The sequence below is a fragment of the Aythya ferina genome (genome assembly GCF_964211825.1).
Source record: "Aythya ferina genome assembly, chromosome: 1".
NCBI classification, from domain to species: Eukaryota; Metazoa; Chordata; class Aves; order Anseriformes; family Anatidae; genus Aythya; species Aythya ferina.
Window position 1 is genome coordinate 173413083 of NC_140296.1, and position 144179 is coordinate 173557261.

Below are 144179 nucleotides of genomic sequence, written 5' to 3' on the forward strand. Positions count from 1 at the left end.
TGCCTATAACATTCTAATTGATAATTAAAAATCTATAATAGGACTTGTTTAATAATGTCTTTATATACAGCTGGAAATTAAAAGAATTTAATAATTATCATGTGGAAGAAATATATCAACTGTTGCTTTTTCTTTTTTTTTTTTTCTTTTTCCCCAAATGCAGAAAAGCAGTATTTGTCAAACATACTTTTCTGCTTCTCAATTGCATAGTAATCAAAGGAAACAAATATTCCCCTTTCTTATCAAGTAAATTTACCACTATGGTCCAGATGAAAATTATATCCCAGTATGTGTTGGCAATGTAAATAACCTATTACTCTGCATCTGAAGGACTAGAAATTATGTAACTCACAAGTGTTTTCAATATTAACGTAACTAAATGAACAACTACTCATAGCAACTCTCAGTCCTGTTTTGTATCCTAATTTTATAGATGAACATAGTAGTAATTTTTCTGGATTTAAAATATGGAATTCAGAAAGACTACAGACAGAATTCCCGATTAGCTGCTAGCAGCAACTGAAGCTTACAGAGAAAGGCATGTCTTCATGTGGCTGATACATTTCTTTCAGTAGCTGGTACAAGAATAAAAATAATGCAAATTCAGAATTGTGAAGGTTAAAAAAAAAAAAAGTATTCTTGTTAGGAGATGGATGATTTCTTCTTCCTTCATGTTCAGACAAGTCCCTGCTAGCTTCAGACTTACTTTAAATTCCTTGGAAATTATGTAATAATAGCTTTAGTTCCCACAACTGCAGTGCAGTTTTAAGTAGAAGATCAGCTCAGCAAAACTACTAAAATGATTGTACAAAATTTGCTAGATTTGCCCCTAAGTGACCTGAGCTTTACAGCTCTGTGTAATTATTATCGTCACATTTTGGCATGAAGTTTCCACAGTGAAAACTGCAGATAGGCTTATATGTGATCTTAAACAGTGTTTTAATGGTGTGCAGTTTTCCTGAAGAAAAAATTAGCATTGGCTGTGCTTCAGCCTTTCTCTATAAGGTAAGTTGTTTAAAAGGTCTTCTCTTTGAAACTGGCATCATGCCCAACTTGGAAGAAAGCATCTGAAGAGGCTTGGAAATTGCCATACACCCACATTGTTGGTGTTTGTGCATAAGCACACACATGAACAGTCACATGCACTGGTGTATTAGCACACCTCAGCTGATCATTTGCTTTGTTGCTGATTGATTTGCTATTGATTTGCAACATGCTTTATTTGTAATTTTATTGTTAGGGTTATACCAGAAACATACTATTTTCCAAAAACAAATTGTATAAGGGTATATATCAGAATAACTGGGTCTTTCTCTATGTACTGGTGGAAAAACAGTATGAGTTATTGCGTTATCCATGATACCCTGAAACAGATGATTAAATTATGGATCATTTGTGGATTCTCTGCGAGAATGGGTAAATTAGAAAAGAATGAGTACTTTCTTCACTGCCTAATAAATGAGAAATAAACTGCCTGTGAAAAACGGTCTGAATTTAGACATTCTGGTCATTACAGATTCTATGATCTTTGAGACCAAAGATGGAATGACTTCATATGATTTTCTATTCCAGAAGATAGGTTCACTTGGCTGCCATGCTAAAATACAAAAATGTCCTAATCTCCATGCCATAAATATATAAATAGCAGCGGATTATGTTTCAGAGTTTAAGTTGCATTCCTGATCACATTTCAATCATCTTCCATTGATAAAAAAGCAATTATCAAACTAAACAGATATTCTTCTAGAATATCTTGGCTACAGTCTGCTCATTGCTCTAAAGCAGAGTAGTTTTATATATCAACATTATACTGTACTATGCCTTATGAAGAACTATAAAACAGCTAAGTCCTGTCAGTTCATAGCTTGTAGATATGCTATAGAAATAGATCCTAGCACTTCGATATCCTGATCACAGCAGAGAAAGGGAAACAGCATTCATGGCAGCATTTCACTGCAAGGTAGCTGTCAGCCTTGGAATCACACACACTCTAATTTCTTCAAAATAGTTTGGTGGCAGGTTGTCTTTTTTCTCCCTCCGTATGTCTCTTTCCAGCTGCTCATAACTCTCCCTTACTGCAGGAACTCCCTGTACTTTTTCTAGTCCTGATTTTTATCCCGCTCCAATCAGGAAGATCTAGGTTAACTGGAGCAGGTTATATGGTGACTTGTGGGCAAGTTGGATCATCCTTGTCTCTAAATTGGAAAGACATGGATTTGACAGATGGATCACTTGGCAAATAAGGAATTGGCTGTGCGGTCACACTCAAAGAATTTAAGACTATGGTTTGATGTCCAGGTGGAGACCAGTAACAAGTGGTATTCCTCAGGGGTCAGTACTGGGACTAGCACTGTTTAACACCTTTGTTGGTAACATGGACAGTAGGGTTGAGGGCACCCTCAGCAAGTTTGCCGATGACACCAGTCAACATGCTGGAGAAAAAGGATGCCATCCAGAGGGACCTGGACAGGCTTGAGATGTGGGCCTGTGCAATCCTCATGAAGTTCAACAAGGCCAAGTGTTCAGTGTCCTGTGTCTGAGCTGGGGCAATCCCAAGCACAAATACAGATTGAAAGCAGCCCTGAGGAGAAGGACCTGGAGGTGTTGGTTAATGAGAAGCTCAACATGAGTAAGAAATGTGCACTTGCATACCAGAAAGCCAACTGTGTCCTGGGCTGCATCAAAAGAAGTGTGGCCAGCAGGTCAAGGGAGGTGATTCCCCCCATCTACTCTCATCTCGTGAGACCCCACCTGAAGCCCTGCATTCAGCTCTGGGGCCCTCAGCACAAGAAGGACATGGATGTATTAGAAGAGGTCCAGAGGAGGGCCACAAGGACTGGAACACCTCTCCTGTGAAGGCAAGCTGAAAGAGCTGGGATAGTTAAGCCTGGAGAAAAGAAAACTCCAGGGAGACCTTGTACCTACCTACCTCCTAGGACCTAAAGAGTGCCTACAAGAAAACAGGAGTGGGGGTCAGGAAAAGCACGCAATGTACAGAAAATTATATGTGATGCTGCCATAACTACTGTAGTCTCTGTTGTGCCCTGGCCCCAGAGTTCCCCAGATATTAATCCATGTTTTTTATAAGCAAGCAAGAACCATCTTTTCAGATTCCCTAACAGTAAATACACTGAGAAGTCAAAAAAGGGTTGAAAGATATATGAGTATTCAGACAAATTCAGGTTACAGCATGGAAATCAGCACCTCACATACAGTCAGAGGGGAGGAAAAAAAAAAAAAAAAAACCTACTACACAAAGAGATTTAAGTAGCCAATAGTTGAGTTACTGAGTCCTACCTAAAAATAAATATGATACCAATGACTACATGGTGTCACATTCCACTATGGAAATAGTGTTCCACCATTGTGTTTACTTTAGTACATAATAGAGTCCTTATCTGAAATCAGAAATGAAATTAGTAAGAAAGGTAAATTGTCTTTTATCTTTTTATCTCCTTAACTCTTACTTTTATTTTTTGTTTATTTGTGGGTTTTTTGTTTGTTTGTTTGTTTTGTCTTGTTTTGTTTTTTTCCAAAACAATCCATTTAGTAGCTGGAACTGCCACTTTTTTTTTTTTCTTCCAAGTAGTATTAGATTTTCACAAGTAATCCAAGCTCAAGAGTCCGAAGTCACGTAGAAAGCTTTCAAAATTTGTTGTTCTTCAGGGATTCTGGGGGGTTTCTTGTTTACTCAAAGGTCTGATAATACTAGAGAAAAAAAGATAAATATTAAGAAACCTTCTTCTGTTAACATGATTAAGCAAAATTCAAAAAAAAAAGTCTCTTCTGACAGTTGCAGATCCAAGGCTAAATATACCCCCCCCCCCTTTTTTTTTTCTTCCAGTCAGAGAAATTCTGGGGAGAATAAAAGCAACCAAACTCCTAGGCAACAACTTACTACTGGGAAAATGTGGTTAGATAGCATTAACAATTCAAGATCTGGCTACTATGCTGGCCTGACCTGAAAAGGAATGAAGCCTAACCCTGAAGTAGTACTTACATTCTGTAGAACAGAGGACTGAGGAGGAATTTAAGTACATTGAAAATTTCAGGACATGAAGTAAACTGAACATTCAATTAAATTGACAAAGACTTCAATGGTGTCTTAATATGTTATAAAAGACGCTTGCTTTTCCTGTACTACCTAGTGTGGGTTTTTTTAAGAAATAGACTGATGTCACAATAATAGGAGATACTTAAAGTCTATGAAGGACTACTGGACTACTGGAAAAAAACAGAGAATGAGCTCAGGCTTAGGTTCCCTGCCTTGAGCTGTTCAACATTTACCCTAGCTGCCAATGGGGAAAACTGATAACTAGATTTTTATAACATGTTTAAAGATATAAAAGGGCAAATACATAAAATATATTCTGGAAATTAGACTAGCAGTTTCTCATATGTTTTGTATTTTCATGCTTCTGTGAAGTTCTGTTCATCTACAGCACTATATAAATGACAGTGTAATAACAATATTGATTATTAATAAACAAAATCAAAATGCCATGCCAGGTATTCATCCTCTTATCTTAAACATCAACAAAATATTATTCTGCTATTTCAGGATTGTATCATCGTTGCCAGTTATATTAATTAAAGTAAAGCATGGTTATTTTCTTCTGCATGGAAGCCTTTGAAATAGAATCAATCTCCTTAACTCTCTCTCTCTCTCTTTTTTTTTTTTTTTTTTTTTTTTTTTTTTTTTTTTTTTTTTTTTTCCCTCAGTGGAAGAGTAGTATTTTTAGTCCTAACATTTTCAGTTATAAAACCAGTGCACTACTTAGAGGTAGACTTACATATGTATTTAGACATTGAAAAGTGTGGGGTGAGCATACATAAAAGGATTTTCAATGCGAAGCCCATTTCCCATCAGCTTGCTCCAGCATGTGCACACTAAAAATGCATATAGGGGCATTTTATAATCAGTGGAAAGGAAGATTTCAGTGGTTTTGCTAACACTCTCTACTGGCCATATGATGAGCTTGGGCACATCACCCAATCTTCTTAGATTCCTATTTTTAAAAAAGGCCTGAACCATCATCTGAGGTAAATACATGGAGATGTACGGACCCAATTTGATTCTGCAAATCTCTCTCAGCCAGCATCTTTAGATGGCTGAATACTACCCACACTTGGCATAGTTGTTTGGAAAGTTCCTAAATGTATTTAGAAATGTATTAAAGAAAAGTGAATTTGGAAATTACTTAATATAATTTATTAGCAGGTCTTTATTTATTTATTTATTTATTTATTTTTCTCAGATCTTTTGACAGCAAACATATTTTTTTTACTGAAATATGTAATTGTGTGTGTTGGTTCACAGCAGGCACTCCAAGGCACCCACACCTTTGTGTGCACTGGCACTCTCACTGCTAACATCTAGACATCAAACTACCCTGTAGCTTCTCTATGTTCCAGCACATTTTCAGGTGTAAGACACTTGATGAGTTACTGACCTGGATGTTTTATCTTTCAGTTCCAGCCTTTGTTGTTCTCTTGATGAATTGCTTGCTTAGTGTCTAGAAAACATAAAGCTATCAATATCAACAATGGTGCCAATGAACTGTGGCAAACTAAAGGATACAGAAGATTAACAATCATTACATGTCAGAGGTTTATGATATGATGATGATTATTATTGGCATACATGTTTACTTCTACAGAAAATAATATTGCAAATAATTAGAATAAATGGCAACTCTAAATTATGTACAGACTGTTTAATCCTTAGCAGAGAATCATAGAATACCCCAATTTGGAAGAATTAAGAATACAGTTATAGGAGGGAAGAATTATTATTAAAAAGCAATTTATTTTAAAATTTATGTTACACATATACAAGGCAATATCTAACAAACCTCGCTGTGATGTTCATAAGGAGCATAAATTATATTAAATCTGATGTATAGCATTATCATGGCTCATGCAAACCTCATGAGGTTCAACAAGGCCAGGTGCAAGGACCTGCACCAGGGTTGAGGCAAAATCCCAAGCACAAAATCAGGCTGGGCGGAGAATGGATTGAGAACAGCCCTGAGGAGAAAGACCACCAGATGCCAGTTGATGAGAAGCTCAACGTGAGCCAGCAGTGTCTGCCTGCAGTGCAGAAACCCAACTGTATCCTGGGCTGCATCAAAAGCAACATGGCCACTAGGCCAAAGGAGGTGATTCTCCTACTATATTCTGCTTTTGTGAGACCCCATCTACAGTACAACCTTCAGCTCTGGGGTCTCCAAGGACATGGACCTGTTAGAATAAGTCCAGGGCCACAAGGATGATCAGAGGGCTGGAGTACCTCTCCTGAAGACAGGCTGAGGGAGTTGGGGTTGTTCAGCCTGAAAAAGAGAAGGCTCCAGGGAGACGTTATAGCAGCCTTCTAGTACCTAAAGGGGTCCTACAGAAAAGCTGGGGAGGGACTTTTTGTCTGGGAGTGTAGTGATAGGATGAGGGGGAATGGATTTAAGCTGAAAAAGGGTAGATCTAGATTTGATGTATGGAAGAAATTCTTTACTGTGAGGGTGGTGCAGCACCGGAACAAGTTGCCCAGAAAAGCTTGGGAAGCCCCATCCCTGGTAGTGTTCAAGGCCAGTTTAGATGGCCAACCTGGGCAACTTTGGGCAACGTGGTCTTACGGAAGGTAGCCCAGCCCATGGCAGGGGGGTTGGAACTAAATGGTCTTAAGGTCCCTTCCAAACCAAACCATTCTATGAGTCTATCATAAGTATTTTGTTCAACCCTGATTAAAGCCAAAATAATCTGAATAATATTTAAACAATATCAGGTTAAAGAACATTTATTGGGTTTATAAGTAAGATCATTTATTTAATTTGGGAGTTAATGGTACCCATATGCTACCAGGTTTTTAGAGGTGGACATGCAGTAGTTTTTTTTTTTTTTTTTTTTTTTAATCTAAAGAAAGTAGCATCATTAATGTGATAAATACAGTTTCATTTCTGCTGCTGATATGAAGAGGGAAATTGTCTTTTTGCCAACTTTCACTCATTCAGTATACAAAAGATATTAAATGCTTTAAAGCTCTTTTCACATGGTTGCATAGTCACTTTCTAGTTAAATGAAAACCAAAGTCTAAAGCATGTGTTAGCTCTCTTCTGCCACAGAGTAATTGGTCTAACCTCCTAAATGAAATTAAATTAAACTGTCTTTTGATGACTCCAGTCTGAAAGGAAATAAGCATACCTATATTTAAAGCCCTATTTACCTTCTCCTTTGTTTTCTTAACAGAGATAATCTTGAGCTTTGTCCTAGCAATATAGATGCTAATTTTACTATCTGGGAAGATCACAGCCTGGGACTCTATCAGACCACATAGAAAACTTCACTCCTACTTTTTCATTGTTGATATCAAAGATAAATTTTTGTGAATATTTTTTTTCTCTCTTTCTCTGCCTCTCTTATAAGATTTATATTAGTAATGTCTTTCCTTCTTAGCACAGAAAGCAAAAAACATATGAAAGCTGAAATGACTTTAGCAATCTGGAAGAACAATTTTATCTCTACAAAATAAGTATATATCAGGTGCCCCCTAGTAAATATGCTAAGAAATGTTTATGTATAATTTTGATGAACTGTTTAACTTAGATGTTACAAAACCAAAAATACATCTTTAGAATTTACTCCAGCATAAGACTTTATTCTGAAATAGTTTAATATTAGCAAGGTTTAGTTTCCTGTCAGCAATGACCATGCTGGCACATGAAACCCCAGATGATTTTCTCTTCTGTCCAAAGTTGATCTTTGTCAAAATTTATAGCTCATTTTAGTCTAAGCTCCACCTCCTCTTTTAATTGCACCCTTCAGATCTGCCAAGATAAAGTGCTAACAATTTATTTCTTACCCAGTTTGGTCAAAACAATCGGAGCCATGTGGTATTTAATCTGTTGAAACTGATGTCTGTCTGACCCAACTGGGTTAGGGAGCAGTTACACAAGAAGTTGTGCTAGAAGATCTAGGGTTAGGGTTCCGTGTCTGGCTGACTGCTGGCTGCTGCAGTCCTGATATAGACCAACCCATCCCTGTCCCTCTATTCTCCCCGTCCCAGGGGCCATGAAAGAACTTGTTGAAACTCCTAAATGTCCAGCAAATTGCTCAGTATGGAATTAGACAAAGACCTGAGCTGGTAAAAGGGAGGTGACGAGAAAAAGCAACCAGGACAGGGGAGAGAGGAGGTGAGGGTTAAGAAGCTGGGACCTCTTCATCCAGGCAGGTGGAAACCAGAATGACAGAAGAGACTACCCTGCATTGCTTAATCTTGTTGTTGCCATATTAAATGCATCTTGGTAATAGTTTTGAGGAAACCAGAACTGGACTCCAAGTCAGCAATAAACAGGGCATACTTTTAGAAAAACAAGATGAGGTAGTGGCTTAGGCCACAGAGGGATTTATGAACATCCAAACCTTTTAAATCCATTTTGATAGAGTTCTCAGCATGGAAATATGGAATAAAAGGAAGAACCTCCTGCCTGAGGTAATTTTAGCTTTGAACTGCTTCCTAAAGTTAGAGCAGGAGCAGATGTTTTCTCTTTTCCTGGCTGGAGAATCCTGCCCCAGCCCACCTGTGACTGAGTCAGTATGTGGGGCAACTCCCTAATTCACCCCAAGGAGATTCAGCCAGGCTCATGCCAACAATCTGCACTATTGAGCTAATCTCCTTTTAATGAGCCTGAAGCAAATTAAGGCATGCATGTGTTAATGCACAACCTGCAGAAGTGTAGGGATGAGCAACTACTGTGAACCAGAGCTGGCACTCCTAAACCCAGGAGAAAGTGTCTGTCCTTGATCACAGGTCTCTGTCCCAACCCGCTACTCTCAAAACACAGCATTCTCTCTCTCTCGCTCTATACTGTAAGGATTAAAGCCTCAGGCTGGAGAGAGTTTTAACATTTTTCCTGCTCAAGGGAATTTGAATCCACATGCTCTGGATGTCCAGTTTTCAGATTACTGAGCATTTCAGAACTGAATACTTTGTTCGTCCAATAGGAGCCTTCTGCAATGAACTCTGAAATAAGATAAAGTATGCTCTCACTACCTAGTGACACTCTTGCCTACAGGTCATGGGATGAGAAAGATCAGGAGCCAAGGCCTTCTCTTGCGAGTATTCTCTGTTTAGCTGAAATGTGTCGTCTTATCCTATTGATCATCCCTCTTCGGTGTTTAAAATGTGCCTCCACATAGCTGCTGTTGGACACAGATTTCCGTCAGAAGATATTCCTGAGATAAGTGTACCATTTGACCAAGCAGAGGAGGAAACTTACTATACTATAATGACATTACCAGAAAAGTAAAAGGGGCATTACACCGTCTGGCTGCACTTTAAATGAAGAGCAGAAATGAAGATCTCCTGTGAGTTTGCTGACTGGATTAGGCCCTGCCAGCCAGCCAGCCAGCCAGCTATCACAATGTCCAATTTATATACCCCAAACATGTTTGAAACACAGATTAAAGATGCTCATATGATGATGTTTTGGCAACTTCAGCATATGAACAGTTGCAAACATTTAGACACAGAATAAATTTTAGTGATAGAAACTTCAGTACTTATAATAACCAGCCTCCCCAGAGTTAAGTGGCAGCCAAGAAGTCATTTTGAGGCTATGTATTTTAGACTTAGCAAACTTGAATGGCACTCAGATACCTGAATCTATTTTGTATATTAAGGATAAAATCCAGAAAGTCTCCCCTGGCCTACGGCATGGTTTCGCTGCCTTAAAGGATGGTGGTTGCACAACAGCTGCCCTCTGTCAGGAGGACCTCCTGCACTGCTCCTGTCTGGCTTGGTCCTCTTCCCCTTCAAGGCCAGTGATTGAAGGTGCAATGACCAGCACTAATCCCACCTTCTGGAGCTAGGGTTGTGTGTGAGTAGCTTGTTTACTAAACCTCTGATCCTGGCTTACTTTCCACTGCCAGGAGTCTGGGGCCTGTTTTCCACCAGCATTCATTAACTTTAAGTTATCATGCAACATGCCAAGTTTCCATCAGCCCAGCAAAAACATTCTCAATTCCAAACCTTGTTTTCCCGATGGCAGCACTCTGTGCTGTAGCCTTTCTGAGCTGTCTTGGCCAGAGGTATCTGTTTATGCAGTTAAATTTTCCTAAGACGCTGATGCGAGCACACACACACTTTAATAAGGCAGAAGATGATAGCAGCTAGTCCTTTCTAAAATCAAAACAATGGGGGGAAAAAAATCCCTACCATAAAAACATAGCCACAGGGAAAAAATTAAAATTAAAAAAAAAAAAAAAAAGCTGTAAATATATATACAATTTTGGTCCAAGATGACCAAAATTTCTGGCCCTATACATCTAGATCCTAACTCTGTGATCCCCAAATTAGCTTGCTTTTCATAAGAATCAGTGAACCAAAACCCTTCAGGCCTTATTCAAAGGTGAAATAGGAATCAGTGGCAATAAACATGGTAAATAAAAATCTTGCCTGGCTGAAAACTGGAAATTTATTTTGGCAAACCTCAATCCTTCTCAACATAGTCTGTAAACATGCAGGTATTCAACTCCCAGTACAATTATGTGAGTCCTTAATTCCTGTCTACTGAAGTAAACAGAAGTGAAGCAGTTGATTCAGATGGGTTCTCAGCTTGCCTCAGTCTACAGATTGCAAGGATGTGACTGCAATGACTAACTGCATTACTAATACCTGTTTGTTTCTGTCATGAAGGGGAAACCATTCAGTGGCTCAGTAGAACAAGGTGTCCTAAGCAAAGCGGAATTTTGCGATCGTTTTTACTACAAAGAGGACATCTAGAAAACTGCATTCTGTTTTGAATTACACAGTTCACTTAAAGACATATCCATGTTTTTGCAAAGCATGCTAGAATCCCGTTATGAAACAAAGGGAGCTGACATTCGAAATGGTCTCAACAACACAGTAATGAGAAATGATCGAAGGGATGAAGACTTTTAAAAGTCTTCCAAGTGGGACTGAAAGAACTGCAGGCTAGGAAATCTTTTGTTCAAATTAGGAAATCTGGTAGAAAGTTGTAACAAAAATATCCCAGAATCAATCAAAATGTGATAAACATTTTCTAATAGGGAAGAGTGGACACTGCATTTGCACAGGGAAGTCATATCTTGCAAATTTACCAGAGTTTTTCAAGGGTGTTCAAGAGTAGGCAGATATGGGTAATCATGGTAGATTTTCAATCCAATTTTCAATAAACATTCCTCTGGGAAAAAAAAAAAAAGCTGCCATTACAGCAGGGAAGATCCCCTCTAAACTTCAGATCTGATCAAATTATAGAAACAAAAGGTAGAAATAATGAGCTGGTTTACAAGTAAGGGAGTTCACTGGGGATCTGTGCTGAGGCTTGTGGTATTCAATATAATAATAATAAATGACCTAGAAAAGGAAGCAGATTGTAAGGCAACGACATTCTCTGATAATTCAAGGTTTTAAAAATGAATATTCATGTTATTTACTGGTGTGCTAGTAAACTAGCAGGGGAAATCTAATGCTCCTAAATGCAGGATCATAAACAATACCAGTCCAAACTAGATCTCTAAAATGGTAGCCTCAAATAATATTGAGTATTAATTCTATGAAAAATATTTTTAAGTTAGTATGGACAAGTCCCCATAAAAATCCATTCAATGCTCAATGCTAGTTAGAAAGGTAAAGAGAGAAAGTGTCAGAAAAGGAGTAAAGAAAAAAAGAGAAATCACTGTTATTATGTCACTATTAGGCTATGACAGGTCCATATTTTTAGTATTATTTGCTATTCTGATGACATGCATGTCAAAAAATATGTCATCATATGAACAGGAGAATTATATGAACAATAGATACTAATACACTCTATTTTTTTAGTTTGGAAGAGAGAAGACTCAAAAAATTATGCTAGAAATCACTGGTGTTAACCATAAGTGGCGGAAGATGAATAGGATATGATGATTCAGATGTTTGTGGTCAAAATTAAAGGACGACAAATGAAGTTATTGGACAATAGTTTGAAAGCAAAAAGAGAGAGGTGTGCAGTCATTTCATCTAATTAAATCATAGAATTCACTATGAAGAATGGTGTAGAGGCCAAAATCTGAAATGGTTAAAAAGCAATATAAGCATTTATAGAAAAATAATGCATTTGGGGCCTTAAGCTACAAAGATACCACTAGGAGTTCAGGAAACCTATAGACTGCAGAATGCTGGAAGAAAAGATAAGAGGAAGAAAAGACAGAGGAAGTATGTCCGTCTCTTCCTGAGGTACCCACTGCTCTCCCCAGTGAGACACAATATACTTTGGTCTGACCTCTGAAGGCAAATATGGATGGGCTTTGATGACAGTAAAAAGAAGAGACAAACAAAGATGAAGGAAGTACTAGCTGTTATGAGGTCTCTGCATATGGATCTCATAAGGGATGTACACTGCAGCTTACTGTTGAACAGATAAACTATACCTGTTTCCAAGAATTAAATTAGGCATTCCAGGGGATTGTCATCCAGGACAGCTTTACACTGTATGCAACAGCTGATGTATCAGACTCTTTAAAACATTTTTCTCAGAATCTTTTCATTTTCATCAAAATTCTTCGATTGAAGGATACAGATGGTACTGCTAAAAGGCTGGGTGTGCTTGAGAAGGCTCTCCTTGGGGCCCTTTTAAAAGTCAGTCACAAAATTCTCATTGATTTCTGTGTGGTTAAATGTTGTTAAGTCATTAAAAAGGGATGGGCTTTTTGACAATTGATTTAAAGACAGGGAACTGGAATATGCAGGTGCTTATACTTCACTGTTAGTTCTGAGCAACCATTATCATAACATTTTACTACATTGCTTTCTTATTACTAAGTGTGGGCAGAACTACATTGTGTCTCAAATGGTATGATGTTTTCCCACAAAAAATTAGCATTGCTCTTTTTCTCATCTGGGAGCTTTGCCACTGGTTATTGAGTTGATTACTCCACTGAGGACATTCTGTACACTGCTCTTATTAACAAAGGAGTAACATTTAAGCCAGGTTGTTTACTAGAGTTATTGATACAGTCATACCGCCAGACTTATCAGATCTGCATAGGTAAGGCGGCCACCCCACGTGGATTCATTCTTACAACATATGTGTATGCAAGGAGACTACGGAGTTTCAGCACTAGCTTTCTCTTAGAAATATCAGACTTCGTGAATTATACTATATAACCTCTATTTAACTTCCGACAAGTACAATATAAGACTTAACAGTAAAGAAAAATCATGCAATTTCCCCTGCCCCCCCAACAACCAATCAAAAAAAAAACAACACAAAAAAAAAAAAAAAACCTTTCCTGTAATTTGAGTGACAACTGTCTACTCTGTAGTGCAGACTAATACCTTTCATGTTGACAACTGTGGAGAAAAATGTTGACCTAGTCTCGTATTCAGACCCTGTGACTGAGTGTCCATTGTGTGCTGTACTTTTCCTAGCATTTTATGAGCCCAGTACCACTGCACAGCACTTCTTTAGGAACCCTGGAATCTCCTGTTCTGACCACTTCACACAGCAACATCTGAATCAGCTGAGATCAGTAAGGGTAGTTGGTGTTTGCTGACCAAGGTATTGCTATAAAGACTTCATGGGTGGTGTTGAAGGAGCTGCCCCTTTAAGTCCATATAAAACTTCTAAGAATTTTGGAATTTGTTATCTTGTAAGTGATCTATATCCCATAAGAAAAGAAAAGAAAAGGAAAAAAAAAAAAAAAAAGACCGGCTCAGAGTAATATAACCTATGACTTCTTATATATTCTTATGATAAATAAGATTTAGTAACAGTATAGTGTACTGATTATCACTTTTAGATATAATAGACTTTACTTAGATCCTTCACATTAGAGAAACAATTATACTATGCAAAATTATAAAGCCATGTGAACTGTACAGGAGTTGCTAATATTACTGTATGGTGAATGTAGCCACTGCCTTATAACCTCACTGTAATTCTTCACAGATATACCAGTACTTTAATTGAATACATCGTAAGGAACAAAATGCATTCCAAACAGGGTAGGAAATACTTTATGACCCCTGAAAAGACACCTAATTCATCAGAAGTCCTGCTTTGTAAAATCTTATTAAACATAAAGCTATTTACAAAGCACTCTGTCATACATACTATACAAAGGCATGGTGATTTAGAAGACACTGAGGAATGCTCAGCTAAGACAATAATTCTCATTTGGCAAAAGTAATGGGAAATTCAGATTAGGATTTCTCACATATTATTCCTGCAGACATGCCAGACTCTGAATACTTTGCATCATATAAGCTAGTGAATATCCAAAAGACATATGAATTGCAGAAGGGCAAACAGGGGAAGAGTGGGCTAGTATTATGGGTCAACAGCTTCTGTCAGTCCTAACTGCAGTCAGTTAAACCATGGCTGTCGGCAGTCATCTCCACTCCTCTGCTGGATGTTAAAATGGCTGTTTCTGCTCGGATCGGGTTCTTACCCCAAACCCCTGCAGCTCTTTGTGTTTATAAACTAGTAGGTCTGACCAAATTCAGCAGGATTACTCCTGTTCTCTCCCATGGTACAGTGTATCGACCACAAGTAGCTTTCATGCTAGTCTCTTTTGGTTTAGGACAAACAGGTACAAAGAAAACAAGCCATAAGACAGTCAGCAATCTGCACACATCTTCAGTTTGCTGTTAGGTGTGCCAGAAGCTATAAACATAAATTCATAAAACTGTTCTAGTCCATGTCTTCATCTGTCTGTCACACTCTAGACTGGGGTCCTGCCTCCAGCCTGTCTCTTTAAAAATAAATAAATAAATAAATATATATATATATATATATATATATGTATATATATATATATATAATAACCTCTGTGTTTATATGCCTTTTCGAACTAGTGCAACTTTCCCAGAGGGTGGTGCTTTCCCAGACTTGTTTACCTGTCTGGGGAATTTGCATTAATCTCTCTTTCCAGTGAACTGGGAATATAATACACAATACAGCATTTTTTTAAGCATTCCCTGTTCTAGCATCTAAGACATCTCAGTATAATTGTTTTTGAAGTTTCCAGGCTTCTGAGACATCCTGCCTGTCATATGTTATTACCATTTATTATAGATTGTATAAAAACCCTGAGAGGCTGAGGAGAGTTCTTGTCTCACTAGTACCTGTTCTTTGGTGAGGAAGCAAGTGATACAGCCAGTGGACTAAACTCACACACGTATGAAGAAGACCTAATGCATAGGAGAAACCTCAGGAAGGAACAAAATTTAAAAAGACCATATTATTATAGGTAATATAAATCTGTAAGTCTTGAGCTAAAAAACAATTAAAAAAATATTTTTAATTTTTCCATTGTTTGTCTTAGATTCAGTTTAAGCAAGTTCTGTCTAAAATGGGAAACAGGTGCCCAAATTTTCCCTCAGTCTCATAGAGCAATACAGTCTGTCCTACTTTCCAGGATTATCTCATGTATGGCTACATAAATTCATTAGGTAACTCCCTTAGCTTGAAATCTTCTGAGATATTTGCCTTTAGTCTCCCACATACACTCAGAAGTGGAAAGATGGGTGCTTATCTCCTTCCTACACCTCTCATTTAATGGGTTACTTCGATGGGTACTTGAACTCAGTTAAAAGCCCCTGGAGAAGACTGAATTGTTAATTGTGGCCAGGAGTACAACTAAGCATGTCTGATGCTATGCACTAGGCATAGTTGTTTAGCTGCTGGAATATTCACCCAGGAAGTGAGGTAACTGAAATTTAGGTCTTAACTGGCACAGGGAAGCAAACATGCATCTCCAGCACACTAGTGCCAAAGTACCAAGTGGCAGGATAAACCTGAGAAGTCAACATCCGCTGGGGAATATAAGTTGCTGGGCAGGAGGGAATGGCAGGGCTAGGAGAAGAGCAGAGCAGAAGCGGCCCTGCTGCAGCCCACAGGCTGAGGCCCTCAGCTTGTAGGGGCAGGGCTAGGCATCCTGCCCCCACTTCCAGCACTGTGTTTGTTCATCGGGCAGTGACAGATTAATAAAATTTATTAATTAATAAAATACCTACACATTTCAGGATACAGCTGCATAACACCTGATCTGGTCTGACTGCTGTTTTAGCACCAGGCTCTATGATTTCTCATCTGTTCTCAGCAACAGGGAGACAAGGAAGCAAGGCCTGTATTACTTCCACTGAATTCAGTGGCAGTGCTCCAACACCAGTAAGATCAGCAATTAAACTTAAATGATGAACTCAAACCCACAACAGAAATTAGTGGCAAAAGAGAGATTAGAATGGAGGAGTTGTTGGCAGGATTTACAAATGGACATGTCAGTCATGTTTCTGAGACGTAACTGCTTAATTAATGCTTAGATAGGTTAAAATGACACAGGACAACTGGAAGAGCTAAAGCCACATTTCTAAAGTTTCTAAAAAAACGTATTTCCTGAGTTTGGTAGAGGCCACAGAGGTAGAGGTAGAGGTTGAAACCTGGGTAGGATGCTTTAAAAAGAACTAAAGATTCATTAATCCTGAAACACCAATGTCATCATAAACAGTTTTTTGTTTGTTTGTTTGTTTGTTTGTTTCACTTCTCATGTCTGCCTGCAACTATCTCCTCTCACTAGTACATTTACCCACTTTAGATCACTCCTCAGACAGGGAGCAGCGTAACTGTTTTCACTGTGTCAGAGGAATCTTTTGCACTATGTAAATGACAAAAAAAAATAAAATAAATAAAATAAAATAAAATAAAATAAAATAAAATAAAATAAAATAAAATAAAATAAAATAGATTTAATATATATATATTGTTATCTGCTTTCAAAATATTTGACACATACATGAACACTCCTACAAACCATTACATAGAGAGTGGTTACAGAGAGTGGTTTTCAGACTAAAAACTGGTTTCCTTTAGGAGCATAAATTGTTTGTCCATGTACTTGATCCAAGCATATGGATGTACAATTTATGCTCTTAAAGAAACTTCAGTGGAGAATAGGCCACATCAATCCAAACCTCCAGATCCCAGAACTCACTGCAGCAGCAGCCTCTATAGAAATCAAGAAAACTACACACTTGACAGGGAGATGTTCATATGATGAGCATCCTTGATCACAGGACAGGGGAAAATAGGATCTGTTATTCTAGATGGAAAAGTTTTGAAACTGGGTATCTTTGAGCATGAGGGTCCTGGGAAGCCTAAGATTAGCTGCAGAGTCACAGCTCCCCCATGGATGCAGGACTCCATGAAACAAGCTCTTATCTGCAGTGAAAATGAAGCTGCAGTATCAGTGCTGGCACTGACCTGTGAACATTTCAGCCATAAGCACTGGGGCTGAAAGTGGGGAGGCAGGGTTGGGTACACAGACACACACTTATATGGACAGCCTAAGTCTTGTTATTTAGTATAAGATAGAGGAGTCAAAATCCAGGGTGCCTCTTTTCCATGTGAGTGATTAACTACTGGACTATAAAGCCAGGTTTGTGTGGCTCACTGACTTGTGAAATTGCATGGTCTGGCTCCAACAGGAGGCTTGGTGAGCACTTTGTGTGCCTTCATCCTCCACCAACATGTGGCTGGGGTCTCACGTTTCTCTCAGAGGTGGCAGATGTGCACCTGAATTTTCAGGCTGAGAGCAAAATTAATTGAGTGCTTCCTTTGCAACTGCTGTAATACCCAGGCTGTTGTGTAAAAAAAAAGGTCCTTGTCCAGTCAACAACTTTCAGAAGAAAAGCATGAACCCTGTTCCATTACATCAGAGGAGGGTTTCAAGTTTCTGCTGCTGGGGGAAGGGGATCAAGAGGCAGACCTTGAAAAGACAGAAGCAAGTTTTAGCAGATGTGCATTAAGCACCTCAAAATATGTGGGCTTAATATGTATTATTAAGACTTCTCTACATACCCTGAGCAGATTTCTGCACAGCCTGGAGGATTTGAGGTTCCATGTAATGTGTCTGTTTGCCCAGGCCTGTAGAGGAAGCACAAGAAATTACCCAAAACTTTTGGATTTCACTCTAAAGTTTTGATACACAACAGTTAATGCTGTAGTGCCTCACTTATAAATAAATACTTACTTTCTTGAACTCTGTCCTCTTCTAGTAGATATCTAGTGTTTGAAACATCGGTATTTCAGAGAATCAGGACAGAGCTAAGAATATAATTCACAGCAATTAATTTGACGAAGTTGGCCACTCTCTCACTTTGTGAGATGCAGGGAGGAAAAAAATAAAGCCAGATGATTTGAACTGTCACTGTCAGTTTCCAAGCAATGTCCTCCAAAACAGAGGCAAGTTCAAGGGAAGTCGTATAAACCACAATGATTCAGTCATCTGTAGGTATAAAGCCATCTTTGGCATTGTTTGTGAACAGCATATTTAAAAAGTGGGTAGCCTTAAATAATGCTGAATAAATGCATTGAAATACATTGTTTCAACAAATCTTTTCATTAAATTCAGGCTGTTGTTTGATGTTACAGAAAATCCAGATTATGGATTTTAGTAGTTTGTCCTAAAAATATCTTGGCCACAGAATAAAAATTAAAATAAATAATATTAAAACAAAACAAAACACAACTCTAATATAGCCTGAGCTCATTCCAATGCAAACTTGTTGAAAAACAATAACCTGGGGTTCTTTTTGCGCAGCTAGGCCTTACGCAGGATCAGGTATTGTCTTTCACCCCACTCTTAACTTTGTGCCAGATCAGGTAGCATGTGCAGCACTTGCAGCTGCTGGAAAGCCAGAACAGAAGCAGAAAGCCAACATAATTGTTCTGTTGTGTGCTGTGGGTAATTCAGCATAAATGTGTTCATCTGCCCATACATAATCTGTATAGTATTTGTACTGTTGAATCACCTGGTATAGCAGAGACTCTGTAAAAGCAATCAAGAATGCAAAATATTATTTGCCTAGCAAGGGAATGGAGAGGAAATACAATGGAGTTTAACCAAAACAGAAATTAATTATATAAAGTTCAGGAGATTAAGGATACTAGACACATCTTTACAGATATGTTCACTCAATGAGATTGCACCTAATATACATCTGGTACATACATAGCTTAACCACCATCTATATGCACAGGGGGCCAAAGCACCAGTCTTACTGTGCCATGACTGCCTGACTCAACTTGTCTGGCAGTGGACCTACCACATGATGACTCTGAGGATCATCTCAGAACAAGAGCAACGGGCTTTGCACTCTGGATTTACCACCTGTACAGAGCACTGTGTAATATGCCTGCAAGATTTGCTCTTCACATGCTCTTTGCATGGGTGGACAGGCGTGTGTTATTTCACTAGTTACAAGCTAGAAGAAAAATACCCCTTCCTCCCTTAAAAAAGAGGGGATAATGAGGAGGGAGAGGGGAATTCATAGTTATAAACCTTTTAGCATTGACCGTACACTGGCAGAATGAACGCTTTTCCTTACTCTATGTAGCTTTTTTTTTTTTTTTTTTTTTTTAATTCTTTAGAGTTTTGGTCCATTTGTTCAGAAAATCATGTTATTTTCTCAGCAGGCTTCTCACAGTGGTAGGACAATACCTCATCTCCTTCCTCTCTTTCATCTTCTCTCTCTACACAAACACATTCTAGGACCTTTCTTATGATTTGGGAATCCAATGCATATTCCAGTACTCTGGTGTAATTTCTAATATGCATAACTTGGAAAGTGCCTTAGGCTGGTGCGCCACTGGATCTGCTCCATCCTAGATGAAGCTAATCAAAGTGAGACAAACCCTACTGCTGTGGGTTCTGATCACTTCCGTATTCACAGAAAAGACTAAATACACCAAAAGTTACTTGTGGGTAAACTGAGCAGAGAATATGTATTGAAGGACATTAGTGAAGCCAGTAAAAGCAACCCACTCAAAGAAAATAGATTTTTTTCCAATGAGCTGTATTCATTTGAGGTTAGTGGTTAAATACAGATTTATATCAGAGTTTCCACCTAATAAAAGAATCTGTGTGGATGATTTCTGTTTAGTTACTGTTAGTAGGGATTTTCAAAATGTAATTTTCAAAAAAAAAAAAAGCAGAATATCTTACTGAGAACATTATCAAAAGTTCATGAAATCAGGGGGTGTTGATTGTGATAAAACATAAACGGCATTCTTGATTTCGTATGTTTTTCTAGGCTGGAAGAGGAATGTATTGCTGGAGAAGCTGATACATTTGCTGTTCCAAGAGCACAAATAGGGTTTGTGACCTGAATATGCTGTGCATGTAGAAAATATGAAGCTATATAATCTGATCACATGGTAGATGTGACAACTTACAGTAAATATGAAACTGAAGAAATTTTTATGGTTATTCTGTAATCATAGAATCACAGAATCACAGAATCACAGAATCACAGAATCACATAATAGTTTGGGTTGGAAGTGACCTTAAAGACCACCCAGTTCCAGCCCCCTGCCATGGGCAGGGACACCTCCCACCAGACCAGGTTGCCCAAGGCCCCATCCAGCCTGGCCTTGAGCACCTCTAGGGATGGGGTATCCACAACTTCCCTGAGCAACTTTTTCCAGTGCCTCACCTCCCCCATAGTAAAGATTTCTTTCCTTATATCTAATCTAAATCTACTGTCTTTCAGTTTAAAACCATTCCCCCTTGTTCTGTCACTATACTCCCAGACAAAAAGTCCCAAAGACATCACCATAGCTTGCTTATAGCACAAATGTGAGAAGAGTGCTGGGGAAAAAAAAAAAAAAAAAAAAAGAAAGAAAAAGAAAAAAAAAAAGAAAAAAGAAAACTAAAGCTTATATACTGACATCATTTTATCTTGGTTGCTGAGGTAATTATACGACTTTTGTCATGATCAGAAGTCATGTACTTTATCACAAAGACTAAGGACCATTCTCCCAAGACTGAGGGAGGTGAACCAAGACAAGGGGACTTGCACTGGGTCTCAGAGTCCCTGGTGGATTAGACTTCCCAAAATGATGGTGGTACTGAAAAAGATAGTGGAGCTCATTGAAGTGTAAACAGGGTGATAACAGTTTGAAGTGGGAAGATTTCTCAGCGGTATGCTGAAGTTGAATGAGAGCTACCTGACTTGATATTAATAATACAGCAAATCAGTTGCCTTTGTTATGTATGAGGTCAGATGAACAGTCCCTTCTTGTCTTAAAATGTATTAATTTATGTATGGGAAAAAAATTACCCTCACTAAAGCTTTATCCATCCTGAGAGGATCAGTGCAGCATACAAGGAATAGTAATCAAGTTTCTGGTTAATATTTTAACAACAAAAAAAAATGCCAACAACTCTCAACAATTCTTCAGATAATTCAAGGTTTTCCAAACTAGACATATCAAAATGTCATCTTTTTAAAACTTTGCATTCCCTTGTTTTCCCTTACCCCCTCCAATCGCCAGTGAATCACTCCATTTGTTCACTCCATTTGAAGTCTTTTTTTTTTCTTTTTTTTTTTTCCTCCTTCTGTGTTATTCTCAGGAATTCCTCAGGCTTGAAAACGTTACGGAGTTATTAAAGGAAAACTGATGGTCTCCCCTCTGGCAGGCACTGGCTGTTTTCTCCCAGCAGCTCCATCTCACTGGCTGCCAAGACCCACATGGGGTAATGGCCGGCGAGTGGCAGCCAGACACCCACAGTCTCACCAACACCTTCTCCCTCCCCTCTGCACCCTCTCTGCTGGTGGCCAGGGGGGAGCTCAGCTTGCAAGCTCCTCCTGCAACCTACCACCACCTGCAGTTTTCCCCAGGGAAGACGGATCTGGAAGTTTTATGGGGTGATTCAAAGTGGCCAGAGACGTTTGGAAAATCAGGACATTTGCATTGCTCTCCTTTTCCCTGTCTTCAATGAAGTGTTACATTGTAAATGTAAATTGTCTCGAGCAAAAAATAAAAAATAGGAACATTGCAGATGTACACTGAATGAAATCCAGACTGCCTGATGAAAGGGCCAGCAATTAATTAAAAGATTATTACAAATCAGGACTTAATCATGTTCTCACGGGTTACAGTGTTGCCTTTAGACAGTTTGCTGATATTCAGTATGGAAAGTTTTTCTTTAGAGTTGTTCCAGGGAAGAGGGTGGAGGGATTGCAAAGTTTACCATTAGAGACATCAAGAAGTAGTTTTATCAACTGCTGGATTGCAAATCTGTGACAGAAAAATTACTCCAATCTTTTCAAATTGCTATGTACTTAATAAAAGACCAATCCTTTAAAGGGAGAAAAGATATCATAGAAGGAGTTTTCTTAAACTAGTGCAATCTGGGGTTGAGGAATTTGGAAGGTGTTTTATATGGATTTTTGTGGTTTTTAGCTGGGTGGCCAAAGTATACTACATTAATTTTAAGTCTGCTCTTGCAGACTGCAGCAGAGTGGAGAGTAAACAATTAGGTTTGTTTGCTCTCTGAATTGTGATACTTTGGGTCTTTCATTGATTTAAAGGTATGTTGATATTACTTTACACTTTGACAGCACCTGCCAATACAAGATCTCAAATGCTCTACAATAATTAATCAGTGAAACCCACAAATGCTCAGCAAGCCAAATACATTAATGATGAAAATGCAAATAGTTGATACATAATAATGAACAACAACAAAAAAAACTTTTAAAAATAAGAATCGTTCTCTTTCATAGGTGTTTTGAATCCTGTTTTGTATACATGGGAATAGAACAGCCAAGAAGCTGATAGTCACGGCCAGCTAGCAGCAATACAGCACAAAAAAAAAAGCTATAACCACTGAAGCAGGCATCATAAATGGGACCAGTATTTTGAGAGGTGCCCAGTATCCCGTTAACTCCTGTGCTTGTCCACAAAAAAACAGCTGGAGTTGTAGTTCATACAAATAACTGTCTTTCAGCTTAATTCTTCAGCTCCCAAACAAGGCTCCTCCTGGTCAGAGATTACAGGATATGAAAGGTTTGTTTCTGCTGTTATGGTAATGGGAAAATGTGGTAAGGATAGGCTGAGAGAGAGCATATACTGCTCCAGGCAATGCTAATGAGGGGGCCACTCATTAGCACAGTAGCCTTCCCTGCCATAAATCTGCCCCTGATTTGTTAATGCTTGCTAATATGTAGTTTACTGCAATAAATTAGAATAAATTGTACTAGCTAAATTGCCTGTGAAGTTGCAGTTTTCCTTTGCAAGACTGGAGCTGCCTATTTGGTTCATTTGCTTGTTCCGCTCTGTCCTGCTCTGCTCTGTGTGGCTTCCTGAGTCTCCAGTCCCCAACTCCAAGTTACAGATTCAAATGTGCCCAGGAGTTCTAAGCAAAACAAAATAGAAACCATTGAGTTTCACTTGGTTTCATGCTGAAATCGTGCAAAACCAGACACATTATTTTTAGAGAAGGTAATGAATCAAATTACACAAATGAGGTTTATAAGAAGTTTCCAGTCAACCTGAGCTGAGATAGAAGTACCTACGTCCAGACCAAGGTGTTAGACCAAGACAGCGCTGATCCCAAGCACCTCATGGACTTTTACCAGTGCATACGGTAAAATGCTGATACTCATTTTCTAGATCCATGTGCTGCCATCAGCACTGTTGACCACACAATCTAGACAGACGCACAGAATAATCACACAGAATACCTCCATAAGAGGCATTCAAGGGATATGCTAAGGTGCTAAATTAGTGCTATTGTCCCTAAAAATAATTTTAAAACTTTTATTTTTAAATCTGTTCTCAACTGCAGAAGTCTCATGTTGTTGGCAGAAAAAGATTAGAAGCTTTTGGTTTTTGAAAACAAGACTCATAAAAATACTTTCTCTGGCAAACAAATTTAATGTAAATGCACTATTATTTGGTTAATGGTAAAATATTACAAGTGTTGGCCTAGACCATAATGATATCTACACCAGTCACTGTTTCTGAGGTCATTTATGAAGCATGATAGAACACAGGATAACTGTTATTGGAGGTTAAGATATTTACTGGATTGCATAGCAATCACCTTGCAATGTACTGTAGAGATTTAGTGGTGCTACACTACAGTATTATTTTTTCATGTAATAAAAAGTCCCTGGTTTGTCTGAAACTCTTGTAACTTTTTGCACATGGAAGAAGTATATGTAGTGGGAGAAAGGAGAAATTATGGATGATCTTCAGAGGGGTTTTGATAGGATACAGATTCAGCTTCCTTTTAATCATCTGGATGTCATCTGGATAATCATCTGCTTCTTCACAAAAGAAAACAAACACTAGACATTTTTGGCACAAGATTTAAGTTGGCTGGTATTAACCAGCAGCTGTAGATCAAGTCCCCCCATAGTAATTCTCCCCCTCAATAGAGATTCTAATTTTAAATATTTAAGTTTCCATGTAGATGAGACTGTGTACTTCTGGAGACACACTCAGGCATTTGTTTATAGAGAAGGGGTTGAGAAGAAATTAGGTGTGTTTTATTATTTAAAGACTTGTTATACTTTGCCTGTCAGGAGAAGTTTAGCACTGTAATTAATGTTTCCATGAATTAAACATGGGGGTCTAGTACGTACAGTATTTTAAGTAAAATATATGGTTTCTCTATCATCTGTTTAACAGACTTTGCCAGTTCATATTTCAGTGTTCATTTTCAATATCAGTGAATCTTTGTTTCTTCTTCCTTTATATATACATACTTTCATATTTATAGTATTGCATTGGAAAGAAATGTAAATCTTCATTACTATAAAAACAATAAAATGTTTTCAATTTTCTGCAAGTGCTCAGTATATTTGACATGCAGTCTAGACTCTGATATGAATCTAGGGCTGAACCTAGTGTAACTAGTGTAACTTTCTGGTCCTGGAAATCATTCCAAACTGAAAACACTGAGCATTGAAATGTTGCTTTACACATTATATTTCCCTTCAAAAGAATGCAAACTATTTAAAATATTTTTGCCAGTTTACAAAGATACATGACACGTTCATATGCCAACAGCCATACGGACGAATATGCTTTACTGGAAGATCTTATTTCAGATTTTCAAAATTGTAAGGCTCTGAGAGGAAGATAAAAGGTTATCAAGATAGGTCTGTGCCTATCCATTGTCATTATCATCAGTAAAGTCTTTGGCATGTGGAAATCTTTAATAATCCAGGTACTTCTATGCACACTGAAATGAGAAGTGCTAGACGTTGTGAAAATCCATCTGATATAGTGAACGATCTTTCAATCCAGTTTCTTATGCCAGTGCGTACCAATCAAAAGGATAAATCCAACTTATTTTATTCTCACTTAATGTTCCATTAACTATCTGTGAATGGGATTGGCAATGTTTAGTTCCTGAAGAACTTGTGACTTAAGTGCTGCTCTGAGATTGGATCTGAAGAAACAAGGAAACTCCACTTACTACTTTTTTTTTTTTTTTTTTTTTTTTTTCCGAGTGAAGAGGGCTGGAATGAGACATTATCTTTCAATATTCTGAAAGAAAACAGTGCAGTCAGGAGCTGAAACCAAAAAGAATGCAAGGGAGCCCACAAGCAGCATCTTGTATGAAATGCGTACAGAGAATGTCTTAGGTTCTACCCTTCAGAAGCTAACCACAGTGCTATTTTCTTGATGGAAGATAAGTAAAGAAGCATAGTAATGGCATGCAGGGAGATAAGGTTATGCTTTGATGGGGAGATGGATTTTAGGAGAGATCAGGGCAGGGGAAATTTGGTAGATTGCAGGCTAGAAATTAAGATGCAAAGACAATACAGAATTAGTTCTGGTTAACAAGTGAGAAGTATTTTATTTTACCTTTTTCATATTTTTTTTCTAGTGGTTTCCAGTTTCTTTTTCTCCAGTTCACAATGCAGAATCCCCAGAGCATTTCAGTGGCAGAGCTGACTCCACCTCATCACAACTTCCTGAGATGGAGAATATGGGAATAACCTCACAGACCATTTTCTTAGGCCTGTTACAAACAAAGAATGTTCAGAGATGAAAATTAAGTCTACCTTAATTCAGGCAGGAGGAACTACTAGGTCTGGGGAGTGTGGGTAGTGGTGGTGGTGGGAATGTTAAAGTTTTCATTTTCAGAAAAAATGACTTGAATGACACAAGAACAATTTAAGGTAAGAGGAACTGTGTATCCAAATCCAGTTACCAGAAGTATTCATGTCTTCACATTAACCATTTTTGCCTTGTATATTTCTCTCCTTTTTCACCATTGAAACCAGCAACTGAATATAAGTACATTAAATTAAAAAACTATATAGGATTAATAAATGATTTATTTTGCAACATGCAAAGCTTATGCAAACTTAAATTGAACATATGTTTTGACCTAGAGAGGAGCTTGCTTGTTTTGTTTACCTGTAACCATACAAAATCCAGGTGGTAAGAGTGCCACATAAATGGACTGAGCAAATGAAGAGGACAGTCTAAATGATGAATGTGGACTTGGATGTTTCTGACTTTCTATCAATGGGAGCAATATATAGGTTCATCAGAGGTATGCAGCCAAGTCAACTCATTCCAGGAAAAAAAGTAGCTTTGAAACCTGGAAAATATTAAATAGGGAAATGTACAAAGATTTCAGAAAAAGATAATAGAAATAACATCTTTTCATAATTTTCTACCTAAAATTCTTCATTCTACATTCTAATTACTTTTCAAGGCTAGTGATTTAACCCTTCCATTCTAATCAAGAGAAATTTCATAGCTCTATGATGAAACAAATGAATTTGGTAGGTATTTACCTCTTTGGCATTCCTACCAATGGATCTTCTATGTCAAAATAATGCATTTCTTGAATTGCTGACTAGTTTTCCTTAAGTAGCCCACAGGGGTATTTGGTATTCGCAGAATATTACTCACACAGTTTGCAATTTAATCTCTAACACGACAGAATTTTCCACAGAACAGTTTATAAACATCAGCCATTTTATTGTTATTCCAAGGGCAAAGAAACAGATTTTGCTCCAAATTGCATTGACAGCTCTTTTCCTCTTGTGAAACGTGCAGTTGTTAAACATTTGCACCAGAAAACCTAAAGATAGGGCTTTTCCCACTGTTGTGTATAAATCAAATTACAGTATGGACATAATCCATGAGTCACACGTTGAAGATGGTATACTTGCAGGTATAAAGCACAGAGCTGCCACTGATATACCCTTACAATCATGTTCCCAGGGACAGCAGCTAACAGGAAACACTTGGGTAACCCATGCCTGGATAGTGCAAGACTTGTAAACATATACGTAGAGAACTATTCACCTCCATCTCCTTCACAGAAAGGCAGAGAAAGTCCAGGTCACCTTTTTTTTTCCAAGAGCCTAAATGTTCAACTCAGTGAAAATTTAGTTTGGGACTAAATCTCTCTTGAGTAAATCTCTCTTCAGTTGCTTGGAAGGATATGGACTTTATGAGCCAGATGGTTCTTCCCAGTCATGTTCGTTGTATGAGAATGGAGTCTAATGTAAGTGATTTGAATAACTCTTTTAAGATGTTACTTCAACTGTAACAGATTTAGACTTTTACTTTCAGTTATTTTGAATCACACCCAAGTTAGATATTTCAAACAGCCAAAAATCAGCTCTTCAGACCCCCCAGGGTTTCTTTTCCAATGAAAGAGATAACAAATCTCAGACTTTTGATGGTGGAAATGTCTCCATGTCATAACCAAAGACTGTTGACACTCTTAATAACTTGTTTTGATTCTGTTACTGTACCAATAGTGTTAGAATTATAATAAATTGATCTCAGTTTTGTTACCATTAAATGTATTTAAACACAAGAGGGTGGCTAAAATCTTTGTAATAAGATTACATTAGCATTCTCTCTGTTGCTATAGCAAGAGCAGCAGAGCAATGGAAAATGGGAAAATACCCCAATACTGAAAGTTTGCCTGTAATTTATTTGCCTGATGCTAGGTAGAATGAATACTGCAGTGAATTTTTACACATTGTTCAAAGTTCACAATACATCAGCAAGTAGCATGGACCAGTGGATGCAAGCTACTTGGTGCTGTACATATTTCAGATGTGTTTATTTTGGACTACTAGTCTGGTCCTGTGGACTGAATGCCCATTAAAGAGTTGGAGACTCCCGAGTGCATTCCTGGAATATATCTGCATTTATGATCTCTGAGACTACTCAACAATGTGAGCTAAAGCAGGGAAAATGGGGCCAAAATGCCCTCCTTATGACTACTAGGGATCTAGTCAGTAAAATTGATGGAATCTAGCTCCATAAGTGCCTGTGTTTCTCTGTTGACTGTAGTGAGAGCTTGACATGATGAGCTTATTATAGCTTTCTACACTGCAGGAAACAAAGGTTGGAGGTTGGACTCGATGACCTTGAGGTCTCTTCCAACCTAGAAAATTCTGTGATTCTGTGATTCTGTGAAATGCCACGTTGTCCATCAGGGAAGAAGAGAATGCTGTGTGAATAGGACATTTCTAACAGCATGACCTTATGCGAGTTCTTCCGTATCTACTAAATGTAAACTAGTCTCTCAACCCATTCTTCACTCCATTCAGCATGTTCCCTCTTCTCCTCTTTTATCTATTTTCTGGTAATTGGTAGCACATAACCTGCTGGTTCTCTGTCTCAGTTAAAACTGGTAGTAGGTTCCAAAATGATGGGGGATGACCTGACAGACATGAATGCTGAAAGACTGCTCACTCCTCTACGCTTAATTTCTTCAGGGATAAAAATAAAATAAAAAAATAAAGAAAAAAAAAAACATTGAAAACATTCCCAAAATCAAAGCAGAAGACTCAAAAATGGACCACTTTATATAAAAAAAGGAGCCAATATTTTATAAGCTTTGCAGTCAAAGTAGGGCTGCCTCACCCAGTGTGTGAGAGCAATGCAACACTGCAGATTTTTTAGCTGGAGCCACTAGCTGTTAAGTAAATATCTTTCTTTCAAACCATTCACTTCCATTTTGGTTTTAAGTTACATTGGGCAAACAGAGCTAAAAGAACAGAGCTGAAGCAAAGAGGCACTGAAATTCTGCAAAGGAACAAACCAGAAAAAGGCATTCCTTCTTTTTCTCATATTCATACAAATGGAAATCTGAAAAGTGAAAAACTAATGGTATGTTGAATGTTCTGAGTATCTTGGGCTGTTTAAACCCTTATAGATTACTGCAGAGAAAAAGATATTTCCACTGAGTTATTCTCTGCCAGTATCAGAAATTCCCCTTTATTAAACAAGTTCAAATAACAGCTCAGTTTTTCCTAACTTAAAGAAAATGTGAAGTGTTATGTTTTCCACAGAGAAAATGAGACAATATTTTCTTTTCTGGAATAAGTCATTTTACATTAAATGAAACAACAAAACCAGAAAATTAAATAAAAAAAATCTTATTGTCGTGAAAGTGCAGCTCCATCTGAGAACAGCAGCTGCCCCCGGAGAAAGCAAAGTCCTGGAAACTGAAACATATTTGGTATGGAAAATAGAATCATTACTGTTGTATGTTACAATTTTGTATACTACTTTTCTCATATACTACTTTTCATACTAAAAGTATGAAAAACAGAACTCTGCTATTACTTAATTGTATATTAAGAATTTAGAAATCAGCAATGCATCCAGCGATGAGGACGTTGATAGACATCATCTGGAATTTTAGATCTAATATTTTTCTGTCAGAAAATATCATATGGTTTCAGGTCTTCCTTGAGATTCAAAATGAAGATCTAATGAATAGCTTTTAATGCAGGGATTTTCAACACAGAGTTTTTGATCAAAATGAGCATAAAAAAGATAGCAGCGCAGCCAGTAGCTGAGAGAGGTGTGTATGGTATAAGACGATGGATGTAGGTTCCTGAATTGCTTATACAAATTTGAGCAGCTGCACCATGAGGGGCTGAGAGGTGTGACTGAGTACTTGGTGATCTTGTGGTTAAGACATCCACTGGGTTGTGCAAAGAACTAGTTGTGCAAAGCATGGATATGAATGATATTCTTCCACATTGCTGCATTAACTGCCAGACTGTTCTGTGGTGGGTCTCTTGCCTTTGGTTTTGACCAGACATTCCACCTGGTCAACACATAACAGTTTCCACATTTCCCAATAAAGCAAGTTTCACTGGAAAATTCCCAACCAGCTTTCATCAAGAATGGGCTCTTTTTTGTCGGGCCCAATGAGACATCCCACCACCTGACAACCTTTCCCACACTTTTTGGCAGGTAGCACTTGGTACGAATGCCAACGGGCATCATCCCGAGGCCGGAATGTGTTCACTGTAAACTGAAGCAGGCACTAAGGGGACTCCCATGAATCAAGATAGACGCTGGGAACATTTTCATTCCTGGATAACAAGAGATCTGGAGAGAGGCAGCCCATGATGACAGCCCATGATCAAGCTGCAGCAGATGCCTACACAGGTGCTAAGACAGGAATATTGAGCTGAAAGCAGACTGGGGGAAAATTAGTGTTCTCTATTTAGAAATCAGATTCCAGTTAGACAGTGAGACACTGAAAGCCATGAATTACAGAATCATGGAATGAATGTACTGCCCAGAAGAAAAAATGAAAGGAGACTCTGCTAATATACCTTTTCAGATGCTGTAATTACCTGTGAGAAACTGAGGCAACTAATTATGCAGTATAAAAACACCTAGGGACACAAGAAGAGAACATAGGAAAAGTATTAGTCCCAATGTGCATGATATGTACCTACAGAACAACTAGAACTGAACTGTCCAGAGCAGCACTAAAACCTAATGAAACTCCCAGGCCATGTTCTCTAGAGAAGTATGAGTGGGGTGTGGTGCCTCACTGCAAGCACTGGTAACCATTTCAAAGAAAACACTGCATGCTGTAAGATTAAGCACAGTTCATGTTACTGAAACACTATTGTATTGCAAGGATAAGGAAGAACTCAGTAACAGCATTCCTAGTGACAGAGGTACACATCAGAGCATGCCTTCTGAAGTTAAGTATTCTGCCAGCTCTATGAAATAGAAAATATATGCAAAATGCAATTCCCTTTTTTCTCTTTTGAGAGTAGTGAGGATGGCAGACAGTAGGAGAGTTCATACTCCAGAGCTAGCCATATGTCAAGGAGAAAATGCCTCAGGAAGTTAGTCTCTATTATAGACAAAGCTACAAGATGGACTTCTGTTTGAAAGGGAGGGATAAAGCAGCAGTTCCAGAGTGTTGTGGTTTAACCTGGTTGACAGCTAAACACCACAGAGCCGTTCGCTCACTCTCCCCCCTCCCTCTCTGGGATGGGGGAGAGAAATAGGAAAGTAAAGCCTGTGAGTTGAGATAAAGACAGTTTATTAAGACAGGAAAATAATAATAATAATAATAACAACGATGATAATACTACTACTAATAATAATGTGTACAAAACAAGTGATGCACAATGCAATTGCTCACCACCTGCTGACCAATGCCCAGCCTAACCCCAAGCAGTCCAGCTCCCTTCCCCTGGCTAGCCACCCCTATATATTGTTTAGCATGACGTCAGATGGTATGGAATACCCCTTTGGCCAGTTTGGGTCAGCTATCCCGTCCCAGCTCTTGCTGCACCCCCAGCTTGCCTGTTGACAGGACAGAGTGAGAAGTTGAAATGTCCTTGGGTTGGTGTAAGCACTGCTCTGCAACAATTAAAACATCAGTGTGTGTTATCAGCACTCTTCTCATCCTAAGCCAAAACATAGCATTCTACCAGCTACTAGGAAGAAAATAACTCTGTCCTAACTGAAACCAGGACACAGAGGATTTGGCAGTTGGCACAAATGCATTCATCGCATGTAGAGGAAAGGATGTTTGAGATGAGCTGGAGGAACAGCTACTTCACAAGCAGAAATGCTAAATTAGTAGCATACGTGGTTCTGTAAAAAATATTCATAGTCCATCAGTCAACAACAACAAAAAATGAGATCTGTAATACATTTTTTCATTATAAAAAATTACAGAAATTACAAGATAGCAACAGATTAGCATTCCATTTACTAGGAAGTGGGCTGAATGGAAGGCAAAACTGAGGTCACAGCCAAAACGTCTGTGACGCCTATAAAGCCTGTCAACAAGTTGCTCTGTTTGTGCTGAGACCGCTAACATCATGCTGACCAAGAGCTTCTTATTGCTTCTTTGCACTACTCTATCATCATTTCTACTTGTGTGCATGGATTCTCAGCTTACACATAAATTCACACAGGGACTCCCTTTTTGATCTTTGGAAGATGTGTGGTAAACCTGACTTGTTGAGACAACAGGCCTCCATGCCGTGCAGTAGAACACAAATCAGTCAGTGTCAATTGGGAAGTTAAGCACAACTAATCATGGAAAAGGTGCTTTGAAAGCAAATGAAGACAGAGCTGCAAGACATCCTAGAGTGTCACAGTAGTTATCAACCATACAAGAAGGGGCCTTAAAAAAGGATGCGTCAGAGAACAATGTTTCCATTTCACACTCTAACAGAAGAATGAATGACAGAACAAAAAAGCAGTAAATGACAGGGCAGAATAATGATCTAAAGATCCAAAGCCAATATACTCAGGTCAGCAGATATGGGTACAGCTCTCAAGGACTGGGCAAGAGCCCTGCAATAGGCAGACAAGCACTGGAGAATTGCAAGTGATCAGTCATTATTTATGTAGTTAAGCTGAGGACAGGGTCTGGACTAAATAAGAATCTGGACCATCAGTGACACCAAACACTTCTGATTTTCCCACAGGACTTGCAAACATCAGATAATAGCAAGCAACGTCAGTAGCAAGCTGGAGGCAAATGCAGTAAAAGCTACATGAACTAGAAAGCAAACAAGAACACAGAAAAAGACTCGCAAATCCATGGTGACATGAAAGGAAAGGGTGGGTTCATCAAACATCTGCACACTACTGTCTGGCCCCAGCAAGTCAAGAAAGGCTTTCACAGAACACACACAAAAGTTATGGCACAGCTGTTCAAGAAGTATACACCCACCATCTAAGTGTTGAGCTCACGCTAACTGGGGATAAGCTATAAACTGTATGAAATGAGGACCGTCTGTATTTTCTCTGAAAAAAGGATCATGATTAAGATGTGTTTTCTCCAAAATCAGCATCTCAAAAAGCACCTCCAATCCAGAGCTCATGCTCTGCACAGTAGAGGATTTTCTCTGGGTCTGCCGTGAAAATCTCTGGACAGTTTTGATGGCTATGTTCAGAGGGAGTTGAAGGCAGTCACTGACTTCTCCATCCAGAAGCTACAACAAACAGTGTGAGAGCACCATTATTAAGAATAATTTTAAAATAATAGTAATTAATATATATATACATGTTAGTATTAGGACTTACCTTACAATGAAGCAGATTTACAGCAACCAAATGAGATCAGTGAAGGGAGTGCTGATTGCTGCAGTGAAATGGTTAAGAAAATCATCACAAGTTTTTTTTTTCAAATGCTGGCTGCAGTTGTTAGTCTACAAATAATCATGTTCTTTAAAAATCTATGAATCCGTGCTTGGTTAGTGAACTGCTTGGAAAATAAGTAACAGCTCTTAGCATGCAGTTCCTGGCAGTATGCAGTGCGCACTGTGCAGTGTGCCCTGGGGAGCTCCAGCAACCAACACAAAGACAGGATTTTGATAATTGCAGTCTTGGAATCAGGAACTTAATTTTAACCTACAGTACCTGACTGCTTCCGTGGGCCAAAGTCACTCACTCAAATGTGCATTGGGAGTCAATGGCAGAGTTGGAAACTGAGTTTTGCCTTACATGCCAGAACTCAGGAACAGCACAGGGAGGAGGACACTCTTACTGACACTTCCAAGAGTGGTTGTAACCCACTCACAAGGAGCTTCAGTCATAGTCTATGCCCAGCAGAAAACTATGTCCTCCGTGTACGCAGTGGACTCTCCAGCCACAAGAAGTGATGCAGATGCCCAGACAGAGCTCCCAAAGGAAGAAGAAGGGGAGATGACTGGTGGAATCATACTCTAGTGTCCTTGGAATTGATGTGTCAGCCAGCCACAACACAAGAAATTAAGTATTCCCTACCCTCTTGCCGCCAGGCAGTAAATGGGGACCTAAGAGACAGGGGGGAACAGAAGCAGGTTTCTGCTCAGGGAAGCTGGCAAATCCCTTTTTTTTTTTTTTTTTTAATTTATTAACAGCAAAAGGAGGACAACATTTATTTATCTATTTATTTATTTACTTATTGACAGCAAAAGGAGGACCGGAGATGACATTGGTCCATTACTCAATGAGGATGATCACCTCACAAACAGGGACATAGATAAAGGAGAGAAGTTTAATGCCTTCATTGCCTCTGCCTTCAACACTGATGAAGACAGTGTTGAAGACAGCTCTGGGATCCCTGGGGCCCTGAGCTGAAGGAATGTTACTGAAGTAATGATAACTCCCAGACAACCCCAAACTCGTCCAGGATTTGCTGCTCCACCTGGATGCATATAGTTTTATGGGACCTGATAGGATTCATCCCAAGATACTCAGAGAGCTGGATGATATTGCAAGACCTCTCTCAATTATTTTTCAACAGCTGTCAGAATCTGTAGAGGTTCCAAGTGGGCTGGAAGCTGGCAAACGTTGTTACAATTTTCAGGAAGAGCAAGAAAGAAAACCCTGGTAATAACAGGCCCGTCAGTCACACTTGGTAAAAATATGGAGAAGATTATTTTGGGAGTTATTGACAAACACCTAAAAGACAATGCAGTCACTGGTCACAACCAACATGGGGGTCACAAGGGGAAAGTCCTGTTTAACAAACTTAATTTCCTTTTATGACAAGGTCACCCGCCTGATTGACCATCGGAAACCAGTTGATGTAATCTTTTGTATTTCGGCAAAGATTTTGATACTGCTTCTCACAGTATGCTTCTGGACAAAATGTCCCGCATACACCTAAACAATGCATAATAGTATGGGTGAACAATTGGCTGATGGATTGGGCTCAAAGGGTTACAGTAAATGGGATTACATCTGTCCATCACTAGCGATGGTTCTGGAGGGCTCCATTTTAGGGCGTGTTCAATTTAATGTTTCCATAAATTATTTGGACGCAGGACTTGAAGGTATATTATGTAAGCTTGAGGATGATTCTAAATTGTTAGGAGCTGCTGACTCTCTTGACTCTCTGGAGGAACATTGTGGAGAAATCTTGACAAATTACAGGGCTGAGCAATCACCAAAAACATGAAGTTTAGCAAGATCAAGTGCTGGATTCTGCATCTGGGGCAGGGTAACCCCAGATATATGTACAGTCTGGGGGACAAAAGGCTGGAGAGCAGCCCCACTGAAAGATCTGGGGCTTCTGGTCTACAGCAAGCTGAGCATAAGCCAGCAATGTGCCTTGGCAGCCAAAAGGGCCAACCATATCCTAGGGTGCATCAAGAACAGTATTGCTAGCTGGTCAAGGGAAGTGATTGTCCCACTCTGCTTTGTGCTGATGAGGCCTCACCTCAAGTACTGTGTGCAGTTTGAGACACCACAGCATAAGAAGGACATAAAACTACCAGAAAGTGTCCAAAGGATCACTACAAAGATGGTGCAGGCTCTAGAGGGGAAGACGTATGAGGAGCAGCTGAGGTCCCTTGGTTTGTTCAGCCCAGAGCAGAGCAGGCTGAGGGGAGGCCTCATGGCGGCCTGCAGCTCCCTCACGAGGGGAGCGGAGGGGCAGGCGCTGAGCTCTGCTCTCTGGGGACAGCGACAGGACCCGAGGGAACAGCATGGAGCTGGGACAGGGGAGGGTCAGGCTGGGGGTTAGGGAAAGGTTCTGCACCTAGAGGGTGGTTGGGCACTGGGACAGGCTGCCCAGGGCAGTGGTCACGGCACCGAGCCTGCTGGCATTCAAGAAACATTTGGACAACACTTTCAGACATACGGTCTGATTTTTGGGTGGTCCTGTGCAGAGCCAGGAGTTGGACTCAACGATACTTGTGGGCCCCTTCCAACTCAGTGTATTCTATGATTTTATGAACTCTGTGCTGAGGCTACTCTTATGTGACTGAATAGAAGCTGAACTTACCAGGTTTATAATCAAGAAAATATATGTGGAGCAGTGTCCTTGCTCATTTAAAATCAAAGCAGAAATAAGCTTTGTCTTTTTTTTTTTTTTTTTTTTTTTTTTTTTCCTGAGATTAAACAAATTTAAGTATGTACTTGAATTTATTTTATTTTGGGTGGAGGGGGGCAGGAGAGATGATGACTTTGGCAGTTTCCTTAAAAAAAAAAACAAACTTGCAAATACAAATTTTAATTTTTTCTCCAGAGAAGTTTGATGAACTTTTAACACTTTTTGCCCAAGGCTAAGACAGTCTTAATTGCTTACATAAGGGAGAGAACGGAGACCTATTGGACCTGTCTAGAGATATCTTGAGTCTCTCCAGCACCTTATGACTCTTCACTCTGTGGAAGCTGCTGGCTTTGGATAACACATTTAAGAGATGGAAAGCAGAAGATGAGGGAGCCCATCTGCTAGCCACAGGAACTTCCCCTGCTATCCCCATGTATTTCCTGTTGGAGATCCAAGCAAGAGTTAGCACCTGCTTCAAAGCTTGAGGCGCAAATAGCTTCCCTCCTGTCCTACCTAGCTGTAGCTGAGAGCTGCTGGGGGCCTTGGTTCGTGGCAGCCAACTTGGGTGGTCACACTGCAGGGACTACACTGGGCACATTAAAGAACGGGCTCTAAACTGGACCCTAGCTTTCCTCATGTCTGTGAATCCAAGAATCACAAAATACCCACCTACATTTAGGGAGGAACAAAGCACAGCCTTCTGTTGTTACTGAAATTTAACAAAATTATTCCAGAAATAACCTTGCACCTCCACAGGCTACGTGATTCCCAGAAAGTGCCATCATTCACTGAACTGAAACACCTGATTTATTATACACAGGTGTGAGCTAATTATTACATATTTATTACTTATTATTTTATTACGTGTTTATTTTGGAGAGGCAATAGACTTTCTGTAATTAGGCCTGCACCCATTATGAAGCCCTATTTTAAGCTGCTTTGTACCTTTGACTTGCCTTAGCTTGAAATTTACCACATTTATACATTTATTCTGTAGGCAATGGGGAAAGGGTCTTGTATAGTTTGAAAAATGAGCATGACCTACTGCTTCAGTTACTGGATTTCAACTCAGAAACAGCAAAGTTACTTTTCTTGCGTATTTCATTAAAAGGTAAAGGGTATGTTTGATGGAGGAATTACATCTATTTTGTTCAACTTTGACAAGTTACCTATGAAATCGCCGGCTCTAAGGCACATGGGCCTTAGTCCTGCCTTTCACTAGTCTGATCAGTCTGAACATTCACAAAAAATGAGTGAGTAAAGCAAACAGGTGTCTACCTAATCACAATTAATCCTCCAGATTCAGGAGTTTATGATCTGTTTTCCATTTTTCACATGCATCATCCTCTGTCAGATCAATAGCATATTTGGTCATGAGACAAGGAAATAAACTACCTTCAGTTTGAACTGGAACATTTTAAGTTCCTTACTGGTATCCATTGTTGCATCTAAACAGCTTTTGTGATTTATTTATTTATTTATTTTTAATAATAGGTTCTATTACCATAAGTGCCCTCTTTTCTCATTATTTAAACACGAATCTGTGTCCCCCTAAACAAGGTCCTCCCCTTTTAGTGGTAAAATGGAGGAAAGTAAACCATTTGATTAATGCAATGGTAAGTTCCCATGACTGCAACCAGGGATAGGGTTGCTTTTTGTAACAATAATCTTTTCCCTCAGTAATTCTTGCTTGAGGTTCCCTTTAAAACCATCAAGGTCAAGCCCTTGCAGTCCTCAAGTACAATCGGTTTAATCATGCTTCCTTCCCTTCAGCAATTAAATGGTTTCACTCCCTTTTGCTCTACTCCTTAAGGAGAAAAATAAATATTTCTTAAAAAATTTAACACTTTTATAAATTATAACACGGAAAATAATTCTGTTATATGTTGGAATTTTTCTGGGTTCAATTTCCTCATTCTATTTGCTTTAAATATTTTATAGTTACAACTGCACCGTTACATTTATACGTTTATAGTTATAAAAAAATATTTTAAGTAGAAATAACTTCTGAAGAGACAAAACAAAACAATTGAATTGTTAAATTACATTTTTTAACACAATAAACAGCTTTAGACTTCACATCGAGTCTCTCCTTTGTTTAGCTAACATCTTTAACATCTTTATGGCCTCTTTCAGCTGATGCCCAAAAGGTGCAAACTTTTCAGCAGACTAAACGCTTTTTCCGTGTGAAGCAAAGCTGTCAGCGATGGGCTGAAAAAGTAATTACCAAAGGCCTTTCTATAAGGATTAGAATCCTTTAATATGCTGATTAATCAGCTTTTAAATAATGACTACCCTTGAGTAAGCCTTTCCACGTAAATGAAATGTCTTTACTTGCTGGTATATGACAATGCTATTTGAAAAATCAATACTGATTAATACCTGAAGTGCATTAAGTGTACAAATATAATTATTTTTAGAAAGGAAAAAGTGTTTAGTAACATATTTACTGTTTATCTTTACTGCCTAGCTGATGCTTTATTCAGGGGATTTCTTTTTCTCCCAGGAGTAGGCAACAAGCATCCCACTGACTTTAAGCCTTGCCAGGTAGCTGATCGTCTCCGACTCCATCCACAGTTATTCTACACATCAGGAGGACTGCTTTGTATTTGCACTTGGATCCTCTTAACTCCACTAGCTTAATAATGGACCTAAACAACTAGTTACTGAGGGCATTCAGCATCTCAAATTACTTGGCACTTTGAGAAAGTAAGTGATAATAGGCCTGCTCTTTCGAGCTCTAATTAGTGCTATGCATTGTAAATGGCTTCTGAAAGCTACTTCTGATGTCTCAGGAAAAGGTAACCTCAAAAAGCAAATAAATAGTAGATGATTATTTCTTTTAAAAGACCAGTTATAATTATTATTCAATGTAATGTAGGAATATTCTACTGCTTCTTTACAAGGAAACATAATCACTTGTAAAGACTTCTAAACTTTTAAGTAGCAGGCCACTCCCATCCACATCTTTGCAAGTATTTACCAAGAAGAAAATGTCAAATGTTCTGCGTGAACCAGGACTGAGTCTTTTGTCTGTGCTTCCTGGTAAGCTCAGAAATATGCTTACTGGATCTTTCACTTTTACACCTACTTTTGTGTTAACTTTCCTGCCTTCCAATTATTCTCCTTTACTGCAATCTACATTTCAGGATACAATTCCCTATTGATATCGATTTGGCTATTTAGATTAATTTTCTTCTGAAAACAAACCCAGAAGCCTTTGGAATTAAAACATCATTCACACTTCTAAAATTAAGCATGTGCATAACTGTTTGCAGAACAGAGCCTGAAATTACCTCTTGTCTCTGTTTCTAATATCTCCAGGCTGCATTTATTTGCTGTCCTCTCATTTTTGTCCATTCTTTGAGATCACCAATGAGAACAATAAATATAAGCCTTGACATCCTACAGGACGTTTCTCTCTGGTGTCTCCAGTCCCTTTGTTGTTCTTTTCTGAAGTTTCCAGCTGCTGTGACAGATCAATTACAAAACAAAACAAAAAAAATCAGATTTCATGGCACATATGTATTGACTGTTCTACTTTGTTCCCAGAATGGACCAAATACAGAACAATTCACTGAATCCATGGCAGTAGTAGGACTGTTTTAAGGTCACTGCTAGATACGATGAGATATCACTGTACTGTTAACTATGGGATACAACAGCATAATTCTCACTAGTTCCCTTACCTACAAACTTGGACTTTATATAAACATTGTTTTAGAACAAAATTTATAAAAGCTGACAGTTTAGCAACCTTGGGGAGAAATGACAGCCTCTTTAAAGCCAGGTAATAAAACTCCCATTAGTTTCAGTGTTATACCCCTTATTTGAAGCTCGTTTGGTCTGTGTGTGGCAATAACATATTTCAAGTCTAGCAAAAAGACTGAAAATTCAGTTGTGTAACAATTTAGTGAGTTTGAAAGAGTGAAGCAAAGGTTCCTGCTTTGGGAACTTCTAACGCCCCAGCAGAGATGGTGCTTCTATCAGTCACAGAAACCTGTGGGATGCAGCAGGATTTGCAGGTTTTCCTGCCAGGCTGTTGAGCCTGAGGCTGCTATAGAGTCTCAGCTGAAGGCTGCACTACCTGTGCTGGGAACTGACTGTGCTCCTTCTTCTAACAAAAACATACGCAGCATATGAAGTTAAATATGTGTGATCATGTGTGAAGAAAGTCAAAGTACATATAAAACATATTTGTATATGTGTATAAATGTGTGTTTATATATGAATTTACAGGTATAACATACAAATGGGGGTCTGAGCTTTAACTTCAAGTCAAGAAGGCAAGATTAAAAATGTGCATTAGAGAACTGTAGCATACATGCAAACTTTGTGGCTTAGACAAGCTTCTGCAACACTAGAAATGGAAGAAGAACTTACAGTACAAGCACTGATGTACGTTGTCTGGACTCTTTTCAACTATTTTGCAATTTTTGAGCCTCTATACATTTTTTGCTGGCAATATGAATGTCTATCAGGCTTATGAAAATGAGGTTGTTTTTCTTGTAATTCTGGTTTCATGATCAGTAATACCCGACCTCTGCATTTCTGGAGTAAATGGAAGTGCACAATGGAGCCAGATCAGGTGTGACCATGTAATTGTGTTCTGCAAAACTGGACAATATACAGTTTAATGCTATCTTTAGGATGTTATGCTAGATTTGTGTGAGCTATGGATAGATCAGATGTGATCCAGCACAAAGTTAAACCAATGGAGGGGGACAATATCTGAGCCAGCACCTTTTCAAGGGCAATGATACTAATGGAAAGAAATTGAATGCATTTAAGAAGCAGAGTGAAGTTTGTAGGTTAAAAGGACTATGCTGTTTCTAATCTCAGACTCGGTGCCCAAAACCTGGATTTACCACTATAATAAATCAGATTCTTCAGGCCACAGTTGATTTCATATGCTGTTTTCAGCAGTAACAACAGCCTAAGGTACAGTCAGGACCTCTTCCTACTGGCTCCCTGTTCCATATCATGACACCTGGCACTTTTTGTGGGGCTGCATGACAAACTACATGAATGAACAAAGCCAGGTTAAAAATAACTTCAGAAAAAAAAAAAAAAAAAGTAATATCTAGCTTCCTGCAAGGCACCACAGGCAGCTGTGCTCACGCTGTGGAAAGGGTAGCAGGGGCAGGTCTGAGCAGGTAGTGGCACTGAATGGGAAAACCTGCAGCCACAACTGCTTGAGAAAACGGTTATGAGGAACTGCTCACAGGGATACTCTGTTTGCACAGCATTCCCCCATCCTCCCAACTTGAAAAGTTGTCCATGGATCTAGAAAAGTCCTCTGGTGTATCAGATGTGCAATTTGCTGAAGAAGAGGTGCTGGAGACAGCTTCAGACTTCCCGTGCTTACTGAACAGCTGCAGCTACGATCATTTTCCTGTCGACTGTAGTCAGGTCTATTCCACCAGAAATCTGCATACTTAGATCCTAGTTCATGAAAGAGTTCCGGTAAGGAGGCATGCTCACCATCCATCCCAACAGGCTTTCAGTTTTGTATCCAAGACTTATTCTTAAATACATGCTCAAATGCTTTTCTGAATCAGGGCTTTTTACAAGAGTCTGGAACTCAGACAGCTCTGGAGATCAGTGTGTGCCATTAAATAACGACAGCAAAAAAGGGTTGTTTGCATTTGCAAAGTAGTCAGTAATAGTTTCTTTGGTAGAATTATTCATTCATGTGAGCTTCGCTAATGCATTTTAAAATTAAGTAGATACATACAATTCATTTAAAAAAAAAAACACGTTTAAGAAAATAAATTAGAGAATGAAGTATTTGGAAAGCATTATAGTAAGTTTAAGAGACAAAAAATGCAAAAAAAAAAAAAAAAGTCAGACAGCTATGCTTAAAAAAAAATCCTACCACTTAATCTTTAACTGTTGCCATTTTTTAAAATAACAACATACATTCAAAAGCCATGCAAGAGATTATGGGTTTAGTCTTAACTCTGAATATCTCTGAATACCCTTTTTGTTGATTTCATTTTAACATAATTTATGGTTTATTTTTTATGACACATAGCCATATATATGGGTAAAAAGCACATATTTATAATTTAAGAGTTTAATTTATATACGAACTGAAATATACACATGACTAAGTTTCTTGGCTAGATGTCTTTTGATAGTATTTTAAAGTTGTATTATTTTACTAATAATATGGAAGTCCAAGGGTTTAACATTGCCTCAGGAGAATTAGACTCTGAGGAACACATTGCTCGCAGCTGCAGTGAAATATCCATCACTGAAAATTTCAGCACTTCTAATTCCATCTCAGTGACATCAGTCGGATAACTGAAATATTACTCACATGTGGTATTCAGGGAGTGTGTGTATGAAATTATCAAAATTCTAGGAAAGTAATTTTGTGTTTATCATTAGCAGCCTTTTTCTAACAACAAAAAATCAGAATGAAAAATAATAGTGCAGTGGATTTTTTTCATTATGATTAAAATAAGATGTAATTTTCCCTACATTTAAAATGATCATCAAGCCTCTTCCTGTTTATTTTCTAGCTTTTGTTTCACAAAAATGGGAAAATTGTACTGTAGAATTAACTTAGCCAAGCTTAAGAAGACATTTTTTGATTTATAAATCATTGAAAGAATAACTCAATTATAGAGTATCTGCAATTCAATGAAAGCCAAAGCCATGGTTTCTTAACCACTGTTGCCAGATTTATGCCCAGCCTGATCAGATGCTAGTATCGCTTTGATTTTGACATGGCACACATTGGCAAAGGCACCTAAAAACCTATATTGTGTCTTCTTATCCACCTAGGTTGTGGTAGGATGCTGTTTTTTTTTTCTCTACAAGGTTGCTTTTTCTACTGCTCAGGTCAGGTACAGTCCAAAAAGAACAGCCCAGTGAGACACTGACCTATTTAGCTTGTAACACTGCTAAAGCATTGCACCCTTTTAGGCTATTTAGTTCTTCTCCATAGGTAGCAACAGCTACAGAGGACAAAACTGCACAGACAGTCCCTGAACCAGAAGTTTCTTGTCTGGCAATGACAGCAAATAACCAGAAAAAGACTGAGATTCAACATGTGCAACTCTCCACACTCCTAAATATTTCCTTTGATAGATCAGAGAGTACAAAGAGGCCTAGGAAAGGGAACAGTGAGTGAGAGGAGCTGTCTAGGCTGCGGACCCGGGATGGAAAACAACAAAGGAAAAATTCACAACAGAAAACATTTGTGTAAATGTTTGGTAACTGTTCTCTTCACTTGTCCTGGAAGAAAACCCACCTGAGAAAGTCACAGAGGGCCCAAGCCAAGAGAAGTGTCATGGCCATTAGTCAGTGCAGCGCACCTAGGATTAGAAAGCTGACAGCTAGCAAGGCTATTTGGAAGGTATCATCTGCATTTCAGAAGATTCTCAAACCATGTTGCCCTAATGTGAGAGATGCCAAAGAGGTCACACAAAGTTTGGCTTGTGTAAGATTCATAAAAGGTGTCAGAGTGATGAAAATGGTATCCTTTCCAGTTTTTCCCCATTTAATACTAAGAAGATCAATACAAAGAGAGTTTTGCAGAAGGTTCTTCACCAATCTGGCCAGCTGGTGCACAGTGCTGGTGTTTTCTGCAGCTCCTGCTGGGCTCTAGCTGGCGCCTGGCCCGTGCAGATCAGCACGCAGTATTTGCTGCTGTCAGATCCAGCCTGCTCTTTGATGCTCTGGCTCACAAAGTCAGACTTTATTGGTAAACATGGCTATTGCAAGTAACTGCTTGAGCATCTGAGTAAGTGGTGCAATGTCTGCTTGGCCTACTTCTTACCAGGTCAGTGCTTGCTTATTTTGCTTTATATAATAATTGGGAAAGCAACAGGCGGCAGACTGCTGAAAGGGGGGAGCAAGGCCAGACGACACACAGTCTGCTATAACTCACCAGCTTCCCAATGATAGCAATGGGATAGCTGTGCAAAATCTCAAGTGCTACTTGCTGTGCTGCAACACTGGGTATTCATTTTTGAGAGCTATAAACTGTGTCCTCCTGAGCCTGTTATCAGCTTTCTGTAACCCTCTCCACTCCACTCCTTTCCTCCCCTCCCCTTATATCTGACCCCAAATGGGATATGATACTTCACCTCAGCCCTCACCAGTCCAACTGTCATTATTTAGTTCCCTCACATAGAAAACTCCAACTGATACATCCTAAATGCCTTCTGTGATGTTTCATTGTTGACACATACTTGTTTAGTTTTTGATACGCCACTTAGATCCTTTTCACAGGGTCCCCATTTTGTATTCGGATGATACTTCTCTTAAGTATAGCACTGTCCCTTAGTTTTACTAAATCTCATTTGATTTAATGTTAATAAATCCTTAATAGAACTTGTTACACCAGTAGACCACAAGCAAACTATTATATGGGTATAAAAAAATTAAAAACTACACCAATTCATATTTGCGAGAAATTTTGCTTGTTACTATTATAATGACACTTAAAGATACCTACAGTTTAAAAGGTTTAAGAAATATATATACGTATTAGTCTATTTAGCTATTTAATTTGTATGTGTAAACGCATACAGTGGGAATCATCTAAAAATACAGGATCTAATCTCAGCTAGTCATAAGGCTCTTTCCACTCAGTGGAGAGGGAGAGAAACCTCCAGAGGCTGATTCATTCGAAATGCCTTGATTGCTCATTTTAGAAAGGTAGTAATCACTCTCTGGAGGTGTCTTCCTCTATCCGCTGACTACAGAAGGAGCCAAGACAACTGCTTTAGAATAGATACCAAACTTCTAAATTGCTAAAATTACACAAGATGAATCCCAGCTGCAGCTCATTCCCTCTGGAACAGTCAATTAAACCTAAATTCTTCAAAGATTTAGGCCTTGAGTCCCACTGATTTCACACTGTGAAATTCATATAGCCACTGACTTCAATGAGAGTCACACATCTAAACACAGTGCATACTTAATTTTGGAGGCCTCAGAACACTGACAAAAATTGTACCATATCTGCCCACGATGATTTAAACAAATATTGCCTTCAAACATTCACGCTTCTCCTCTGGCACACATTTCCATCTCCGCTGCAGAAGGGAATGTGTTAGTGCTTCAGCTGCAGTAACACACACACTGCAAGGAGGGGAGGAGGGAAGAACTGGAGGTGGTTGTGTCTTGGAGAGACACAGCTACATTTGACTGAGCATGTCTTTCAGATTCCCCTTTTGGCCACTTCTTGATCTTTCTTACCACAAAACGATTATTTATTTTAAAAGATTATTAAAAAAAAAAATAATAACGTACTGAAACAACTAGTAGAACAGACCTGGCAGGTGTTTTACTACAGTAGCACTATCCTGAAATTACTTCTACTTATTTTTATTCAAATTGACAACATTTCAACTTGAGTGCTCCTTAATGACATAAAACTAACTCTTCTTTTTTCCCCTTTGAAGTCACATCATTGTAGATGTTGATTGTTTAATTGTCCTTCCAATCATGCACTTAACTTCCCACTTAGCCCCATGCAGGACATGACTTGAAGACATTAACAATCGTCACTAATGTGGATTGCCTTAGGATGTTTAAGTTTATTTGTAATGGAGGCAAACAGTGTTTGGATGAATTCTATAAATGTTGAACATTTTCTGCCTTAGGCAAAGTTTTCAGAAAGAGTTCATACGGTTTTTCTGGTTGTAATCAGTACATTCAAATTATGCATAATTTGGTTTTCATGGTTTCAGTGTTGGATCACATAAAGTCAAGTTTAATTACTACCAAAAATAAATTCCTTTATGCACCTTGGGATATTCACTGTGGACTTATGATGCACTAGTAGGAGATTCACAATTGCTAGGAAATTATTTAAGAACAGTATATTGCTTTTCCGCAAATGCAAGTGAAATTACAATGGTTAATCACAGGAATTGAAATAAATGGTCATAAAGTTTTAATGCTATTATTAACTAAAAGTAATATCAATTCCTATACCAAATTGGCAGACGAAAAGGAGGGTGGGAAACCTCTGTATTTAGAAACATTTCCATGAAAAATATCACGATGTGGGGTGAGATTCTTGTTTATATACACAAAGAGAAAAAGTGAAAAAGGTCTTCTGCTCCAACAGGGGAGGGACTCTTTGTGGGACTCTCTAGCAACTTCCAGACAGGTGCCTGAGGCAAAACCTTCTATTGCCTATTGCAAGCTATTTCATGTACACAAGCAGTCTTCACCAAAAAAAAAAAAAAAAGTTCTGCATTCTGCTCTACTTTTTTTTCTCTTTTCTTTTTTCAAAGCAGAACGATCTCAACAGTCAACTTCTCCCTCCAGCTGTGGCCTTAGAAAAAGTTTTACTAGCCTTACAATTTCATTTATTTTTTTTTTAAATGGGTTAAGTAAGGGGAACCTGCAATAGAGTGGTGGTTGTCTGAGGATGAATTCTTACTTCCTTCTCCCAAATAGTCAGTCATAAACATCTTCAGCTAGAAATAAAATGTCACTAGGAAGATTTAGGAATGAATAGACAGGACACTAATTCTGCCAATACTCCTGCAGGGGCATTTATGGATAGGAAGGTGGATAGATGGGCCACTGATTTCTATCTCACTTTATCTGAACTGAGATGTGTCAAAGCATAAGTAATGTTCTGTTTTGCTTTTGCTTCTTGCTGCTGAACACTACCTAACTCACTTTATTTACCCATGAAAAGTAGAGTATCTGAAACAAATAGTAGACACAGTTTTGGATTACCTGGTAGTCAAGGAGTACACAAGGAAACTATGATGTCCTTAATGAACACAATCATTCATTGGATGTGGAAGTGGAATCATTCACTCCTTTTGACCTTCTGACATAAATTCTGCAAATTAAACTTCACATAACTGAATAGAACTATATGCAATTGTCTCTTGAAGTGGCTTGACTCCTTTGAAAACTGACTAAACAAATTGAATTTAGATTAATCAAATTGTTAAAGTTCCTAGTACTGGTAAAAGACATTCTAACTTTAAGACATAACAGAAAATGTATAGGATCTTAGTTTGGTTTTACTTTCAGTCATCTGCTAAACCATTTGAGGCATTCTTCTTGTAGAGGTAGGTTACTTGAAAGCAGTGCTTATTTTCATTGTGCTAATGATATGTAAAAAAAATCATACTTAGCTTATGGGTGTGTCTTTTGCCTGAAGTTAATGCATCTTTTAAACAACACATGTTTGGACTTGAATCTGTAAATGCTTGTTTATCTGATTTAAAATAATCAAGGAAAGAAAAAGACATCATCAGTCTCATCCCATAACACCCATAACATCCCAATGAACGGTTTACAGTTCACTGTGTAACTTCCTTTCCTCCACTCCCAACTCACTCAGGCTACCACGCTGGTAGTCTTGTGGAGAAAACAAATCTCATTAGCCAAACAGAGAGCTTGAGGGTCTAGTTTTACAAGATTTTTTCTCTGCAGCCATGCTTCCCCTTTTTCAGCAGCGTCCCCTCAGGCTGACCTATATTCTGGCTGCCTGGGAGAGGGCCCGTCTTTGCCTAAACAACCATCACGACTGATAAGCTTCCCTGTACAGTTACATGGAAAACTGGAAGAGGGAATTATTCCAGCTCAGAATGGAAGGTGGTGGTGGTGGGTGATTGTTTTTGTTTTTGATGGGTTTGTAGTCAAATCATTCTCTTCATCATGTTGACTTTGCAGTTACACTAATGCCAATGACAAACAAGGGTCGCTAAGAAGCCTTGTTACACGTAGAGATAATAGGGTGGGGGAACGTGAGACTTTTCATTTTGATAAAAGCTTACTTAGGGCAGATACAGCCCAGCCAAACCCATGAAGAAGACATATTGGAAGTCTCCCATTAGTATTTGCTTATGTACAATCATACTGCGCTCTCATTAAAACTAATGATGAAGAGACCCCTGGGTTTGGGGGCTGCCAGCCCTTGCAGCGTTCGTATCAGTTGCAGAATTGGTCCCTGAGATTTCTGGAGAGAACAAATCTCCCTGTGGAAAGAAAGACTTCCTCTCATGGGCTCTGAAGGCATACAGGCATTTCAGAATTCATAATATAATCAGTTTTAAAATGCTTTTCTGAGTATTCAGATAAAAGAAGCTGCAAAGACAAATGGCTTAATTTTCTGAATTGATTTACCTTTCTTAATTTAAAACAGCTTCATATATTACTAGCACTAAATATGCATTAGGTTGTGTGTTATAAGGGCACAGTATTCCATGAATGCATGAATGGTTTTCAAAATAACAAAAGTTCTTGCCCTTTTCAGTATTTTCACTTTTTCCCCTGCTCTTTCTCAGACTTTTTCTTGTTCCATACTTCACATATATACCAGATATATTATTCACTGCTATCATAAACTAAGTACAGAATGCTTTGCTTGTATTTTTTCTTACCCTTGTATGTTAAAACTGACAGTTTAATGACTCTGTTGCCACTTACCAGTGAATCACTGCCCTTGCCAACACTCAAGATAAGACAAGCTCGCTTTTCCCAAGTAAGAGGCACTTTGCTGTGTACTCCGGGAACTGTAGTACAGAGCTTGGTTACTTTAAATCAATTTTAATTTTAGTAAGGTGTGCAATAATTCTCTGGTGCGACATAAGGATCATCATCTTGAATTTTGACTACTTTGCAGAACTAGCAAATACAGCCTATTTTGCCTAAGCAATGAATGCAACATGTTCAAGTGTCTCCTGTATAATGGTGTGAGACAACTGCACAGTTAGAACAAATGCTAGCACTTTTGAAACAGAAGATTGCTAATGATGTATAGTTTTGAAAATCTGAATTTGGCACTGTCCACTTTTTTCCTACTGGATACGGAACAGCTCACTGTTTCACAGGCTTTGTTAATCTAATGTCAACCTAATGGCTTTGAAGGGAAGAAAAAGGCTGCAAAAAGAATGATTATGGCATACCAATGTTCCCAAGATAGTTTTCATTCACAAGAAATAAATTAGAATAACTTGCAAATATATAGTTTTTATCCTGTGTTTCATTTGTTTGCTTCTTTGCTTTTACGTGTACAAAAATGTTTATTTCTGCAGTGTTTGTTTGCTTTTCTGCAGTGATTTCCTTAAGGACCACCAGCAGTCAACTGATCAGATGCTGAGAAAATACCACATCGCTCTGTGTACCCTGTGCACCTGAAATAGTTGCACTGACAGCGGCACGTGAGTGTTCTTAGTTATGGCATGCCTGCTTGGTTTGCAAATTTGGGATTTCTGACTTAAAATAAAATGTAGTTTTGTTTCTGTAATGTAACCTGTTCCCTGGGGTACTTATGGGAAAAATAAAAAAGTTTCAGCCTTACATATCTTGGGAATGGAGGTAAGGGTCTCTCAATGCTGCAGGACACGATGCTTAGGCCATCTCCCATCTCTTAGGTGCAATGTGCGTATGTACAGGTGGGACACAAAGTGCAGGGTCCACGCAGTTTGATGCTCTGCTGCTGCTGAGCGGGGGCGTGCGACGTCTCCAGTAACTGCATCCACTACAGGGTCCGGGCTTCCATATGGGACTCGAACAATAGGTATTTACTTAAATTACATAGATTACCTCAGAGATGTGGAATCTGTACGCCCTGCCTACTTCCCTGAACCTCTGGAGCTGGGATCCTGTGGGGAACATAATGGGCTTAATTACTGTGTCTGGACTAGCCGCGCAGGACCCGGAAGGCAGGAGTTAACCTCACCTCACCTTTTACATGCCAGTGACCCCAGCCTTGGCTGGGAACCTGCCGGGGCCTCCGGAGCAGCTCCGGGACCGCTCCGACCGGCGCTAAGCGGGCTCGCTGGGAATCCCGGGCGCAGCACGGCCTCGCCGCGCTCCCCCTCAGGCCCCGGGGCCCGCCGCGCTGCCAGGCCCGGCCCTCAGCCGCGCTCCCGGGGCTGGAAGGGGGACCCGGGCACCCCCGGCGGGACCCGCCTGCCCCCGCCGCCCCGAGCCGGGGCGAGGCCGGGGGGCGGCCCGGGGCTGTTGCTGTCACACGGCAGGGGGAGGGGGCTGCGGGCGGGGCGGGCCGCGCCGCGCTCGGGGCTCCCCCGGCCGGGCGGAGGCGGGCTGAGGCGCTGCAAAGTTTGCCGAGTGGCTGGCGGCGCTGCGTGCCCCCCACTCCCCCCTTCTTCCCTTCACTTTTTTTTTTTTTTTTTTTTCTTCTTTTCTTCTTCCTCCTCTTTACCCTCACCGCCTTCACCTCCCTCGGCGGCGGCTCCGGGGCATGCACCCTCGCTGAGAGGCTCTGTGTCAGCCGGGCTGCTCGACGGACGGGAGCAGCGCGGGCAGCGGCTCCGAGCCCGCCATGCCCCGCCGGCACCGCGCCGCGCCCGCCGCCCTCCTCCTCTTCCTCCTCCTCTTCCTCGCCCTCCTCCTGCCGCCGGTGCTGGGGGGCAGCCCCGCCGCCCGCTGCCCCGTGCCCTGCCGCTGCGCCGGGCACCTCGTCGCCTGCAGCCGCCTGGAGCTCAGCCGGGTGCCCGAGCGGCTGCCGCGGGGGGCGGTGCAGCTGTGAGTATGGGGGGCTCGGTACTTGGGGGGGGGGCACGTCCGCCATCTTCTGCCCCTCGGGGTGCCTCGGTCTGCGGCCGAGCAGGGCAGGGGGTCGGGGAGGGAAATGTCGGGTTTGCGGCCGAGCGGGGCGAGTGTGGAGAGGGATGGAGGGAGGGCAGGAGGGGGCCGGCTGTCAGCGAGCTCCGGCCAGCCCGAGCCCTCCGCGCCCGGCCGGCGGCGCTCGCCTTGGCCCCCGTGAAGGAGGAGGGGAGCAAAGTTAAAGTTGTTCTAAAGACTTTCTCTAGGAACGTGCAAAAATCGCCAAGTGAAATCGATTTCTGAGTCAGGAAATAAAAACCAAACTTTCATACTGGCCTAGGTTTTATTTGTGCAGCTCTTGGGCTTCGTTCACTGATGGTTTTGGTTTAAACAACTTTATTAGGGCAGGACCTCGCCAAGTTTGGTTCGGTGACACGGGTTTATGAAACTTACTAGCACGTAGTGAAATGCCATGTGTGGAAAACTTACCTGCAGTGACAAACTTTTATGGACAAAGCATAAATCATGAGAGCTTTCTAAAACCTTGAAAAGTGCTGAGGGACTTCGCACATTTGTTTTTAATCTCTTGTCACTCTGGTATCTTCTATATTAGTCGAATTAATTTTCTATTACATTTCCAAAGCAGATCGAGATAAGGACTTTAAAGTAAACAGGAAGACTTTCAATTAGCTGTGGCTAATTCTGTTCAATTGCCTCGTCTGGAGGTCATGCTGCTTTACTCATGAAATGTGGATGGCTGTATTGACACCATATGGAACTGAACATACGAGTGACTCCAGGAGGTGAATGTTTCCATGAGCAGTGTAGGAAAGTGTGAGGGGAAAGAAACTTTTTTTTTTTTTTTTTTTTTTTTTTCTTTTGGCTTATGTGATTGAAGCATATGAATCAAATACCGGATCTGCTTTACATTCAACAACTGGTTTTGCTTCTTATTAGATTTCATCCCTCCTGTTCTTTTGAACTATTTCAGTTACCTAACGTAACTGAAGTTAAACTGAAAACTGAAGTTTTCTGACCAAACTTAAGGTATTTTTGATGCTAAGCTAAGCTTCACTGCTGAATCTCATAGTTGAGCCTAGTTTAGTGCTGCTAAGATAAAATTCAGATGTGATGGCCACTAAACAAAAAAACAAATGGAAAATTCACAGAACTTTCATTTGTAGAGCTGTTTTTAAAAGTATTTTGCATTAGCAGTAATTAAATTTGTCTATTCCACTTACTTTACCAAGAGACAATAAAACGCATTGCAGGGCTTTTTTGTTAGCACAGGGGAGGTTTTTCTAATTAGAATTCCCTTGGTAGTGTAAATTGTCCTTATGTAAGTTCACATTCCTTTAAAAGTGTGAGAAAATAAGTTCCACTTGTATAAATAAGCTTTGGTCTGTTGTAAGAAACCCCGCTGTGATTACTCATTGGACAGCTGTGTCACTTGGTCTTAAACTCACAGGAGTACATCTTTGTAGGTGTCACCAAGCCATGTGGTCTGGCTGCTTTTGTGTAAATATTTCTTTTGTTTGTGTCAAATGCCTTAGAAGTACCCTGCTCTTTCTTCTTTCCCCTCTTCTGAATAAGGGGACCAAGAGGAGTGTGGCGTTGCCTGTTACTTCCAGCTACTCAGCTGCTTGGAGCTTTGATTGCACAACATGTACAATTATAACGCTCTTCTTTTTTACATACGCAAAAAAGGTTTGAATAGCCTGTATTATTGTTGCAACAAACTATGCATTTACAAATTGTAAAAGACTGTTCATGAATTTTATTGGTATATGGTGACTGTGTTTTCCATGGGAGTCCGTAGCATTTATAGCCAAAGGCTAGTACTTTAATTGCATTATTTCCAATACTCTTCAGAAAACAACTCTTACACCATGTTCTCAACGTAAACCCACTACAGCCGACAAGGTGAAAACTCCTGTGTTTGAGTAGGGAAAGCTCTTGTGCTTGTGAAGGTGTAGGCCCATGTTGGACTTAACACCTTCCTCTGACCAGCTGTCTACACACCCAGGCAGAAAGGACATCTGATGAAGTTGGCTTTTGAAGCTCTGTTTCAGTCTCCACTTCCTTTTGTATTCATAACCTCTGGTGAAATAAACCAAGAGTTTATGATGTGGAAAATGCTGTGTGACATTCTAGTGGGCGAAGGGGGAAATCAGGAGATAAACCTGAATACTGAGTTATGTTCCCCCTTTTTGTAGCAAATGTGAGGCTAGTGCTTTGTACGTAAAAGGCTTTATGAAATGGGGTGTAAACAGGGTATAATTGCCAGCTTTGCTGTGACTTTAGCCATAAATACCATCTTTTCTAATGCTGCCTTCACAGATGATAACAATCCACAGATAAATATTTATAGTGACTTCGTGTACAAATGGTTTTAAAGTCAGATTTCAATTTACTTCTACTACGTGTGTCCTGAGATGGAGAGAACGTTTTGCTGCGTTAGAGCTGCTGATGTTTCATAGCCAGAAGTGGAGGGAGGAAGAGAGTTTGAACACTGGCCAGTGTCCTCAATGTTTGCAAATTCTCAGAGGCATTGTCGTGTATGCCTTGCCAGGTTCACCTAGGAATGCTAAAAACTGTCAGCAAGACAGAAGGGAAAATCTAAAAGATGGCTTTCACTTGTGTTTGTATTACATCTTTAGTATTTACATTTTATAAATCCTCTAGTTCTTTACCAGAATTGCCAGAAAAAAGGGCCGTATGGTTTTCACAGCTGTTTTTCAATATTTTCCAGACTAAAACTTGAACATAGCAAGCTGATTTATGAGTCACTTTGGATCAGTGTCTTAAAACAGCTACAGCCTGGCTTTTTGTTTTTCAGCTCTCCTGATTTCTGCTGAATTAGCAGCTCTATAGGCCCCAGTGGGACTGATTAAGAAGCTGTTGCTGGATTTGCATTTTAAAATTTGACTTGGGGCTCAGGTTTCGGAGTTCTCTAAGGAAGAAGATGATAATTGTAACTAAGTGTTGTAAATTAAGTTAGAGTCTAAAAGTTATATTTATAAAATGTGTGAAGAAACTCTCACCCTCTCCCTTTATGCATTAGGCCTTCCTTTCATTTTTTTATCATATAAAGATTGATGTTCAGAGTTACGTTTTAGTTTTTGAATGCAGAAGCTGAGTTATGAAAGGTGTTCATATGAAAGGAATGGTGTATAGAAAATATTTTCTTTCATAAAACAGGTTCTTAAAGGGCCTCAAACTGTGGCATTCTTTTTAAAGTAGGTACAATCCCTTAAAAACTTGATCGCTTTCATTAGAATCTGAGGTGAAGAACAGGCATATATATTTTTTATTGTTATAAAGAATTTCTTAATAAAAATATAGTTTCTGAGGGTATTCACTATTACATCTGTAATGGCTTTTGAAATTCTAGAAGTAGAAGAAATCACAGAGGAGATTTTCTCCTCACTTGTAATGTGGTTTCAACAGACAAGGAAAATTCAGAAATGGAAAATGCGTGGTAATAATCTTAGTACTTTGTCAGTGTTCATTTCTAAGCGAGAGAAAAATATTGATTCATTTTCAAATCTTTTCCTTGTATGTGTTTTAAGGCACATGGAGAAATGCATTGAATTGAAATGCTGTTGTAGCTCTGGACAGGGATGCTAGAGTTTTATATCTTAAAATGCCTCAAAGCCATTGCTTTTAAGTCTCAGAAACTTCTTTAGGCTTGAGTTTCACTTACAATACGTGTCTTTTACTAATGTTCTAACTCTTGGTTCACTTTCAGGCTTTCTGATTTAACTTACAAATGTAACTTGTAAGGCTTTTTTTTTTTTTTCTTGAAGCTTCTATGTCAGCAGTACTGAAATAATATTTACAAAAATAAATCCAATGCATCCTTTATCCAACAATTGGTAGACAAACATGTATACAGCTATGTGAAACATGCAGTTCAGTATTGTCTGGAGTTTGTTGTTACAGTTCTGCTTCGGCTTTTTTTTTTTTTTTTTTAGGTGCAGTTTGTGTTTGACAACCTGTTGTGAGTAAACCAGGAATAAGGAATTTGTATGGATGTGTTTTTTAAAGTAGGTGCTATATGGAAAATCTGAGAGTGTTAAAATCTTTAGTGTTAAAAGACAAACACGAAAGAATAGTTTGAAACCTAGTGCAAGTTGTTACGCTCACGGTTGCCTTGATAGACTCCAGATGGATGTGAGCTTGAGCTGTGAGTGAAAGTGTCTGGCTCCAGTGTGGTGATCATGCACAGCAGTGGTTGTAATTGCAGGATTTTTATAGTTTAAGGACTCTGCCAGATTTTTTTTTCTTTTTTTTTTTAAACATGTTATAACTCCAGCAGAACAAATCTACTCACGTCTGTTACTGTCTGGTGGGTCCTTTAGGCAAACATGTTTTAAATAAACCTTTTGCAGGGTTTTTGGATGAAATGAAGAAATGCAGGTTTTTAGCACTAACGTTGAAAGCTCTTTGTTGAAATAATTACTGATTCTGAAGTCTTGTCTGAAGTATGAAGAGCAGTAACAAATTAGGCACTAACAGCCATGGCTTCACTAAATTTTGGCTGTTTATTTGCATAGTTCTTATAATCCCTACAGGCTAAAGCCAAATACCGAGTGAAGTTGAAGGGTAAAAATCGTCTCTACTCTGTCTGCTTTAAAGGAACAAGTTAGATTCCCATTGCTGTTACAACCTAGATCTTTTGTAACAGCGTATTTTTTCAGTATTTACATTTCAGGAGGCAGTAGGAGAATATCAAACCTGTACAGCTGATGTCTTCAAATGTTAAACAAACGGATTTTTCTCAAGTCTATGGCCAGACAAATGTTTGCACTAGACTTTTAAGCAGTGAAAGATGCAGTCCTCTAACTCAAGTGTGGTTAACCTCATTTACAGGAGAACTCAAAATCATAGTGATGAAACTAACATTTGTGGCTTTTTTTGAAAACGTTAACACTGTATTGGTTTTCCATTTTTTTTAAAGAGGAAAATCTTGAGGGTTTTAGACACCTGGAAGAAGACACAGGTGTATTTTAGGTGTGGGAGTCCAGAGCTGCATCTCAGAAGGCATCCTTCTGTGGCCACCTGAATGTGGTGAAGGGTGTGCCTCTTCTCTAGGTGGCTCCCCCTGGCACCTGCCCAGCTTTTTTTGTGCTGAAAAACGCCTTACACACCTGCAGCTCTGCCCTGTGTGCATTCTTGAAGTGCCCCAGCTGGGGAAAGGTGACGTTCATCTCCTCCCTGTGCCCGACAGAGCCAGGCTGGGGCGGCTGCGCCCTGGCTCCCTGGGCCTGATCCATTGCTGCAGTGAGTGGCTGAGTGCTGGGGTACCCTTGGTAATGTGTGCATGTGGCTGGGATGGTTTGTAATGCTGGTGGTTGTTGAGTTTTATTATTATTATTATTTAACTTAGACTGGTTTAAAAAGGGGGAGGGATGGGTGGCATTGCCTATCCTTTGCTAACTTGGGAAGTGGGTGACCCGAGTCCTCCCTCATGTGGGGGTCTCAGTGGGCAGTCGCTGAGCCTCCTGCCAAGGCTGTGCTGGTGCCGTAGGTGAGGACTGGGGCAGGTGGCTGGCTGCCTGCATCCTGGGCATAGTAGGGAAGATGCTGCTAGAGTCCTGTAAAGCAGATACCTAGTCCTGGCAATACTGGAAAAGTACTGTGTAAAGCACCAAACGGGGGAGGCTAAAGCACGATTTTGCTGTTTCCCTGCGCTGTTTAAGAAGCCTAAGTACCTGGCTGGGTCTCAGTATTACATCTGTGTCCAAGGACCTGTGGTGGTGGGTGATGAGAAACTAGTTCTGTAGATCCACAGTTGCTCAGGGCTTAGTCGTATAGCAGAGTAACACACAGACTGCAAAGCTGGCTTGGTTTAAACCAGTTCTGATCCATGTGCGGCATGGTTATGCTGGTTATCAGGTATCATCACTTCCAAGACTGTAGATGAAGAATAGGCATGTTTGTGACAGTCACAGACTTGCGCTTGGCACTCTCAGCATAGGCGACCATGTACTGAATTGTGTTCTCCAGAAAAAGTGTGGGACTATGGGAGTTTCCCCAAGAATCAAATGGAAATGTGCTTCACTTCTGCATGGCCTGATGAGGCCCTGTCTTGGTGTTGGCCTAGGCATTGGCTCCCAGACCCTTCTAGTGATGCTCGGCACCCTCGTTTCCAAGCCACTTTCAGCTTTTATCACAACCAGGCGCGTTGCTGAGTGCTCCAGATTTCAGTGCTCAATTAGCACAGGGAAAAAGTGTGCAGATGCAATTCTTTGGGGGTCTCACCGAAGTGAGGTTAAGAACTCCTTCAGAATAGTGGAACTTTTGTTTCCTGGCTTGTGTTAAAAATTGAGTGTTAGGATGTACAGCAAGCACTTTGCAGACAGCGCTGTCAGTGCAGATAAGGTAATGACAGGTTGTAGTATGGGAGCAGGAACTTGCAGGTTGTGGGAATGGATGACTAAAAAGAGGAAGGTCTTCAAGCAGGGCTAGCTGTGGTAACGTGGCCAGATGTAAATCTGTACTGCTTGCGCGGATCTCTATAGACTTGCAAGTTTGAATTTCTGTAGTTAACTTCTCTGTCTTCTACTGTATAGCCATTTTTTTTTTTTCTGTGATGTTCCCAGTACTTCCGAGACCACAGCAAATGTTTCTTAGGACTGTGCTTCTTGATGGCTTTCAAATGGTCAAGAGGCCATATGGTGAAGATACACAGTGTCTGTAGGGAAGGTAATGCCCTGACAATGGTCAAGAAGGTGTGTTGCACTCTTAGTACCCTAGCCTGTTTCACAGCAAACTGTTGTTGGCAAAGGTTCTAACATGGGCTCTCATAAACTGCATCAATTTGTATTTTGGGATCTTCAGTGGGGAGTGGCACAAGCCGAGAGCTTCAAGGGCAAGTAAGGCAATGATAATGTGAATAGTGCACAGACACCTTAAAATTCAAGATGAAGTTAGGCCTTCCTGTATATATTTTCTTGTTTAAGGTACTGAAGATTTGTGAGTTGCTTTGCAGAAGCAAGTGAGAAGAGTAGATGGTGCAAGTGTAATAATTGACTCAAGGCTGAAATGGCAATGAGTCTTTACGAATTTTCCTTGTAGCCAACAGGTTGCTTTAGCCAGATACTTTGCCTGGAAGAGAGTTTTTTTTTGATGTGTATAAGTCAACATTTTGAGGTGTTTTTTCATGCTTCTTCAGTACATAAACATGCAGGTGCACACAAAACACAAAATGAGCAGTTCTTTTAAAAGGTTCAGGAAATTCTTTGACACTGTCAGCAGTGATGAAACTGTTAGCACTTATATACCTTGTAAATTTAAATGTGTTTCTATTCTAGTTCTACTAATATAAAACAAATAACTTTTTATGTACTTGGAAATGAATGATAACATATTTTTGATTGTTATTGTCTTGCTATATGCAATATTTTATGGCAAAACTGACAGGTTGTTTATTTTTGTAACCTCATAGGGACTTAAGTCACAACAAATTATCTTCAATCAAGACCAGTTCCTTGGATCACCTCCATAGTCTTCGGGAAGTGTAAGTCAATTTGTCTTAGTTTAAAAAAAATGGTTTGTATATGTTAATTGTATCACTGGGATATCAGTAACTTGGGATAATAGGTTGACAATTATGCTCTGATATTTTACATTAAGTGAAACTGGAATTAATTTCAAACTTTGCGTTGACACCAGCAATTTAATAAATCCAATGTATATACTTCTGATTTACGTTAAAGCTAACTCACTTTTTTTAATATTAATAGGAAGTTGAACAACAATGAACTGGAGATGATTCCAAATCTGGGGCCAGTATCTGCAAATATAACTCTTCTGTCTTTGTAAGTAGATCTCGCTCTTGTCCCTATGTAGTGGAACTAACTCTCTAGGGTTAGTGGAAATACGTGCATTGCAGAGATTAAAGTAAAATAATTGGAAATAGAGCGGCTTGTGGTTAGGAAGTTGATTATGTCATATTATTTAGCAGGTTGTTTAAAATGTGTATAATTGAGCTTAATCCTTGTAGTTTTTATGCTTCCTTCAGATACAAAGACTGCATTAGAATAAATTTATGTTGTGGTAGTGCCCAGAAGCCTCAGCCCTGTTGTGCTAGGCACTGAACAAACATTAGTAAATGTTACGTAAACTCATACAATGCAGACTTTAATAATAGAGTGTAACTCTTGTTTTACACATCTTGGCTGAAATCCCAGTTGCGTTAAATCATGGCAGAAATCTATTAATTTCAGTGGGCAGTGTGGGGAAATCCCCTTGACACGCAGCTTTAGGACAAATACCTAGGTTAGAAGATGTTGTGTCAATATCTTTAAAATGTCCTTCTGTGACCATTCTAATGTGTGGCATAAAATTTTTCCAGTTGCGGTTAATACATATGGTTGTGACACAATTATGTACACATTCATTGCTTTGTTTGAAAAAAATAATAGGTTGCCTGATGTGGTATCTATAATACAGGCATAAAATTGTAAAAGGTGTATAGGACCCCAAACCAAATTTCCTGATTTTTAGAAGAAATCTTATTCCTGAGCATTTCACCTGAAATAAGTTATTTTTTTTTTCTTGTGTTCTAATTTCTCCAAAATGTTGAGGATAATGCTTTTTTTAAAAAAAAAAAAAATGTTTGTATCCTACTGTTAGGTGGAGAAAAAAAGCTAACATGTTTTCTTGTGTGGGGTTTGAGTTTTATCAATGGGAATCTAAAGTGTTTAAGCCTGGTAATATGTAGCCCTCTGGCTAAATCCCACTCATGAATACAAATTGCAAGTTACCTTTTTTGAAGAAGCCTGAAGGGTTAAAACAATACAGTAAACTTCAGAAAGCTGTTCAGCTAATTAAATTGATCACTATTCAATTGCTTACATCTGGTGATTTATAGGGGTTTGTTTTTACTCTAGGCCCAGGTCAGCTAAGTCAGCTGGTGCAGCCGCTGTGTCTGGACTGCTCTGTTTGAATAAGAACTAAGTGACATTTGATACTGATGTGGTTTCTTACAGATCAGAATCAGAAAAGAGTGAAAGAAAAAGCAGATGGTGTCTGACAAATAACTATTGAATTTAAGCGTATCATCTATTTCAATTTTGCATTAGTGTTGACATTATTTTTACACTGGCATAGCATTCTGTAGTTTAAACATTTAATTGATCTAAAGAATGTATTCCTGTTCATTTTTTTTTACCTTGTTAAGGTTCTTTATACCACAAGGTTGGAAATATTAATAAAGTTTTATACCGTCTTGCCTTATTTGTGATGAATACAAACTTGAGAATTTGTCTTAACATCACCTCTAGTCCTTTTCATGGAAACTTAACTAGTTTAGATGAACCTAAAATCATCCTTCTGCAGCTGTGCAAAGATTCTTGTTTTCCTTTGAGAGAATGAAAATCAGTCGCTGCTGGATTGGTTGTTCCATATCCATAGGTTACTAGCTTGGTTCTTTTGCACAGGTGGTAAAACATGGAAAAAAAAAACTTTACTAGATCTGTTTTCTGTACTGTGACACATTCAAGGGGGGGGGGGGGGGGGGGGAGAAGGTTCTAAAAGTTGTTTTCATACAACCAGTGCGGTTAAAGTTGGTCTGGTTGGGTGATAGCTTGTTCTTATTCAAATTTCAATTACTTCTGTATGGTTTTGGGAGATTACTGAATATAGGTATGCCCAAACTCAGATTTAATACTAATTGTATGACCACTGTAAAGATTCATTGAGATAAAGTACTTAAAGAACTATTTCAACCACATTAAAGTTTTACATTGGCTAACAATTGTCAGTATGTAATAGTTAAAAACAATTGCTTATTCTTTCTACATAATTTGCGTATGGCATGGATAATTAGAGTGGTATTACATTGTTCCAAAAACAAAGCATTTTGTTCCTTTAGCAAAGGTTTATTTTTCAAACTTCTTACAGGTTAAAAATTATAAGGCTTCACATCTTTATACAGAAATTTTACAAAAAAAGGATATAAGTAAATAAGAATAAATATGCAGCAGTTGTCTGGCAAAAAAAAAAATCTGTAATAAACCAGTTTCGTAAATCTGCAGATATTTCTATCTAATGATAGGTTTTTTTAAGAGGTAAAAAAATGTATTCAGTTATTGGAGGGGTTGTATCAAACTGAGTTAATATGATACTTATGTCAAGCGAAGGAAACGCATATGGAACAATTAGAATATAATTTTTATGCTCTTCAAAGAATAACTGCTTGAAATACACTTCCGATGACTTTCTGCAGTTTTCAACTTTAAAAATCAAAGGAGCTTATGGAACCTTTCCAAAACAAACCACTGTTTCTTTGTTGAGTCTTTGTTCCTGCTTCACATAGTAGTGGAAAAGAGGTGGTTAGTCTTCTGAAACTTGATTTGATTATGTTTCTTATAAGATACGTATAAGTCCATTCATTACTGTCAGTGAAAAGCAAGCTTTTTCTTCCAAGGTCTCCTCAAGAAATGCTGTGAAAATGGTGCCCTCCTTTCTGGCCAAAATCTTTACTGGTCAAGAAACTTTCTTCTGTGAAGTGGATAAAATTATTCCAAGTACTTGTCAACTCAGCAGTGGAGACTTAATTTTACCTGTTCTGCGAGATTTTTTTTGCCTTGCAAAAGGAATTGCACTGATAGTATGCCTACAGTGAATGATACTGCAGGTATCTGGGTACAGTACTGAATGTCTGAATTCTTTTAGCAGTATAAACAAGCATGGGTGGATTATCATGTTAGTGTAGTTTCTATTTCTGGAGCTACCTCACTTCTAGCTATCTAATTGATATTTATCTAGCTTAGATATTTTCATACTGCTGAATTATGCAGGGTAAACATACCTGGAGCAATAGATGTTCCCAGTCTCATGGTCAAAGTCTGTTGGTAATATTAAACATCGATGCCAACTTCTTGTTTTGTATGGATGCCAACAGAGTTGAATACCATGGGAGAGAAAGGTATTGGGCCCGCACACCCCCACCACTTCCCTGGAAAGACTATATGTCTGTGTGAAGGAATATACAAGCAAATGCAGGTAGGCTCATTATATGGCTGGAGATGCATCTAACATGCTCATTGCATAGATAAAATGTGATGAATATGTATCATATCAGACTACATAGGAGAGCTGCTGAGCCTTCTGGGAATCTGGAAACTCCTATGAACTAAATGGGTGGTACTTTGAGCTAAATCTGTTCTGAAGGCCTTTGGCTGTGAAGCTGTCATGGTTTCCCTGACATTAATAGATGAAATACCTGCTGGACAGAGCAAAGAGTAGGACTTATCTTCCCTATCCTAAATTCCTGAGAGTTCAACACAGTAAGGATGAGTTGGGAACTGTAGATCCTCTTCAGAATGAATGGAGAAAACTGTTCTTCCTGAAGTCTTTTCTGAGTTCAGATGACTTGCCCACTAAAGCCCATCCAGGTACCTACTTCAAACTACTTTTTAGGTGTCTGAAATTAGGTTCCTTTTGAAATGTCTGGCAAATGTACTTGGGCATTGCCTGTTTTACAGTGATTGTTACTTGTAAAGTTTGATAATATCCTTCAGCATGATTGACCATTTAAGTCAATTATTTGAAACTGAAATGTCAGGCTTTCTTTCTGCCTAGACACACAGTCTTTCACTATCTTCTGGGAGAGAAGGCAGAAAGAGAGAAGTTGAGGCATTCGATTCCAGGGACTTCCAGCTCACCAGTCAGAACAGTAGCTGTAGCAGGCAGCCAGGTCACTCCAAGTGCTGGTCAACATCAGGTTTTGGAGGGAATACTAGATTTGCTAACTGATTACCACAAATATAGAGAGTATGGATGCCATCCACAGTAATGTAGCTGTATTAATGTAGCCATATTTACCTATAGAACCTGAAATAAGTTAGATGTTTCCTAACTTGTATTCCTGAAGTGCTTTTGAAATTGGTTAAATCGATGTAGAAATTGCTTTGAATCATAGAATGTCTTGGGTTAGAAGGGACCTTAAAGATCATCTAGTTCCAACCCCCCTGCCGCAGGCAGGGAGTCAGGTTAGAAAATTCTTTACTAGGGGAGAATGAATGAGTTATTCTCCATTATTTCTGGAGAAGTGGATCTCTTCAGTGCCCATTTCTCTACCAGACACAGATTTTCTAGTTCTAGGAAAACAAGCAAAATTCTCAATGTTTCCCATTCTAATGGTATTCCTTATTAGATATACTAATTCTGTCCTGTTGATCATGAAAACCTGCTAGAATCCATGATATTGATACATGGGAAGAAAACCTTGCCTATTAGGTCTTTCATTGCTGTAAAGTTTTGAACCTAGTGTGAATCCAGATTCCTTATATTTGTACTCTGAAGAGTGGAAGTGATTTTTTAAATTTTTTTTTTACACTTCAGATGTCCATTATATGTACTGGTATAAAGGTAGTATATACTAAAATCAAGTATGTTTCAGCACAATTGCTTTGGTTGTAAGCTAGTAATATTCAAAAGACTTACCAGAACTTTTCCATAGTGTCTCTGTAGTATAGATAAGCTCTTTAATGATTTCCTAGAGGGAAAAACAAACAAACAAACATGCTAGCACACAGGATCTGAGCTTACTGCAGTAGACTTGATGCCTTCTCAAAGTACTAAGAAGTCTTGGTTCCACTTTTGGGAAGAGATACTTAACCCACATAAGTAAAACAAACAAATGTTGTTTGAGTGTGACTTTTTTATGCTTTAACTTTGATTAATTTGAAATAGGTAATGCTGTTACTATATACCAGAATCAAAGTATGATCATACAAGACTGAGGCTTTGTTCAGTGTTGTCATTTTTGTGTATGCATGCATAAGCATAATGTATGTGATACGAAAAAGGCCTGTGGGTCTAGTATATGTTTTCATGGTGTGTTAAGAGCTCAAGAAATGATTTGGTTTAATAAAAGATTACTTAGAATTAAATTGGGTTACATTCACAGTAATTGGGAACCTCCCAACAGTCAGTGATGAAGGGCATTTAAAGATGCTTCGGGTTGCGCTTTAACCTAAGGGCAAAGCGGTGCAACTAAAGCTGAAGAAATGAATTGAAACTGAGTAATATAAGTGCACCATCCTTATATGAAAATCCTGTATGGCATTTAACTACCAACTATCATTTGTCTGCAGAGTCTACTTCAGTTAATATCTTTTGAAAATTGTAAACTCATGCTCTTTCATATGTAGAACTTAAATAAATAAATAAATAAATTGTGAACATCGTCCAGCATCGTCAGTGTACTGTATTTTGAGTGATTTAGAAAATGGAAGGCAGCAGTCAGTGACTTCGGAGAGATGGAACAACTTCATGTATTAGAGTATTCTGCCTCCCCAAATAAATTTTATTGTTCTTATCAAAATATAAGAACTATAATTAATATTAAAAAAAAAAAAAAAAACAAGTTTCTTATTACCTACACCCAGGTTATGCTGTACAATAATCATCTCAGCAACAGGGACTTGAAAAGACATACATGCCAAAGTCTCTATTGTGTTGTCCATGGCTGTGCGGTGCTTAGCTGCCAGCCAGGTTAAATGACAACATGTATATAGGGAAATTCTAACATTAGGCTAGCATTAAATGAAGTGCTTTAAATAATTAAGAGATTTTCCATCTTGATGAATAGATTTTTTTTGATTTAAAAGCACTAATATATGTGGAACAGGTGATCTAGATAGAAGTGTTCCTGTAGCTGATGTTTTAAAAAATGATCATGTTAATCTAGAACACACATAGTCAGTTTTAGTAAGCCAGAGTGGAAAATATGAAGTTCATGACGCAGAACAAAGGAGCAATGATTCAACAGTATTTTTCAAGTTTTACATTCTTACTTAGTAAGAGGCATATAGAATATGCAACACTGTAGATTTTTATTTTTTTTCCTACCCGGGAGGGTTCTTCAAACCCATCTGCACAGGAAGCCTTTAGGGCAGTTGAAACAAGGAACCACATAGCTGTTCAGTTTATCTAAGATGATAAAGAACATCGACAGTATCTTGAAATGTGAGGTTTCTTGAAACGTGTACACTTGTCTGTTAGCTGCTAGATTGAATCCATGGGTTGGTTTTTAGTAGACTTTCGACAGCATTCAGTTTGTAACATCTTTTTGTTGATATATGCTGAGTTTAAATGCTTTGAAGACACATGAGGTCGCATCCTGGATGCTTAAAAAGTAAATGAAAAAAAAAATGTCCAGGAGATAAAATGGGCGAAAAGAACTAGGAAGTAAATAGTCAGTTAACTGTAGGGCATCACAATTTTTCATAGTAAGCAGTTGTTCTAACTTAAATGTAGTTTTCTGGTGAGCCACTCTAAAATGACTAATTATTCAATTTTTAATTTCAGGCCTTTGCTGTTCAAGGAGTACTTCTGAAAAGCAAAGTTAAAAGTCACTTGCTATATTGAAAAAGTGCCAGGTCCTCATCTTTACAGGGAAAATAAAGCAGCAAAGTTATCTAAGTCAAGAACAAAGGTTTGGAGGAAAAAAAAAAAATTTTTTTTTTTTTTTTTTTTAAAAAAAGGCAAAACAAACAAAAAGTAACAGGGAATGCCTAAAAAGTTTTTTCAGGTGCAGACTGGTATTTGCTCTGAAAGGCTGGTTCTGCTTGTTGCTCACCTAATCTGTGCAGAGGCCGTGGTGAACTTACTGGAGAAGATCTGCAAGTTTAATATACTAGGTTGCATAAGCAAGCTGTGAAGTTTTAAAGCTATATTATCTGAATAACCTAGCTTTATCTCTGTGTCTTACTATATTAGCTTCTTCCCTTTATCTTGCTTAGTTGCTCATTAATCATGATTTCAGTCATCAGTAAAATTTCCTCTGTGGACAGCGCGCTTTGCTCCACTTAAAACACAGTTGTTCCCTGAGATTGGTAAAGCCTTATGCTTTCAGGCAGTGGAGGCAGAGCTAACTCCATTGTGTTACAAATCTTTACTCTGTGTAGTTTATGGTATTGCAATGTCAGGTTCTTATAAGTAATAAAAACGGGAGTGTTCCATACCACTTAACTCAGATATGTAGTCTGAAAAAAGGTGGTTTTTTTTTTTTTTTCCACTCTTACATGTAACTAAACTAACTCTTTTAAGTTGGAAGTGGCTTCTCAGATCTTTGCTAAATAAGATGGCGAACTATGATGAAAGATCTGTAAATTCGTCTGTATTTTTGGCATCTTCGTGTTTTCTTCCATTCTTTTTACCATGAGAAGAGGGTGTTGCACCCACTTTTTTTTTTGGAGGAGCAGTACATGAACATGTACTAATCACTGTTTTTCATTCTTAATATGTGTGCTATCTCATCCTAGTTTGATTAATTGACATGCAGCAAAAATACCTATCTAATTTTATGCACAAATGTACTTACTGGAAAAAAGTGGTGATTAATCCTTTGTTCTATTTAGTAGTAGTCTTATTTTAATCATAGAATCGTAAAGATTAGAAAAGACCTTCAAGATCATTTGGTCCAACCATCATCCTACTAGCAATGTCACCCACTAATCCACGTCCCTGAGCACCATGTCCAACCTTTCCTTAAACATCCTCAGTGACGGTGACTCCACCACTTCCCTGGGTAATATTGTTTGCCCTTTTCTGTTTAAAATAGGGAAATGTATATCTAAATATTGACATTCCAGATCATGCTTCATACAGTCATCTTGAGAAGTAGAATTGAATTAGTTGAAGCAAACATGTAAAATAGTTTATACATCTGCTAAACTGCCGATGTGGAAATAAGAGTGATAATTTTCATTGTTTGGCAGTATCTCAGTGAGGAAAGCTTTTGTAAAGTGCCTTCAGTAAAGACATATTTTTTCATAGCCCTTGTTTGCAGGATTATTTGGAATAAGAATAGGAATGACAAATCAGACTGCCATCTTGCAGTAGGCTGAGAAAAGCACTGTATGTGGAATTCAGAAGAACGCTATCTCAGTTCATATTTAGAAAGCTGCAGTCACAAGAAAGAAGGTTAGATGCAAGTCTTGAAAATGAAAGCTTGCATTCAGTAGGAGTGGATGCCTTTCCCTTCTATGCTTGCCAGAGAAAGTGGTATTGTGTGTTTATAAATCTAGCATACTGAACTGAAGTCTGGCTCCCAATATTAAGAAAATTTTGGTCAAATATTTTACAGCCTTGTCATCTCTTCAGTTACCACTTTATTATGGGAAGTATTAAGATTTGGATGCTGCCTGGAAGAGTTTGTTTTGAAGAAGGATTGAAAAAAGGGATAGAGGAATGCCAGACTGGGCTTCAGGCATAAGGCAACTTGGAGGAAGTCCCAAAAATGAGAGTGGTGGTAAACCATGTGTGACTTGGGCTGAAGTTGTGAGCAAAAAGCTAGAGCAAAGACACTTACTGGAATTAGTTTTTGCAGTCTTTGACATTTGGTGTGGAGACTAAGAGGAGGTAAATGAAAGAATTTGAAAAGGAACCTGCCTTAGTCAGACCTGCAGACATGGAAACTAGATTTTTATGACAGCAATTAGATTGAATGATGGGAAAGGGAAGAAGTATCTAGAAACTCAGAGTTTGTTGTAGCAGAAATATGAAGTAGTGAGAGCCTAGACAAATGCTTTTGCAATGAGAATGGAAAAGAATGCAAATTCTATGAGCTATTTGCAGTGGAAAAACTGGCATGATTTTCTGAGAAACACTGTTAAAGAAAAAGATGAATTAAAAAGAATAATGGATCAGAAAAACAGAGAGCACGATTCTCATGGGACAAAATAGAAGAACGGCAGGAAATTTTACCATTAAAAGTTGGAATGAACTGAGATGCCAAGTGTTAAGTACTGGGTTTATAGCATAGAGATGTGGTAGACGGTTACTGCAAGGAAGAGTGGTATGTGGTGACTCAGTGCCTTGAGTGAAATAGAAGTGGACAAGGAGAAGATCCCTCAACAGCTGAGATTTGGAGTGGACCTAGAAGGGCGGCCAGTCTGAAGTGCCTAGTCTTCAGTGCACTCTAGGAAAGGGAGAATAGTCTCTGAAAGTAAAGGATAGATGTTTTTACTTAATGAGTCCATAAATCAGATCAAGAATGTGGTTTATAACATTGGAGGGTGTTACACTGGGTTTAATCTAGGTCATACTTAGAGTTCTGTAAGATTTTAGCATTAATTAACAATCATGGAGTGCAGCGAGTCTGCAATGGGTTATTTCTATTGTCAGCTCCTGCTGAAATAGCTGTGTTTTCATTGCTTTTGTTTACCTTCATTAAAATAAAGTGATGAGCTTATGCATTCATTTAGCTATCACATGCTAGGTAACATGGTTATTTTGGAAAGGCCAAGAAGTGGAATGGGAAGAGGCCAGGGTATCAAGAGAAGAGTTTGGAAGGAAACTTACATTATGTACTGATATTATGACTGGAATCAGGAGAGAATTGTTGTAAAGTATCAAGTGTTTCGAAGTTTGTATTTGACTCTGTTTTCTTTTTGATGATGAAATGATCTCTGAATCCTGGAGTAGTTTTATTCTGCATCTTTCTCTACACCTTTTCTCAGTTTATGTGTGGTTTCATAATTCCCAAGGTTTGGACAAGGAATTGATAGGCTGTAGTCTTCTGAGTTTTGGTTTTATACTATAAAGCTACGACTATATATCAAAAAGCACAAAAAATAAAACCAGAGACTTGCTGACATCTGGCCTGAAAGAACAATAACAGACAAGGAATGTGGAAAGAACGAGGCCTTCAGAAGAAAGACCTGCTTGCTTCAAGGAACATGTGGAGCCTGTGTGTCAACCGGGCAGCAGACTTGTAGACTTACAAGTAGGACTGGAAGTGAGCCAGCTCCTGGCTCTATTTCTGGCACTATCATCTCAGAAATATTTCATGTGAAACCTTTTTTTTCACCATATCTAACTGTTGCAAAGATTTTAAAAACTGGAGGGTCTTAATTCAATACAATTAATTGGATGTCTGGTGATGAGAAGTTTGTAGTCCCATTCATTCACATCTGGGAATTTTTGTAAGGGGAGTGTTAAGCTTGAAATTGCAACTACAATATTTTAAGATATGCAATTGTTCATTAAGTTCTGTCTAATTTTAGCAGTCAACTGTGTAGAAATCAGTGGAAAAATGTAATCTTTTTTCTCTCTTTTAGGGGAGTTATTATAGAGACTTTTTTTGTGGTATGCATTCCTTAAAGTTTTCTAACCTCATTCTAAAAGCCACAAAACATGAGTCTTCCAACACTTTCTAAGGAAATTTATTACAATCTTGATCTTTCATCTTTACAAGATGAAGTAATAGAAGATTATTTCTTATCTTTTGGTTAAGTTTTCTTCTCGTTGTCTTCACATCATTGTTTCTTGTGAGAGCTCCAAAAGTCTGGAGGAGTTTGGGGGGAGGGTGGAGTTCAAGAAGCAATAGTTGTATGACAGCAGTTGTATGACACCAGTGGGTGAACAGAAGGAAGACAGGTTGGAGCAACCACAAAGATTTAAAGAAATATGAAAAAGGAGGCTTTGTGCTGCAGTGTAATGGAGACCACCCTGTACGTGCTCGGATGTGGACAGTCATGTCCGCTTTGCCTGTGCTGACATGGCTGCCTCCAAGCCAGCTCTAATCTGGAAGCTGTGTAAACACAAGATCATCAAACTAAACATCTATGAACCCCAGCATCTTGGCTTCAGCAATGCTCAGAAAGACATATCTGGCCCTAGCAGAACATTTTTTTTTCTCCTTATAGATACTCATAGTCTTTAACAAGAGACTCCAGCATGATTGCATTTGCATGTTCCTAAGACAAATTTAATATATCCTTTCAGCCAGGGGTTAGTTGGGGGACAGGAGTTACTCTGAGTCCAGAATTACAAAGGTGTTAAAACAGAGTTGTTTTATACCTAACAACTTTGGAAAACAGTCTGCACAGACAAAGCTCTCCAAAATTGTCTTTCTAGACAATTGCAGTTTTACCAGTTTGCTCCACCTCCAGACTCATACACATGCTCCTTGTCAGGATCATGGTGTAGGACAAAAAGATGAAGAGGTTCTCAAAACACAGCAGATCAAGATCTATCTTGAAGAAAGGTATGGTTGAGAAAGGAGTGCAGGAATATATATATGTATTTGTGCTGAGGTTTTTTTTAGAAAGAAAAGATAGGGCTTCAGGTCTTAATCTATCAGAGTTGCAGCTTCCATGTTACAGAATGAGAGCAATGAGCAGTCTAATTTGTAGGTTTACATAGTTACTTCTCTGAAATTGAACACATTGCACTTTGACAATCAAAAGATTCTTAGTTATACTATCTCAGATCTTAAAAAATGTTTTTTTCAGTATGTAAGAAATGTGTTGAAGTAGTGTTAACTAGATCCTTAACAAAATGGATACAGCAGTTGCTGTCCCGCTTTATATTTCCCTAGAGGCAAGGAAAGTACAAGTCAATATGTCAAATGTGTTGTAGCTGTTGTTTATATGAAATGAATCTTGAGATCATGATTGATAGGGCTGTTATAAATGTTTTGGACTAGTGGTATGGCTAAAGTCATGAATGCAGAGAGGAAAAGCTAGGGTTTCTCATATCCCTAATGAAAAACTGATATTCTGTCTTAAGATGCTATTCACATGGACTTGTGTGAGAATAATTAGATCAGTCTGCATGCACTTACTTTTTTTCTCCTGTAAGTTGGAGTGTAGACACTCAAATGGCAAGAGACATATATCCAAATTCATGCAGGTATGTTGGTGGTTTTGCCTATATTTCTCAGTGCTCCTGTCTCTTCACCTGAATCAGGAAAAGTTGTAAGGAAGCTGCAGCATGCTGTGTTTCCTGTGCATATGAAGAAACTGATCTGACTCCCACAGGCATGCTTCCGTGAGAACTTGGTGCATTGGTTCGCTTGTTGGAGGGGGATCTCCGTCTGCTCTCATCTTCCCTTGAGGATGTGAAAAATGAAACCCGTGTAGTATGTGCAGCTCCCTTTGTCTGAGCACAGCAACTGCAAATTTCACTGGAATTTTTTTGTAGGGTGAGCAAATGTACGTCATTGTGACAAGACAGGAGGATGCTGTTTGGTTGTGTTGTGACAATTAAGCATGCTTGCATTTTCAAACATGTCCTTCTTGACTAATTTTGATGTGTATTTGGCACTGATGAGGAAGCTGATAGAAATTTTATTTGATTTACTTAAATGATGTCGTGAAGAAAAATTGAATTAGAATTAAATTCTCATTTTAACTAAAGTTGGACCTTAAGGTAGAACTGCTTGGGATATGTTCAGTGCTGGGTAATCTCCTAAGTGTGAATTAGGGTGTTTGAATTTTTTTTTCAAGAGAAAACAGTCTGGGGCAATAAGAAGGGAAGCACTTAATATTTTGCATTTCAGTACCTTCTACTAGGCAGGGGGGTACAGTGGGGGCTCATTGGATTTTCACTGTGAAATGGATGAGAACTTTGATGTGTAGCTCTGTTTCAGTGAACAAAAGTTACTTTTTCCTCGTGATACGACTTTGTCATCACTGAGAAAGAACATTCCCTGAAACAAATAAGCTGTATTTTTTGTTTTGTTTTGTTTGTTTTTGTTGTAACCTGGCCTGTGTCAGGTAATTTGCCAGTTAGTTTAAGTGCTAATCTGAAGGCTGTATAAGAGTTTTATTCAGTTCCATTAGGTCCAACTAAACTTTGTAATACAGGGGCTATTATCCTGCCAGCTGTAAGGAATTTCTGTTTTATGAAGCAATGCTGACACAAAGACAGCACTGTGTAAGCCATGTCTATAACTGAACACTTTCACACTGCAATTTAGGAGGCGTGCAGTTCAGGAAATTGCTGGCTTCTGCTGGAGCACACTTTTACTGCAAGGAAAATTTTATTCGTCACTCAAGTAATTGGCAGTTTTAATACCTTGTTAGTAATTACCTTATAAACAAACTAATGCATAAAGGCAACTCTCTATGACCTGTTATCTAGCTCACAGTCTCATTTGGCCAGTGGAACTGACACATGGTGGTGGTGTTTGTTGTTGTTTTTTATTAAAGTAATTTGTTTCCATTTATTATAAATACTTTCAGTTAAGAGTTGAAAAAAAAAAAAAGCTAAAAGAAAAAAAAGGTAGCTCTACCAGACAGCCTGAGGAATGAAACACGATACAAGGGCGGCATTGGAGGGGCTGCAAGATCACTTACCCATTCCCACATGTGGTCAGAAGGCCCATTAATCTAACTTATGGTTTAATTTTTGAGTCAGGATTTTTTTGTTTTAAGTAGTAATCCCTCCCTTGCATATGTGAGGATTGTCCATGCTTATCCTAAATGAGTAGTTTACTATTTAATCCAGAGCAATTATTTCCAATAAAGGCAAACACTTTCCAGAATCAATGTTTTTGTTGATAATTTAACCTGAAATCACATTTGCCTGCAATCTCTCGAAGCTGGGGAGAGTGCCTAAATTTTGGTCATTCATTATACTAGGTACAGAGTGTACTGCAGCAAGAACTGACTTGAACTTACAAGGTAGCAAGGATCATTTTGGGTTACATTCGCTTAATTAATCATGATCACTTTTCCTCTATGTACCATTAACCCCAAACGAGTAACCCTGTTCACGTTGCTGATGTATGCATACAATTCTGCACATTATGCAACTGGAATGAAAAGCCTGGTAGTTGCTGTATATGAACACAAAATAGGATTGCTGGAAAAAGTACATTTTATTGGAAGTAAAAGTAGGCGTGTTCCTTATAGTAGACCAGAATACCCATGTCTTTAAGTAGTTGCAGTTTATGTTGTGGAATTGGGTGTGATGCTTTGCTGAAGCCTGACCAGACGTGAAGTCCAGACCCTCTGTGAAGAGCTCTGAGAAGCAAAAGTTTTATTCTTTGCTAAGACACTAGAAAAATTTGCAGGATGAAATACTAGATCTATTTGCAAAATTATAGAATGTCTTTCGGGGGGGGGGGGGGGGGGAGGGCACACTGTCATTCATCTCATCTAGCTCTATTTTAATGGAAATTCAGACTGATTTTCATGCTGTAGGAATTTTCAGAACAAAGAAGGAGAATATATGGCTACTATGATGTTAGTTTGGTTAAAAAAATAATACCTGATTTCATTATAATATTGTGATATATTGTTCAGTGCAAATACCAGGTATTTCTGCATAGTTCAGAAATAAATGATCATAAAGCTTCGTGTCTTGCTTTAAAAGTTGTGAAATGCAGTAATTAGATGAAAGTACTTTTTTACATCCAGTGTCCTGGGAATATTTTTTAAGAACTGTTGATGAACACGTTTATTTATAGCATTCTGGTCTGGGATTTGGGATGACTAGAAATGAATGGTCTGCTTAGAGAACAACCAGGGAAATGAAATACTAACTTTTGTAAGTGGTGCATAGTTAACAAGTTTTACTCTGAAAATGACAAGAGACTTTCAACTACTGTCCTTAAATTTCAGGACCAGTAACAAGATTGCCAACATTTTGTCTGAACATCTGAAGCCATTTCAGAGTCTAGAAACTTTGGATTTGAGCAACAACAACATATCAGAGCTAAAGATATCTTCATTTCCTTCTTTACAGCTCAAGTATCTGTAAGTAAAACCTAGTATTGCATTTTTTCTTTTCAGATTACTTTCAAAAAATCTTGAGGGAAATTTTTGGCTGTGTTTTGAGGCACTAATTTTTTTTTTTTAATTAGATACCCACTAAATATTCCTACTTTCAAGCGCCGATCTTATTATCAGTTGCAAATTTGAATACGTCAGTTGGTGCAATGAAGTGTTTTAGTCCATGATGAAGGTCATTATCTGAAGATGAAACAAATAGATGTGTCTGGAGAGAGATAATTATGTAGCAAAGTGAACTTAAGTTGTGGGGGTTGGTCAAGTCTTGAGTTACATGGGGTCTTATGGACTTTTTGAATTTCTGTTAATTCTTTTTATAGTAATGCAGCAAAGCCAAAGCTATGCTGAGAATAAAGTAATGGGGTTGCAACATAATATATTTTGGCAACATGCTATCATCTGCCGATAATACACTCTTGTAGAGTGGAGCGAAAATACTGGTGGTGAAATACTATTTGACTGTGGATTAAGTTGTCAAGAGCTCTGATTAATGAAATTGAGTTTATCGTGGAATAGGCAGTGTAAGAGCTTTGTGTTTCACTATTAGGTATTAAAAAATTATTAAATACCTGTAAATTTAACTTTCTAGACATTGTTTCAACAGGTACATTAACAGTAACCGAATAACCTCCATGGAGCCTGGTACCTTTGACAATTTGTCTACCACACTTCAAGTATTGAAACTGAACAGGAACAAAATTTCAGCAATCCCTCAAAAGATGTTTAAACTCTCCCATCTGCAGCACCTGTAAGTGCAACTTACAATTGGCTAATTGTTTTCAGATTTTCCAAAGCACTGGCAGTGCTTGAACTTTAGCCTTTAATTTAACCAGATGCAGAGTGAGACAGACACAGAAAACATATTACTACAACCCTTGCTAACCACAGCTTTGTACTGAACAAAACTAGTTTTATATATTGGTGAGATGTGAATAGTCTTTGTGTTAAAATTGTTTTTGCTTTTCAAAAGAAAAAAAAAAGGGCAAGACAAAATGGAGAAAGGGTGATAGTATTTTTGTAAGAAAACATTGGAAAATAGTGAAATATACTTACTTCATTCACTACATCAGTCTGTCTTTATTTTTATAGAAACATTTAGAATTGTAGGATCATTTAGGTTGGAAAAGACCTTTAAGATCATCAAGTCCAACCATTATGGTTAAATGGAGGGAATTAATTTGCTTTCAGAAGGTAGGACAATAAGCAATATGCTCAAGCAAATAGATCTCCATCGATTTCACTGATATAGTGCAGTCTATAAATATTTTGCTTAATAAATAACAGATAAGGCTATTGAATATGAAAGAGGCTGGGGAAACATCTTCTTCCACTTTTTGGAAAACTTGAGTGTAGTAAGTTGACAAGAGGATGGGCTAGAACTGTGCTTTGTTAAATCGTGAATAATTATTTTCCATATAAGTTAGTCAAGAGTTGAAAATTAAAAACCCTGTTAGTTTATAATTTATAATAAGTTTGAAAGTAAAAGGTCACAAGAACAGTGAAGTGTTAGGGTGCTTGGCAGCACTGGGAATTTTGGGAACTGGGAACTGCATTTGCACCCAGGAAAGACACAGTCAAACTTTTTTTTTAAAGTTAAACTTTTTTTTTTTTTTTTTTTTTTAAAGTTAAACCTTTGTTTGACTTCAGCCTCTGCAGAAGTGTGTGAAAATAGTCATAAAAAGCTCATGATTTGTTAATGATCTCAGTAGACTTTTTGATCTTCAGATTCAACAGAAATTTTGTAAGTTGGTAATATTCTTATTTACAAAAGTTCTACCCATTCACAATTCAGTCAGTAGGCAGATCCAATTATGTCAGGTAGCTAATTTGCAATGAAAGCAGAAAAAGTGTATTATCACCTGAAAGAGGTATTCAGAGGAGGAGTGGGAAGAATTGAAGGTTGTACTTACTGAATGTTCTTTACAGCTTGTGGATGGTCAGACACTGAGGAGTAGGGTTTTATGTCGGGTATTTGTTATTATCAGATAGAGCTTGTATACACATGAGAGGAAAGTTGAATTATTCCAAGACCGAGACTCTGCAAAATAGCTGTGTAATAATGTAGTTGTATAATAAAATAACTGTATAGTAACTGTATAATGATAAGTATATAGAGAGAATTATTGAGGTCTTTATGTCCTGGAGGGAAGAAGAGGATTCTTCTTGGTTTGATGGGATGCAGGTTGATAGACCAAAGACTATCTTGAAGAGGCAAATGATCACTCACTGCTATATGAGGGCCTTTTCTTAGTATTGTACAGTCCTGTCTCTTCATATATCAATTGCTGCTAAGAAAAAAAGGATCACAAGAAAACTGTTAGTTTAGCAAAGAGTAGCTAGTTTAAAATTCACCATTATAAAAGTAGTTAATATTCTCTGTGATTGCATGGGGGTAGATTTCCTTTTTCACGTAGCTCAGAAATCTGCTTGGGGTTGATGCAGGTGTTATGGTTGAAACGGACCAAAACCAAGAAAATGCTGTGAAGAGCAGGGAAATGGAAAATACAGAGTGCTACCGTCACTGCAGCTAGTTCTCCAGCTAGTTATGACTTATAACTAACTTGGGTACATTTACAGTCTCTGACTTAAAAGTGGTGTGTGTATAGTGGTGGGAGGGTGAGTGCCAAAACCACTGAGAAAGAGGGAAGAAACTATCCGTAACTAGTTGTGGAGACTGAGGGAAGAATGCTTGACTCCAGATTAAGAGAGAAAAAATGAGCAGCGTATTTAATACTGGCTAGGTTGGATTATTGATTGCAATTACAAGCCCAAATTTACAACTCTACTTCTGGATAGACACCAGGAATTTACTTTCACTTTTTAGAACAGGATTAATCATAACATTCTACATGTACAAGTATTCTTTATAGCTGAACATCAAGGACCTATCAAGTACTTGTCCTCAGTATCGGAAAGGTAGAACAGTATTCAAATAGTTAAACATAACATATTACAGTAACATGTTCAATTTGTATTGCATCTCGTTTTTGTTGTTTTATGTGCAAGACATGTATTTAAATAAGGTTTGTTTCCAGGGACGTAGGAAAGGTTGTTGGTATGCAGGTAAACTTGCTCTGCTATAACTGTAAAATTTATTGATGCAGGGAGCTGAATCGCAACAAAATCAAAAAAATAGATGGACTCACTTTCCAAGGACTTCCAGCTTTGAAGTCATTAAAATTACAGAGAAATGGTGTTACTAGGCTCATGGATGGTGCTTTCTGGGGATTAACCAACATGGAAGTCTTGTAAGTATCAACTTTCATAGATTCTGCTGATAGCATATTAAGCGGAATAGAACATAAAGAACAGAATTGCTTGCTAAGATTTAAAGATGTTTTTGAAATAAACTGTTCTGGTGTGGTTTGAAAAGCAGTTAGTATTAAGCACTACGCGTGTAAAATAACATACTCTGAATGCATGCATACAACTCTAAATGTAAACAGTGACTGCAGCTATCTAGCTGGTGTTGTGAAGTCAGATGTGGACCCATGGCAAAGCACGCACAGCACTGAGTTTCTGAATCTTAGGACTTTTGTCTGTTTGTGTGTGTACAGGCAGCTGGACCATAACAACTTAACAGAGGTAACCAAAGGCTGGCTTTATGGCTTGCTGATGCTGCAGCAGCTCCATCTCAGCCAAAATGCCATCAGCAGGATCAGTCCTGATGCCTGGGAATTTTGCCAAAAACTCAGTGAGCTGTGAGTAGCTTTTATTCTATTCCAGTTTTGAAACCTGGGTACATGCCAAAGCATGAGCTTCTTACCACTGATCTGTGAATTTTTCATAACAAAGTTTCCAAGGTGACAGCAACTTTTTTGTGTGTAAGACAGTTACATTTTGTTGGAAGAAGTTGAAGCCAACCATGACTGCTTCATTTCACTGTGGCAGTTGTATGAAAGCTGTAACACAGTCATTTTCAAATAAAAGAAATTCATCCTGCAGTAATTTGTGAATAATCATAAATGCTACATAAGCTGTATGGTCAAAAATAGTGTAGTGGATTTTGTGATAGTTGTAAGGGAAAGAACATTTTCCCTGCCTGAAAGAATCACCTGGGTTGAACTGAGTAATAAATGCTGCAACATAAACATTAAAGTCCTTTTTTCCTTGAACTTGCAGAGATTTGACATTCAATCATTTAGCAAGGTTAGATGATTCAAGCTTTGTTGGCTTAAGCGTGCTGGTTGGACTATATATTGGAAACAACAAAGTAAACTACATTGCTGATTGTGCCTTCCGGGGACTTTCCAGTCTACAGACTTTGTAAGTTGACAGACTTGATTTTTGATGTAAAACAAACAAACAAAAAATGAAAAGGAAACAAACAAATAAACAAAAACCCCAGTGCACAGAAAGGTTTTGTTTTGTGTGTTTTTAATTAAAATAATGCACAAACTTTTTATTAATTTTCCTAGATAAGCATACATTTTTTTTCAGTAAGTTATTCTTTTCAGAGTAGTTGTGAAAGGGAAGACTTCTTTCTTTAAGGTTGTGCGCAATGGATGCTGGTAGTTATAAGACAAACTTCCTGTGGCATTATTAGAGTAAAGGCAAATTCAAAGGCAGCAGGCAGCACTGCTACCCACAGCTTTTGGGATCCTGGGTCACAGTTGTGTCTTAACTGGATCAGTGTTTTCCATCGTGGTAGAGCTAGGGTGGCACAACTCAACGCTTCTTATGTTGATGCTTATACTGATAGAGCAGTTGTTGTAAGCATTTGATATATATATTTTTTTGAAATAGCATTTTTAAAGGGAGAATAAAGAAGTAAATTAATCTAAAAATATTCTGCTTCATTAGATTCTTCCAATTCTGTATCACCAATTCATCTGTTACCTAGATCAATGAAATAGTTACTTTTCCCTCTAGGCTTTGAAATAGTTGTTAACATTCAGAGGTATATTCATTCCTCATACGCTTGGTGTGTGCTATGTTTTTGTTGTTGTTGTTTTTTTTTTGTTTTGTTTTGTTTTTTTTAAGTACGTGGAGAGATACGGGTCATAAAAAGATGTAGTCAGAGATTTGTCAGTTGCCTACATTGACATGGTAGGAATTAGGTAGTAGACTTATCCAAGACTTGTTCTCCTCTAGCCCTACCCTGTTGATTCTTTGTTGAGACACCATCTTTTCACAAATCTCTCTAATCTTTGTGCTTCACAGATAATTTAACTACTACTGTAGACATTACAGGATATAAAAATGATTGATTTATTAATAAATCCGTGTGTTCTCTGTGTGTTAATGTTAAGAACTTAAAAAGGCGCAAATGTGCTTTCATTGAAAGGGGCTGCAGTTGATCTGATGTTCCTTCAGTGATAGTCCCATATCTGAAAAACCTTGCAGGGGAATGGGGGAATGTGGGTATGTTTTCTGACAGTTCTCAAAGCTTTGGTTTTGTGATCTTTCTAATTCTCAGTGGAAAAAGGCATAACTGATAGTTCTCATTGATTTCTCTCCCTATACCCTTTTCCTTTAAATAGGGATCTGAAAAACAATGAAATATCATGGACTATTGAAGATATGAATGGTGCCTTCTCTGGTCTGGATAAACTTACAAAGCTGTGAGTACTGCTACAATATTTTGTCTGATTCCTTAAAAAAAAAACAAAAAAAAAAACAACCTTATATTATGCCTGTTCCAAGGGGCCAGTCCAACATGATGTTATATTTTCCATAGCTGAGATGATTTTTCTCCCTTACCGTTTTGTTTGCTATAACATTTTCCTTTCTATAAACAGAACTTTCAGAGTTCAAGTCAAATTAATCTGAAATATACATTCAAATTTTAAATGCTGTACTATTTATAGAAACGTTTTAGAAAGAATGAGGGTTTCCTATAATATAGGAAGTGTAAGTGTATTATCAAATACTACAGAGGCATAGTGACAGGAATAGTCTTTAATAAAGTAATGCAGTATCCAATAGAAAAGGTTTCTGTGCAAAAAAGATATAATTTGCAAATGCACGTCTACAAATAAAAAAAAGATGCTTATGTGTATACTTTTAAGTAACCTACATCACTGAATTCTATACTTTTAACATCTTTTAAAATCATTGTAAAATTGAGATGTTGAGTACAACAAATGGGTATATTTTAAAGGTGAGACATTTGCCTGCACTGGGGAAGATTGAATGGTGCTAATTAGTCCAAGTTTAGAAACAAATGTCACAAATGCAATTGTTTAGCTCCAAAAATGCTCCCATCTTTTTTGCATTATATTCTTAATATTTTTCAGGATACTGCAAGGAAACAGGATCAGATCCATTACAAAGAAAGCATTTTCTGGCTTGGATGCACTTGAACACCTGTAAGTAGTAGATATTCACATTTAAACCAACATTGGAAAAAACGAATTTTGATACTAATTGAAACAAAAATCGGACTGACAAGCTTTACTCATGACTTTGAATGGAACACTCCTACCCTGGATGATGGAGTATTCTTAAGAGTTTTCTTCTAATTTTGAAATCTGCTGAATATGAGCTTTGATATTAATGCAGAAAGTGTTACGTGTATTAAGCATGCTATAAAATTCTTTAATATTATTGCTTTGGTTTTTGAGCTAGGGAATCATTTGTATATCAGTAATGTAGCAAACTATTCCTGGAGTCTTCATTCTAAATACATTCAATTTAATAAATTACTCTTTCCTCCCCTAATGATTTTTATATTTATATTTTATTTATTTTATATTTTTGGATTTTTTTTAGAGATCTAAGTAACAATGCAATTATGTCAGTTCAAGGAAATGCATTCTCACAAATGAAGAAACTCAAAGAATTGTAAGTTTCTGTCTAAAAATGTCACATCTATTAAATGTGTATATCCATATAAACATATAAATAAAAAAGCCTTGTGAGATGTTGCCTGATGCAGTGGTGAACTCTTATTTTAACATCTCTGAAGGTGTCAAAGTTTTCTTACTTTTTACTTTTTAAGTGATGAGTGTATTTAAGTAAGATAGTGTAGGGTAGGAAATGTTCATTTTCTGCTACATTTGGTGTCCGGGGTCCTGATTTTAAATTGGCTGATCTCTAATAGATGTTAGGTAAGGCAGACTTTGATGTAATGTGCTATAACATCAGCAATGCTATTGCTGAGCTGAAGCTTACTGGACCAGTGAAATGAAGTAACGTAATTCTTTTGTAAAGACCTGGTTGTCAGTGCTTATAATTGGGTCCTTCTATCCTGTAGTAGCAAAGGGACAGATCTTCACAAAAGTTGTGAAGCGGTCAATGGGAAGACTGTATTTTTTTTTTTAGTGAGCTTTTTTTTCCCCTCTCTTTTTCTCTAGATCGAGGCATTAGATTTTATAGCTGCATTTTGCTGAAGAGAAAAATTTAGTCATTGTTCCTGGTGTTTTGAGCACAGTTCATACTTCCTTATTCCTCCTCTATTCATATCAGTCTTCTGTAGTCAGATCTTTTGTTCTGAGTTTCTCTATTGTGTACTGCAGCAACAAACTGGAGAATAGCAAAATGATGTAGTTCTTATTATGAGTACTTGGAGCCTCTCGCTTGTGTTCTCCAGTATTACCATTACCGTGTTGGGCACAGTAGAGAGGGTATCAAGAAACCTTACGTATTTGGTTCATTTAAAGTTCAGTTTGACTCATATTGTGGCATAGTTGTAGAAAGCAGCAGCCATATTCCTACACATAGCCAGCCATTTTTTGCCTTCCACTTCCTTAGTTTGGATCTGGTTGTATTACTTGATTAATTTGCTGAACTTAGCTAGCCAGTTGCAGGGCAATTGCTAGATTTGGCAAAAGAGAAGCTGTGGGAGCCCAGGTCTGACGGGTTTTGATGGAGATGATTTGAAGAGTGATCAGATGTGATGGAATGACAGGCTAAAACACTGCTCCAGGAGATGTAAGATGCTAGAAGATACCGGTCAATGAACACTTCAGTGAAGTAACTACTGAGAAGTTGCTGTTGTCCCCCTATTACTTCTGAAACATTTGGTGCACCTCAATTATGTTAAACAATATGTAGACAATTATATTAAAAAATATGTATGTCTACAGCTATGTTTACTTTCTCAGAAGTACAGTTATTTAATAAAAATTCCCATCTAGTTGTTTTATTTTAAGGCCCCTAGAGAGTAAATCTGAAAACAATATGACATGTATCCTGTGCATCAGAATAGCTAAAACTACTGTGCTTTTACTGCCTCCTGAGAATAACAAGAATGCCCTTAGAACTTCAATGAAAGATGACCTGTTTCATTTAGATGTGAAATGGTCGGCTGACATCCCTGGATTTTTGTTTCTGCAGTGTTAGGGTGAAAAGATAGCACAGAGCTTCTTCCTTTTCAAGAAAAAAAAAAAACAAGAATTTTATGTTAATTAGTATGTCTCCATTTACCTTTACAGCTATTTTTCTTGCTGGATCCATAAATTACTTTTCCTTTTTCTCCAAGAGTAGGTAATATTGCAGACTTTGATAAGAGTTTCATTACTGACTGTGTTTTAATTATTTTTTTAAATGGTCATTCTAAGTTTTCAGCTGAAACTGAAACTCTCCCTACTTTACCTATTGATTATATATACACAGAATATACCTTTGGCTTATTCTTTTGCCTTTTTTTTTTTTTTCTTTCTCTGTGAATGTAGTTATTCGTGTAAATTAGGTAAGCTGATAATCATTCCTACACTTGTTATTGCACCACTGACTGTTCTTCATCACCACATCTTCTTTTTAACCATCCTTCCCCAAGGAGGAGAAAAAAATGGAAAATGAGGAAATTGCCTCAGATTTTTTTTGATGTTAACTTTCAGAGAGCCTTCTGGACTGTTGTCCTAAGTGCCCATTCTGTGTCTTCCACTGCTGATGGCAGTTTTGTACCCAAGACACTAGAAATGTGCCTAACTGCCTGGAATTATGTATGTAGTAGAAACAAGGAGTTGAGGATAACATATCTGCTTTGTAAAATACTGAAGTCCTGACAATACAGTAATCAGATTTGAACTAAATAGTATTGGTATCTTTCTCTTAAATAGAATTGGTATCTTTCTCTTATAATGTATGTATTTAGGTTGAAGCTTAGCTTTGTATTGACTTGTGTTCATAAGGACCTGTCTAAAAGAAAAAAAAGGCAAACTGTCTTTGAATGTAATTGCTTTTTCTTAGGCACTTAAACACATCGAGTCTCTTGTGTGACTGCCAGTTAAAATGGCTACCACAGTGGTTATCAGAGAACAACTTTCAGAGCTTTGTAAATGCCAGTTGTGCCCATCCTCAGCTGCTAAAAGGCAGAAGTATTTTTGCCGTCAGCCTTGATGGATTTGTCTGTGGTGAGTATGTTCTCTATTCCTCATTTCATAGAAAAAAAATTCGCTGAATGAATCAATTTTTTTGTTGTGGTTTCTCTGATATGTTTTTATTTCACTAGTAAAATGGAAAGGGTTTAATATTTGTTAACATTTTCTTCTCTGTTCCCAAACTCTGATGTAGAAAAAAAGTTTGTGGCTTTCTACAAGATGGAAACTGACATTTTTCTGACTTTTGTTTCGTGTACAGCTTATATAGAACATAGCATAGTGTACAAGCGAAAGCTCAACAGTTTGTGGTGGTAAATGTATATGCTTTTCTAGATTTAAAGGATTGATATTGTTTAAATAACTATCATTTTTAAGTGAGACATATTTTGGCAAACTTAAGATGCTGTTTGTGGTTTTGTTTATTTGTAAATTACTTTCATACTTCATCAGATTTGATGTTATTCCTAAGCTGAGAAAATTTGAAGGTAAAATAGCCATATTCTGACCTTTTTTTGTGTGTGCCTGAAGTCTACTTTAACAGTGTTTGGAATCACCAAGTTGTTGCTTGTATTTCAACTGTATTTTGAAACATCCAATTTCCACAGTTGTACTACTAATATTTTGTATTTCAGTATACCAGATAGTGAATGCCAATAAAATATTCTTACTTGACAGTGTGAGAATTTGAGGTGATAGCATTTGCCTTAAAATAACATATCTCTTCATATGTTTAGTAGCATTCATTATCACCTTGATGTACGTGAGGGAGAGAATAGTGAACATACACTAGGAGTTCAGAGCAAAGATACAAGTGTATTTGAATACTCTGATACATTATGTGAGATCTTGGAAAATCACAGGAAACAGAAAGCTAACAGGATGTCATATTTTGTTGTGCACATTTGATTTTTCTCTTAATGCAATTCAAACTTTATATTCTTTGGAGACAACAGTTATCATATTTGTCTTCTCAATAACTTTCATTTTGTTGCAAACCGGATTGCTTAATTTTTGCTATTTCTAAACATATCCTGTTTTTAGTGACAAAGCAGGCACAGAATATAAAATAATACATAAAAAAAAAAATAATTATCCTTTCATGTTAGCATTCAAATGTTTTAATATATTAATGTTAACTAATGAGTACATAGTGCATAATTTAGCTAGTGCTGAAAAGTAGAAGTTGACATAGTGCAGGAAATTACTGATTGTTCGATAGTTAATGAAGTATATATGAATAATATATAATTATTTATGAGAAATTCAGGCAATATATTCAGTTGGGGGATTTAAATATATATCTCTTATTTTTTAAACCACAGGGGACAGCGATCTTTCTTTTAGTTGCTGAATGCCATTTGTAATGAATTAATTTTAAAACATTTAAAATGTGTTGGCAAAGAGGGATGTATTAAGAGTAAGTAGATACATTTAACACACAAAGTAACTGTGATGCAGAAGTAACTAGAATCTGTTAATGAAATCAGTGGGTGTTTCACTGCTTACTTTATTAAATCTTTAAAAGTGTGCTATCATTAGACTTTTGGATGTACATGCATTATAAGTTTAAAATGACCACTTTTGCTTTTATAGAGTTTTCAGGAGGAATAGATTGAAACTGAAACTAAAATAATCTATTACATATTATTTGTGTAAGTGTATAAATCCTTCAAATCATGTGAAGTTAACTTTTAAAAACAGGAGACAGGAGGGAGTCATCCTGTATTTGTTAAAGGAAGACACATATTAGACAAGCTTCTGTGAAGCTAAAAAATAGGAAAACCATATAATTTATATTTTCTAAAAGCATGTATTTCAAGCTGAAACAAATCATGAAACGTTTCTGTACCAAAGATACCTGTGGAAGAAAAGTAGAAGAGATGCTTTGGTGACCTGAATTAATTCAGTTTAATGTTGCTAAAAAAAAAAATAAATAAATAAATAAGAAGTATAGCCCAGGTGAGGAATAGTTATCCATTATATAATAGCCGAGTGGCTTCTACAAAGTAAGAAATATATTCCTCAAAAGTGAAAGAGTGTATGTTTGTGATATGTCTGTGTAACTGTGTTTGTGTGATACATGTACTCAAATAAACATGCTGTACTGAAAAAAAAAAAAAAAAACAAACAAAAAAACAAACCAGGTTTGCTATTTTATCCTGAGATGTTATTTTGTATTCTGTAATATCTGCTTATTTGAGTGACTTTCTCACAGCTTCCCCCAAATAATTGCCACATTAAATTATATTGTTATTCCATTGATAATACAACTGAAACAGAGTGAAATATGTCCTGCTGTAGTTTCATGTGGCTCATTTAAGTATATACTATGTTTTCTTAAAGTTATCTTTGAGCAAAGTCAATGCAAGTATCAAGTATTTTTGCAAATGCTGTAATCTGTCTTGGGGACAGATTAATACACAGGTATAAAGGAGGTAAAACTAAGTGGCCTGGGAGATTTTTAAGATGCACATCAAGATCAGGAGTCCCAGATCAAGAGGACTTCCATGTCACCCTGTAGCTGGAGCTCAGCTCCAGACTTCCAGGTGTTCTGTAGATGGTTCAGGTACGGGCTATCTGTATGTTCTTTTGCAACATGCTATGTTGAGGTTTTTCAAAGAAATTACACTTTGATCCTTTTGTTTGTTGCTCTGAAGCAGATGAGACATAAAAAGGCGAAGGGGTGAGGTAAAGCCTTTAACGCTCTGCAGTGCGAGCAAGTCTGTGGTAAGGAGTAGTTTGGATTTAGGAAGGCTTTTCCTTCACTACGTGCAGAGTTTGGGCTTGAGCCTTTGTTGGTAGATAGGAGACATCATGGGAGCTGGGAATACTCTAAGCCTTCTACTTCTGGGAGACCAAGCATTTAATTGCCCATTCCTTTTGTATATGCGTCTACATGCATTTGACAAAATAACTAGTTCAGAAGGTGACTAACCGTGTGAAGTAACATAAGTGTTGTTAGGGTAACTTACTCTCCATGAAAGGACCTCCAGAAAATAACCGTTTGATATTTTTGTGTGGAGTCTTCTTAAGGGATTCAGCACTGCTGCATTTGCAAGGTATACAAAACAGCTGCAAATAATCTGAAAAATTACTTTTGTGCATGATTTTTTTTTGTGTGTGTGTATGGGTTTTGGGAAAACCCTGGACTTTAACTTGCTGTTTCTGATAGCAGAAGAATTATGCTTTCAATAAAGAAAAAATCATAGCAACCTCAGGTGTTGTAAAGATGAAGGGTAGGCTTCATGACTGACATTTGAAATAGTTCTTACAGATGTCAAGGGGTAGTTGTTTTTCAGTGCTTCTGTTGAACAAACTGTACATGCAGTCTGCTTTTAAATGTGCTTTCTCTTCAATAAGAGATGACTTGGCAGAAAAAAATCATAAATATGGCATCTTTAAATGACCTAAGGTTGACAAAACTTAAAATGAAAGCATTGTGTATCCATTTTATAAATACTTAGTTGACTCTTCTCTCAAACCTATAAAAACTAGTCTTACAAACTCTTTCTAAAAAGAGTCCTCAGGGCTCACATATATTTTTCTCTTCCTCGGTGTTACTTTTTGTTTTTCTCCCTTCTCCCCTCCGTGCAGATGATTTTCCTAAGCCACAGATAACTGTCCAGCCAGAAACCCAGTCAGCAATTAAAGGCTCCAATTTGAGTTTTGTATGTTCGGCAGCCAGCAGCAGTGATTCCCCAATGACTTTTGCATGGAAGAAAGACAATGAATTACTGCATGATGCTGAAATGGAGAATTATGCACACCTCCGGGCACAGGGTGGTGAAGTGATGGAGTATACTACCATCCTTCGGCTACGCAACGTTGAATTCAGCAATGAAGGGAAATACCAGTGTGTTATTTCAAATCACTTTGGTTCATCCTACTCTGTTAAAGCCAAACTTACAGTAAACAGTAAGTATGTTACTTTTTGCTTGTGGATTTGAAATATAATCATTTTAATCAAGATATGTAAACATATTTCTTTCCATTCTCATCATCTGCATCTTTTAGAAGATCCCTTAATAAGCTGAGATTTCTTGAAACGTATCTGGTTCCAAGATCACCGTCCAGTTTTACATCTGGGCCCACTGTGCTGAACTAGTATAGCAAAAAAAACAAACCAAATTTTTAGTAAATGTGACAAAGTCTGTGTAACACAACAGGAAAATACTAATCTAAATACGAATATTTTCTTAACAGGGGGTATGTCTATACTGTTTAAAGAGTTTCTGTGGCAAGATCATGAAGGAAGCTGTTAGCAGAATTAGATTTTGATCTTGGTAGTCCTGCAGACTTCATATCTCCCTCCTTTTCTGTTAGCTGTCTATTGATAAATTCAGGTTGTATGGGTTTACTGCTTTTTTAGGCCTAAGAAGGGTGTTAAAATAATGAATACGCTGTGCTAAAAAATAAATATGTCTTTCATATATGATTTATTATTCATTTTGGTATCACTAATTTTCCTTTAGTGCTGCCTTCATTTACGAAGATTCCCATGGACTTAACCATTCGTGCTGGGGCAATGGCACGTTTGGAATGTGCTGCAGTTGGACATCCTGTCCCCCAGATTGCTTGGCAGAAAGACGGTGGAACAGATTTTCCTGCAGCACGCAAGAGGCGTATGCATGTCATGCCTGAAGATGACGTATTCTTTATTGTTGACGTGAAAATAGAGGACACAGGCGTTTATAGCTGTACAGCTCAGAACACTGCTGGAAGCATTTCAGCTAATGCAACGTTAACAGTACTAGGTAAAAAAATTGGCAATCCTTAAAGACATAAGTCTTCTCGAAGATCAGAACTATTGCTGAGCAGTTTTAAAATCGTATGCTGACTAAAAATAACATTATTTTTAGTCATAGTAAGAATAGAATAGTAATTATAATCTTCTGAAATATTATGTATTGACACATAGTTATAGATTAGAAATATGTATTCCAGCACACAATCACTATTATAATGCACAGTAATAAAGGATAGTTATGCTTCATTTCTCAGATACAGATGAAACAACTTATAATATGTAGAAAAAGAAAAATGGGCTGATGTCTTTCTTTAGAGATTTTTTTTTTACTTTTAATTTCCTGATGTTTTGTTAACCATCTTTAACCTATTTCTTTACACTCTTAAGTGTGTGTGATTTTGTCTTTGTAAGGAAAACAGGCATCTAAATCTGATCAACTAACATGCAGACTGCATGCTCTTAGTTCAAATTCCTTGAAAGTGTTTTCTCTCAGAACGACAGTAAGCTTCATTAGCCCTTACTGATGCATTTAATTTAGCTTTTCCTCTTGAGCTGTGAAGGAAAGGGGCATATTCCCATTCTTTCAAGGTCACATAAAGCCTATTCTTTCTTTTCAGAAACACCATCATTTTTGCGGCCTTTGCTGGATCGAACTGTAACAAAAGGTGAAACTGCAGTCTTGCAGTGCATTGCTGGTGGTAGCCCTCCACCCCGACTGAACTGGACTAAGGATGACAGCCCTCTCGTGGTAACAGAAAGACATTTCTTTGCTGCAAGCAATCAGTTACTGATTATTGTAGATACAGATGTAGAAGATGCTGGGAAGTACACTTGTGAAATGTCTAATACACTTGGAACAGAACGAGGCAACATTCGTCTTAATGTAATTCCTACTCCCACCTGTGATTCTCCTCAAAACATTGCTCCATCACTTGATGATGATGGATGGGCCACAGTTGGCATTGTGATCATAGCTGTGGTTTGCTGCGTGGTGGGCACTTCCTTGGTGTGGGTGGTCATCATCTACCACACCAGAAGGAGAAATGAAGATTGCAGCATCACAAATACAGGTGTGTAAACTGAAGGTTAGTCTTCGAAGGAAGAAAAAAAAATATGTTTGTGGTTACTTTTCAATGACTTTGTTGTAGGAACATTTATGTGCTTTTAGTCATTCAGAAGAGTGAATTGCTTGTTACTTTCAGCACTGTGCTGACAAATTTAAAAATGCTCTACAAACCCTGAAGTATGCTGATGGCTTTTGTGCATGTTTTGCTTCACCACAGATGAAACAAATTTGCCTGCTGACATTCCAAGTTACCTGTCATCCCAGGGCACGCTGGCTGAAAGGCAGGATGGATATGGTTCATCTGAAAATGGCAGTCATCATCAGTTTCTCACGTCTTCCATGGGAGGGTATTTCTTACAGCAGAGGGACAGTAATGGTAAGTATGAAATGTTAAGCAGATTTTCCAGCTCACTTGAGTAGCTACAGTTTGGCTATTGTCTTGCTAACTTATTGAAATAGCACTAGTGAAACATCTTCACCGAAGTTGAAGAGAGGGTATAAGACTTATTGCATGTGCTTGCATCAACAAGCTAATAACAGAAACTTGGTTCTGTCCATCCAGATGACACTATGGTTTTGCTTAAATCTTTTTCTCTAGTCTCAAGGGTAACTTTAAACTGATGTTCACATTTCTGAAACAAGAGTGTTCAAAAAGGATTGTGTGTCTTCCTCTGTTGCAGCTTGAAAAGGATGCTTGTAATGCAATGTAGAGATGGGTGCTAATACCGGCGTAACTTTAGTATAATATAATTGGTAAAGTTTCCTGTTAGAAAAGTTGTTAGGGTCAATGTTAACAAGCAGTTTAAGGTGAGTGTAGATTTAAAGATGCAGTATTTTTATGTATTTGGCCACTAAGAATCTAAAACATACCTCAGTTTGGGAGGAAAATGCATCTTACTGGGAAGGAGTTAAGAATAGAGATGCCGTCAGCTGATGTCAATGGAGCAGTTGTGAGGTAATGAGAGGAGCTGCCTCGTTGCAGAGCAAGGACCATGGAGCAAGTCCATAGCTTTCAGGCTGCTGAGCTGAAAGGCAGAAGAGCTGTTGGAGCAGCCAGTGACTCCCTCTGACTTTTCCACCCATAAATTTATCATTACCTCTCTCTGCTCCAAAAGGAGCAGTGTGCTCTGCTATGCAACAGAAAATGAGCCTGGCTTCCAGTGTTTTAGAGGAAGCAAGTCCTTGGTTCTGATAATATAATGAAGCAAAGTGTGACACGTTCTCAGTCAAGCTAATTAATTGAGTGCTTTCTAGAATTAGCCTTTTCATCAAAAGGTTAGGTTAAACTTAAGCAAGCTCTAAATATACTGTGAAATTTAATTGAAAAGCTTAGGTTTTTAGCAGAATTTACTTAAAAAAGCATAAATTGAAGCTTAATAAAAGACCATACGCTGACATGTCAATTATATTTTTAAGGTATTTGCCACCTAGATAATGGCAGTGAAACAGACATGGAGGGTGTTGCAGATCCATTCCTATGCCACTATCTGGGGACTTCAGGGACTTTGTATTTAAAAGGAAACACGTATGGTTCTGAGGCCTTTGAAGCCTGCAGCACAAGTAAGTTGGAAAAAAAATATAATTCTAATTCAATTTTACGCAATGATAAATCTTTATAAAAAAAAAATTGTCGTCTTCTTTAGGTTGCAGTCCTGACCAAAGAACAGTAAACCTGGACCCATATGAGTCTGGATATTTAAAGAAAAAGGACTGTTACCAATACTCGCCTCCACTGGAAGATCCCTTTGACCAATGTGTTGGCATTGTTGGAATGCAGGCTGCAAGTGGCAAATTGATTACCTCCATTTATACTCAAAATGAAGGAACTGGACTAAAAAGCGGAAGTCTTAACTCAGACAAATTTGATTTAAACAGAAGTTTGGAACCGTCATCTATTATCAGTAACAGCACTTTCATGGGTATGTTTCTCACTGTTTTTACTCAAGCTGTTGGTGTTCTTATCATCTGCCATTCCCTATTTGCAACACTACGCAAATCTGATTTCTCAGTTTTTGTTTCCCCCTCCTACAATAACTAACTCTTCAATAGTGCTTTGCTCATATAGCTAGTGTTGTGAAAAAATAATTTTGTTCAATGTTGTATGGGTTTCTTTCAGCAGGTGTCAGCAAATTCAGTAAGATAATACAGCATGTGGAATACAAGTACTATTGAAAGGAAGAGAGGAGAGATGGGAAGTAGCTGAGGAAAGGCAGTTGGAGAGTTGTACTTGACATTTTGCATGTGTTCTTGTGTCCTCTCCCCTTCCTTCCCAAGTAATTCACAATATGGCAGTGTCTATTTTTAAGGCATGCCCAACATGATGAGATACAGAACTGTATGATTAAGCTGTATCTCCACAGCAGTGCACCAGTACAGTTGGATGCTTCCGAATTGGGTGTGCCCTCTGTATCGAACTGGGAGTTAGGCAGGATATGGGCCCTCTCCTGTGTTACAGAGAGGGTGGCTTGGGGTTTATTCAGAAGCAGAATTGACCTTCTTCAAAGAAGTCCTCAGATACATGGACTTGTACCACAGACGTGGTAGCCCAGTGAGGTGATTCACCCCTGGTTGTAACTGTGAGCCTCTTCTAAGGAGTGTTAGGTACAGCAAAGTGAACGTTTGAAGCTCAGGAACAGAAAAGTGATTGCAGTAAAACTGCATAATGAGCAGATCTTAGATTACCAGAATGTCTTAATAGCTCACATTTACACATCTCTTCAGCGGTGTGGTTTTTATCTTAACGTGCTGGCAGATTTCCATAAATGCTAGGGTTCTTAAGTACATCTTCTCAAACTTCAGGCATAACAGAAGTTTTGCCTACCAGGCAAAAGGTGCACAGGAGGGCTGGGGCAGGTGAGGAGACTGACTCTAGTGTGTGAGGATATATTGTAATGCTGTCAGCCACAACTATTTACTCTTCAATGTAAGGCACTATAGAAAAATGCTCTGTCCACCCCTCCAGTCTCTTCTTTTTTCTTGGTGTGAATGACAGAAGAGTTCCTGAAGGGGAAAACGGTTGCTTTAATTTTGAAGCTCACTAATTTTTTGGGTTGGTTTGGTTGGTTGATTTAAAATGCATATAAACACACGTACTGCTTTCATGCCTGTGATATCTGAGTGCCAAGTGCACTCAGATACTGTCGACTCTTTCCTGGCTCGTGTATCAGCAGACTTGTTCAGGGCCTGGATCTGCCTGCTGAGGCGAGGGAACCTGTGGGAATGTGTATCACTGGGCTCTTTGTTCTCCAGGGGTAGGGAGGGAGGTAGAAGTTCTAAAGCTTCACCCCTTCAAAAGCCAGATGTTCAGAACATAAAACATTGCAGATGCCACAACATCTGGCAGAGGCCCTGGGACTGCACACAGCCTCCTGGCTGCCTGCCACTATTGCGGTGGTAGGACTCTGCAGATAGGGCTTTACCACACATGTCCTGCAGAAAGAAAGTGGCTCTGCTGTGTGAGGATACAGCCTTGAGGGTTCATACCACCCTTTCTGCCCTAAAAACCTATACAGAGTTACTTGTCAATTTTCTGAGATACTACCAACCCAAGCTGCATTATCACTGTCTTGGATATTCATTATCATTAGACCTCTTCACTCAAAAGATCCTGTGGTTAGATCTTGGAGATGGGTGTGAAAGAGGTCTTGATACTTTTCTTGCCTTTAGTTTTGGAGTTGCTTCTTCAGCATCATTGTCTTCAAATCCAGCCCCCTTTTTACCCCTACAATCACAATGAAGAAAGGCATTAACAGCACTGCTGGTGTGTGAGGCAGAAAGTTCACAGCTTGGATTTTTTTTTTTAAAGACAGTTCATTTGTAGCTTTGGTGCTGAGGCACAGCCTTTTATGTTGTGTTAGGAGCAAAATTGCTTTGCAAATCACTGATACAAATATGGATCTCATCCAAATCCATTTTTAGTAACATCTCAAATTAAAATTTCAGTTGAAACTTTTACTTGTAGCAAATAGGCGAAACTAGAAGTATGGCTTCAAAAATGAGCCTGTGACACATTCTCCTCAGAAAGTGTTTTAGGTATCACAGATACTACGCTTTGTGTCAGCTGTGTTAGGGCATCAGAGAAAGCCCTTCTTGTGGAGGTGTTAACACTAGCACCTTACTAATAGTGAAGAGCGAGGGGAACACTGATTATTTTCTGGCTAGTGAATACAGATATTTATAAATAGACATTCAACTGAAATGCGACATTCTCCTTTGGTTTATATCTGTTCTAGCCAGTTGCAGGCAGAGAAATGAACAGGTGTGAATGAAAGCATAGTTTGGCTGACAGGACCTTTATTACTAATAGGAAATGTTAGCCAGAAGAAAGACTGTTTTAGCATTCAGATTGCATGATGGTGGGTGTTGTATAACCATATTCTAATTATTCTTTTAATTTGTGCTGAACTGCATTGCAGATTTCATGTGTCATTGGTTCACTGAAGAACAGGACAGAGTGACTGTTCTGACTTAGAACAGTTCTGCATTAGAACAATCTTGTGATTTGTTTATAGTTTGGTCTCTGTCCTTCCCCAAAGAAAACAGGCATGGGAGTAGTCATGAAAACAAAGGTAATGAAGTTACGTCGTGTGTGGCTGTCAAGTCATTTACGTTGGAAATGTTTATAAAGTCTCAGGTGGTAGAATCTTGCCATATAGCTGTGATCACACTTAGGTTTTCTTTTAACAGGAAGAATAATAGTTACATAAAATCTCACCTTTGTAAACTTTTGCTTGTGTCAGTCCTTGGCTTTCATTCTAATGTGAAGCCCTCAGTGAAACACAAATCTGTCTGCATCAATGTTTCTGTACTTACACATTTGCTATCTTTCAGGAACATTTGGAAAGCCTTTATGGAGGCCTCAGCTGGACTCTCTTTCAAGTCATAGACAGCCAGCATGTTGCCAACCAAAAACCTCCCATACTAATCCTCATGGTTCGTTGGACTTTGATTCAGAGGCAGATGAAGATGGAAAGGAAAGGACAGTTTCTAGAGGAGAAGATAGCATTTATACTTACAAACAGTCATTTGAAAACTTCAGGACTTCTACTTTTCAATCCTGTGATTTGGATACATAGCTTCTTTCAGACCTGCCATTGATATCTGGAACCAAAGAAATACTTTGACATACTACTACCTCAGTGTGGAATTTTATTTAAAAAGGGAATAAGGAAAGGAAGAAGGGAAGAAAGAAACCACATGATGCTATGAACTCAGAACAAATAAATGCATTTTTATTCAAATAAAACAAAATTGCCAAAATGCTCTGAGTTTTTATACAGGGAAAGCATTCCTTATAAAAATACTATATTTCTAATTATTTTATAGCTTTGTTTTATGCAAATAATATCTTGTAAATTAATGGTGTAAATAATACAGCATATGTATTTCTGTGTCAGACTTCATTTTATTGAAATGAGTAGTGAGCATTCTAATTTTGTACTGTTACTTACACCTTTTTTATAAATGGAAACTCCATGCTGTTTGCAGGTATCATGCATCTTATTTGCACATTACTTTTAATAAACTATGCTGCCATGTGGTCTCTGACCCACATTACTGTATGAAGAATGAGAAGTGTGAATTCTGTTTGTAGATAGAGAAAAGGAGTATTGCATCTGTAGGTGCCTTCTGTTGCATGTTTTCACCTTGATTTGCCTGAAACTTGTGTTTCTGGATTTACTGTGTTAAATGTGTTCATCTTCTAAGAGGGGTGTGGTCCTGCCACAACTCCTGGTGGTTGGTAAGATAGCTTCAATCTATTTGTGCCAAAATAAATATGCAAATCTTCCACTTTCTGCATTCCCACAATCAACTATGTATGCACACATTCTCAGTTTTCATGCACACAAGACTGTATCACTGTCTGTGCCTGCAACTAGTGTGCATGCATCTGGTGGAGGATATGCACAAATCCATATCAAGTTACTTAGAAAACTAAAAAAAAAAAAAAAAAAAAAAAAAAAAAAAAAAAAAGGTGCTGGAAGTCTGCCTGGTACCATCACTCTTTTCTAAGTGGTGTACTGTTAAATGTTTGCCAAATATGCAGTGCATGTCTGAGTCTTTGCTTTCCCATACCCTTTCTTCCTATTTTTTGCTTCTGCAACCACTTGCATGCCCAACATGAAAAGGTAATCAAAGTACAAGATAATGTTTTCTTTGGTTTAACTCACGCTTCTGTTCCTTTTTCAGCAGCCCTTTTCTGGTTATAGATGAGATCTGTGCTTCATTCAATTGCTCAGTCAAGTTGAGCAATTGTAAATTGTTGCTGGATTAAATTTGCAGTAATGAACCCAATGCCTTTAACTATACAAAGTCAGAGAAAGAGGTTCTCTTACTCTAAAATGGTAATTAAAACTAAGTGAAAACACTCTATTTTAGATTTCTATTTACAGATGTCTACTATTTAAAAAGGCTGTGAATCCTGTTGTCATCACTGCATTAAAACAGTGAGACTCCAAAATGGTTAACATTACAGGACACTGGCTTTTTAAATCTGTCTACTTTGAAGGTGCAAACTTACATGGTTGCCAAATCACTTCTTTTAAACTAAATTAAAAGCAGCTGTTAGAGGAGGCCATCACAGACATGGCTAAAGCTAGAGCAAAGGTTTCACTGCCTATGTAGCTGAGCTAAGGGCTTTTTGTTTTTTGCAGCCAGAAACCTGGTACCCAGATTGCGATGTAATTTTCCTTTAATTTAGGCGCCAGTATTAGAGACAGGAAGTTAATCCATCCTTAGTCACTGGTGGTCTAAGTGAAGAGAATGGATTTTGCGTGCCTTAGTTTATCATATTGCCAGATTTTCTGACTCTTATTGTTAATTTGTCTTCATTGCTGCCAGATGTGCTGATGTGGTGACAGACATTGATATGGGTATTTGATTATAATTAAGTGCATTTTGAAAGAGATTAATTTTTCCTGAGTTAAGCACAAAGCTATAAGTCAATAAGGCAAGAAATCTTAAATTTGATTCAGTCAGTAACTCGAGATCATTTCTTCCCACCACTGATCCCAGCTTTTTTAAGGGGAGGAAAGCTGGAGGGGTGTGTGATTGCTTTGCTTTTTGACATATCTAAAAAAGAAAAAAGTTTTTAAAAGTAAGTACATCTTTCATTCCAGAATTAATGTTTATACTTATGACTCCATGTTAAAGGTCCGTCATGAAAAACAAGCTTTAAGTTTGTTTTCTGTAACTGGGGTAAGGTTGGGAACGGAGGCAGCGTCACTTATTTATCCCTTTCATTTTCACCCTTAAATACTTTATTTTTGGACTTTCTGTCCAAGAGTATAAAGATCGTAATCTTCCAGGGACGTGGATCCCTGTACCCAAGTAGAGGTTCAGGGTCAATGCCTGAATTTTAGACCCTTCCCATCAGCAGGTTGCTTTTAGCAACCTAAAAATACAAATGACTGCAATTTTATTTGATGCCTTAAATACTCAGAAATGAATGTTCATAAGTCCTTTTGCTAGTTTGAGTTTTCATGTTTATTGTGCTTAAATACGGTGGTAATTGTAAACTGCAAGATAGCTGTGATGACTTACTAGTTCTTTTAAAAACTGTTGATATAACCAAACATATGTTTTTAAAAACTTGCAAGTGTTACCTTCATTCTCTTTCCTCTGAAGATCCAGAGGTTAGGGAGCTGGTAGATTGATGTTTACACAGCTGAAAACTAAATCATAAGCTGATGTGATGGGAAAATAAATTGCAGCCAACAACGAATAAAGCTTACACTGAATCTTAGAAGAGCCTTAGAATGAGAAACAAGTGTTGCTGAATGGCAGGATAGACATTTTGCAGCTTTTTCAGCAGCAGCAACTGAAATTTTGTTATAGGCTCACATTAATACTTGTAAAATGCTCTTTAGGGGCAGTATGCTCTTAATATATTACACAAAATGTTCTACCCAACAAACTCATACAAACAATTGATGAGGTATAGATTTCTGCAAGCTCTGAATAAACACTTTAAAGAGAGAACTGGACTGATCTGTTTACTGAAATCTCTCTGGAGCAAGCATTTCCTAACTAAACTAGTCTAATGAGGCCACAATTAGAAAAGCAGCCATATTGTTCAGCAGAAAGTTTGGGCCTAACTAATTTTCATTGTGGCACTGTCACGATCCATTTAGACTTGACTACAGAAAAAAAAAAAAAAAAAAAATCAATCTAAGCCACAGCATTGTGTCCTGAATTACTGTAGAGTTTCTTAAGGTTTTATATGTTCAAAATTGTAGCATCCAGTCTTCGGTTCGGAAGCTATGCAGACTCTCACCGCAGAGAATGTGTCTGACTAATTTAATATTTTTGTTTAGTAGCTGTATGACATTTCTTTATCTGAAAAGTGGTGGGGAGAGCCTCACTTTAGTAAAGAGAGGAAATCTGTGTATTATGAGGTGCACTTCCTGTACATACGGTTCTACTTAGAAGAGGCGCTTACCAGATACCTTCCTTTATTATATTTTGTGGAAGCATTACACCTGGGAACTAAAGCCATATAGTGTCTTTGTGCAGTTATGTGTGGCAAAAAGTGCTTATGAGGGTGGTTGTGCCTTAGGATTAGGACTCAATTGTTCCACTGCCACAGGATATGGCCCTATCCTATCTTACTGAAAGATATAGGGTGTCTCCAATTTCCCAGGCTGCCTTTTATTCTGCAGTTCGGTACTGCTCCCATGTCCTTTAGGGACCCTCTTTGATAACCCACACTACTCTGTTTCCATTTTCTTGTCTTGCCCTGTCACTGAGGTTGCAAGCTAGAACAAATGTATTCGGTTTGCAGAGCACAGTGTAGTTCAAGGCAAGAAGTCAGCAGTGCTGAGGAGACGAGAGGAAGCATGGGGAGGCAGGCTAGGTCACAGCTTTAGAAAGCTTTTTGTCTGAATATGCAGTAAATGCATAACTGAAGAGACAGAATATAAAATATTTATAATATAATGCATGCATTTCCTTGTTCTTTACCCTACTTCTTGTGTATTTAGTTCCACTCATTCTCCATGCTCTAAAATGCCAAAGGCAGCTATGTACCAAAGGGCGTGTCATCTGGAGAATTATGTTTTACTGCATCTACGTTCCCCTTTTCTGGTCCAAAAGAAATACGATCCATTTGTTATTCCCTCTGTGTGTGTGTGTGTGTGTGTGTGTGTGTGTGTGTGTGTTCAAGACTAAATATTGCTGGTGCAATGCATAGTTTCCCAGAGTCATGTGCTCCGTGGGGTCCACTGACTGATGGTCAATGTGACTAAAGAATGTCATGGGATGACAGGACCTGAAAGTAAAATCGGTAGTAATTTAAGTTCACTGCTTGTAAAACAAATTTAGGCATTGTGACTCGACTCCAGGATTTTATTTCCCACACAACAGAGAACAGAAGCACAAATTATTCTAGGTTCTGGACTTCAGTTACAGTACTTCAGTTTTCTTGAGACATTGGTACAGTCACTTCAAAGTGCTTGCTTGATTGTTGACTGTGGACTCTTTACCAACAAATGCAATGCAGGAGTTTGCAGTCTGAAAACCTGTATAAAACATGCTCTGAAATGGATGATTAATAACTTTAAGCCCTGCAAATTTCAAATGTGAAATTTTCACACTGGAAATTAGGATTTTACTTGCTTGACCGAGGTAATCGGATCACCTGAATATAAATCAAGCTTTGAGATCATGTAGGCTCTGATGCCCTTACTTTAAAAGACTTGTATGCAGCATGGTCTGAAGATCCCCTTGTTTGCCATAGCAATGTATAATACACCTTAAATATTGTCAGCTCCTCCTTTGTTGATATGAATGTAGAAGCTGTGATTTATGTTCTGGGTCCACTGCTAGATAATCAAAATTCAGGTGTTGATTGTACAGCCATTTGGAGCAATATAGAATAGAAAGAATGGTTTCATTTGGAAGGGACCTAGAAAGATCATTGAGTCCAACTGAACGTCTCCTCAAACAGTGAGGCTTTGACTTCATTTGAAGCCAAAGCATGCAAAAGCATAAGTTCCTATATAGTTAAAGAAATTACCTTTGGCTCTAATCCTGGTGTCCAGTCTGCTTATTTTAGAAACTACTGAAAAAGACTGTAATGGAGGAATGGGCATTGATGTTGAGCTTTAGTTTATGCCTCTGTCTTCCAGTTTGCATTACTATAACATGGAGAATTAAGGGTTCCATCTTCCATTCATCAACAGTGGTGGGGTTTCATGCTCTTTTTTTTGTAGAAGTGCTCACATGTGACAGTAGTATCTAATTCTGCCCTGCTGCCAATGTGTTAGCATGCCACGGTGCTGTAAGTCAGATCTACAGATACCCTCAAGTGAATGTAGGAGAGGAAGACTGATGTTCCTGTTGTATCATGAAGTGGTTTTGAATAATCCTTTGATTCCAAGGGGATAATTTATGCAGATTTTACCATTTACTCCCTTGTAACAAAGGAGAAGTTAGAGCTGCCCTGTCAGCTATTGAACAGGGCAACTATATCATTTTCTGCAGGACACAGAATACGTTTGAGATGGAGATACTTGGTGAGAAAATCTTCTGATGCTCAGTCCACATATGGCAGAATTGCTGGTGACAAAGGGCCCTCCAGATGGTAGGGAGAATTGCGTATGAAGAGAGATGCACACTTTTTCGAGACTGGTTAGGAGTTTTTGATACTGCTTTTCAATCTCATTTTGATTTCACACTCTCACAAATAACCAGGAAAACTTATTCTTTTATTTTGTATCAAGAGTTCCCTCACTCTGCTCATGGCTTACCTGACTACAAGCAGAAAGATATTGTGGACTATTGACTGACAAAGCTGAAAACCAGAGAGCTAGCACAAAAAAGAACTTAGTCCACTGGTATTGCATAATAATGGTAACGCATCTCCCAAGGAGGCTTTTGTTCAGTAGCAGTGTACAGCTGGGGGTCACTAGTGCAGCTATGAAGAAGCTACTGCTTGGGTAAGTGGTAGAAGACATATAAACAAACCAGCTCTTATAACTGAAGCTAGTTCCTCTGCTGGCTTAAAACAAGCTGTACTTGTACTGCTACCTGCTGTGGGTTTGTATGCCAGCAGCGTTTAGAGAACATCAGTGCTATGGCAGCCAACTGCCCAGAGCCTGGCTTCTGCCATGCACTGATCGTATTCTTTATTAGCGTAAACTTCTTTCTGCTATTAACCTTCCCTCAGGAAAGGGGAAACATGGCCCTCATCATAATTAGCTCACACAGCCCTCTGTGTAAGCTGAAGAATGGAAAGTGTCAGGGGCACTTGCAGCGGCTTCGCAGGTATTTGCTGTAAGCAGGGAAAAGTTAATCTGCTCGCGGATTTTGGCACAAGGACAAAGCCTATGTGTAAAATAGTACTTAGGATGAATTAAATTTCACATAACTGTGACCACACAGTAGGTAGAGTAGTAAAATGATGGCAATGATGGAAAATATGACTAATCAGAAAGCTGTATTAACTTAATGAATAAAATTATGCTTTAATGTGAACGAAGGTTCTGAAGTGCAACATTTTCAAAATGTGTTTGTTTACTGCTCTGTAGCTTGTAACAACTCTGCTTCTTTCACCTACCAGCACACCCTAGCAGTTTTATAAGTAATAGCATTTTCACTCAAAAAAGTAAGTTTTATTTTTTTTTCTTTAAAAAAGGGATGAAATTGAAAAGAGAAACTCTGTGGCACTGAGCCACAGAATTCTTTTTGCTAAATTGCTTAAATCAGAGCAAGAAAAATGTCTTGGAAAATGGAAATGCTTTGACTTTTTACTTTGAAATTACTTGCTATTGCAAAATAATTTTCATTTTTATTTTCAAATTCCCAAGAAGCTCTCACCTTTCTGTGCAGAACCAGAATACAGAACACAGAGCCCTGCAGGTTATCAGCACAGCACAGCGCAGGTGCAGTGCTCCTGTGGGCGGAGCTGTCACTTGTCTTCTTCCCACCACACATCCCTCTTTCCAAATCCATTTGATCTGACTTCTGCAGGTCCCTGCGGATTGATTCTCTTTGCTGACAGAGCATGTTTCTTGTCCTGTTTCTTGTCCTGATTTCTTCCAGTTCTGACTCAACAAGTTTCTATGGCCATAGGGTCAGGCTTAATATTTTTCTGTGTGATTAGTTTTTTTTTCAGTCTCCATATGTCTGGAGAATTACAGAAAGGTAGTCCCTGATCTTCCTGTGTAACCCAGCATGGTTTTACTCCCAGCACCAAGTGGCCTCTCTGAACACATCACCACCCCTGCTTGTCTTGCTGCAGCACACCACCAGCAGCATTTAGCAGCATTCAAGAGCTGCATGAGCACTGCCCACATCAGCACTCCCATTAAAGTGAAGTGCAAACAAGAGGCTGTATCACACAGGTCTCACTCCTACAAGGATTCTGAGCAAACTTTCTGAAGTCTATGACATTTGATCAACTTTATTTTTTCTTAAGTATTACTGTGTTGCAGGATGATGGAAATCATACCCAGCTTTTCTAAATATCATCAGCTGTCTTCCCTGTTTTCTTTACTGTCTCGCAGAAAATATGTTTGATAAGCAAACAGAAAAATTATTTTAGGCACAGAGGCTGGGAAGAGTGATCTGGGAAAGGCACTCCTCCCTCCAACCCAACCTTTCCATCTCTCCAGTAGTGTTGGACCTCTTTCCTCCTCACAAAACATTCTTAAATGGAAAAGCAGAGATTTGTTCATATGGTTCATAGCAATTACAAAGTAACTATTATATAAATTTGGTGGATTTTTTATTTTATTTTTTTTATATTTTCTTTTAATGAGGTCTTTCACAAAGGAGTTTTGAGCCTATGTGGGCTTCCTGTTTAAGCTTCAAATTTTCCTCAGGAAAAAAAAAAAGGTCTGCACATTTTTAGGGCCAGGTGTTTTATATAGCTAAGTTAAAACATGCCTAGAATGGCTGTGGTTATTCTTCTGTCTGAAAAGTAAAGCATTTTTTTTTTATTTCTTGTAGTGTCTAGCATATACATTTTTAAACGTTGTTTATTTCTAGTGTTTTCTGTTTGTGAATCTCCTACCATCATTAGTTTCACTGAAAGACAAAATTCAAGTGTGCACATTAGTTGCCTCCTCTTCTTCAAATGTTCTTACAGATGTTGCTGTAAATCAATTATGGGGCTGACATAGCATTTGGCTGGGTGACAAATGTTCCATAATAATGCAGCTCAGTAAAATGTGGAATTCATGAGGTTACTGCTTGTAACATTTTCAATGTCGTTGTAAATTCCCAGCTATGTCAGCGCAGGTGGAAACAAAGTCATAAATAACGTGTGTGTGTGTGTACACACGTGCATGTGGGGAGGGTGGGCAGCAGAGGTTCTCACGTACTCATTCTTTCTAAAGGGTTCCCTGGGTGTTTCACCGCATCCATGATTTAATTCAGCTACTTGAACCAAATTAGAAAAGAAATGCCTTCATTAAAATCAAAATAATCTTGCTAACTAAGTTTCATTGAGAATTAAGTACAAATTGAAGCAAGCAGGCTGCTGCAGCCATGGTAGGAGCCAGCCCTGGTGAGCCATGCCAGGCTTCATGGCATTGATTCAAGTAGCGACAATAAAGCCTTTCCAGTAACCCACTGAGAGCAGCTGCTTCTCCAAGGGCTGGGTGAAGGCACCCCTGATTATCTTCAAGAGCAACCAGCAGTGAGCTGGAGCTCTATCCTGATGGTCCGCAGTGCCCTACAAGGGTTGGGATATGCCTTATCCAAACATCTTTTTCTTTCCTATTTCCTTGTGGGATCAAGTCCCAGAAGCAAGATGTTTGGCAGTTTCCTCCTTGTCCAAGTTAATCATTCTCTAATCCCACACCTTTTTAGGCCACTTCAAGGTATGGTTGTATTTAGGAATATGGCTCATCTGCTTGAGTGGCCTGTGCTGAGGAGGTGGCCCTGTCCAGGCTCCCTGAGCATGCCCTTTTTTCTGCCTTCCCTGCAGGAGCTGGCCTTCACCTGAACATGTGCTGAGCCTGTCAAGGAGTCAGACCAAAATAAGTAGTTTCTGGCTGTTCCATTTGAATTCACAAGTGCAGGACTACTCCAGAGTTGTTACACAATAGCTGAGGGTGAAACATTGAGATATCTTAGAATCAATGAGCTGTTTCTGCTGTGCTCTAAGAACATTGATTTTGTGAATATTTCCTCTCTTACAATCACTGCAAGAAAGTATTATTGCTTAGCAATCAAATAATAAGCCCAGCCTAAGAACCTCTTTCTTAGCTATTATTTCAATCATCACTAGAGAAACATGATTTAGAACAAAACACCATGTTACAGTACACAATATCTGCAGTACACAGATATTGTGACTAACATAGATCTGCATGCATGGCGTTAAAAGAATTTTTTTTTCTTTTCTTTTCTTTTCTTTTCTTTTTTTTTTTTTTTTCCAAAAGTTGTAGACTTTAAAATTAGGTGGTATTACTAAAGTTAAACAAGAGCATTTAACCTTTTCAATATCTTCATGTGCTTTCTGTCTTCAACTGGTTGGAAATGCGATTTCTTAGATACGGTGATGTATGAATGCTGTATTTTCACTACTTAAATTTATTTCAGATATAATCTACCTACTAATGTGTAATAGGATTGTGAACTGACAAGAATTATTAAACTTTAAAGTTTTCAGAATAAATCAACTAACTTAATTGGAAAACTGAACAGTAAGGTTTCTATTTTTTTTTCTGTTATCTACTCTTGTACAGTTATTAGTATTTATACCAGCATTTCCCAAACAGAGCATACTTAAACCTAAAGTCCTCTCAGCCAGCAAAATGTTTGATTTATGGGAATAATCATGATTTTATTCTCAGCATGCTTCAAAATCAGTCTACACACAAAAATTATAATTACCCTGCATTTTTCAAAATAGCATACCTAATTGTATGTCCCACACAACTGAAAAAGAACTGGTCCAAAAGGTGACCCAAAAGAGTAGATTTTCCCCTTAAGCAGTAGCTGCTTTTTACTGTTGTTGTACATTGTCAGTGCCAAGAAGCCACACCAGGCTAGCTCCCACTTGGCAAGGTTCTTCCTTGAGCAGACCTCCAGCTTGCACAGAGATGGCAAAGGCTAAAATATGGGAGTGGTCCTCTGTGATGGCTCATTTTTGTCAGGAGGTAATGGTGGGAAGACTCAATAACTGTCACGAGGAAATACATGTATATGAAAAGAGAAAGAAAATATCCAGGGAGGAGTGTGTGTGGGAGGAATATAAAAACTGGGCAGTATAATTGTTCATGGGCTGGGAGGAATGAGGATGATCAGCTACCAAAAAATCCCAAGTAAATCCAAGCAAAACAGCAAGAGGAATCTGGCTGGCTCCTCCCTGCAGCTGTCCCTGTAGGCTGGAGGTTGGGGTGGTGGGAAGGAGACTGGAAATCTGGACTTTTGTCTTACTGTCACAAAGAAGAGGGACTACTCTACGCATTTTAAACTCTGTTGAATGAATTGAAATCAAACTGTTCTGCCATAGGTTGTTATGAAGAATACTTTCGTTGTCTTGTATAACAGAGTTGTATGTTGTGCGTCTTCACCACCCAGCCCTGAAAGAGCTGTATTTCCTCACGTGCACTGTGAAGAACCCACACTGTGCAGCCTGACGACTTTGATGGAGGTTTTAACTCATACAGGTAGTAGTTAGGGCTGGGGTTCTTCCCACTTCATTTTAGATGGAATGAAAAGACAGGCCTCCAGCCTCCAATAACATCTGGAATCAGCAGGTAAGTGTATCCCTTCTCCAAAGAAGGCAAAAAAGAGCTAAGAGGGACAAAGAAGGCCCTTCTGTATTTACCTTTGAATGTGACTTTCTTTTCCTTAATGAATTTAGTACCCATTTCTGCATCTCCTTCTTCTAAACCCATCCAACCAAGGAACACTATAAATCAACAATGGCAGTTATGAACAATTACCTTTATTTTGAAAATTGAGTTAAATATTGAAGCACCTTTAGTAGAACAACAAAAGTTAATCTTTAAGTGTATCCTTTATGTTTAATTAAACCACCCTGGTGGGGTCCACAAAACTTACAGTACAACTGTAACAAAACCGCAGATCTTCAAGAACTGGGATAGTCAAAGGAAGGAAAAAAAAAAAAAAAAAAAAAAAAAAAAGAATTTCTGTTAAGCACAATCATGAAAAGATACTTTCTTGTTCTGAGGCCAGTTCTGTTACAACTGAGTACCAGCTGGCCTTGTTTGAAGTCAGTGATAATATTCCCATTAAGATTTTTTTTAGTGTTCTAACAGTTAAGTACAGGACTACTGGAAGGGCTTCTAACAGTGTAATGGAACGCTGGGTTTAGATCTTTCTATTAAAATGATCTAATTTCTCATTAATGCAGCCAGCAATTAATTGGCACCAACAAGTGATGGAAATAAATCAATTGAATCAATGTTCAAAATGTGTCATTTCTCAGAAACCTGAATTTTAATGAAAAGTAATAACATACTCTGACACTTTAGCTTGTCTGATCTCCATTCTTTTCACACTGAATATGTTAGTTCTTTAAAACATGTGTATAATTTTAATTACACTGTACCATTTTAATATTCTAGCCTTAAACTGAAACAGTGTATGTAGGAGAAGGCAGTGAAAGAAAAACAAGAGAAGCTTTAACTTTTCCCAGAGCATAATAAACTAAGCAAATTCATATTCAGACCACCTACATGTCCAAAGTTGTTGTTGCAATAACTCCTGCATCTCAGCTCAGGAATGTAACAAACCTTTTGGACTACAGATGATCCAGAGGTGCAGGAACCTTTCTCTCCATACAAGTAGTATACGGCTGGATGACATTTCTGACCCTAAACTTGCCTATTGTTGGAGGTTACCTCATGGTGCTCCCATCACCTAAAAGTAAGGCATACATGTATGTGTAACCATCCACCCTTTCCTTAGTGATTATGTTAAGAAGAAATCATTGGTATGCTCCTTGACAATTCCTAGAAACAGCATTTCCAAGAGGAGATGTGGCTGATCAGTCTCTCTCCCTTCATAGGGAACCTTCATAGGGACCACTGAGAGCAGGTGTTTAACTGTTAGATGGCAAAACTGGGTGAAACAAATTCCCAGACAGGTGGTAAATGGTTGAAAAAGCCCTGAAATTAGTAAATACTGCTTATGGCCCGAGAGATGCATTAGCCTGAGTCCTAGTTTTGTTTGGAAAAAAAGATTTTTTTTCAACATATATACACAAAGTACCTTCAAAGCCTAGTGGTCTTGCTTTTCATATTTATCTCCTTTTTACCTTCATATGAGATTCATAAATATATAAATATATATTTATAAAATAAGCATGATCTTTTCTCCTATATTATAATCATCTGGGTTATAAACCTCAAGTGGAAATGGTTACCATTTTGCCATGCTCTGATTATAGTATTCTACTATAAGCAGTCGAAAGCAAGTCATTCTTTGAAAGGGTCATTCCTTTGAAAAGAAGAGGCAGCTCCACATCTGCCTGCAGAGCATTCCCCAGCTCCCGGTTATTTCAAAACTGAGATCCACCTTTGTGCACCAGATTCCTCATATTTTTTTTTTCCTCACACTCATAATAATTTCATACACAGGGTAGTTGGCTTTGCTCTGCAGCTGGCTGATTAATCTTAATTGATAAGTTAATTAGTACTTAATAGGTGTTTACTTTCAACTTTTGAATTTGGTTTCCTGTTTAGTTTTCTGTATTTGGTGAAGGGTATTGAGGGTATTGTCCTTCCATGTTGTCATTTAAAAAGAATTAGTTTTCTCACAACAGAATGATTTGTATCTCTTATTAATACTTTCTATATTGAAAAGATCATTCAAGTCCCTTGTTAGCTGAGCACACAAAACCACCCATAGATAAAAGAAATTGTACAGATCAAGAATGAAAATTTTATTTTATTATTTAAATATTCATCTTATCACTCTTGAAACATGTGATCAGAGTGCTTTAAGGGAAGCATTGCAATCCTTGCCTTGCAGAGGCTGGTTGATCACAGAGGCTGGTTCCAGAAGGACCAGGTGGCCTTCTGGAAGTGCCTGTGTTTCATCGAATACAACAAAGTATACCTGGGGAAGAGAGATGGGATGGAGGGAAATAACCTGTGTTAGCAAGAATCATGCCTATGATTTTGCTTTGTCTTGCTTTTTCCACATGTGATGGAGAGACTACTTTATTGCTAACATACACATATTCAGAAATGTTATATTTTTACACACGAGGTTCTAACAGCTAGCTATTCATCATTAAACTGAATGTAAATACAAGCTCTGTTTAAATACATAAATGTGAAAACAGGCACAGTTTTTATCTCATGTTCCCCAAAGACCTAATATATTCACTCTGATTATGAATACTGAGAGGTGGGTCCAAGTAACATGGAGGAGTATTATATTTAATTTACAGTTTTGTTATAAAATGTTCCATTATGCAAGTATGTACTTTGTAAGTCTGAATAGTAAATATACATTTTTATGCTGGAAACTCTTATAATTTTATACTACCACCTAGATAAGATAAAAAAAGATAAAGTGAGTCTCAAGATACAGAATAAAAAGAGAGATTAAAACATTTTTTTACAAAGGAAACTAAAGAAGAAAGAAAGAAAGAAAGAAAGAAAGAAAGAAAGAAAGAAAGAAAGAAAGAAAGAAAGAAAGAAAGAAAGAAAAAGAAAAAATAAATAAATTCTTTCTGTCTCCAGGTCAAAGGAGAAGTCCTGTTCTGATTTGTATAGTATTTCTACAGCATCCTGGGGATCACAGGGATATTTTTGGAATGGTTTCCCATTCAATTTCATCAGAACTGAATTACTTCTGACACTTTGGCCACTTTAGATACTTCTGATACTCTTGGTCAGATATGCTGGAACCTTAATGCTTCATATTTTGGTGGAAAAAAGGCAATGTGAGATCACAAATGTGGAGTATTGCCAAATTTATCTGCTGCCATCCTTTTCTGGTTATTTCTAAGTGTTGTTCCTGTTTTATTCAATTGCATTTCTAAATTATTTGTAAGATATTTAATATGATGCCTTGCTCTTGCTGTAATAACTAGCTTTAGAGAGGTCAGGATTTAATCCAGAAACTAAGTCAAAGAATAAAATACCTAAAAGTATAGAAAAGATTTTTGCAGGTAAGCTTATAAACTTTTAGTCAGATTCAGTGACTTTACATAAAGAGTACCATATGATTTAGGAAAGCAAATGTACTAGCTTGAGTTTTGAATTTCAATACTTTTAAAATTTGCAAAATTTTTTGCAGAAGAAAAATAAATTTACAAAAAAGCAAAGTTCATAACCCGAAGATTTGGAAAGCAGCCATAAAAACATCTAACCAGCAATCTGTCAGGAAATGTTTATTCAAGATGAAATAAATTGGATTCACTGAATTATCATCTTCAGTAAATAATTTGACCAGATCTCCAGGTAATCTGACACTAGTTAAAAAAAAAAAAATAATAATAATAATAAAAAAATCGTGCCTGTTGTAAAATCTTCTGTTTACTCTTCCTTGTTAAAATGTTCACAGATAATTTTCATTGGTAGCAATTTGGTGTTAGTAGATAACCAACAATTTATTACTACGTTCATGCCATATTGCTTTTCTGGCTTGCAGAAACCTATTTCTTTCATGCATAACACTTTTTCACTTATCACCTCCTGAGACTGCTTAAGCAACTGTGATTCAATTAAACCTATGTTCAATGGCTGTTCCAGTGTTTCACACTTGGCTGATAAAAGAAAGAGATGGGATACATTACTGTTATCTATTGACTTTTTTTTTATTTATGGTTTTAACCTATAAGTCTTTAACAATCACCTTAATTTTGTGTGTGTATGTGGAAAGTGCTGAGCTGATAAAAGAAAGCTATAAGTGCAATCTATATCGAGAAAGGAGTTTTAAAAAGCTTCAACATTTTATCTGTTTATGTTATAGAATTTATGGTTTGTGACTTTGTCAAATCTGGAGAACAATGTTCCCTCCTTATATGCATAGTAGGGATGTGACGAGCACTGGTAGAGCAATCTTCCCTAAACTGGAATAGCCCCCAATGCTGTTTTAAGGGTTTTTTATAGCACTTCAGTCTCATGCATTTCTGCTGCTTTGCCAAATTCCTGTGACAGGCTTTCTGACAATAATGTAATTTCAGTTCATGATATCAACACATCAGAGAAAAAAAAAGTCTTTAAAAATTGTGATGGTGGGAAAAATAAATCAGTCAACTGTGTGCTGAGTTGTCCAAGGTCATGTAGAAAGTCAGAGCCAGAAATCCCAAGTCTCTTCTTTCTTTCTCTACATTGGGATAGGCTGGATTTGAATACAGAGGGGAGTGTGCAGAATTTCAGAGTAACATAATCCAGTTGAGGGGAATGAATAACAAAAAGACAGATTAAAATGATTCTACAAGACACAAAAAGCATTAAAAATAGTGTGATTGCATTATTTTCACTCCCTATTTAATATGCTGGATGGCACTCATGCTTTGAAATAGTGAGAGAAACTCAGAAGACAAAGTAGAAGTGTAGACAGTGAAAAGTACCTGAGTGCTTACTGTGCTGTGTATTTCCTGGATTCATCCGAGTGATAACTCTTGAAGCTGTTATTTTGCAGGGGCTCAAAGAAATAAGGCAAAGCAATGCTTGTTTTCAGCTTCTTTTCTTTTTTTTTTTTTTTTTTTTTTTTTTTTTTTTTTTAATTAATTTGTGCAAAAAGCTGTCTTTAGGCCTTTATCAAAAGCATGGCTATCAAGATAATTCCTTGGAATCAAAACTCTAAAGCTCACTGACATGAACAGTGCTGTATGAGGCTCCTGCATACACAAAATCCTCCTTCACAACCCATAGAGATGGTTAGGTGAATTCACAGAGAGAAAAACATTCTTGGAAAGAGAAATATAAAATAATCACTGAAACAATAAGTCAGAACTGTTGGATATTTTTCCTCTTTTTTTTTTTTTTTTTTTTTTTTTTTTTTTTTTTTGTACTAGAACATATTTTAACAGAGTTTATATTCTCTCTCTCTCTGTTCAGAAACTACAATTTTTCCTATTTCCCCCCCTTTTAAAACCATTTTTTTTTCTAAAAGTAGAAGAGAATTTTGTAGGCTTCATGGAGGTTTTGTTTTTAAGGATGAAAATTCTGTTTCCCTAACAACTTCAAAATTCTGGCTAGAAGATTGGTAAATAGTGCTTGGTTAAAGATATAATATGGCTACTCTGTTTTGGGGTCATTACTCAAACTGGCATCTGAATAGAAAGAGGAGACCCCAAGAAGCTCATTCTTCAAGTTACTTTCAGGAAAAGCTCCTTCCTAGCTCCTCCTTGTCATCAGCTGCCCAGTGAGCCTGCAGGACTTCTCAACTCTCACAGGAATGGCCAGCACCAAAATCTGTTGTTCATTAGCATTCAGAACAAAGATAGGCCTCTACTTCAGGTGGACCAGCAAATTTTTGACCCTGCACAAATAGGCTGTATATATGCTTTCATCAGCTTTCTGTAGGACTGATGGTAGAAGAGAGCTGCTACTAATCAAAGTGGAAACTAAACCAAAACTTGAGGCAAAGCCCTTTCCGTAAGTCTCAGCGTACCTGTATTGATCTGAAATGCTCCATCTTTGCTCTTTCAGGCTACAGTAATTTATATGATGCTATTGTAGACTATTTATTGTATTTTTAATCTACTACAGAGTAGATGATAGGTAATATTTTACTATCTCTACCTAACCCTACTTATCTCCACTGTCAAGTTATGCCATACAGTATTCAGAATCTGTGATGTGCAGCCTTGTAACCGTGACCAGGAGCCACCATCTAGCAGATGCCACACAGGAGGTGAAATTCTCATCCTACACAAGAACCTGGCTTCAATTCCTAGACATGACTTGAAAGTGTGTTCAGCAGGTAGTGTTGCTATAGCAGGGACACCTGAGCAGCCAAATGAAGGAGGGAACCAGCAGGACTGTAGTGAATTTACAGTATTCTAGAGACTTTTGTTAGGAATTTCTCTTGAGGCTGACATGAGAATTAACCACTGAAATACAAACTTTCTTTTATTTTTATTTTTTTTCAAATCCATTTTCACAATCTTTGTCATCACTTATGACAGCCATGGAAAGATAAGAACTTCCTTCCTCCCTCCCTCCCTCCCTCCCTCCCTTCCTTCCTTCCTTCCTTCCTTCCTTCCTTCCTTCCTTCCTTCCTTCCTTCCTTCCTTCCTTCCTTCCTTCCTTCCTTCCTTCCTTCCTTCCTTCCTTCCTTCCTTCCTTCTTTTCTTCCTTCCTTCCTTCCTTCCTTCCTTCCTATTTTATTTTATTTTATTTTATTTTATTTTATTTTATTTTATTTTATTTTATTTTATTTTATTTTATTTTATTTTATTTACCTACGCCTCTCTTCTGTGTTGTTGCAGCTCATCTTCTCCTTGTTTTCCTGGTTTATTTTAGCCAGCTATTTGGATAGTCTTTATGTTTTACTTTGTACCAAGCTATTGCTTTCTGGCTGGGGCTCCCACCTCTAATTTTGTATATAATGAACAAAATAGAAGAAAAACAAACATAATAGTAAAATATGTCATTATCCTTTGCATCTTTTCCATGCTTTTTGCTGATCATATATGCATCATTTGTAGTGCTGCCAAGAACATCTGAGCCTCAGTAAACTACCTTTGGGATTGTAATTCCTTTATGATCTATTTTCCTTTTTCATTTTGATCTGAATAGTTTAGTTCTGCAGCTTGGAAAAGATACAGGCAAAGGTCTTTGGACTAAGTTTCTGTTCAATTAACATCAAGCATTTCACATACCATTGGGTACTGGCATAACACATTTTGAGCTGGCAATTGGCCTTCAGAACATAAATCTAATTAACTTATTTTCTTTTTCAGCTCCTATCTTACTTGGGCAGCAAACACTCTTATCAGAAGTCAATGCTATCCTAACAATAGATTACTCTCAAAGAAGGGTAATAGATGCATCAAGTTCATTCATCTATCTATCTAGCTATTTATCCTACATATATTACTAGAACACCTCTACTAAACAAAATTCACTATACACAGTTTTCTTTCCTTTAGTCCTTGCATATGGAGATATAGTCATATTTTTTTGTTGGTGGTGGTTGGTTGGTTTTTAGTTTTGTATTTTTCATGAGAAGAAGAAAAAGGGATGGGATATGCATTATTCATAAGGGAAAAGTATGGACAAGAGGTGGGTTTGGTGAATTGAAGGAAATCACTGGGAAAATCAGTAATTAAATTTAACAACATGCAGTATATACATAAGAGTTCAGTATGCCTCTCTCTGAAGGGCTGTATTTCAAAAGAGGCTGTCACGGTCAAAGACAGCAATGCTGGCTTTCAAAATGTCTCCAGTGTAGATACACACCTGTACTGTAGAAAACTGTACCTAACAGCATATTCCTTTCTCCTTTTGCAGAATACTGTAAGAAGCAGCTAGTCATAGAAAACATCTCGTCTCAACCTGATGAACAGGTTTAAAAGTAATCAAATCAAATGGGATTTAGTAATGCTTTTTTTTTTTTTTTTTTTTTTTTTTTTTTTTTTTTTTTTTTTTTTTCTCTCCAACAACAGTAAAAAGATTCTGGCTGAGTATCTAAGATATTGTTGGCTGCTGCGTCAATGCTTAAAAGTTCACTGAGATAAATCCCACTGATGATCTTATTGAAGTGTGAGTATTACACTATTTTTGATGTTTTGATAGAGCTATGTTTCAAGACATGACATGCCTCATGCTGAAACTGGTGCACATGTTTTGTATTCAGGATCTTTAACAACTTTGCAGTGGATAAAAATCAAATACTGACCAGTATGCTTCAATACAGATATGAGATTTAATGATATGTTTGAGTATATCAAATATCAAATATTTATTTAAGTGAATCAATGAAGATTATGAATAAAGGTAGCACGATATAAAAATGATTTCAAAGAAAAAATACCATTTGTGTTGTGTTTTTTTTTTTTTTTTTTTTTTTTTTAATATAATGGCATCAAAAATAATAGCTAATGTATTTATATGTGTACACATTGTGGGTGTATCTTAGATACAGACAGAGCTGTGAATCAGAAGGTGAAGAAAACATTGTCAATTGTTGAAAAATGTCAAGAGTTAGTTGCATTGATCCTGACCATTTCAACTGTTGAATTAAAATTCACTTAATTAAAATAATAATATTTAATATATTGAGCTGGAAATCCCTAAAGTCTGTCCAGATGTGGAGTTTTTAGATAAAAGAAGCAGTTAAGGTAGTAAAAACATAAAGGAGTATAACATAACCCCATCACTGTTGGGAAGTGAGATTAGAGCAGATAGTACAGCAAATCTCTTTGCCATATGCTCCTGCAGTATCTTGACCAGGTTGCAAGGCAGACAGCATTCTCCCTTTTGTCCTATTAAAAGTGACATGTGCTGTCTTCTGCATCAAGGTATTTGATACAGTCTAAACTTCACACATTCTGAATCTAAATTAAACAGAACAGACTTGGACTGAGGAAGTTATTCTTCAAAGGTTGTCCGTTGAAACATTGAACTCAATAAACTTAGAGAAGGAAGGGAACTACAGGAACTAGTCCTAAATGAGTTAATTTGTGCATTGAAAGACAGTGATGTGGGCTTTTTCCCATAGTGTTTGATGGCAATAAAGAAACTACTTTGCTTCAAGTCTCTAAGGTAGTTGATTTAAAGTCAATGTGGGTATTTCTACATGTCTTTTCCTGCTGAAGTGCAGCCATATCTTCAGAAGACTTATCCAAACTGCAGTAGAGGATGTTTATATACATGTAAAACCACTACAACAGAAACATATTCCGGGGGGGGGGGTTGTGGAGGGGAAGTAAATAGGCAAGCAAAATAATTTATCTGCACACATCACACATCTTGTTATTTTTAATCTGACCTCCTAAAACAAAATTAAAAAGCTTGCTGATGTTTTTCTTGATATTTCTGTATACACTCAAGATATCTATATGCATCATTTGAAAATACCCTTTCCTTAAAAAGAGTCATTATTGAAATATTTTAAAACGTTTTCTTAAAGTAATAAGAAATTATATTTATTTATTTATTCAGAATTTACAGAGCTCTATCAGGGACCAAACCGCTTCATTATCGGGTTTTTAGTGCTAAAGATTACAGTCTCAGAACAAAGGTTCTCATATCTTGACACTTAACTTTTTGGGGACTGTGTTTTAACAAATCTGCGTTGCTACATACCTGAGAAAACATTTAAGAAATACTTAAAAAGTAACATTATTTAAACAAATCTCCATTTTATTTAATGGATATCAGCAAAAGGAAGGTGCTTTGTGAAACTCATTTGCCCAACAAATGGACTTTCAGGGTTTTTTCTCCTTTTTTTTTTTTTTCTTTTCCCCATTGTCTTTTCAAATCAACAAATACAAATACCTTGTCTAAAGAACAGTGAAGGAGATGTGAAGATGTGAAGATGTGAAGAGCTGAAGCATACAAGTGTACTTATCACTGTCTGAGTGCAAAAAAGACGGCAAAAAAAAAAAAACTATAGAACCTTCGCTACACAAAGGTGAGTTCAAGGGATGACATGTTCCGTTAACAGAACAGAAGTGAATGAGCAAATCTCACCCATGAAAGAGCAGAGACTAAGGGTGAGGGCTAAACGAGCATCTGAAATACAAGGTATACATCAAATAGATAGAAATAACTCTGCTGCAAGTACTTCATAGACTCCTACATCATTTTACCATTTTCTTTGTTTCTTAATTGTGTTTCTCTTTGCTGAGAAAACCTCAGCTTCTTTCCTTACTAGAATGCCACTGCTTCTTTGTGTTTTTGTTTTTGTTTTTAATTTCATGTTACATTATTCGACTTTATTTTTAATTTACAAAGCAGAGCAAAAACAAATCAATGTGAAGCTACAGAATCTCCTGTGGCAGAGTCTGTACATACTGGATGGTTATTTCTTAATATCAATAAATAAAAAAAGGTTGAAAATCTCCGATGCAGGAGGAACGATAAGTCTATAAAATACTTACAGGAAGAAAAATCAAAATCAGCTAGTGCACTATTCAATTAACTCTTCCCAAAAGCTGTTATTAGATGCAGATGCCCCTTGATGAGGTATACTTTTGAGGTGGCAGTGCTTTACCTTGTTGTCTCATTCCTCTTGATGCTAGCAGCATTACCCCTTTCTGACCTTGTAGGGCAGGATTTCCAGCTGGTAAAATGTAGTCAGCCTTTCTGACTCTTAATTGTCTCTGTAAAGAAATCAGCCAGGCTAATTACTTTTGTATTCTAAAGACACTTTCACCTTGTCTTCTCCTTTCCAACTGTGTAATTCAGCATTGGGCAAACAAAGCAAAGTTAGCAATGAATTTATATGTATATTTATACTATATTTATATCCCATCCTTTATATTTAAGGATGGGATGCAGCTGAGGAATGAGCTTTTTTTGTTTGTTTGTTTTGTTTTGTTTTGTTTAGCTCAACATTAAAACAAAGGAGGAGGTAAACAAAGAGTTAATGAATCACAGAGAGCAAAGCTCAGTTCTGCTGTAATTCCACTAGAACTTCTGGCCAAGATGCATGTTTTTTGTCAAAGACACCAAAGGTAGTGCTAGTATATACATATACCTAGTATATGATATATGATGTCAGATTCTTTTCTATGCCAAAAAAACACGTTGACTTTTTTCAGGTGACCATGTCCTATGGCCTCATACAATACCCAGAAATACAGAACACTTATTAGTCATCATATGTGACAGGTTTTTCATTATAGCCTTTCTGCCCATTCTCTGATACTTAGCAGTAACACAAAGCCCATAATTTTTATCATTTTATCATTTAAATATTTTATTTTCTATTATCAAGTGTTGGAAACTGATTTTCATTTGCTTAACTGTTAATGAGTATATGTATGGGGAAACTACTTCCAGCTCAATAAACGCAGCTGGGTGTATGTGCATGTATATACCAGAATGAAGTAAACCCATTCTCTGTGTACGCAAGTTGCTGGGGCTTTTGAACCAAGCCAGTGAAGGAAGACAGCTGGGAAGGCCTTGTGGCAGCCAACCCTGGAAAAGTTAACAGAAACAGCTAATGAAAGTCTGGCCAAGTCAGCAACAACACTATCCCAGTTGCGACCATAGTGCTACGTACTGCCAGCAGAGTAGATTACAGTGCTTGGTTTATGAGCTCCTTGGCTGCCAGGCACTCTTTGTGTGTGGCCACGTACCTAGCAAGGAGTCTTTGGTGAAGAAGGGAGGGGTACTGATGCTAATGTGCAGTGCAGGAACAAACAGATGAGAATCTTCAAAACTGGGGTGTTTCCCTTAGATGCCGCTGCTTGTTTTTCAGAAGTGGCACAGCGAGGCTGATCTTCTGCTCCGTGTGGTCATAGTTTCAGTTGTATGCCATGGTCAATGAGCTCTGTAATTAATGTGGCTACATTAAAAAAAGCAGCTCTTGGATCCACTTTTTGTCCTCAGATGCATGTGTGTGGCTTCCGTGCTTCAATGGGAAGCCACATGCATAGCTGGGGAGAGAATCTGGCTGCTTGTGTGTACGCATATGCATACATATGCCTCTCTGTATATACAGTGCTAATAAGGAGAAAGAGATTTTTTTTTTTTTTTTTCATTAGTTTCCCACTTCCATGCTGTACAAAATGTTCTTATTTCTCAGTTTCTCTGAAGAACCCGGGGCTTTGGTGTATAGCAGTCTTCTTCAGGAAGCATGTAGGGCACTTGGTGATTGCTCTGTCCAAAGCTGCGGGATTGTTCCCATCTTTTGTCCTAACCTCTAACTGAACCACAGCCTGAACTGTGTGGAAATGTTGAAAGTAAATTGTGAAAGAGAAAGGGAGACAGAAAGGAAGTCAGGAAAGCAGGAAGAGAAGAGAGGAGAAAGAAAAAGACCAAATGTTCTGTTTGTGTCTGAGACAGGAAACAGAATACCAAAATATCCCAGAAAGGCTATTCTTGCTGTATTACTGACCCAGCCAAAACCAAGTACTTCTGGAAATCTTTCAAGAAATTCTGTTTGAGTTATTTCCAGTCATACTTCCAGACCAGAGAGGCTTGGATAAGGCATTCAAAAGTTTGAACTCTTATCAGCTGCTTCTTTGGTCTCTCCTCACCTCTGTGAGAACCTCATCTTCAACTCTCTGTAGATGTGGCACTTTCTTCTGCAGGGATCTCTGACTGGTTCTCTACTTATACAGGTCAGGCAGCTGAAAGAAATATGTTTAGTCAACCATGTTTTAGCTTGGTTCACTATGGTTTAGTTTTTCTAACTGTAAAGCAAAGTGTGATAAGTAAAGCAATATGAGAAGCAGTGCCCTATAACTGAGCAAGAGCTGATGGTGATATTTTCCTTCCTCCCCTTGTTCCTTTTTGTGCACTGCAACATTTTTAACATCAATATGTACCCTCTTTGAGATGGGGATCACAGCTTTTTGAGTGATATAATTAGACAATTTTCTGTTGTTGCAGAAGTGACGTTGCATTTTTCTTATCTCTGAAGTTCCCTTTATATATCTGCTTGCAGCTGTACTTGTAGTTTAGGAAGCAGCTGTGATTGTTTTTTTATTATTATTTTTTATTATTATTCCCCCCCCCCCCCCCCCGATTAGAACTCATAATATGAATAGCTTCTCTTTAAACTAAGGGAGCATGTTCCGTAACCTCATTTTTCACATGGTCGTTCATGTTTGGTCAGCATCTGGGACAGAGTGTGGTTCATTTCATATGTTAACTGAACTGCTTTTCTCATGCCTAGTTATCTTAAAGGTTTAACTTTAAAAAATAAAAAAAAATATATATATATTTTAAAAGTGTGATTAAAAAAAACAGAAATGAACACTTTATGTCTTTCATGGATATTTTTCTGTTTCAAGGAGAAAAAAAAAAAAAAAAGAAGAAGAGGAGGTTAATCCTTCGCACTATATATTTGAGGTATAGAATCCATAACTAAGACAAATTATTTCCATAATCTAACAAATGGTTCAGTTTTCATTCTTTCTTGGTAAGTACCATCTCAGTCAAGAGAAGTTGTTTAAGCTACAATCTCTGTCTCAACAATATAGTCATATATAACCTTACTTCAAATTATTTAAATCCAACTTGTAATTCTGTTTGGTCTGAAATGAGCAGTTGTATATGAGTCATAGATGACATGTTCAGAAAGGACCACTGTGGTTAACTACCTTGACCTGTGACACAGGACATAGGGCTAGGCTGAATTGGGCCTTACTGAAGCTGGACCGTGACTGATAGAATAACCCTTTTAAATACTTTTTTTCCTTGCATAGGTATATATACACTAAGATCAACTCATACCTTCATTTTATCTTTGTTAAAGTGATTAAGATATCTGGATTTATTTCATGTTATTATATCTTATTTTATTTTGGTTTGTTTACTATATATTTATAAGTTATGTCTTATAAACTAATTATCTTTACAAATCATCTCTGCACTCTATCAATCCTTCTTCAACTACAAGCATAGAATTTGATTGAGTATTCCAGTAATGTTTACTTTGGGACAAGTACAAAAGTGATATTGACTCTTTATACTTTCCCAGAATCCCCTTGTTACTAAATTCAAGGGTCATCTTAGCCCTTTCAAGCAGAATCTCACATGAATCCATTTAGAGCAAGACCATGACCCTGGATCTTTCCAGAATTACTGTTTCCCATGTTAACATCTCCTCTCCTCTTAGTACGGTTTATGTCCTTTATTCCTTATTCTCTCTCTCACTTGATTTTTTGGCTTTTTCGTATCAAAACACATGTTGTTTATAAGCTTCTAGTTTATTAAGCAATCAAGTTTGCCCTTTGTCAGTAACGTTTCTTTGTTATATGCCAAGCTCTAACTCTTCCTGATATCTGCAAACTTTGTTAATGATGTTTTTATGTTGTCTTCCAGGTCATTGATAAAAACTCATTAAAATATATTACCAATGTATTACCTATGGGATCACACTAAAAGCACACCTGCCTGATGATGATTTCCCTGACATCTGTCACTTAGTTAATGGATAATATATGTACTGTTCACTGTGTTAACTCTGTAGCATTATATACTCTAAATTAAAAATGTCCTGATATACAAAGTCAGAGGTTTTACTGAAGTTTAGTCATATGGTTTTACTGAAGTTTAGTCATATAATCTAATATTAGTGTCTCTGTCAGCTTGTAATTTCAATTTGTAATCTCACTGAAAAACAAACAAACAAAAACAACAAAACAAACAAACAAACAAAGCACTAGTTTCACCAAATCTATTTTCCAGAAGATTGTTCTGAGTGGCACTAATATTATTTTATTATTTAACAATGCATTCTTTCAAAATCTGTTCTACTATTTTGTTTAGGGTCACTATAGGGTTCTACTATTTTGTTTAAGATCAAGCTGACAGAGTATCTTTAGGCAGGTCAGCTTGTTTATCCCTTTTAAATATCGTTGCAAAGTTAATTTGCTTACAGTTTCTGGAATTCATCCAGTCTTCCTAGAATTGTTGAAAATAGTAATAACAGATTAGAGACCCTTTCAGTAAGCTCATTGGATTTATATTTTTTACAGTGCTCAAGTCATAGTTCATGTATGTATGTATGCTCTAGAAAACTTTACCTACAAGATCTGGTATGTCTGAGACGGCAAAAATGACAAGTTGTGTAGGTGCTCTTAACAGAGAAAAATAGGGTATTTTTTTCTCCTATTTCACTAAATCTTTCCAATATTTTTACTCCTTTCTCTTTCCTTAACAGGACAAACCTGACATCTTCTGACGTCTTTAAAAAAGAAGGGATCTGTGGTTGGGGCAATTATGTTTGGATTGTGAAAAAAAATAATAAAAAAAAAACCTTTTAACTAAGTCTCCTAAGTTTCTGGTTTCAACATGATTAATATTCTCTATGTGTTTCTCGGTGTAAAAACTTGTATAAATAATTATGAATATGTTAGTTAATATTAACTTAAACATGATATCCTCTTCCCAGCTCTCATCTGACCAAGATGACTACTTTTGCTCTCTCTTGCTGGATTTATTCTGCTGCTTTCATGAGATATTTTTGCTGGGTTCACTGGGAGCCAATTCAGCTAAACAAAATAGTGTAGCATGGACCAGATCATGATTCTAGGGAAGTAAGAAAAGGCAGGGAATGAGAAGGGTGCTGCTCAGGAGAAGTCAGGAAAAAAGGTATGTCAAAGCAGAACAAATGAGAATTACTTTAACTGGGAATGAGCTGCTATATGCACTGTAGCTATTAAAAATATGTACATATCCATAACAGCATATTTTGTAACAGAATAGATGGAAGGGGAAACAAGATAAAATAAGAACATACTAGCTGTTTTTGAATGCATATTTTACTGTTTTCATAACATCTGTACTATCATTTATTAGATTAGACTTATACCAAAGATGAACTTCAGGTTGTGTACTAAATATATGTTTTAGCATATTTTCTTATTTGCTCATTAGTTATAAGTAGAGTGGACAATATTCTACCTATTACCAGTTGCAATTAATAATAATAATAATAATTTAGTAAGAATTATAATATGCAACAATATTGCACATATCAGTATCGATATGAAGTGCAAGAGCTACAAAATAGACAACAAATGTCATAATGGCTAAATGAAATGCCTGGAAGAATAACAGAAATAAATCAATGACTTCAAAATAAAAATTTCATCATCCTTTGCCACACAGTGATGTTGTCCTTCATCAACACAATTACAGCACGGATAAATCATAGAGCTAAATATGCTTATAATAAAGAAGTGTTCACTTTAAGAATTGGGCTCAATTAGAATAATGTTTCCAAAAAGCTGAAAAAAATGTATTTGTTAAAAAATATTAAAGACAGCAATGTACAGTATACTGTATACATATTGCAGTGCCAAAACAAACATGACCACATACATGCAAGACTAATTTGGAGAAACCGTTTCTAGACTGTAATCCTGATGGCAAAACCTGTGATTATGGGTGCAATCCTGCAATCCCCAGCAAACGTACTAGGTTTATGCAAGTCAGTAATCGAGTCAGGCATTGCCACATTGTGTCTGTTGCTAAGTTCTTCTGACTTACTGCACATAAAATGGCTCAGCTCAGTGCTTTCTACTTTCTTCACAAGACCATTATTATTGCTTGTTCATTCCTTGCCTGTTAATGAGTAAAGGAATGAACATCCAGCATATTGTTTCATCTTAAATTCATCACCTTTCTGGCATTTCTATTTGTTTTCCTTATATTTTCATTCTTTCTCAAGGTTTCTTCTCACCCTGAACTCATATTGCCAATACTGACTTCTAATGCCCTTTACAGTTCTAATTTTCTGCTTCCTGTAAGTTTTGATTCCAGTCTCTGATCTTTCACTATGACCACTTACAGAAGCCATAATATGTCATATCAACCTTGACTTTCTCTTCCATGTTTTTTGTTTTTCTTGTCCTTTCCTTCTTCTCCAGTAGATAATATTGTATCTATGAAAAACAAATTTTGACAAGATAATGCCAACAAAACCAGCAGGCTTTAATTGATATATATACATACTTATACTTATACATGTCCTGATTAGGTTGAGCACTTATTTGGTCCCTCAAGACCAAATCTGTAATATCTTCCTTTTTGTAATTCTCAATTACTCCAATAATCCAATGGATTTAAAAAATAATAATAATCTGAAAACCACTGCCTGTGACACCGTGTTCAGGTCCCTGAGTTTGTAGACATTTAGAAATCATGTCATGAAAAAAAATTCAAAAAAATGTCAACAAGAAGGACACAACCTCTGTCTTAGGTCAGTGTTGTGACAGAAATTTCAGCTGAAATAGTTCAAAATATTTCTTGCTACAGAGAAAGAAAAACATTCTAAAGATCTCTGTCCATCTGTCTCTCTCTGTAATGATTGGCTCAAGAATGATTCTGGATGCTCAAGAAAAGCTTCAAAGAGTTACTCAAAAAAGCAAAGTAGAGTCCATGACACCTAAGATTAATCCTCTGAAAAATAAAAATAAAAATAAAATAAAATAAAATAAAATAAAATAAAATAAAATAAAATAAAATAAAGAGTCTATCTGATTATCTAGACTCCTTTCTGTCTTGTAAATACTCTCAAAGCATGATTCTTCAAAACAAAATAAGTTTGAAATAAGGAATGAATCATGTTCTGCTTCTCTCCACTGGCCAGTTTATCTGTCTCGTCAATCTATATGATTAAGTTAAAGAAGATACTTAAATCTGAAAATGTTAGGTAAGAGTCACGTGGTTCTAAATGTTACAATGACTTTTTGGTGAGGGAGCAAGTTTCAGGCACTTTCTGTCACTAGAATTAGCATGTTCCATGTGCTCATTTCATATTCACTATACTATATATATGCAGTCTTATATACTATGTATACTATATATATTAGAGTACAATAGTGCTCTTACTGAAAATGCAAGTATAAAGACAAACAAAGGTATTTTCTTAGAGGTTAGGAAATTACATTAAATTTGTAGGAGTTCTCCACACAACTGGTGAAAGTGTATTCAACATGGACTAAGAAAGAAATAGAAAGCAATTTTTATATTTGTACTTCCTTGAGTAATTGTTAGTCAAGTCTGCCTTTTTTTGACAGCAGTGCCAAAACAGTCAGTGACAAGTCAGCATGAGGGCTTGTGTTGTTTTGTTCTTTTATTTTTTTATTTTTATTTTTTAAAGATTGATAGTGATATCAAAAAGTTATTAAGTATTTAGAGCTTGCTGATTCAATTTTTCGAGAGATTGAAAGGGAAAGAAAAAGGCTTATTCTTTTATTCTTTCTCTGATATTTGTGAGACAACTACCCCAGGAAGGGCAGTTGCATCAGATCATCAAGAAAATGAAAAACAAGAAAAAAAAATGCACAAACTCACCAACTGCCTTTCTCCTTAATTCCCTTTCAGTGACTCCCCAGCTGAAAATTTAGGAAGTAAATTGAAAAGGTAAAATCTAGCTTAATGAGCTTTAGAATTAAGGCAACATGGTAAAGAAAACAGCAACTAATCCAATTTACAGAAAAAAAGGAGGATCAAAAGGGAAAAGAAAAAGAAATCTCCAAAATAATCTTTAAAACTGGATATAGTTTTATGCTGCAAAACTAAGGTCCGTATTTTTATCTCACATTTTGACAGCTGCTTGCTGGAAGAATTGTTACTGTGGCTTTATTTTCACTTTTATTTTTGAGACTCATGAAAGAACAGATAGTTGGGGAAGTTGTGATTTTTGTGACAAAACTAACATGTTTCTCTTTATATCAATAGTAATTAAATAAACCGATATCTAGCTTAAATTATTGTTTGATCATTTTTCTTCCTCTGTGATTGTACAGATATTTCCCAGCACAGGTGGGTTGCTACCATTTTCTGAAATCAGATAGAAGTGATTGATTTTATTAAAACAGAAAAACCAATACACAAACCTATAACAGACAAAAACCCTGGGTTCATGTGATGTAAGGTAATTTATCTGTGTAATGTAATCTCCAAGTGAGGGTTTACAGTCAGTTTGTTCAAGGACAGTAAATTACTTTAAGAACTTGAAGTCTCTAGAAGACTTTTTATCACATTTTTCACTCTGTGCTGGATAAATTTTAAAGTCCACACACTCTTCTTCTTGATGCTAAGTGCAAAGTAAGGTGAGTGGCACCAAAATGTAACCAGTCAGAAAGAGTTTTTTTAATATGAGCTATTAAATTTCACCTGCCATATCGAAGACTGGGTGAGTGACAAAGTGTGGAGTTAGTGATAACTGTGGGACTTTGTTTCAGAGAATTTGGGAAAAATTATTAAGTGTTTTTGTTATTAACATTTTTTTTTTCTAGATTTTTTTTTTTTTTTTTTTACGCTAGTCTTAAAACTATCAGTGGTCTTGGTTATTTTCATAAGTTCAGGTAAACAAAGATTTAGCAGTTCACTACTATATTCGGGCAACGGAAATCTGTTTCAGGCAAGGAACAATTTTGCATTATCGAATTTCAGATAACCAAGATTTAACTGCATTTTTTTAGTTCTAAAGTAAATCAAAACAGGGAAAGGGGTCCTGCTATGGAGAAATCTAGTTAGGCCGTTTGGTATGCTTGATTTGTATGGTGCTCAAGAGATGAGGTGCTTGGTAGAAAATATACTTGAAAATAAAGCCACTGAATTGCTGCACTAACTTCTTAGTTGCCATATGGAAGATATGTCAGTAATTCATTGCATTTTCTCTAATTTGCTTTTTCTCTCCTGTGTCTATTTTGGGTGCCACTCTCACTGTTTGACTCTAGTTGTGACTGTACAGTCAAACTACTGACAACCAGTTCTAGAATAATAACTGGAAAAGCGACTTCTAGATCTAAGTGAGCACAATGCATCATGATGAGCACAGGCAAAGTATGTTACATGCTTAAGAAGGTGAATCATGTTAACTAGATCTACCAAAAAGGGGTCTCTACCTTACTCTTAACTGCCTGGTAAGAATAGGTATGTTGTGGTTTTGTGTCTCCAGAGCCCCTCTACAAATACAAATGTCATGAGCTAATAAGAAGTAAAAGTCCTCTCTTGCTAATTGCTTTAACATTTCTGAAGCTTTAAATCAGATTGAAAACAATGTGGTACTGTGGAAAGAAAAAAAAAAGTTCATCTAACTCTAACGGAAGAAATATGCATACAAAGTGAGATTTTCTGTACCATATAACATATGTGCTGGACATAACTCATACGTGTTATACATTAATTTTAATTTGGAGAGACTTTCAAAAGAAGAAAGAGTAAAAAGGGAAAATGGCAAATGTTTTCCTTTCCTTCAGCTCTTAAAGTATTCCTTAAATGCAATTTAGTACAGAGTATCCATCATTGTTCAGAACAGAGTATAAAACAGCTTCTTGGCTCTTTTTGCTGTACTATAACTTATCTTTGCCAGGAATTGTCACCCCTATAACATCTTAAAGTTTTCCCTTGGCTACATTCTCATGAACAGTAGCCAGGGAAAATGATTTACCGTGTCTGCAGAGGCAACACCAGAGGAAGAAGTCTCTGTTACAGCAATGCTGTGACGAGTGTGACATGCTGATTTTGCAGCGTGTTTTGCCAGCACGAAGCACCTACTCTCCAGAGCCCAGTTTGCTGGTGGAGTGGCTGCAGCACTACAAATATTGTTCAGGAGTCTAGGGACAGTAATGCTATTGAAAGAGCCTTTGACGTGCACTGAATGTGCTTTTGTGGATCCTGATCTGCTTTTCATAGTACTGTAGAAGTATGACTGTGTCTGGGGTATTGCTTATGAGTTCATTTAATAGCCATGACATTTAGTTTCATCAGCTTTATTCTATGACCAGTGTCCTTGGGGTTGTCAAAGCCCTGAGGGACCCCTCCTCTTGGGCTTTCCTCCACCCCAACCAAGGCCCAGGACCCCATATAGATTGAAGTTTCAGAGTTTGCTTAGTTGCCTTTCCCATTTGGCATGGACAACAGATTTGTGCCTTTATTACTTGTCTGGTACTTTATTTCTGGATGAAAATTTCCTACTCTGTATATCTGTGATATACTTGCATCTAGAGACTTCTGCGACCTGAGGTCAATTTCCATCTGGTGTGTTGTTGGTATGCCACAGTCTTTGCATCTAGAATGGACAATGAGCTGTAGAAATGCCCCAACCTGTTTCAAAGACTGAAGTAGGGAGAATTCCTTAAAGAAAAATCCAACCGTCAGTAAGAAACTTAAATCATTATCCTAACATCAGTTCATGAGCTTTTTCAGCAATTAGAAATTGTCTTTCCCAAGTAAAGTATCTTTTGTTTGTTATTTTTCATAGAATATGTTTTCCCAGATTACTGTTTTCTATATTCCTGATCTTGATTTATTGTTTGGATAAAAAAAGAGCACTTCAAAAGATTTTCAATGTCTGACAACAATTTAGTCTGCAATTATGCAAAAAACAAAGAACCATCTGGATTATTCATGTGAGAGCATAATTATGACCAACTAGTAACAAGTTTGGGTTGATGTCCATAAACTTAAACTTGATATCATTACCTATGAATTTTGGACTTTGCCAATATTATAGGAGACAAAATTGTAGGCCCATTGTTTCTCATTCCATATATGAAATGCTCATTTACATAATTAAAATGACTGACCAGAAAGAACAAGCTGGTTAAGTATTGCTCTTTGCAAGTTTGAGGAAGGTAGAAAGCTTGTCTCAGCATAGAGTTCAACACATTCCTAATTCTTTTAACAAAAATCTTTATTTACAGGCAACATCATAAACTCAAAACAACAAAAAGGTTTCAATTTATTTTAATATGGGAAACAGAAGCAAAAGAAAGAAGGCAGGAGTGTGCTGACCTTTGAATATCAGCCTTTTCCTGACAGAAAATGGAGCCAGTGTAGGGCTCCAAGTGATAAAGCAGCAAGGATTACCCCAAATTCTTTTGAGGAATATTATTCTGCATTTGATTTAAGGATCAATTCCCAGGTTAGGAAGCAGAAGAAATTGGTACAGAAACAGCTATTAGCAGCTACATGAGGCTGAACTGTCTCCAGTACAGCTCAGGAACACTGAACCTGGTGTTCTTCATGGAGGAGCTTGAAATGAGAAAAGAAACCTTCAGAAGTAACAAATAAACAAACAACAACAAGTAGTAACAAACTAATGGATCAGTCATGAAAATAAGGACTCTCTCTTTCTCTCTCTTTTTCTTTTTTAATCAATCAAAAATTCTGAGTTCAGCAGGTTTACATTTAATTTTCCTCCCAAAAGGGAATTGTGATTGGAGTTCTAAATTACCTTCTCCATTTCTAGTTGAATTTCCATGTCTACTTAAATACCTTTTTCCCTCAGTTGTCAAGAATATATTAGCCATAAGAGAATCATGCAAAGACCTTTAAAATATGTTTTTGACAAGTTATTCTTGTCTGTTTGATAAAAATGGAAGCATAATTATGGATTATATTTATTGCACGCTGTACAAGCTAAATGCACTTTGAAGGTGATTTTGCCTCTAATGTCCCTTAAAATGTGCAGTTCTATATCAGACATATGCAGCTGGTTAGATTTCCAAAGAATGCTAGTTCTTGTAAAATTTTCACCAATGTCGGTATCTTACTCTGGGTTTTTGTTCTGTGGGTAAAAAGATTGCAAAGCCTAAAATGTAGGGGCTTGTCAAGCTAATTAAATCAGATACGTGAAATATCTTGAGCCAATGACTATGGTCCTGGCAGAAAAGAAACACGGTGGAATATGGTTGCTTCTCCTAGTTTGCTGCTTAAAAGTATTGAGTTGGCAGGTGGAAAACCTGGCTTCTACACTGTCAGTATTAGTTCTGTCTTTATACCTTCCTGTGGAAGAACCAACAGCCTCCCTTCTGGAAAGCAGGGCCAGCTGCTCCCCGTTCCTTCTTTCTAACTCAGTAACTGTCAAGTTCACTGCACAGCAGTAGGCTTTTAGCTGGAGGAAGAAGAGCATGACTTACCAGAATAGAAATGGTGCTCTTTGGTAAAGTGAGAATTGTAAATCAGACTCTCCTCAAGCTGATGAAAAGGTTCATATAATCAGATTGCCAATATCCACTGTTGATATCCATTAACTATTCCATAAAACTGGGAAAAGTTTTGTTTGATTTTATGGGAAGAAGCACATGAGGACTTACCTCAAGAGAATGCTGGACTGTGAGTCCCAAGGTGTCTCCTGTGTAGCCAAATCCTAGAGAAATTCTGACATACGTTCTTAGTGACACAGCTGTATGCATAGATTTCTTTATTGTTTTCTTCCTCTGGGTGAGTGCTTCCTCTGCTTGTTGATGTTGTCAGTCCTACTCTGGGATACCCGTCTCTCTCTACAAGCAAAACCTGAACAGGAGGTTGCCCTGGTATGGCTATTCTGTATGGTGTGAAAGCTAGCACAGCAGGAACTAACCCATATATGTTGGTATGATAATCACTGTTGGATCCAGCTGAAAATAGCATTTTTTAATATACATACATTTCAAATGAAAGTGGCTGACACTTCTTGTAAACCCATTTTTCTCATCTGTATCAGTTTATCAGTTACAACATACTACCTGTGCACTCATTTTGTTGTTGTTGGTTTTCTTTGTGTGTTTTTTTTTTTTTTTTTTTTTTTTTTTTTTTTTTTTTTTAGCCAAAGTCTGGAAGAACTGAGAAGAAAATGCATAACGAAGTCTAAGGGTATATCACTTCTTTGACTTCCATTAGGCATATCCTGAGTTAGGAATAGCAATGAGCTGAGGTAATGGGTTGCACTTAACCCTCAGTGAAGATTTCTCATGGTAAGCCAGAACTTCAAGTGGTTATAATGAAAATATACGCTCTATATCATTAGATAAGTAATGCCTTTCAGGCAGTAGCAAAGTTCTGTGAGATCTCTTAAAATATTTAAGTTGTTTAAATGAATATGCCTTGTCAGTAGTATAACCTACAATATAATTGCCAGGATCATTAAGGCTTTACTGAAGAAATGTGATTCACAGTGTCAGAACAGTAGACCTAAATGTGGCAAAAAATGTAACAAAGAGATAGACATAGTCAAGTGTCTTACCGAGGAAAAAACAAGCAAAGTCAGTAAAGCAGTTTATTTTTTTTTCTGCAAAGTAGGGGTGTTGGACACAAAGGGGAAAATACAGCTTTCAAGGTCATGGTGATCCATACTGAACGGAGCTGAGTCCTTTATTCACTTGTCTTTTTTTTCCAACCTCAAATATGGAAGCAGAATGAAGCCAAAATTAAGTAATGAGGTCATTCTGAGACTTGCACTTTTGGTGTCTTGCCTGCCGTTAAATGTCAATAAGTACTGGTAAAAAGATTCCTTTTAAAGTGCAATGGCAGAAAAATGCATAACGGAAAAAGTCTGTATAGCAAAGAACCTAGCAGGAGGAAATAATTTCCATTAAATTGTCTGAAGAACAAAAATGAAGAGCAGGCAGCTGTTAAATGTTTTCACACAGTGGGTTAATATGGGTTAAATAGCACATATATTCATCTTGTTTGTGGATGTAATATGTTTACTGGATACTCTCTCTAATCACTTAAAGATTTTATTACAGAAACACACTTACATCCTTAATCAATCAACATAAATAAGTTACATACATTTCTAAATCTATGAACTGAAGACTTGTGTTGTTTTTGTTTGAGGCAAAATAACTAAAACATTTTTAAATTAATAATTATATTTTCAATGTTGGCTTTTTTTTTTTTTTTTTTTTTTTTTTTTTTTTTCCTTAATAAAATAAGCATTTCAAATTTCAGTCCATGTTTAAAAATTGGCAGATTTCACCAGGCAGACTGAACGGCTCCACTTCAAACAATATAATGAAAAAAATATTAAAATAATATCATATTTAAGAGCAGTACTTAGCATACAGTTTGCCATTGTAGAGATTTTCTATGTACTCTGTGGACTTCAACAAGGCTCTCTTGGTAATCAGACCAAAGTGTGTGAGGGTCTGTAATGCTGAAGAAAGTAACAAAGTCAAGACTAGTATTATTCCTGCATCTTGGAGCACGACCAAGACTAGTGTTATTCCTGCATCTTGGAGCTAATTCTTCCTTCTGGCACGTTAAGATGTTTCGTACGTGAAAGGTTATTTCTAAACAACAATTTGATCCTGTCATGCTAAGCAAATAATTCCAGTGTAGTCACAGCATAATCTCCCTCTTGTCCAACAGCACATGGGAAGAGCCAAATTCAGGAACTTAGACCCCTTCCAACCCAGCCTGCCCTGATCCCATCTATGATCCAAAAGTCAGGCAGAAATTCACAGCTAAGTGTCAGAAGTAAGTAGCACAGCTCAGAATCTCAGGTCTCCGTCTGAAGACTCCTGGATCTCAAATTAATATGGGTATTTGTTCTGAATGTGGTTTGGTCAAAGCCCTTAACCAAATGCCACTGAAGCAAGGATGCCATTTGCAGATGTACTCCTGCTGCTCTAAGGGAGAGCAGAGAGGAGTATCAGAATTCAGAGTCTAGTTTAGACTTTAATACATGCAGAAGTATTCTTCTCTTGGTTAGAGGAATAAGATATGAGCTATTCTGAAAGCAGCAAACTCTTTACAACAAGAGAAATATGGATCAAAGCCCACATGAAATGCTATAGAAACCACAATATTTTGTATTAGCTTTTCTTGCTCGGAGACTAAAATACTAAAAAAAGTACTCAAATAATCTTAATCCATCTTAACCTGGCTGAATATGAGAGGGCATTTCTTTACTGTGAGGGTGACAAAGCACTGGAACAGGTTGCCCAGAGAGGTTGTGGAGTCGCCTTCTCTGGAGATATTCAAAACCCGCCTGGATGCCATCCTGCACAATGTGCTCCAGGTGATCCTTCTCGGCAGGGGGGTTGGATTAGATCATCTGCAGAGGTCCCTGCCAACCTCAGCCATTCTGTGATTTTTGACAAAGAGTTGACCTTTTATAGGCGTTTGAAGGTAGTACATATGTGGTAAAATAACGGGCTTGTTAGGAGACAAAGTGTAAGCAATGATCAAGTGACCCCTTACCCCATGCGGCTGGTGACGGACTTCATTTCACCTCCACCTTCATAGCTCATATAGCATATTAAATATATTTATATATTCCCCAGGAATATAACAAGCCAATATACTGAAAGCCTGACATTGCTTTTTCTTTTCTAGTCTCTGAGAAGCAGTGTCTACTGCCTGAGTTGCTGTCTGGTGTTTTTTTTCTTATTCATACTATGCTGTCCTGTGCACTGAAATTGCTCATTCTCTGTGCCATGTTAGAATACAATCACACACCATACTATATTGCATATACCTAAAGAAAAAGAAATTAGGGTGGTATGTGGTCACTACCAGATAAATTCTGGTATTTTCTACTTTTTGGAGTATATGGCTTTGCAATATTATATTCTCCTAATGATTTTCAGACTTCTTGTTTGTGAGGTTTATATGTCCAAATGATTTTTCAGTTACCCTAATTTTGCACTGACTTCAGAAGTTTGGCTTCTAAGCCATATTATTGGTACTAAGAGCCAGGTACAACACAGCACCCTAGTTCCACCCGCACATACTGAAATAATCAGTGTGGATCTACCTCTACACCATGAAATTTCAGGGATTTGGGTGGAAAATACTGTACTTGTGCAACTTTATTCAAGATTGCCAAATCTAGCTGAATTATTTCACTACTGGCTCACCATTTTGCTACACAAACTGCATTGTAGCAGATTGGAAGATGCAGAAAGGCTCAGCTGTTTTAAAAAACTTTGCTGATGTATGACTTGTGTGAGGCGCAGTGAAGTTAGTGAGTTCATTTCTACATGTAAGCAAGTGCTCAGCCTATAAACCCATTCCTGGGCTCCTTTACAATGTTGAGACTAGCAGTCCTGTAGCCAGAAATGTTTCTCATTCCAAAACCTAATTTTTAGAATTTGGGATAGATAGCTAGACCATTCACATATGTGTAGGGAGTATTCACTATCCAGGAAGATCCTAATTTCTCAGACAGACTGAAATTGCAGGAAATAGCCAAGGAAGTAGGTACGTCTCTGGGATGTAAGCAGAAAGGAATTGTTGAACTTACCTAGACCTTTCACTGCTCTTAATGGCAACTGAGATTTTTGTCAGTGTGGATAGAATTAACTTGCCTATGCAAAGGAATGTAATGTCATTTTGGATGCTCTGTGGTACCCTGTTATATCTCAAACTGTTATTGTGGGAAAGACCTCCATATATCCTATAGCATATATGCCAGCCACACACAGATCTCTTGAATGTCTTAACACAATTTAAATGAGACTGGATGCCTATTCACTTTAGGCAAGTGAATCCCAGCCAATATAGTATTTTGCTTGTTTCCTTGCATTAAATCAAAACTTTGGCATTAATGATTTTTTCTTTTAGAAGACTAACTCAGGATGTACAGATGTCTGGCATTTATTTCTAGCCCATTGTGGGAACCTTTGAAAATGCTTTCATTGTGCAGCCAGATTTTCTGCTGACTAACCTGGCTGGATACAAATGCAAAAAATCAGCATCTCCCTCTGTTGTAGAGGGCTAAATATTCTTTCCTACTGGATAATCCCATCGCTATCCTAACAACTAATAAGTTTAACTCAAGAATGCATTTAAAGGAAACAGTGTACACGAAAATGTACTTGACTAGTTCTTTGATGCCAGGTTCATATAGGAATGGTGTTTCTTTGAAAAAGAGAGAAGAAAATAAAAATGCTGATGGCAGTATTTCTAACAAACATGAAGACTGGAAAGATTATATTGTCTCTTGGATGGAATTCACGAACATTTTTCTATGAAATGTGAACTTCCATAGAATAATTTGCTAACTTGTTACTTTTTCTCAAATATAGCCATGGAAATACTTACTTTTGATTTACTAGTCTAATTTGTGACCATGCAACTGCTACTATCAGCTGTATTTATGTTAACTCTAATACATCACACAGAAACTTATAAATGTCAGTGGTGCAGCTTCTTGTAACAGAAGTTTTTACTGATGAAAGACCACGGGCTAATAACACAGCCCAGCATTTGCTGTTATTTGTCTAAGGGAGAATTGTAAGCATGGAGGTTACTGAGATCAACTAATTCACATAGCTAATTAAAGTAGTTAGAAATTCAAAGTTCATTGTAAAAATGTCATTTTCCCCACTACTTTTTCAATTTCTCATCAGCATATTTCACCATCTACTAAGAGGCTTTTGAGATAAAGTTTAGAAAGTGTTTTAATAGTGTTTACAATTCAACTGATCTGTTTTAATATCCCCTTTTGAAGCTATTCAAATAAACATTATAAATATGTTTGTTATTAACATATGGTGCTGATACAAGGAGAAGACTTAATTTACTGTGTTATTTATGCAGAAGAATATCCTAATGATTCCCAGGCTAAGATGAAAAGTTGTTGAGGCACCATCCATGTATTAGATAATGTCTTGGCACTTTCCCTATTATACTGTTATAAATAAATATAATGATTAAAACAGGGTGGTGTCTGGTGCATTAAGATGCATTCTTGGTCTGTCCTTGTTTCCAGGACAGATCCACCCCCTACTGGCAAGAGGATTTTTCACAACGATCTGAAAGAGAAATAGAGCCCACAAGCAGTGCAGGGGTTGATTCAAAGCCTGTTGAAACTAATTGATGTGTTTTAATCAAGCTGACAGGTCCCTGTGGATGTGCACAGGTGACATATAAAGGAAAGGTAGCAAGGGGCCTATCCTGCCATTAGACAAATAAATGAGAGTGCTCTGGGGACATCTTATTTCAGAGAAAAAAATCAATCTTTTCTCTCATATTGTTTTTACCTGCAGAACACTTCCATTATTTTCTCTCTTACTGTTGTCCTCCTTTTTTTTTTTTTTTTTTTTTTTTTTTTTTTTTTTTACCTTTCTGTGCATCTGTGCAAGATATGTCTCATCTCTCCATCTTGTTGCCTTTCAGAAAAGCTGAAATAAGCAGGTTCAAACTGATTGTGAAAATGAATTTTCATTATAGCTTGTAGCAATCCACCATAAACATTAAACATGTGAAACAGAAGAAAAATTTTCATTATGGTGTTTTGGTAAAGACAGGGCAAATGAGCAGGTAACTCTGTGTGATAGGTTCTGGTGTCAAATGCCCCCTGTAACTGCTTGCGCAAATACTTGGACCCCGTGGTAGACCTGAGGTAAACATTAATGAAAGACTTCCTTGATATTTGGAAATTAGCTGATATGCAGAGACATTTACTCCAAATCATAAGAACTGTTTTACATACTTTATGCTATTCAGGCTGTTTGACCCATTTTCTGGTTGCATCAGGTGAGCACACACTAAAGTGACTATTTCATGGTCTCCATCCCCAGACTGCCAGACTGTGTTGGTCTTGCTGCCTTGCTTTCACACATGAACACCTCGTGGGGCCTTCCTGGCCAGTCAACATGCTGCTGGGGGAACTGGGCCCCCAGTTCCCCCAGCGTCACCTTGTGCTTCTTGCAAGATGGAGTCACTGGCCAGGATGGTGTTAGGCCCTTGGATATGGGCAAATGAGGTCATGATATTAAGGACCATTTGTTCCTCCTGGGTAGATGCCCTGGTTTGGGTTGGGATAGAGTTAATTTTCTTCATAGTAGCCTGAATGGTGCTGTGTTTTGGATTTGTGATGAGTTGAAAACACACCGATCTTTTATTGTTGCTGAGCAGGGCTTACACAGAGCCAAGGACTTTTCTGCTTCTTGTGCTGCCCTGCCAGTGAGGAGGCCAGCGGTGCACAAGGAGCTGGAAGTGGACACAGCTGGGACAGCTGGCCCAGACAGACCCAGAACTCATGGGTTGAGATTAAGACACTTGACTAGGTAAAGCAAAAGCTGTACATGCAAACTAAGCAAAACAAGAAATTCATTCACTGTTTCCCACTGGCAGGCAGATGTTCGTCCATTTCCAGGAAAGTGGGGCTCATCATGCATAACTGTTTCTTGGGAAGACAAATCCCATCACTTCAAACATCTCCCCGTCCTCTTTCTTTCTCCCAGTTTTATTGCTGGGCATGACATCACATGAGCGCTGCTCGGCAACAACTGAGCATTGGTGTGTTATCAACACTATTTTCATTGTAAATCCAAAACACAGCATTGTACCAGATGCTATGAAGAAAATGACTCTGTCCCAGCCAAAACCAGGACAGCAGAGAGGACATTCATACTACTGAGAGGAAAGCAGTGTGCTCTGGAGAAGGGAGAGGGGCAGACAGGTGCTGTCTGTGTTACCAAACCCATGCCCTGTGTAGGCTCACAGCTGCACAGATAGGAAGCATTTCCCCAAGCATGAAGATGTGTGATATTTTTTATGTGAAGATATGTTGCTACTTGGTCAAAGATTCATTTAATCAGGCCAGAAAGCAACAAGAGTTGAGCTGGGACAATACACTTTTTCAATGAGCTCGTAATCACAGCACAGTTTCCAGGACCAGAGTAAGTATTTTGGCTGTCTTTATGTGCTGAAGCCTGTGCTCTGGTGGCTTTATTATTGCAACCAATGTTCATCTGCATAATTTACAAAAGCATGTTAGCATATCATATTAGCCCACTTACCTGATGCTTTAAAAACATTTCCAAAAGTATCTAAATCACCAAGGATCTTTTACATCAAAATTTTGAATTTTGTGCTATCGTTTGGAAGACCAACAGAGTGCTGTTACAGGTCTGAATTAGGGACTCATCTAAGGATGCACAAATCTGTGTTAGTTTTGGCAATTTAATTAAAATCATCCAAATTTTTGCATACTGCTCAAATAAACCCCTCTTTTTCTTGTCAAATTCTTTTTAGACAAAGCCTGTTTGTTTACAGGTAGATTTAGTTGGAATAAAAAAATCTCTTCTTGATGAAGGATGTCTGTTTTAGTAAAGCATAAACATTTTGGGAAGATGTATGACTCTCAACAAAATTTGTCACAGATTTTTTTTTTTTTTTAAGTGCAGAATGATCTAATTATTTTTCACCAGAAATAAAATAGCATTTTTGTCACAGCTACATATTGTTATACTGTCTAAAAATTCTTTAGTCTGTTCTAAAGTAAAAAGTAATCTAACACAATACCCTGAAAAGTTTATTATCTAAAGAATCTTCCAAATAGTTATGTCATTTTATTTAAAATAATAAAACATTGAACTCCATGTTCAGAGGAGGATTAAAACAAACAGGAAAGAAAAAGCTGAAAAATCATGAAAAGGCATGTGGCAATAATTCTCTAATGTATTTATTCTTAGTATTATTTTCTGATAATATTTCTAAGGTTGGGAGTTTGTCTGCAGTTGGCTAGGGAAATGCACAGACTCGGAAACACATTACATGTATGTTAGCTGCCTATATGTTATATAACTAGTTTTAAAATAGTCATTTCCACAGTCAACAGAGAGGGACATAGAGTGAGAAATTATGAGTTGGACAACTCCAGTGGAGTACTGGGAGAGACTTAACAACCAGCTTAAATTAGGTCTCATAAGTGTTGAAAGGTAGATGAAATGAATTCACCTGTCCTAATGTGAGTCTCACTCCAGTGATCACTGGATATACTCAATGAGCATGCTTTGTCTTGGCTGGAAATTTATTTATTTATTTACAGAAAATGCACTGTTGTTAGAGAAGTAATTCCAAGAAGTACATCTCAATTCAAGTAAAACTATCCAAGGACAGAAAATTTTCGGTGCTAATGCCTCTGTGTTTCAACAGGAATTTAAAAATTGGTATGGGTACAGTTTTACACTGAAAAATATATTTCAGGTTTTTAGAGGATTATTATTTCATACTACTATCTAAGCCTATTTTTGGAAGAGTAAGGCCATACACCACTAGTATCTTCTTTTGAATTTCACAGAATCACAGAATCACAGAATTTTCTAGGTTGGAAAAGACCTCAAGGTCATCGAGTCCAACCTCCAACCTAACGCTAACAGCCCTCACTAAACCATATCCCTAAGCTCTACATCTAAGCGTCTTTTGAAGACTTCCAGGGATGGTGACTCCACCACTTCCCTGGGCAGCCTGTTCCAGTGCCTCACAACCCTTTCAGTAAAGAAGTTCTTCCTAACATCTAACCTAAAACTCCCCTGGCTCAACTTAAGCCCATTCCCCCTCGTCCTGTCACCAGGCACGTGGGAGAACAGGCCAACCCCCACCTCGCTACAGCCTCCCTTGAGGTACCTAAAAAGAGCGATAAGGTCACCCCTGAGCCTCCTCTTCTCCAGGCTGAACAAGCCCAGCTCCCTCAGCTGCTCCTCGTAGGACTTGTTCTCCAGAATAGTTTCCTTCTTACTTACTTATAATTTCCTTCTTACTTATTAAATATGCAACTAGTCTAACAGATCTTACCAGCAGAATCAAGGCCTGAAAGTTTCTCCCCTTCTTTCATCACTGATTTAAATGAAAACAATGCTGATTGATGGCAAACAGTTTGCCTTTCCCTCAACACTTTATTGTTGTAACATCTAAGGAGAAAGGAAGGACAAAATTGATTTGTTTTTATGTAGGGGATAATGTCCACAGACTTTTTATGATGGAAATTCAGAACAGAATCTGCAGAAGTTATATTGGATAGCGGGGAATATTTAGGCCAACCAGTGTCCAGAAGACTCAAGAGAACAGCTGAGCCTTGCCTTGCTTACAGCCTTTTAATTTTCATTATCCCAAAGTAAGCTTCATTGTCATATATTCAACATCTTTAGGCAGCAGAAACTAACCTGCCCTCGTAAGTTCTTCTACATATTTCAGACCTACTTGCTACCAAAAAATACAGATATAAATTTATATGCAGAAATAATTGTTTTTTCTAACTACTTCCCTCCTATGCCATCACCACCTGAAGCTTTCAACCTAGCACCCCAAATTATGGCCCTTCATTTGTATCCAGCCTGATACACAAATCTTCTATTCCTTCATGAAGACCTTCACAACTCAAATACCTCCTCTTACTGAGATCCTTTAAAGATTTTTCTGACTCAGGAAAAAAATCTTTTTCCAGTTAAAAACACGTGGAAAAAGTTAACTGTAAAGTAAGATCCTCTGGAAAACAATTGCTAACCTTGGACTTGTTTGTTACAGACTATCTTCCCATATTATCCCAACATACAGATAGAAATATGAAAGTGCATAATTCATGTCTGGGGATTCAACTTATCTAGCTAACCTTAATCAGCTCAAAGGCTGAGGAATTTAATTTATCAGGCTGTGTTAAGCTTTCATTGTAGTGAATAGAGGCACTGGCACCTCCATGATGAGATTGTTGTTGTCCTAAAGAGGGGTCTGACATAAGTAGCATGAATTACCATTCAGAGGTGCCTCTTTTTGTTGACTATGAAGAGAACTCAAACCAAAAACAACAACAACAACAAACTAAGCTAGACAGTATAGACAGTAAGTTTTCAGACAGATTGAGTTAAGTAAAATAAATCATGGCAAATAAATGCTATATAGCAATAGGTGGACATCAGAAACCATGTTTGAAATTAGAGTTCAGGTGAATCTGTACTTCCTCTATTTCAAGAATACAGCCATACTGAGGAACCTAGATGAGTTTTCTGTATGTGATCATATAGATGAAAGAAGCATTGTGTAAAGGAAATAGAACTTGAGTTCCTTACTTTGGCATGAACTTACTGTGGTTGTTGCAAGGGCAATATATAAAATTGCTCTTGCAGTTGCTCTGTGCTTTCAATGTAAACCCTTTTAAAATGCAAAGTTTAATTAGATTTTAGTTCTACTTTCAGAAATGTGTGTTAATTAAGGGCCTGGAGCAAAGCTGTATTTAAAAGTTTCATAAATCTTTCTGTAGTGTTGGGGTGATGATCTGCTCATCATCAGGTGTTTTGGCCTGTATGCTTCATGTAGAAACAATTTTCCATCACACAATTTCTGCTTCCACTTCCACCCCCTACTCCTCCCTTCCCACCCCTTTCCCACCCCTCCACTGCATACAAACTTTCACTTGATAAGGTGAACAGGTAGGCCAATACATTTATGTGGAAGACGTTTTACTGAAGTGCAGCTGATCACAATATCCTTTGATTAATTCCCTCCTACTTATTCCTGTAAACAGAGCACACAGAAATTTAATGTGCTATTATCCATATTATTTCACATTTTAAAATGTAGTATTTATTGAAGTTTTTTTTCCCCTCCAGCTTGCTAGCAGATTTAAGATAATGTCTCTGCCAAAATCATATTACCTTTGTCCTTAAGCAAAAACATAAAAATTGAAATTAAGCTAATATAAGCCATCTTTTGACCTTTTGAGCTATGTGTGATTAGGTAAGTGCTATATTGTTTCTCACAGATAAAATTCTAGGGTGGTACTGTGATTCAACATCTAGAAGTAAAATTCAATGGATAAGCATTTGCTAGGTCACAGAGAAAAAGAGAGCTCTAGCAAGAACAAAGAAGCCTCGAATATGGAGATCTAAATCTGTGTTTCTTGGCTGTAACATTTGTGCATCTTCTGAGTATTTACTCTGGCTTCTTCAATTGGCTCTAACTTTGCTTTTGGTTCCTCTCTAAGGTATTCTCCAAAAATATTGGGAGGAGCATCTCAGATGACAAGAGGTAAAACTGGCGAGAAAATTTTCTAATTTAGATTTCCCTTGATTAAAACAAAGAATATAAATACAGAATCATACCTGCATGAATTACATAATATGCCATCAAAATTCTACTTGTGTTCCTAAGGAAATAACACTAACTCTAACCTTATCCCTAAACACACTACCCTTACCTGCAAACCTAACCCTAATCCTAACCGCAAAACGACAACCAACCCTAACCCTAAAGAGAAACTGAACCTCAGTGCTAACAATAATAACACTGACCACAAACCCAACCCTAAGCCTAACTGAACCCTAAATGGAAACCAAACCCTATCCCTGACACTAAGCCCACCCCCAAGCCTAACACTAACCGTAACTAACCCTAACCCTAACCCTTACCCTGACCCTAACCCTGACCCTGACCCTAACCCTAACTTGAAACTTAATCCCACAGCTAACCCAAACCCTAAACCTAAGTCTAACCCTAACTGTAACTAAACCTAAGCTCTAACCCTAACCCGAATCCCAACCCCAGTCCTAACGCTAATTCTAACTGTAACCCTAATCCTAGCCCTAACTCTAAATTTAAACCCAACCCTAACCCCATCCCTAACCCTAACCATAACCCTAATCCAAACCCAACCCTATCCCTATACCTAAACCACCCCCAAGACTAACTGTAAACGTAACTAAACCTAACTCTAACCCTAACCTAAATCCCAACCCTAACCCTAACCCTAACCATATACATAAACCTTACCCCACCCCCAACCCTAAACATAACCCAAACTGTAGCCAGCCCTAATTCACACAGTAACCACAACCCAAACAGAAAGCCCAGCCCCAACCCTAACCCTAACCCAATGATACCCTAACAATAAACAAACAGCCAAGCTTAAACCTAAACCTAACCATAACCTTAACACTAACCTAACTCGAATCCTAACCCTAACTCAAACCAAACATATCCTTAACCCTAATCTCACCCACACCATTAACCCTAACCATAATTAAACCTAACTCTAAAATTAACCCAACCCCCAACCCTAGTGATAATGCTAACTCTAACCCTAACCCATACCCTAACCCTAAACCCCAACCCTAACCCTAACATTAATGCTAAACCAATCCTACCCCTAACACGAACCCCATTCCCACCACTAACCATAACCATAACTAAATCTAACTCCAGCCCTAACTCTAACCCTAACCCTAACCCCAACCCTAAATATAACCCAAACTGTAACTAGCCCTAACTCATACAGTAACCACAACCCAAACCGAAAGCCCAGCTCCAACCCTAACCCTAACTCAAACCCGAACCCTAACCCTAACACAGCACTAACCCTAACCCTATACCTAAATCTAACCCCATCCCAACCCTAAACAAAACCCAAACTCTAACTAGCCCTAACTCACACAGTAACCACAACCCAAACCGAAACCGCAGCCTCAACTCTAACCCTCACCCTAACCCTCACCCTAACCCTAATGCAGCACTAACCCTAACCCTAACTCTAACCCTAACCCTAGCCCTAACGCTAACTCTAACCCAAACCTAACCCATGCCCTAACCCTGAACTTAACCCCAACGCTAACTCTAACCCTAACCCTAAATCTAACCCTAACCCTAACCCTAACCCTAACCCCACCCACAACCCTAAACATAACCCAAACTTTAATGAGCCCTAACTCACACAGTAACCACAACCCAAAACGAAACTGCAGCACCAACCCTAACCCTAATACTAACCCTAGCCCTAACCCCAACCTTAAAACCAACCCTAACCCTAACACTTGCCCCAACCCTAACCGTAACCCTAACCCTAACCTCAACCTTACCCCTAACCTTAACCCTTCCAACCCAAGCCTTTCTATGATTCTATGATCTTATGAGGATCTATGATCCTTGAGGCTTTAACTAGAAAGGATATGATCAAGGTAGGGAAGATATATCACTTTCATCTGAGTATGATGAATAAATTAGAAACATCTCACCGAGGTGTTATTCGGTACATTTCAAATTACACTGATAACAAACTTTTTTCTTGAATACACAGTCATAAGTAAGCCTGAGATGGCACAGCCATGAACTACATTATATTATATTACTTAATATAATAATATATATATATATATAAAGTAAGTTAAATTTTCCCTGGGAAGTGTTGAATTTGTCATCCATGTGGAACTTGGATATATTAAATGAAACTTTGGATCAATATCTCAATGTTTTGGTGTTGTCTGTGAACTTTAAAAAAATAAAAAATAAAAAATAATAAAAAAAAGAAATCTTGGTGTTGCTTTTGAGATAATTCCAGTACTCACCCACATTGGAGAAGCAAGCCTGCAATACACTGAGCAAACAGGACGGGTTATCCGTTACTGAGCGGGTAGGATTTCTATTGCTGCACCTGTGAAAGGGAGCATGTAGATACATACCTTTCTGTGGATGAGATCATCCCAACACTTTCACTCAACGTTGGCAAGAGCATAAGAAACACAATTCTAACCACATTAAAAATAAACCATGGGATCTGCTAACTTTCTATGTCCACCTGCATGTGAATTTATTAATTAACACCAAACTTAAAAAAAAAATCACTCCGTAAAACTGAAGATTTTGTTTTCAAAGGAACTTCTTAAGAAAATAATATGGACTTCAAAACAAAAATTAAAACTAAGTTCACTATAACAACATAAAAATAGTAAAACTGGAAAGTATTTCCTTAGCGCATTTGCTCTAACACTTATTAAAGGTATAAACTAAATCCAACAAAAACAATTCACAGATGTGGAAATGTGGTTAACCCATGACTCAGTTTAAATTTTAAATGTTAAATAAAACAGTCAGCCTTCAGCAACTCTCTTTAATTCTATACATGCTTAAAAAAAAAAAAAAAAAAAAGAAAAAAAGAAAGAAAAAAAAAAAAAGGAAGAAAGAAGAAGGAAGGGGAAGGGGAAAAGAGAAAAAAAGGAAAAGGATAAATATCCTTAAAATCTCCTTCAAGAGAACCCATGGCTGGAAGCTGAGAAGTGCCCTTGGTAGCAAGTGTTATAAAGAAAGCACAAATGAAAAAAAAAAAAAAGACCTAAATGTTCATTGCTTTTTGTGCCTGTAAATATGCATGAGTTTCTCTATGTTCAGAATGGTGCCACACACAGAGAGCTGTAGGGAGATTTTCTTCCCCTATACGGACTTGTCAAATCATCAGAGAGGAGAGAAAAAGGTTGACAGCAAACTGCTATTCCCTCTCCTGCCTAAAAGACTGTGTGTGGGTAGCACACAGCTACAGCCTTAAGGTGGGAAGAGAGCAAAATATATGCTACCAGTTCCTGAGGATGATGGGTACTCTCTCATACTGTAGAGAACATAGAGATGGAGCAATAGAGATGATGCAAAGTCTCCACTAAACTACTATTTTTTTGGGGTAAAAGTGTACAACTGTCACATATAAGGATTCAATTGGAAGGCGTCAATTCTAGGTCCACATTTCTTCTGGAGTTTGTCCCTTGAAAATTAGTGTGAGAACAAGGAGACCAGCAGCCAGTTCTTCCATTGTTAAATGACCTATTTTGCAGAAAGATGGATTTTTTTTTTCTTCTGAGGGTATGAATTCTGTCATGGTCAAGCTGCCTTGGGTTTAGCTTTGAGAACACACACCTGTTGAAAAAGTCTAGATCTAGGAAGGACTACCAAAGAACAGCTAGTTCTTCCAGCAGTTTTTAATTTCCTGAATCACCAACTTAAGTCTATTCTTTCTGATTTTATCTACCAGAAAAAATAATAGTGTACATCTATTTAAAGTATTGGTAAAAACTGACAATTATAGCAGATACAGTAGGAAAAAACAGGTTATTAAAAAACAAAAAAAGACAAGAAGTTTCGGAATCATGAAGATTGAAGTCAAAAATGAAAATGGCATCTTAAAAGCTGTGCAGAAAAATGTCATTCACAGAGATGATATGAATGAAACTTATTTCTAAGGCTGACAGCTGTCATCTAGGTACAAGTTTTCTGTGCTTTAAGTTTTAGAGTGATTTTCAGGTAGCATTTTGACAAAGCATTCAGAAATCATTAACACTTGTTTTTTCATGGTCTATCCCAATTTTACAGATATACTTTCTTTCAAGATCAAGAGAAAAACAAACAAACAAACAAACAAACAAACAAAACACATTTATACTGAATTTCCATGGAGGCTGAGAGCAGTAATTGATTTAGTCCAGAAGTTATGGAGCAAGGACATATCAGGGACATATTGATTTTCACGCATCTGGTCATATGATAAAGGAGCTGTGCAAATCATCTTCTAACCAAGAATGCAGTGTTTCAGTTGGCCAGATTTTTCTGGCCAATAAAACTTCACATGTTTTGTTGAAGGCAGATTCTACTAAAATAACAATTGACAACACATACAAATATGTGCTTTCATGTAATCTCTGTTTTTATTACAATTATTCCCAAATTCTCTCAAAAACAAAACAAAATAAAACAAGAAAGTTTATTAAAAATGTAAGTTCATACCTCACTGGATGTATATTGATTTGGCTCAAATAGCAAAGTTGCCTCAGAATATGCCAGTAGAGAATCTAATCTGGTATGTGTAAACTAATAAAATCCTATTTCTACTTATACTACTTTAATTTTGTTGAACTGTCAGGACTGCATCAAAAACAAACAAAAAAATAAAGAAAACCTTGATCTAAAAAATAATGATTTTGATATATAAGATAAAATATGGGTAGACTCAACTTCATCCTTCCTAATTTAGGCATTTGGCATCTGAGACACTGCTTTCACCTATAGAGAAAAATATTCCAAACTAGAGGACAGCACTCGCTGAGGCGATCGGCTCCGGGGCAGAACATGTTCGAGGCGGGCAGGGCTTTTTTTTCGGCATCGAGGCCGCTTGAGGGAGCCGAGGGAGCCGCCAGGGCCCTGCAGCCCTCTCGAGGACGGCTGACGGGGCACGGACGGAGCCAGAGGCTCCCCCCACTGTCTTGGGCTGCAGGGTGTGCCCGAGTCTCCTGTCGGTATCTGACAGCAGCAGTGGGGGTATGCCTGTGGGAGGTGTGCCCAGGTTGAAGAGGCGAGGAGGTTCCTCCTTTGGGAGGAGGCGAGCAGGCTCAGGAGCATAAGGGAATGAGAGAGAGAAACCGACTGGTGGAGGTGTACTTTACCCTCTCTGAGACAGACTCAGGAGCCTGCCACAGCACAGGTGCCTCCTGCCACACAGAAGACAAAAGTTCCCTCATCCTGCCAGGCACTAGGAGGGGACCTAGGCCAAGGAGGGGAATGGAGGCAGGTTCCTGCTCAGGGTGGTAGGCGAGCCCTGTCCCTGCCCATCTTACCTTCACATCTACCCTTATATAACAGGTATGAAGCTCTAGCACATGACAGTCAAAACAACGATGTAGATGAAAGCCCGTCCCAGTTGGAGAGGGTGCCTAAGGCAAGGCGACCTACTCCCCGCATTGCTGCATCTTCTGCCAAGAAAGAAAGAAGGGTTATCGTCATGGGGGACTCCCTTCTGAAGCGGACAGAGGGCCCGATATGCCGACAGGACCCAACCCACAGGGAAGTCTGCTGTCTCCCTGGGGCTCGGGTGAGAGACATTGGTAAGAAAGTCACTCGCCTGGTATGACCCACCGACTACTACCTGCTTCTGGTCTTTCAGGCTTGTAATGGTGAGGTAGCAAGAAGTCTGAGAGTGATCAAAAGGGACTTTAGGGCTTTAGAGTGACTAGTTAAAGGTTCAGGGGCACAAGTTGTGTTTGCCTCTGTCCTTCTGATAAGAGGGATTGATGTTGACAGGCAGACTCATCACATTAATATGTGGCTTTGGGACTGGTGCAACTGGCAGAACTTTGGGTTTGTTGATCATGGGAAGGTCTACACAACACCAGGCCTGCTTGCACCAGATGGGATGTGCCTCTCTCAGAGGGGAAAAGGATTTTTGCTCAGGAGCTACCACTGCTGATAGATAGGGCTTTAAACTAGAGTCAGCGGGGAAAAGGGATAAAACCAGGCATGCCGGTGATAAGCTAGGGGATGGTGTGCTAGAATCAGAGGGACAGTGTGCTAGTGAAGTCCGGTCTGCTCCACAAGGTGCTACATGCA

At 37.9% G+C, this 144179-nt stretch overlaps 1 protein-coding gene and 1 long non-coding RNA gene across 8 annotated transcripts; one reads left to right on the top strand and one right to left on the bottom strand.

Moving 5' to 3' along the window:
• Window positions 1-3541: 3541 nt before the first annotated feature.
• On the bottom strand, window positions 3542-49951 carry LOC311439716. 5 transcript variants are annotated; one of them, XR_014694952.1, is made up of 12 exons: window positions 49573-49948; window positions 49187-49490; window positions 47012-47098; window positions 46606-46714; window positions 43151-43214; window positions 39183-39355; window positions 26220-26406; window positions 25662-25818; window positions 18025-18098; window positions 17853-17918; window positions 5454-5516; window positions 3542-3708 (listed from the first exon to the last, which is right to left on the bottom strand). It is a non-coding gene; the product is annotated as an uncharacterized lncRNA (long non-coding RNA). The 5 variants fall into 5 exon arrangements; XR_014694953.1 differs by lacking the exon at window positions 43151-43214 and having other exon boundaries at window positions 49573-49946; XR_014694951.1 differs by lacking the exon at window positions 43151-43214 and having other exon boundaries at window positions 25662-26406; window positions 49573-49951.
• A 221-nt stretch (window positions 49952-50172) lies between these two features.
• On the top strand, window positions 50173-93588 carry LRIG3 (leucine rich repeats and immunoglobulin like domains 3). 3 transcript variants are annotated; one of them, XM_084525722.1, is made up of 19 exons: window positions 50173-50376; window positions 57851-57922; window positions 58149-58223; window positions 72774-72908; window positions 73546-73689; window positions 76046-76189; window positions 76499-76642; window positions 77064-77207; window positions 78425-78505; window positions 79181-79252; window positions 79656-79727; window positions 82077-82240; window positions 85802-86122; window positions 86680-86961; window positions 87572-88024; window positions 88238-88396; window positions 89437-89580; window positions 89664-89939; window positions 92851-93588. In XM_084525722.1, exons 1-19 carry the CDS (start codon window positions 50174-50176, stop codon window positions 93093-93095), a joined length of 3330 nt encoding a protein of 1109 aa, XP_084381848.1. In that variant the 5' UTR covers window position 50173; the 3' UTR covers window positions 93096-93588. The 3 variants fall into 3 exon arrangements, with proteins under 3 accessions (XP_084381848.1, XP_084381849.1, XP_084381850.1); XM_084525723.1 differs by lacking the exon at window positions 50173-50376 and adding an exon at window positions 51136-51200; XM_084525724.1 differs by lacking the exon at window positions 50173-50376 and adding an exon at window positions 55632-55683.
• Window positions 93589-144179: the final 50591 nt, after the last annotated feature.

Coding starts and splice junctions, on each gene's coding strand:
- LRIG3 (XM_084525722.1), top strand. CDS start 50,174: ATGCCCCGCCGGCACCGCGCCGCGCCCGCCGCCCTCCTCCTCTTCCTC. Junction 57,923..58,148: donor CTCCATAGTCTTCGGGAAGT/GTAAGTCAATTT, acceptor TAATATTAATAG/GAAGTTGAACAACAATGAAC. Junction 86,123..86,679: donor AGCCAAACTTACAGTAAACA/GTAAGTATGTTA, acceptor ATTTTCCTTTAG/TGCTGCCTTCATTTACGAAG.